The sequence below is a fragment of the Thermobia domestica genome, unplaced genomic scaffold, assembly GCF_964235325.1.
Source record: "Thermobia domestica unplaced genomic scaffold, izTheDome1.hap1.1 HAP1_SCAFFOLD_151, whole genome shotgun sequence".
Classification (NCBI taxonomy): Eukaryota; Metazoa; Arthropoda; class Insecta; order Zygentoma; family Lepismatidae; genus Thermobia; species Thermobia domestica.
The window spans coordinates 279,371-423,549 of record NW_027655898.1 but is presented as its reverse complement, the minus strand read 5'-3'; the positions used below and the strand labels follow the sequence as shown (position 1 = coordinate 423,549).

The following is a 144,179-nucleotide window of genomic DNA, read 5'->3' as shown; positions in this document are numbered from 1 at the left end:
AGTTTGAGGTTCTGCTTATAGCGGTCAGATTTTATACCATTTACATTTAAAGAACAAAATTTTCTTACATTTGTTTGAAAAAAAGTTGGAGGGTTTGACATCACAACAGAATTGAACTGGGGAATCTCATATTGCGTATAAACAGAGGTAAAACATATCATAATTGATATTATCGGAACGTAATTCCCTCCAAATCGACATAACGAAGAAACCAATAGTAGTAAATACAAGATAGAAAGAAAACACTGCTTCACAATACTGCATTCCATAGTTGTAAACAAAAGGATATTCACGAAACACCTCTAACACACACACGAAAGGGGAAGGAAACACACCAATGTTTGTTACGTAACATACTGCTTCGTTGCTTGGACGTCTGTTTGATCGCCTGACCCAGTCTCGTGTTGCACCGAGCCTTGTTCAACGTCGCTATTCTGAGTCAATTACTCGATTTCACTTGCATTGTCTGTAACTGTGCTGCTGCCCTTGGATAATACTTTCCTCTTCTTCCTTAAAGATTGTCTAAGTAGTTGAAAATAAGTCAGCTTTGATAGTTTTTCGGAACGAGGGAAGATATCAGTAATAGCAAGGGAAGCCGATGCAGATCTTTGAGTCTTCGTATTTTGTAGTTACATGGCAAATGTTTTTTCACTAAGTGGTAGGTCAGCTTTCGTTTCAATATCTGATGAACGCATTAAAGGTTCTGGAATCGAAGCAGACAACGGAGGTTCTGGAGAGGATTCTGCATATAACGGCGGTTTGAGAGCAAGAAAATCATTAAGGTCGGGAATTGCAGGCAAGATACGATTAGAGTCACGATTGGTAGATATAGGGGAGGGAACATGGTTAGAAGTGTGCCCTAAAGCAAGTGTTCCTATTTTCCGTTGTATTGGTAATCTGCCAGTGGATAAATCCGTCATTTTTAATTCACTCGGTCTAGAATCTGGTCAAGTTGAAGCACCGAATGGTACTGTAAATTGAGAGAGCACATGATCTGTCCACAGACATCGGAAACACATTTTAGGTTGATTAGAATAAACAGTGTACGCAAAATATAACATTAAGTTTAAAGGGATTTTTTTAAGAATCATATAAACAGAACGAATCCCATTCAAAATAACATGTTTATAAGCAGCACTCCATTTTTCGTCAATCATTTGCTCGATTTCACCATATTTACTCAATCCATCATGAAGAGGGATATTATCTACTTCCACAGGCAAATCAAATACCCGGAATCTGATGTAATTGAGTTCAGCATTCGATATACGAACAGTACTGCGGATCCCATTTGAATGAACGTAGGGTATAGTTCCAGGTAACTGAATCAACATTTCATTAAACACAATGTCATTTTCAAATTTCACATACAAAACAAAGTCCTCGTTGTGCAGCTGTAAAGCGACTATTTGGTTCATAACGTCACTGAAGTTCTCAGATAACCAAACATGAATATCACTCGAACTAGGTTTTATATATCGCATAGAGCGGTCGAATTCAAATTTCACGGTATTTTTACGAATTGAAAGCATGTCTTTCCAATAACCACAATCCATACTATAGAAATGGCTTGTAAAGCACACAAGCGTTAGTCACTTATCGTAGTAGCACAGGAGCAGGTCGAAGGCACTTCCATACCTTTCGACGTACACCGATCAACTGCTTAGCCACGAATGAGCTCTTCTCCTCCTTAGTATACTACTTAATCTGCAATTTGCTACCTGATATAAATAGTCATTTCTTCAATTCTGCAATACAACCCTAGGCGTTACGTATGCTACGTTACCTCAACCACGAGTATATATGAGCTTTTGGTGGGAGTAGAATGATATTTCGTCGCTTGTGTATTAACAAAATGTTTTTAGGGTTTATGTTAAAATATTAAGGTGTTGGAAAATTCCACGGTGCCGGGTCGCCGTGACGAGAGGAAATACGAATCTGACACTTTGCTTATTTACGACCAAAGCGTGTAGACCAATGTATCAAGTTAGATTTGTAATATTATGACACTTGGTTTTCAGAACTGGTGTGTAGGTTGAAAAAAAATAATTGAACATTGGTTATAACTATACCTGAATTGTAATTCAAAACCTTTTTAAAAACAATATAAACCTACTTGAGAAAAGCACTAAAAGGCAGAAAATGTAAAACCGCTAAGAAGCAGATAATAATAATAATAATAATAAGTGCGCTTAAAAGCACAAAATAATTTATTACAATTATCTATAAAACATTTTTGAAATTCTGTCAACCCGAACAAAGTAATACCTAATATAAAATTATTTTGATGGTAATTTTAATTTTATGAGATATTATTATGTTTGACTTGGCACGACTTCAATTTTTTGTAGATAATAAAAAAATATTTTTGCTTTGAAGTGCTTTATTAATATTTTTTTCTGATTTATAGCGGTTTTTCATTTTCTGCCTTTTAGTGCTTTTTAAAAAAGGTTCATATTTTCATTTAAAGAAGTTGTTTATTTTCTGCTTTTTAGTATATTTTTGAATTCTGCTACTTTTCTTTTAATAAGTTTAATTTTATGCTTTTTAGTATCTTTGAAGATCTGTTATTTTTCTTTGAAAATTTTCTACTTTTTCTCTTACACCATTAGTTTACTTAGATACCTAAACCAAAGTAAGACACGCGGGGCCGCGGTGGCTCAGTGGTAGAGCGTTCACCTCTGGTTCTTGTGGTCCCGGGCTCGATCCCCGCCAAGTGAACCTTGTGGTGGACAACACCGTGTGCGTGGGTTTCCTTGGGGTTCTACCGTTTCCTCCCACTTTCTTCATTCCATCATCTCATTCATTACTCATCATCACCGTCTCCTTTAGCTTAACCGACATAAACGTGGGACGTAAAACTCAAAGTTTTCATTTCATTTTCATTTTTCAAAGTAAGACACTAATTTCCTACAAAATAGGTCTCCCTGCGAAACATGCGCGCACAAATATCTAATAATTAATTATCAAAACTATTGAAATATTGTTTTAACATAAGTAACAACTTCTTGGAAATAGTTTATTACATTAATAAAACCCTCATTTAAATCTCACGTAATCTAAAAGGAGTAAGCTTTTTGCAGTAGGTTGGTGTTAGTATCCTAAATTGCACCCAGTAAGCAAGCATGTCGACAGTAAGTCTAAGTTTGTCTTTAATTTTCCTTAACTTTACAATCCTCTCTGTATGTTGCTTTGCCAAGTGTAAATTTCAAGGCATGTTTGGAGTTCAGATATTTTTGACATATAAAACTTGTGTATGCTTAGACCAGATATAAGCATGAAGGCTCAGCAAGAATGCTTGTGTGTTAGCGTTAGAGATTCTCTCTGTGTACGGCATTGCCAAGTGTAAATTTTAAGTCAGGCTTGACAGGTGTGTCAATTTCAAGGAATTTTAAGAAATATATTATGTTTATTGTCAAGTCTGAAACAAGCTTGCAATCGAGGAACTAGCATGTTTGCTATAGCCTTGTTTAAGTCAGCAGTCATGTAGATGCAAATTTGTGCAAGCCTACAGACTTGGCCTTGAAGGTCTGAGTAAGGGTATTGAGTCTAAAACACTATTAGGGGAGGCTATGTTAGTCGCAGAAAGCTTGATAGCTAAAAGTAGTAGATATGCAAAAAGTAATTGAAGTCTTATAGTCTGACGTAAAACTAACTAACTAACTAACTCTATGGCCTATGGAACCCGCAGGTTCAGTGCCGCGTTCACAGCTCTCCACTGACTTCTATCCTTAGCTAATTGCATCCAGTTTCTACTTTGTATTCCTATCTCTGCGAGATCCATCTTAATATTATCCTCCCATCTGCGCCTAGGTCTTCCTAATGGTCGTTTTCCTATGGGTCTTCCAGTCAAGACTTTGAAAGCGTTTCTACTTTCTTCCATTCTAGCTACATGACCTGCCCACCTAAGCCTCCTAGACTTGACGACCCTAACAATGTTGGGTAAACCGTATAAACTATGTAGTTCCTCGTTATGAAGTTTCCACCATTCCCCATTCTCGTTCCTCTTGGGTCCGAATATTCTTCTCAGGATCTTGTTCTCAAATGCTTTCAGTCTATGTTCTTCCCTCAGAGTAAGTGACCATGTTTCGCAACCATACAGAACAACAGGCATGATTATCGTTTTATATATTTTAAGCTTCAAATTCTTCGACAGAATTCGCGACGACAAGAGATTTTGAACCGAATAGTAACACGAATAACCTGCTATTAGTCAACATTTAATTTCTTCGTGAATATGATTTTCGTCTGTTAAAATTGATCCTAAATATTTGAAAGTATCCACTTTATTAAAAGTATTATTTAATATTTTAACGCCTCCACAATTTGCCGTATTCCGGTCCCGACGCACTTCCATGTATTTAGTTTTCTCTGCATTTACTTCTAAACCCATGTTCCTGCAAGCATTTAATAAGATCTCTGCATTTCTTTCTACTGTTCTCCTATCATCTCCTATTAAATTTACATCATCAGCATATGCCATCACCTGGTGAATACCGTTCAACTGCAGGCCCTGGTTGCTATCTTTGATTTTCCTTATAGCGTATTCCAGCACAAAGTTAAATAATAATGGCGACAACTTATCTCCTTGTTTCAGGCCATTTTGGACGTGAAAGCTCGTGGACAAAAATTTTCCTACCCGGACTTTACTTTGGGATTCACTTAAGCATATCTTAATTAATCCAATTAGTTTTCTCGGTATTCCAAGTTCTGTAAGAACGTTGTACAATGTTTCTCTCCTAACCGAGTCGTAAGCCTTTCTAAAATCAATAAATAGTTGATGTACTCGGATATTGTATTCCCACTTTTTTTCGAGTATTTGGCGAATGGTAAATATTTGGTCGATAGTTGATCGATTTCGTCTAAATCCGCACTGATAATCTCCAATAATTTCATCTGCGTATGGGGTCAGTCTTGCTAATAGAATATTTGAAATAATTTTATAGGATGTTGACAGAAGAGAAATGCCTCGATAATTATTACAGTCAGTTTTGTCGCCTTTCTTGTGCATTGGAACAATCATTGATTCTTTCCACTCTTGTGGCAATTCTTCCTTGTTCCAGGTAAGGAGAATGAGTTTGTGTATTTTGTTCCACAATTTTTCGCCTCCAGCTAAAATTAACTCAGCCGGAATTTCATCCACACCCGGAGATTTGTGTTTCTTTAATTTCTTTATAACGGCTTCTACTTCTATTCGATTGGGTTCTGGGATATACGGTTCTGCGGTGTGTATCTCCTTTTCTCCACGCGCATTAGTTTCTGGCTGCGTGTTCAGCAAATCGTCAAAGAAATATTTCCATCTATTTAAGAGGCTATCCGTATCAGTGAGAACTGTTCCGTCAGCTTTCTTTAATATATAAGCACGAGGTTGATAGCCTTTCTTAAATTCGCTTATCCCCTTATACATGTCCCGAATAATTTTATTTTTACTATTATCTTCAAGTTCCTTAACTTTAGCTTTCAAAAAATCGCGTTTCTTTGTTCTAAAAGTTTTGGAAGTTTCCCGCCTGATATCTGCGAAATTTTGTGTAGTTATTTCATTCGGATTTTGTAGCCAGCGTAATTTTGCCTGTTTTCTCTTCTCTGCTAGTTTAATGCATTCTTGGTCGAACCATGGTTTGTTCCTACGTATTTCCGCGTGTCCCCAATTTTTCTATTGCTGAACTTTTAATGCTATCTCTAATTTCAATCCAAGTATCCTCAACACTAGTGCATTCCGAGTCTTCTAAAACCGAGAATCTTTTCGAAACTTCAATCTGGTATTCCTTTCTTACATGGCTCTCTTCTAATTTCTTTAAATTAAATATCTCCGTTTTCGGACATTGAATATTACCTTTATTGAACGATAATCTCTCCCGTATTATCGCTACTACCAGGTAGTGATCAGTGTCACAATCAGCCCCTCTAAACGACCGGACGTCAATTATGCTAGATTGCCTTCTTCTATCTACTAAAACGTGATCAATTTGATTATGTGTTTTTACGTCTGGTGATGTCCAAGTGTATTTATGAACGTCGCGATGTGGGAATTTTGTACTCTTCACGATTAGGTTTTTGGATGTTGCAAAGTTCACGAGTCTAACACCATGGTCATTACTTTCCTTATGCAAACTTTCGTTCCCTATAATCGGTTTGAAAATATCCTCTCGTCCTACCTTCGCATTGAAATCCCCTAATAGAATCTTCATATGGTATCGCGGGAGTTGGTCAGATAACCGTTCCACTTCTTCGTAAAAACTATCTTTTATATCGTCACCCTTATCTTCAGTTGGGGCATGTACATTTAAAACAATAATATCACACCACCGTCCCTTGAGAGTAATAAAAGAAAATCTGTCAGTAACAAATTCAACCCGTTTAATTGCTGGTAATATTCGTTTGTGAACGAAAAACCCTGTTCCTAACTGGTGATTTTTATTTCCTTCCCCGTAAAAGAACGTAAAATTTCCGGAATTCTCAGATCCATTTCTTTCCCACCTAACTTCCTGAACTCCTACTACGCCCATCCTGTATTTCTCTAACTCACTCGTAACAGATTTTAACGCGCCTGCCCTATAAAGACTTCTAATATTCCATGTTCCAAATCTCATGTCCATTTTCTTTTGCCGAGGTCGTGCCAAGTTGTCCGTCCTTGTCCGAGGCTTTTGTGAATGTTTCTGAACAAGTGCTTTTTTTTACAGGATGAGGGTGTTAGCCTTACCCAAACCCCCAAGCTGGAGGACCACTCCTAGTCGTCTGTCCGCGACTGCTTATTCAGTATATTCGCAGCTAACCTCTATATCTAGAGGCCTTCTCCTCGATCCGCAACCTGAGGACGCGCCATGCCGTGGTGACAGGAACCCACGTAAAGCGAAGATGAATGAACTTTCCGAAAAACTGCGCTTAATTTTACTATTTTATTTTGATAAAGGCTCAAATGCTGTGTAGACCCATGAAGAAATGTGTCCTGTTCATGGTAAGATGCATTATCAAAAGCAGCAGCAGAAAGATTGTTCATTCGCTTTTGTTTTGGAAATTTCAATTTTGTTTTGGAATTTTTGTTCAAGATTTTCCTCGCAGCGGGCAACCAATAACAGAAAAAAGTTAATGACATTCTGGCAAAAATTTAGTAAGACAGGCGTGTAAGTACAAATGACATCGCCAGTAACTTTAAACACCCATCACCAAACAGTGTTAAACCATTTGGGAAAAGTTAGCAACAAAAATTTTCTTAATCCTTTGATTACATGCAATATACCTTGCTTTGTTATTTGGTTGCCGCACATTTTATTTAGGATAATATTTTATTTTCATCAGGGGTTGCTGAAATTATTTGAGTTTTTAAAATAATTAATTTTTTCAACTATTTTATGCGTAGGAACCTTCCTTAGGAACAGTTTATTTAATTAATGAAAACCGCATCGCGATATGTCCAATAGATTTCTATATAAATGCGAACATGCCTACATACATACAAGTCAAACGTAAATCATTTTTTTATTCTTTGAGTTCGGTTTGAAATACTTACATAATTAGATTAAATATTTAGTAGACAGATGAGAGAAGTAACTTGAATAATTGTATTGTAAAATGATATAAAGAGTTGGTGTAACTTGAAACATATGACACATATCGATTACTATGTAAAAGACAGAAAAAAATTAAAGGTTGCTGAAAATATGAGAAAGAACCCTTCGAGAATTGAGACGAGACACTAGACTTCTGCAAAACTTTACGAGTCGACCCAAACTTCATTTCTCGTTTTCTCAAGTCTCGTGGGTAACACTACAGGTAACTTTGTTCCTATTTACTTAATGATGAAATAGGATGCATAATTTTAGTCATAAAAATTAAAATGTAATGTACTTACTGCAGCATTCAAAATTGACTCTACATTACAAAGACCATTGACATCATCTTATTTTTAATGAAAATATATGTTGCTGGTAAAACTACATATTTCTATTTGTATTCTCGCATTCTCAGTTATAGGTACAATATGTTAATGTTCCTTTCTAAATTACTGTTCATAAACTTCTTGTTAAATGCAACAATTCTTCTTACTGCTACTCTTCTTAAAAGAAGCCATCAAATGTCTGTTTCGTATTGAATTAATTTATACCTTCCCAAAGGTCTTTGCTCCAACCTTATAAAAGTCACTTTCTTCAAAAATAAAACAGATGTGTAATTTTAAACATTGAAAATGCTCGTATTTAGGCACCAATATAATTGTGATATATCCTATTGAAGTTCATTCGAAGGTTAGTACCAATGTCCTTAAAACTGCTTATTTGTCTATGTTTTCATCTTCAAGTTTCCAGAAGAAGCAACAAATACCTAAGTCGTTTTCGAACACTTAGTGAAATGTTTCTAATCTGCTTTTTTTCCTGTTTATGAGCTATAATATTTGGATCTGTACTCTAACCTTTAAAAAGACACTTCAGTGCCAAATGAAAACACTGATTTACAATTTTAATGTTTTTTTGTTTGTAATATTTTGAAAGTTTATCCTGTTTTCTTGCTCCTCTAAATGAGAATTAAGAAATATCAAGAAAAATCTAAATTTATTTCTTTTGAATTTATGATTGTCAATATTTTTCAGCTGCTCTTGAACGAAAATGATACAAATTTCACGATGATTGATATCTAGAACGTTTTCATATGCTGCACGGAAATTTCTTTTTTTCCACCCTACGATATTACGTAATGAAATTTTAACATTGTTTTAATTGACGTAGAAGTTGATTTATGTTGAATAAGTAAACGGAATCAAAGGCTATTTCTTAAGTTATTTACATACTTCTTCAATATAACGTCAAAAGAGTCTTTTTAACTTCTGCAAACAGTCTTCTTTCTATTGAACATAAAGACGCCTTTGAAATTCTGTCACAAACATATGTTTCATTTCAAGTTGCTTCCAGCTAGTTTAAACTCTGCACTTAAAATATTAATGATCGGAAGAAAGATGACATGTACATTATAAAAAAGGTATCTAAAACGAAATCTTCTTCCTCTAGTGCTGTAATAATAATGATTATTATTAGGAATTCAAACTATGTTATGCATACATATTTGAATTAGGCTTACAAACAATGGTGTGCATAAATATAGGCTTGTTCGTCTGGCATATGTCTGCCTATGGACAGGTATCATGGCATAAACGTTTAAAGACAGAAAAAAAAAGATTTCCTGGTATGGATTCAGTGTCCCAAGAATAGATTTTATGTGATTTCTTAACCCTCCACTCAAACCAGAAACGGCAGAGATTAGGCATTTCCGCTTTCAACGGTGATCACTATAGTACAAAAACGGTAATATATTGCGAGAAGCGTTAAGTAAAGATTCAGCGTCTCAATATTCACTCCCATTTCTGTCCTTCTACTAAAAGTGGTAGAGATCTGGTTTCAATATTGATGACCATAGAGCCAAAACAATAATAGAGAGGCAAACATGGGCGCTTGATACAGATTCTGCGTTCCAGGAATATGTTTTATGACCACTTTTATACCTCTACTCAAACCAAAAATGGTAGAAATCTACTGTATGGTAGAAACCTATTACCTTTTCCGGTTTAAATATTGACCTTGATAGGCTATAAACAGTAAGAAGCATCATGATATAACTTTTATGATATACCGGTACATTCAGCATCCCAAGGATAAGGTTCATCTTTAACCTTATCTGTCTATTAAAACCGGAAGTGGTAGAAACCCATGATTTCCGGTTTGAACACTGATCACAATAAAGGGAGCACGGTAAAAATAGTGAGAAGTACTCCTTAAATATGAATTCAGGATTGTAACATTACCTTCCACTCCTCCGCCTTTATCTTTGTAGAAATCTGTAAAAATCTACAACAATTTCCGGTTTAAATCCTGATCTCAGTACAGCAAACGCGGCATTCGGTAGTGAGAAACTACCTAGGTATTTTATTATGTATGGCTTTTGAATATGAAAAACAAGTTTCGTCTGCAATCTTACTCCTCTACTGAAACCGGAAGTGATACATCTACCACTTCCGGTTTCCGTATTGATTCTGTATAATTTCGGTATCTACCGTAGCTGCACAATATGAAACGAAACTCACTTATTCCAAATCACATGGTAAAGTCAAAAATATGAAATTTTATGTCTTTAAACTTACTGAATTTTGAGATATGGCCATTCTAGTACAATGTTTAGTTGGTTCCAGTTGCTAACTACCTTCTAGGTAGGATCCAAATTTATTTTAAACGGTTCGGCCGCTTTCTCGTGATGCAATCACAAATAATATCCATTTTATTTGTATATAATTGAAAACAGACGCACAACCAAAGGGGGCTAGGGGGACCTGGCCCACCCAAAACTTTTCGTGGTCCCTCCAAACCTTAACACCAAATGCTATTATTAATACAAAAAACACAATTTAGCTATTGGTAAGAGAATGTTTAATGACTTGGCCATCTAACATATTCATGGCCCCCCAAAACCTCTGTGGCTGGTTGCGGGCCTGATTGGGAACATTTTTTACTATACGTCATATAATATCTGCTCATAGGCTACAATAGGCCTTGTCAACTGTGATGTTATGCTATAATTTTTTAGGAGATATACGCTGGGTCGTTTAAAAATAAAGTGTATTCCCACCCCATAAGCGCATCTCCTGGTTTTCTTTCGTAAATTTAAGACGAGTATGCACTGAACTATAAAATATGTCAGTATATGCTGTATCAAGGGGGCTTTAACAGCTAAGCCGGGTTGCACTGGCCCACCCAACAATTTTGAGAAAAAAATTACATCACAAAGGTAAATATATTTTACTGGAACGAAACAAATCGATCCTACGTATTTTTTCAAAAAAATGTTAATTGGACCTATACTACTATTACTATTACTATTTACTATTTATAGATTACTATTTAATAAATAAAGTCAACTAACTACCAAACTATGGCCCAATAAACTCGGAGGTTCAATGCTGCATTCACAAAAGCTCTCCAAATGCCTTCTATCCTTTGCCAACTGGATTTGGTTTCTATATGAATTCCTATTTCTGCGAGATTCATCTTAATATTGTCCTCCCATCTCCGCCTAGATTTTCCTAATGATCTTTCTGCGACTGGGTTTCCAATTAGAATTTTGAAAGCGTTCCTACTTTCTTCCATTTTTGCTACATGACCTGCCCACCGGAGACTCCTACCTGTAGACTTAATAACCCTAACAACGTTAGATAAACGACACAATATATGAAGTTCCTAGTTATGAAGTTTCCGTCATTTTCCATTCCTGTCCCACTTGGGTACGAAAAGGCAACAAGCAAAATTCTACAACCATAAAAAATATTTAATTATAACTAAAAAAAAAATAAAAAATAAAAAATATCTTTTACAATATGCTTTGTTAAAAATAGAGGTAAAACGATATATCTTTAAAAAATACGAGCTTTCCTTAAAAAATTACAAACTAAAACAATAGCACTAAAATGTAAAGAAAAAGTTATTGTTATTTCAAAAAATCTATTTATGATTGATTAAATAGAAAGAAAAGTATGGGGAGAACTTTCATAGACAATCAATTTTAAAATTCTTCAATTATCGTATAATGTTAGTATATCTTAACTTATATCAATACCACAAAAGAATGTTATATTCATAACATTATATTGTAATTTTACGTCAGATCCGAAGAATATATCAACTGATTGAATACGAGAGCGCTTCCCATACTTTTCTTTTTGGTCATGTCTAGTTAAATATGTTTTAAAGAAGTAATTTTATTTTAAACAGATTTTTTAAAAACCTTTTAGTACGAATTGTATTTTGTTTGTGAAAACATACTTTATAATTTCATTCTTATTTAAATTATTCAATATGGAAGGAATAGATCTATAATATATCTATATGTAATACATCTATATTTCTGACTTTTAAAATTCTTCTAAAAAGTTAAATAAAAAATGGAGTGATAATACTGCTAGTAATCAAAATAATTTGAATCTTGAACAAGAAGTAATTTTCCGCTTTTTGAGGAAAATGTTACGAATCCTTCAAGAAAAATTGTGACTTATACAGGGTGTTACAAAAATATGTAACGATATTTCGGGAACAAATTTTTCACATCAAAATAATCAAAATAATATTGACTTATGCTCGAAAGTGAATAGTTTCGGAGTCATAGGATGCCGGAAACATGAAACAAGTGAATTTTTAAAAGAACCCATTTTCCATTACTATGGGACCTATCGTAGTTGGATCAAGGCATCACTGAGAAACTGGCATGTGAAATATCCAAATATCCACGTTTGAAAATGCACCAGTACTTGCACACCAATATTTAGAGAGGTAGGTGGAGAGTGATCCAGTACTCTCAAACAGCCTCGCTAAAAATGATTGTGTAAGTACCGGAGGTCTTGAAAGATGAATATTTGGACAGTTCATATACTAGTTCCTCAGTGGTGTCTTGACCCGATTACCATCAGTCCTATATTAGTGGAACTTTGGACCTTTAAAATTCATTTTTTTTTTTTTTTTTTTTTTTTACCTTTTCGGCATCCCATAACTACGAAACTATGCACTTCCGGCCACAGGTTCATACGAACTTTTTTTTAAAATTTTGATGTGAGGAATCTATTCCCAAAATATTGTGACGATTTTTTGTAATACCCTCAGGCCCGTATCTACGGGGGGTCTAGGGGGTCCGGCCCCCTAAATTTTTGCTGGCTCCCTCTAAAAAGTTCGCAGTAGGCTAGCAAATGAACTATAATATGGTGATGGACTATAATATGATTGGATCGGGCCCCCACTAACTTCTACCGGCCCCTCCCCCCTAAATTTTGGGGCTGGCTACCGGCCTGAATACCCTGTATATTGCTTACAAGAAAGTCATTAAACCTGACTTGTGCTGTACTTAACTTTACACTAATATATCATTGTCAGTAAATAGAGTTATTATGGGCCTTTCATTTTTCAAAGTATTCTTTTCATAAACTACCTAAAGTGAAAACTAGACGATGTTAACAAAATAGTAACTATAATTAAAAGGTGGAGCGATGAAATGATATTGAAGGGTTGAGAACCACAGTGATATCCTGTGTCTGCAAACAATCATCGTATTTCTAAAAATATATTCTAACAATGTTAATACATTTAGACATGCGTTGATCAACGATAGTATATTCGATATATGGAGATGAGCTTTGGCTTTTGACTTTTCCGTACTATTGGAAATAGACCTATCCTGGATCATAATACCTCATAAGTCCTTGAAATGTAAAGAACATAATAACTGAAATTTCCAATTCAGAAGTCTTGAGGTCAAACTTATCCAGTAGCTATTGTCTTGAATTGTAGCAGAACAATTTCATACGTCATGATTGTTCCAGCCACCTGAAATTAAAAAGTAAGAAAGATAAAATATTGCAGAATTTGTTTCTTAGTCATAGATAAACAGCAATAAAATGATAAGGTTGATTTTATTATTGAAGGAGAATAGCATTTTCGGTACGATTATTTTTCGAATAGTGAACACAATATTTTAAGTTCTTTTGAGTTAAGTACTTTACAAACTACAGTACATTCTCGCTAATCCAACCTCTCAGGCTGTCAAAAACGGTTTCCTTTTCTTTTTACATTATCTGTATAATTAAGAAAGTGTTCTGTCTTCACGTCAACAATGTGTGAAATTTTAAATTCCTAATTGAGATTTTGAAGCCAAGAAAATTGATTGTCGCAAATGATGAGTTCAGTCATTGCATCGAGAAGGAAAGAAAACTTGTGACGGTAGATCTGTCCAAGCAATTGAATATTGATGAGTCGTTCATGAAAGAACTGACTAGTTTGAACGGTACATTCATGCAAACTAAACGAACTATATTCATTTTGAACTGCTGGTTCAAAGTAACTGCCACGACTCCAGCACCAAAGACAGTTCCTCGCTTGTACGAATATATAGTGATATGCCTCATAAAACCGCACACGACTCCTGCAGCGAAATGGCTAATAAACAAGCAAGCAGAGTTTACGTATCCTCTTTTACAATGACGTGTCAAGAGTAAAACAAGCACCCGGGTGGATTTTCTCTCAAGTGAAATTTTTCGGTTTTCTATCAATCCCAGGAAAAAACGAAAGTTGAAATCAATAGTTCCATCTCGATTCTTGCAAATATTTGTATCTATCGACTTCAAAAGATGTGTGTGTAATAGTCGAAGACAGCTCGGAAGACGTCGTCTGCTAATACTGTGCATGAACGACCTATAATTTGCAAAAGAATATCAATCAGAATGCGTATAAAGGAAGCTAACATGTGCCGAGTAAGATGATGAACAGAAATGACATAGAACCGAAACGGCATAAGACTTAAACAGCGTACTACCGACACTCTGTAGGATCGACAGTATTCGAAATATATTCATCTTCAATTTGGGGATATAAAAAATGTCGAGATAAATAGTTGTAATAGTTTATTAAAACTTTTCAATGACAACGAAATTATAATATTTATTTGTATCATACTTGTAGTGTTATAAATTTTATGCATGTTAAGTTGCAGCACATAAAGTATAAAAACTGCAATTTAAAAACGGTCGATGTAGAATTAGCATCTGGAAAATTTGAATTTTTGAGAGAAAGAATGCTTTTGTGTTTGACGATCTAGAGTGAATTATAAACCATATTTTAGCCCGATATCTTCTTTAATATATATATAAAATATGCTTATACACTGCAAGAGATGTAATTTCGAATTATTCGCCGCATATTCAGTCGTATCTGACTTTGGAATAGAAAACCGCTTTACTCAAAACAAACCTAAAGCAGCGTAAGAAATAATCCAGCGGTTTGGCTGAATAGTTTATTAATCATGTATTCGAGTACTGAAGAAGGCCATATTTTATTTTTTTCACTTATTTTCTCCAAACGTACCCGAAGATTGAGAACAGTTCTTTGGATAATCCTTTATCAACTCTTTTCTTTTCAAATTCGATTAGGAAACCGTATTATAAGAACTGTAATTGTGAAATGCCATAGCCGAAAACAGTATTAAGTATCCTCACTATTCTATTACTATACTCCCTTGCGTGTGGCATCAGATTTCAATTCTCGGTTCAAGGCAAGAAGCTTATGTGGTTCGGATTCCATGTTGAATTGGGTGTCTACGTCAGGCTCGCAACCAGAGGGGGAGAAAGGGGGCCTGCCTCCCTCTAAACTTTTCGTGGCCCTTCCAGACCACAACACAAAATGCTATTATTAACGCAAAAACACAATTTAGATAATTGTAAAAGAATGTTTAATGACTTGGACCCCCCAACATATTCGTGGCCCCCCAAAACTTCTGTTGCTGTTTTCGGGCTTGGTATACGTCTAACGTAGACCCGCTGCTGAAAGGGACGCTAAATTCTAATTAACCAACTATTATCTTCTGAATCGTAACAGAAAATCATTTTCCAATGTTTTCTTAAGAAATAGAATAGTTCATTTAGTGCAGTCAAATTAGCAAACAGTAAGGAACAAATTAGTAACAAGCTTAAAATTGGTACAGATGTTGGGAATGATATTATAACAACATACTAAAAGTCCCCTGAAATCCGAAGTGACCTGCTCCGCCATATTGGAAAATGGAAGTTGGAAGTGTCAAATTAACAATACCCAGATAAAAATAGCAATATCTTCGCTATGGTTGAACATAAAGTGATAAACTTAGTGTCGTTTTATAGAACATAGATAACACAATATTTTTATAGAGAAACAATTTTCATAAAACGCATACTTTTAGAAATATCTAGCTCTAAATTCTAAAATTCCGAAAACTACTGCCAAACTGATTTAAAATTTTATTTAACTTGTAGCAGTTTACTAATAAATAATATTTTTCTTACTTTATACGTAATTTTCTCTTTTATACGTTACATTTATGCCCACAATTCGAATAATAAGATAAGTCACCATTATCAGGCACCACAAGAACTAGTAATTGCATAGCTTGGAAATTAGACACATCTAATACACTTCACCAAAATCTTTTATTCTCAATTCTCCATTAATAATATTTTTTAGTTGACATAGCAACTTTTAAACAAATAAATCTATCTTGTTACTGTAACTACCATTACATGAATATCTACCTGATATCGACATAAATATAATATATATATATTTTTTCTTCCTCTTCACAAGAGATTATGTACTTTCAAGCACCGTTGCCCAAAATAACTACAAGATAAAAATGAAAGTAATTCATTGATATACAATATCGTTGTATATATATATATGGCTCCCGACTAGGACTTCTTAAATTTGTTACAATTGAAGAAAGAATCCTGGACCGTTACATATCTTACATGCGTGATTACCTTACTTTCCGAATAGCCCTCACATATATAAAATATAATACATATATATATATATATATATATATATATATATATATATATATATATATATATATATATATATATATATATATATATATTAATTTCATTTTGTTTCAACAATAACCTTACATTCATTTAATAATCAATTCCAATTTAATTCTATAAAATTATCGACGGACAGGACTTATTCAAAATACGATCCTTTTGCTGATTATTTAGGCTCTATAATAGATTCTTTAATTCAATATCGTCGGAGCTCATAGACAAATTAAATTAAAGTATATTTAAGTGTTACATAACGTATTTCTTCCAATTGGGCATAATTAAGATAATTATAAAAAAATCTTGAAAACCAATATTGATAAGTGAAGCGAATGACAAAGAAATCATAAGAATACTCAAAATGAAACAAAACAAGACTTGGTTAATATCATTAACCAAGAATAATACTAATAAAATTATTGTATTAAAAATTAATCTGAAAACTCAACATTATCTGTATAAATCTTATATAAACTTTTGAAGGAACTAACGTTTTAACTAATTGTATCCATTCACCTTTGGTATACTTTAACGGACGCTATAATTTCAGCTCATCAACATTATGCAAACCCAAAAATTTACCAGTCTTTACATCCATTAATTCAAAAACTTTACGGTTAATTTGTTTAGTACAGAAATAAGGTCGTACGTATAAATCGCAAAACTTATAAATTCCTTTTAATGACGCATCACTTTGTGGATGCAACTTCAGAAAAACTATATCATTTGTCTAAATTCTAGATTTACTTGCTTGTTGAAGTTCTATTTTCTGATTTTGCAAACGAACTTTTGCGTTCTACGAAGTAACTTAACGTCAGTTTGTTTCAGTTTGATACTGCAAAATTGTTAGGCTATGTAGGCTGTCTCAATTTAATCAAAGTTAAGTTAGGACTCCTCTTATACCGTCTTGTTGCTAGAAATTAACAAAGTTAACAATTAATAGTGAGATTAATTTATAAAAGTGAGATTTAAAAAAATTAGATTTTGTTTTTTAAAAAAGTGAGCTTGTAAAGATTAAGTAATCTTTAAATGACTTTTCTACTTCTAAGTTTTTAAAAATTGGAATTAAACTACGTAGTGGAATGGTAGTGCTAGTACGTAGAAGAGTGCCTAAACACGTTAGTGGGTGTAAATTGAATTAGGTAGTTTTCCCTAGGAGTAGTGGTTAAAGAGGTCAAAACTAATTTAATAAATGGTAAAATCTAATTGAATAAATTTAACGAGACTATATAGGGAGCTTCAAGAGGAGTAGGGAAATAAATTACAGTACCAGTTTGATCGAATTGAGGTAGAAATTACGTTAAATTTAGACTTATTAAAGGAAATTACTTAACTGTAAAATTTACATAGTAAGATTATACAGAGCGTTTTAAAATTAATAAGCACTGAAATAATTAAATTTATTGCTAAATCGGGTTGCACTATAGTAGAAGAAAGAAAAGGTCTTAGATTGTAGACCCAGCAGATGATTGGAGCCTTTGGGGTAAAAAAAAATTCTTTCCTTTCTGTTTCTAATTTTCCAAATGTGAAGTGGTAAGTACTTAATTTATTTTTTTCTATTACTTAGAAACAGTAGAAATAGTCACTGGGTGTTGAATGCACACGTTAAAAAAAATCTTAAAGTATACACTGAATCTTTTGAGCCAAATTTCTCCACATCGATTACATTTAAATTTAATAAATTTGTAACAAAGAAAAGGTGTTCGCAATTCAAGCTTATAATTTCTCTATTGGTCATTAAATGTTTGGTTTTATAGTCCCAATTAAACTGATTTAAATACAATGATTTTCACTCCTGATACTATATATATCGTTGAAAGATTAGTAATTGTTAGCTATTGTTATTGTTTGGCTACATTTAATTGTATATTGTAACTTAAATCTAAAAATGTTTGAAGCTAATTAAAACTGTCCCAAAAATTTAATTTATCTGTTTAATTCCTATGTTTTTGCATTCACCAACCAGTTTTTTATATTGTATGAACGAGAGAGAGTGGAGTGCTATAATATTAACTATTTGCCTTTCATTTTTTATTTTTGGGAGGTTTTCAGGTAAATTTTTCACTGGTTCAGAGTCACTCGCGATTACTTTTTGTTTTTTGTTGTTTTTTTAAAATTATTTTCCTCAAGACATATAGTAATTGAGATACCGAAAAGTGACGCTTCGAATAAACCAAGTCAATATATTTTTTTAAATTCTTTTGATGAAGTTCAGGTTAATTACCTAGGAGATTTTTTTTTAAATTGAGATGCTATTTCAATTCCGAACCAGCGGGTATATGGTATTATAAATTGGATCAGTCGAGATATTTATTAATGTTTCACTAATGTACTAAATGCTACAACATTAAATTCAAACCAAGTCCGTTGTTGACGTTTTGGAGGTTGGGCTATTGTAATTAGTAATAATAACAGTCCTCCTTGTTGCAACGTAATAATAAGCTTACTGATTTAGAATTTTCAAAATGGATAAAATTACTGTTAATTAGTGTAAGGATAGACTGGATGAGTAGAATATTGAACGAGAAATTAAAATTATTTTTTATTTTTTTTAAAATTTGCTTTCGAAGAAATATGGAAATGGAATAGATGTTAGTTGTTCAGGATTTGATCATAGTGTTATATTAAATATTATGAAAATTATTTGAATAAGTATCCCTTTAAGGTAGTCCGTGGTAGATTAAAAATTGAAGAAACCTCTATAAGTGAGTGACCTTATCAGTGAAAATTGGGGCCGATTGCTAAATTGTAATTCAATAAAGAAAATAAAACCCAAATTTTGTTACGACTTGATTTGTATGATATATTTATTGTATTTTGTGAATATTTTGAGTGGTTGTGTGAGTGAATGAAAGTTGGGTAGCTTGATAGTATTTGGAAATATTTGTATTGGTAGTAGTAGAAATAATTCTTAAATTTACTATCTGTTGCATTTCGTTGAATTTTTTTTTAAATTGTGAAAATATTAGAGATGGCATTTTCCGACCACTCTGGCGAAACAAATTATTTGAGTTTAGAATTGGACCCGTTTTCTGAAATACAATTTCTTAGTGGTGAACGTAGTTTTGGACGGAGGAATGTTGAAGTGGTTCAGCATAATGCTAATGATATACTTGAAAATAGGGATCAAGCGCGTTTTACTACGGACTTTGTACAGTTTGATAATTTGTTGCCTAGTAGTTTGGAGGCACAGTCTCCTCATTTACACAGTGATGAGTTGAGGTCACAATTTTTGAGTAAGAAAGAGGAAAGTGACTCGGATTCTGATAGTAATAATGATCGTAAAGCTCAATCAAAATATTTCGGGAAAACTATTAATGAATTTTGCGATTCGGTTAAATATGTAAATCCTAGATTAACCTCTCAGCCAAATTTCTCAGAAATGTATGGTTTCCACAAGGGAATTTCGGACTTGGAAACTGAAGTCAAGGGAGTTCCTAGTCATCTATATTATGGGTTGGATAAAAGATTGAGTCGTAACATGGAATCGGAAAATACGGTTAGGAAAGTTGGGCGAACAAGTTCCATAAATGAAAAAATAAAAAAGGAAAGTAAATGTGAGGATTTATCGAATATTCAGGATGAAACTATCCCAGACTCTAAAAAATTCAGTGATCTGTTATTTAATGCCAGAGAGGGTAAAAATATAACTTGTACGCCACCTTGTTGTGGAATTTCAGAAAATTCACTAGATCCTTTGATTAATAAATATGTCTTTGGGAAAATAAGTTCTATTGTTGATTCGAAACTTAGTAAGGTACAACCAACTGATGGAACTGATAGTTATAGGGTTTTTGACATGATGGTAATATTAAATGATTTAGTTGTGAATTACAAATATCTCCTGCGAATGTTGTTATACTCAGTGTCGGTCAAGACTTCGGGAATGTTATATGCTGAAATTATGGATGGATTAGCACATAATAAGTGTTAGGAAGATCTTAGGCAAACGATTAGGGGTAGATTCATATCGATGACAGTGCGTGGTCACCTTATTGCTACCAGAGTATTTCGTCATATGAAACAGACGGAGAATGTAATTGAATATATTGATTCTGTTTATAACTCAGCTAAAGTTCTTGGGTTTAGTGATAGTGAAAAGGATATTGTAAATCTGTTATTGCATGGGATGAACCCAGAATATAGGTTTCAATGTTTTTCTTATCAAATACCAGAAAATGTTCAGCAAATGAAGGGTATGGTAGAAAACTTCGATAGATATAAGTATTCTAAAAGAGAGTATGAAAACTTAACTTCGTTTAAAGGAAAAAATGTTAGGTCTTGCCTTGTTACTAAGGGAGATTATAATTATATGGGTTCATTATTTAAAAAAGGCAGACTTTCAGAAAATTCTACTGAAACTTCGCGTGTTGAGGAAATTTGTGGGAAATTGAAAGATGTACAACTTGGTAAGCAAAAAGTTAATTATGGTAAATCAAATGATAATAAACATTTTAACCGAAACAAATTGTAACTTGTACCTTTTCTGGAAAAAATAAGAAATATTCGACGAACGATGGGAGATTTAATAATAAAGGAAACCCTACTTCTCTCACTCATGGCAATTCGGGAGGAAACGGAAGGTGTTTAAGACTGAATAAACCTACCTTTGTCCTAGCAACAATAGCAGGAGTTACTGTACCGTGTTGTATAGATTCTGGAAGCACTATAAATCTTATTAGTTCTCGTTTAGTTTCATTGTTGGATGAATCTTATTATAGTTGTAGGAAACAGACTCAATTGCGATTAACTCCATGATGTGTTCTAGTAGAACTGAACCCCGCATGGTGACTGTGGAAGTAAATTTTGGTGTACTGCGATTCGACATAAGCCTTTTCGGAATTGCTAAGATTCCGTGTGATGTTATTTTGGGAACGCCTTTTTTAAAATCAACGAGGGCTATCCTGGATGTGTCTAGGAATAGAATTTGTTTTAGAGGCAGTAATAGATATCTAATATTACGTAAAATGTCATCATTGACTGACTTTTTTGAAAATGATAGGCAGCATATACCAGGAGAGAAACCTAATCGAAGAGAAAGAGACTTACCGGGAGAGAAACCAGATCGTGCTGACAGGAAACCTGTGTGTATTTATCTAACTGAAAATAAGAACCGGATTTCACATAGATGTATGAAGAAAGTAGATGTTTCTGTTCAGTGTGAATTGGACTCTGCTTCAGCGTTTGAGAATGTGAAGTCACGTGGGACAGATAGATTAGATGAGACTTATCGAGACTCTTGTTGGATGACGGAGAGCTCTGTAAATCAAGGAAATAAGGGTGTCGACCGTATAGATTCAGTTAATGGGAGTGAAGACCAGTGGTCTGTGTCCTTAGAAGAAGAGTTTTCTCATCGTTTTGCGGAACTTAAAAGGCAGTTAGGAATGAGTAGTTCCAGTGACATTGTAATTGAAGAGCACACTGAGGAAGAATTGCCGAGGGACAAAAACGAAAGATCGAATATGGTTGAATCCAGTGATGTTAAAACTTCAATAGACGAAAGTGAATTTTGGACTGATTCGAATATTTTGGAATTTGTTCAATCGTTAAAACGTTCCTACCCGAATGTTGTGACTGAGAGAGTGGGCTGCTATAAAAATTTTCAGTGTAAGCTTTATCTTCGAGAATCTGGTTACTTTAAGGATAAGCCTTTTCCCATTCCTAGGGAAAAGCGTCAGATATTTGAAAATGTAATAAAAGAGCTTGTTGCTCAAGATGTTTTAGAGGAAGTAGATCATTCTAATTTTGGTAGCTCGTGTTTCTTGGTTAGGAATCGTGATGGTTCGCACAGATTAGTTGCCAATTACGTTAAACTTAACAGTATGTTATCTGACTATGTGTATCCCACTCCAAACATGGAAGAATGCTTGGGAAACCTTGCGGGATGTTCTTATATGTCAATCTGTGATTTACGGAAAGCTTATTTCCAAATTGAGGTTGAAAAACAGAGCAGGGACTTGACTACTATTGTCACACCCATTGAAACTTATCAATATAAGAAATTGCCTGCAGGTATAAAGCTTGGGTCAAGTATTCTGGCTCGTTGTATGAAAGATGTCCTTGGAGATTTAGAAGACCATGGTATATTTATTTATTTTGATGACATTTTAATAGCAAATCGCACGAAAGAAGAGCATATGAAAGCTATAACTTTGGTGCTTGATCGCCTTAGGGAAAATGGTCTCACGCTCTCGCCAGAGAAATCCTTCTTTTTTCGAAAAAGAATTAAATATCTTGGATTTATTGTAGATGGTGAGAACATTATTATGGACCCCAAAAGGATTGAAGCCATTCTAAATTTACCAGTACCGAAGACTCGTAGAGGAGTTCAGCGTTTTTGTGGAATTTTAACTTTCTACTCTCGTTTCGTTCCTGGGTTTCAGGAAGTAGCTGCTCCTATTTCAGAATTGAGGTCAACTAAAAAGAAGTTTGTGTGGGGTGAAGCCCAGCAGTTTGCCTTCGAAGAAATCAAGACTTTTTGCAGAAGAGTTAGTTCTAAAGGTTCCAGATCTTAATAAACGGTTCGTGATCCATGTTGATGCCTCAAGTCGAGGATTAGGAGGGGTAATTTCTCAAAGAGATGATAGCAATGAACTTCGTCCAGTTGGATTTTTTTCTAAGAGATTAAGTGAAGCTGATAGACATCGTTCTATATATGAGCTTGAGTTTTTAAGCTTAGTAAAAACCATTGTCCGATTTAAACATTATCTGTTTAAAGAGTTTGACCTTTATACAGACAATAAAGCCTTGAGTTGGATAATCAATAATTCCAAAAGGTTGCTAAAATATGGGTCTTTAATAGAACATTTGTCTCAATTTTCTTTTAAGATCCACCATCTAAAAACAAACGAAAATAAGGTCGCTGACTTTCTGTCTAGACAATATGATAGTTTCAATTTTGAAGTTGAACCAAAACTTCAAGAAAAATCCGAGAGGAAAGATTTCGTTCTAGTTAACCTTTGGAAACTACCATTCTTGAGTGAACCTTTGACTGAGTTGCAGTGTAAGGACCCTGAGCTAAGCGATTACATTAATAGCATCGAAGGAGGTGAGAATATTGCGGATATTCAAATTAGAAGTGGATTCTTGTTGAAGAAAACTAAAGCCAAAAGGAATGAGTGGAAGATCATTGATCCAAAGGACCTTCAAAGGAACCTAGTGGAGTACTATCACCTTCAGTATCTCACAGGAGGGCATTCTGGGATATACAAGACGATACAGAAGATTATGAAACGATTTACATGGACTGGGATAGTAGATTATGTCAAGGAGTACGTGAAATCTTGTCCAGAGTGTCAGAAATCTAAACCATCGAATTCCAAGAAAATGGGTCGTCTTGGTTCAAGTGTCGTTACTAGGATTAATTCGAACTGGATGGTGGACTGCTTAGGACCTCTTCCGGCTTCCAATGGATTTTCTTATTTGTTAATAGTGATCGACAATTGTAGTAGGTTTTGTATGCTCGAAAGGCTGAGAAATTTGTCATCTAAGATACTTAGTGATAAATTATATGATTTATTCACACGTTATGGATTCATTGAATCCCTGTCAAGTGATAATGCATCCGTTTTTACGTCCGATTACTTTCAAAAATTTTTGTATAGTTTGGGAATTCGTCACATTAAACTTAGCCCTTACCACCCAGAGGCGAATGTAGCGGAACGTTACATCAAAACGCTAAAATTCTCCATGAAATCGTATTTCGCTGAACGGCAAAACCAGTGGAGTAGTGTAATACGAGATCTTCAATTTAACCTTAATATGTGTGAACATGAAGGTATGCGTGCAGTACCTTCAGAATTATTTTTGGGAAGAATTGTTAATAGCCCCTTGGAAATTAAATGGAAAGTTATGGAGATTGATATTTGTGGAGAAACTTCAGAGGAAGTGTGGAAAAATGCCTTGGAAAATATGGTAAAAAGCTGGGAGAAAAGGAGGAAATTGTTTGAACAAACTAGAAGAGAAGTAAATTTGGACGTTGGAAACCTTGTATTAGTGAAAAATCATGAGAAGCCTTTGTTGAAAGATAAAGTTACCAAATCGTTAATGTACCAATGGGTTGGTCCGTTTAAAATAGTCAAGTTTCTGACTCCAAATTCTTTGGTGTTAGAAGATGTAAGCAAATCCATCAAAGGTTAAACGTAGTCATGTTACCGATGTTAAGAAATTCTTTCCACGTAGAAATTGAATTCTAGGTTAAGCCTGAACAACTGATTCAATATTTTACTCATTGCAGTTCAACCTTCAAAACAACATCAACGTAATTAGTGATAATTATAGAATAGAGATTAATTTAGATTAAGTTAGATTGTTAGGTTAGATATTAGATTTAGAATTAGTACGTAGAATTGTTAGAAATGTTAAATTTTTCAATTCATTCATATCCATAATCTCCTCAACTTTCATAAATCATTTTCATTGGTGCTAATCATTAGTTGTTTGTAATTATTTGTATTATAAATCTGTTTTTGTATAATTATAGGAAAATCTGTTGATGTACTAAAATTGATGTAAACAGCTGTTTCTTTACCTATGCTATGAAGATTAGAAATCCTGACCAGATATTGACTTCTACCAATAGAATTCCAAATTTCAGACATGTTACTTTGCTTGGCATTGATTCATATCCATGGAGGATGAACGAAGAATACTACTAATTCGCCTGAAGATCTAAAAGTGGAATAATTTTAAATGGTTTGTTATATAGTTGTGAAATGTTTCTCGAGGAGGACTTAATGGCCGAAAAGACAATTGAAATAAAATGTCAAATAATGAATTTAAAAATGTTCTAACTAATGAAAAACTTTTCAATTGTTCCAATATGCAAATTTGAAATATAAAAAATTCCGTGTAGTATTTTTTATATTTTTCGGGGCAGTGGTGTTTGTAGCGATTTCCAATACGCTACTTTATTTTTATGATATATATATATTTAATTGTGGTGTTGTGAAGTAAATTTACTGTTTAAAAAAAGCAGAGAAAGAAATTGATTAAAGTATTTTTTTAAAAAAAGAATTGTAATATGTATGAAGGAATTCGTTTTGTTTTTCTTTCTTTCGCTCTTATTTCTGTAAAGGCTTGAAGTTGTAAGCGAAACACCTTTTCTTTTCGTTAGCTGTGTGTTTGAATGACGTAGCACGGGAAGACGAGATAGTGAGTGACACGCCCCCTTTTTGTGGCTTCGGTTGCCTCGTGCTAGCTATGCCTCGTCACTTGGTTTGAAGGCGATACGGGGAACAAGTGGAAGATTACGTACATGCAGCAGTGTTTGGTTAAAGTCGGGAAATTCGTATTACATTTTCTCTTTCCTTGTCAGTAGAAAAATATAAAATACCGTGAACTAATGTAGTGATTGTGGAGTGTTTTTTTTTCTTTTTAAAAAATGTATGAAGAAGTAACTTAACGTCAGTTTGTTTCAGTTTGATACTGCAAAATTGTTAGGCTATGTAGGCTGTCTCAATTTAATCAAAGTTAAGTTAGGACTCCTCTTATACCGTCTTGTTGCTAGAAATTAACAAAGTTAACAATTAATAGTGAGATTAATTTATAAAAGTGAGATTTAAAAAAATTAGATTTTGTTTTTTAAAAAAGTGAGCTTGTAAAGATTAAGTAATCTCTAAACGACTTTTCTACTTCTAAGTTTTTAAAAATTGGAATTAAACTACGTAGTGGAATGGTAGTGCTAGTACGTAGAAGAGTGCCTAAACACGTTAGTGGGTGTAAATTGAATTAGGTAGTTTTCGCTAGGAGTAGTGGTTAAAGAGGTCAAAACTAATTTAATAAATGGTAAAATCTAATTGAATAAATTTAACGAGACTATATAGGGAGCTTCAAGAGGAGTAGGGAAATAAATTACAGTACCAGTTTGATCGAATTGAGGTAGAAATTACGTTAAATTTAGACTTATTAAAGGAAATTACTTAACTGTAAAATTTACATAGTAAGATTATACAGAGCGTTTTAAAATTAATAAGCACTGAAATAATTAAATTTATTGCTAAATCGGGTTGCACTATAGTAGAAGAAAGAAAAGGTCTTAGATTGTAGACCCAGCAGATGATTAGAGCCTTTGGGGTAAAAAAAATTCTTTCCTTTCTGTTTCTAATTTTCCAAATGTGAAGTGGTAAGTACTTAATTTATTTTTTTCTATTACTTAGAAACAGTAGAAATAGTCACTGGGTGTTGAATGCACACGTTAAAAAAAATCTTAAAGTATACACTGAATCTTTTGAGCCAAATTTCTCCACATCGATTACATTTAAATTTAATAAATTTGTAACAAAGAAAAGGTGTTCGCAATTCAAGCTTATAATTTCTCTATTGGTCATTAAATGTTTGGTTTTATAGTCCCAATTAAACTGATTTAAATACAATGATTTTCACTCCTGATACTATATATATCGTTGAAAGATTAGTAATTGTTAGCTATTGTTATTGTTTGGCTACATTTAATTGTATATTGTAACTTAAATCTAAAAATGTTTGAAGCTAATTAAAACTGTCCCAAAAATTTAATTTATCTGTTTAATTCCTATGTTTTGCATTCACCAACCAGTTTTTTATATTGTATGAACGAGAGAGAGTGGAGTGCTATAATATTAACTATTTGCCTTTCATTTTTTATTTTTGGGAGGTTTTCAGGTACGCTGCTACTGTAAATTTTTCACTGGTTCAGAGTCACTCGCGATTACTTTTTGGTTTTTGTTGTTTTTTTAAATTATTTTCCTCAAGCCATATAGTAATTGCGATACTGAAAAGTGACGCTTCGAATAAACCAAGTCAATATATTTTTTTAAATTCTTTTGATGAAGTTCAGGTTGATTACCTAGGAGATTTTTTTTAAATTGAGATGCTATTTCAATTCCGAACCAGCGGGTATATGGTATTATAAATTGGATCAGTCGAGATATTTATTAATGTTTCACTAATGTACTAAATGCTACAAGATGTACCATAGTAACAAGATGCGAATAATCCATTTCATCATCTTCATTAAGTTTAATATTAAAATGTTACTCTATTGGTATTATAGAGTCTGTCCCATTGTGAATATTTGCCGGAGCGATACCCAAGGTATCCGAAACTGAATAATTTAAAAAGTAGGTGATGTTTGTAACATATCTAATCCAGTCAGTGTATTTGTTTCGACAACAGAGTCTAAATAGCATACCGAGATTTCGATGCACGTTTTCAACAACAGAACTACTTGGGTGATACGATGTAACAAAATTCACTTTAACGTAGGTATTATTCATCGCACGGATAAATACATTGCTGCAAAACTGTCCACCATTATCACAGAGGATATTCTCAATTGGGCCACAATGAGCTATATATACATTCAAAATTCGATGAACAATTGCAGACGAAGTTGCTCTTCGTAGAGGATATGCGACTAGATATCTCGTAAAGAAATCCATAACGGTAAAGAAAAATGTTTCACCTGTAGATGCTCGAGGAAGAGGTCCATATAAATCCACAGAAATAAAGGAATGAGATCTTTCAGGCAGGATTGACATCATCGGTTTATATATAGCTTGATAGTTATGTTTAATTTTCATACATTCCTCACAATCATTGATATAGCTTTTGATCTGTGTTCGTAGTGATTTCCAATTAAAGGATTTACTAATTAATAAGTACACCTCCAAATATCCGAAATGGCCAAAATCATAACAATACGCTTTTAATATACGAGGCACTAATATCGGTGAATACAAATTTTCTTTCTGTTTTTATATTTGAAGTCTTTAATCAATAATACGTCGTTAGACACTTGATACATTGTATCCCAATTGCGAGGACAATCACAGTCCTTAGGGCAAGATGTTAAATGATGTATGATTATCGCATAACACTCATACTTCCTTTGTTGCTCTTTCAATTCCTCTATGGATATCTTAGCTATTTCATCTTGTAAGATTTTAAAAACGTTTATGGACAATATTCCATTATTGTCATCCGGAAACAACCTAGATAAGGTATCCACTGGGAGGTTATTGACTCCTTTAACGTGTTGTACTTCGAAATCGAAAGATTGAAGCTCTAAAGACCATCTTAACGAACGACTATTGTATCCCTGTACTATCTTAATAAGACACAAAGAATTATGATCTGTTAGGACTATGAAATGGCAGCCACTGATGTATGGAGTGAACTTTTGAAGTGCAAAACGTACAGCAAGTAATTCGGTTTCTGTCGACGTATATCCATTTTCTGCGTTCTTCAGTTTTCGACTAACACAGTGAATAACAGCTGGTTCAACTCTAGTAGGATTATGTTGCCATAATATGTTGGAAATTCCTGATAACGAACAATCACACTGCACATAAAAAGGACGATCATATCTAGGATGATTTAAACGAATATCTTCCATAATACATTTTTTAATTTGTTAAAACTATTTTCTTGTAAAGTACCCCATTTCCACGGGATTCCCTTTTTATTATAGAGAATAGAGGTTGGGCAATTTCTGCAAATCGAGGTATTGATTTTCTAAACCAGTTATACAATCCCAGAACTTGACGTGTTTCTTTTAAGTTAGTGGGAGCGGGCAAATTTCTTATAGCTTGTATCTCGGATTCACTAAAACACATTCCTTGAGCGTCTATCGAATAACCCCAAATTTAATGGACTCCCTGAAAATTTTGGATTTTTCTCTATTAACGATTAAGCCGGTTTTTTTCCAAACGTTCCAAAACCAAATCCAAGTTTTCCAAATAGTCTTTAGGACTTTTCCACACAATTAAAATATCATCAGTATAGAAAATCACATTTGCCAAAGATCTTGTAATATCACTTTAGGAGTTTTCTCCACAATTAAAATATCATCAGTATAGAAAATCACATTTGCCAAAGATCTTGTAATATCACTTTATTTAAACATTATGCTAAGGCAGCACTACCATTAACTAAACCAAAAATCACTCGATTATGTTCATATAACTGCCCTTCAAACGAAAAAAGCTCTATAGAGTCTTGAACTTTTTCCTAACAAGATCTGATTATACGCCATCACGAGATCCAGATTTCCCAATATGGTATTTCCTTGTAATGAACTAAGGATTTCTTCCACCGGAGGGTACCTTACTTGTAATTTTATGTGTTTATTCAATTTTCTTAGATCTAATACTATTCTCAGTCCTTTACCGGCCTTATTAGGCACTACCTGCAATTGGTTTAAATGAACACTCTGTGAAGGACTTATTATCCCGTCTTGCAAAATCTCTTTAATTTGTTTTCTTAGATTCTCCCTAAATCTATAAGGTATAATGTAGGGCTTTGCGATAATTGGGTTTTCTGTATCGACTTGAATATCGTTCACGAAATTTTTACATCCCGATCTCTGTGAAAATATTTTCTATGTTTATAGAGAATATCCCTGAATTGTACTACAAAATTTTCATCAGTATTCTTTACGATGTTTATAATTTCATCCACACACTTATGAAATGAATGATCACTGTTGTCTGGAGTGGGATTTTCACTTCCGTAATCTATAATATCTTTTTCTTTACTATTGCATTCACTTACATTAAGAACATTATTTATAAATGGTTGATACTGGCACGCAAAGTTGTCACTAACAGGAATTAAATTTTGGACAATTTTGTCGTAAAGGGTATGTATTGAGTATGTTTTATTTTCAAAATCTAAAACTGCACGTAATTGCGTGAGAAAATCTAGACCTATCAGTATATTTTCATTTAGTTCATTAATAACCAAAATGGAATATACCTTTCTTATGTTTTCCTGTGTAATCAACCAAAATTAAATTATCTATTTTCTGCAATCTAGTGTTGGAACAGTCTTTTGTAAGTTCACGTCAAAGGGAATATGATAGTGATACGATGGCTCCAGTATCAATCAAAGCTTGAAGGGGAATATCATTAATTTTTACATGTATTCTGGCTGTATTAAATGTTTTCAAGAAAACAAAATCATTATCGGGTGTACATACGTCTTCTATCTTATCATCAAACATCCAATGACAATTACTAATGGGAGTATATTGGTAATTATCACTAAAATCCAAAGTCTTAAGGTTAGTTTTATATACAGAAAAACTTGCGAATAAGTTTCTGATGTGGCTTTAACCCGTTCCACGTCAGCCACATCTAGTTTAAATTGCCATTACAAAATGATTCGGTTAGGTTGCATTGAGTAGCACAATCTTGAGTACCGTTCTGTATATTATGGATTCCTCCAGATCTTTGGTTTCTATTTTGAGAATTTCTGCCACCTATGAAATTGTTACGAAATCCATTTCAAGAAAAATTAGATGTACATTTTTCACGCACATTGATATTGCAGATTGGAATATGATTGGCTTGGCTTCGGTTGTTATTAGTTTGGTTTCGATTAGTGTTACTTTGCACCATTGATTGTTTTTCAAAATTTTGTGCTATCATAATTAAATGATTAACGTTAATGCATTGTGCAGAAATCAATATTTGTTGTAACCTAAAAGGTAACAATATCCGAATTGATGCTATGATTCGTGATTCCTGTTTGTATGGATTAATTAATTTCAACTCATTATATACGGAAATCATAAAATCAGTAAGATTCTTATCAATTTTGGGATCATACCGTCTGTTTCTAACCAAAGCGTCTCGGTTTGCCAACATAAAATCATTTTCAAAATTGGGAAGCAGTGCGTTCTTAAAATCTAAATAATTGCGTAAACTCCCCCTGATCACTTTGAACCAAAGAGAGCACGGTGGTAGCAAAACGTGTGGTAAAATCTTAAGAAATTTGGATCGGTCTACCCCAATTAAATCGCATTCTTCTTCGAACTTTTCTAAAAAATACACTTGCAGGCATGTCTTCTGACCTTCCATTAAATTTCGTTAAAGATCTTATTTCACTAAATCTGAAATGATTATGATTATGAGACTGTTTCAAATGATTAGACTTTACGTATCTGGTTTTCCGGCGATGTGATGAATACCGTCTTGTTTCTTCTTTCCCGGTGCTAGAAGCACTATCATCCCTCTCATTACAGTTTTCCAGTATATCATTAGTGTTACTTTCTTCTAAAGCTAATCTGGGTTCATTTGCTCTATGGTCGCTATTGGTGATCTGATGAGGATTATCATTTATATTAACAATCTTTTCCTTAATATATGTTTATTTCTTCGTGTAATACTTTAATTTGGTTGTTATACTCACTAACTTGTGTCTCAACCACTTCCACCGAACTTTGTACAATTGTAAATCTGTGTAAAATTTGTTCCATCCTACAGTCTGTTCGTTCTAGTTTAATGTTCATTTGCTGCGTAATTTATTTAAATTTGCAATCCTTTTTATGAAATCTAGTATCCATCTGTTGTGTTTGCTGTGCCAGTTGCTCAAATTTAGTATTCATTTGCTGGGTAATTTGTTCAAATTTGCTATCCATTTGCTGAAAACTAGTATCCATCTGTTGTGTTTGCTGTGTCAATCGCTCAAATTCAGTATTCATTTGCTGTGACAAGGATTGATTTAGCTGTTTTATAAGGTCAGCCACATTCATTGATGTATCCGATCCTGGTGTTTCAACATCACTAACTTCATCATTATTACTTTCGACTCTGGGTAAATCCATTTTAATATTTTTATAAATTTGCCTTTTACTTCTTAATAAAGTGTACTCCGTGTTGACGGTTAGTTATGAGTTTGCTTACTTTACTTCACACAAATCTCAAGGTTCCTGGGCAGAAAACACCACCTAAAATAATATGTATCTTATTTATTGTTCATTTTGTTATCTTTATGTTACATATATTGCCCACAATTCGAATAATAGGATAAGTCACCACTATCAGGCACCACAAGAACTAGCAATTGCATAACCTGGAAATTAGACACATCTAATACACTTCACCAAAATCTTTTATTCCCAATCTCCATTAATAATATTTATTTTTAGTTGTCATGGCAACTTTTAAACATAAATCTATCTTGTTACTGTAACTACCATTACGTGAATATCTATCTTATATTGACATAAATATATTATATATTCTTTTTTTCTTATTCTTCACAACATATTGTGTACTTTTAAGCACCGTTGCCCAAAATAACTACAAGATAAAAATTAAAGTAATTCATTGATACAATATCGTTGTAAACTTACGAAGTAATTCTTAACAAATTAAAATTTGACATAGATTTTGGTAAAGATTATTTAAATGACATACTAAAATCCCACAACTTCTTCGTTCGCCATATTTAAAAATGTCCGAATGTCCTAAGTAATTGAAAGATAATATTTTGTTAAGTGAAATACAAAATCTGGACCGGGCTAAATATTTGAGAAACTGTAAATGTATTCAATCCAAACTCAATTGGGATCAATGTTGATGGGAGAGGCGAAACATTGTGGCGTATTAACTGTTGTCATCTTGGTGACCACCATCTTTGAATCAACTTGTTTATTTTAAATGGTAACGTGGTCGTGTGACATATTAAACAACATCCTTGTCCAAAGAGAAACCCAGCGGTAAGGCTATTTTTCCAAATCCTGCAACGGTTTTAAAGTTGTGAATAGATTTAGGATATGTTATGTGTAAAATGTTGTGAAATCTGCTGTACGAAGGATATTCGTTGTAAAAGGAAGGATATTAGTAGTTTCAAATTTAAGGATAAAGGTAAAGTAAAAAACAAGCTTTGTAACATCTCACACTACGTATTCCTTAATAACCTAGAAGAGAGAGAGAGAGTTAACACAAATAAGACAATTACAATCACATGACATATTTGGCATGTCCTATTCTACGCACATCCCTAACCGTGCAACCCAGTGTTTGTGCACTCTTCAAAGCATGGTTAGTGATATTTGTTCACAGACCGTAATGATTCTTCTTTCAGGTAGCCAATGTCATTAATTTTACACTGCTAAAAATAACTTTAAAGTGTCCCCAAAGATAGAAATCCAATGGAGTCAATTCGGAGGACCTTGTTGATCACTCAAGTGGTCCATACCAATCTATACAGCAACTGGGAGAGTGTTCATTGAGCCATCGATTACATTACAACCATAATGCGGCGGTGCCGTATCTTGTTGTCAATATTGATGAAATCACCTTTCCTCTTTCAACAAAAGTGGCATAACAGTGTTTTCAAGCATATCTTCATGTAGTGCAGCATCCTAAGTCCCATCATTAAAAACAGGTCAAATAGGTCCGATCAATGAAAACAACTCCAATGAGTTTTTCGCCCCATATTCCACACCTCACCATTACCTTCATCTTGCATCTTTGATGTATCTATCTCACTAAGATTTGTTTAGTCCAGTGTCGAACATTTTTCCCAGTACCGAGAAATCCTACGGTATTTTTTTAAAAAAATTTGCATCGGTTTTCAAGTTTTGAATGGGTTTAGGATAGATTATGTTATCATTTAGACTTAATTTTGTTATGTGTGGAACATTGTATAGACGATAACCGACTGTCTCGTTACTTTTTACTTGTAGGTAGAACAGGATGCTAACTCGAAAGGAAAGAATCGAAATTATCCTTTCGGCTGGAGAACGTAGTTCAGCAATAATAACAGCGACATCTTCATCGCGAGCTGGTGACAGACAGTGCTGTACGAAAACTAATCCGCAAATTTAGGGCAAAGGGAAATGTTGATGATTTACCTGGATCAGGACGACCACGAAATGCAACAGATCCAGACACATCAGCAGCTGTGTTGGGTGAATTGGTAAAAAGTCCTATGGAGAGTGTGCGACGTTTATCAAGTGAATATAATGTTAGTGTTAAAAGTGTTCAAAGAGTATTAAAAAGCGAAAAGTGGCACTCTTAAAAATTACAGTTGAAACAAAAACTGTCAGAGGATGATTCTGATAGACCAACGGAGTTTTGTGAGTAGGCGTTGGCCCAGATGGCTCGTGACCCAGAATTTCCTCATAACATTGTTTTTAATGATGGGGCAAATTTCTATGTAACAAGTGAGATTAACAACCAAAATGTCCGGTACTGGGCTAATACAAATCATAACTAGATAGATGCATCAAAGATGCAAGATGCAGGTAAGGTAATGGTGTGGTGTGAAATATGGAGTGAAAAACTTATTGGACCTGCTTTTATTGATGGGACCTCTTTGACCTCTTTTTATTGATGGGACCTTGGATGGTGCACTATATGAAGATATCCTTGAAAACACTGTTTTGTCACTTTTGTTGAACGAGAAAGGATGATTTCATCAAAATTGACAACAAGATATGGCACCGCTGCATTATGGTTGTAATGTAATCGGTGGCTCAATGAACACTCCCCAGTTGCTGGACAGATTGGTATAGACCACTTGAGTTCCCCGAATTAACTCCGTTGGATTTCTATCTTTGGGGACAGTTTAAAGCTATTTTTAGCAGTGTAAAATTAATGACATTGGCTACCTGAAAAGGAGAATCATTACGGCTTGTGAACAAATATCACCAACTATGCTTCGCAGAGTGCACAAACACTGGGTCGCACGGTTAAGGATGTGCATAGAACAGAACGAGGAGCATGTTGAACATGTCATGTGTATTTGTCGTATGTGCTAGCTCTCTCTTTTCCTGGATATTAAAGAATACGTAATGTGAGATGTTACAAAGAGTGTATTTTTACTTTATCCTTAAAAAGAGAATGAAATTGAAATCGTTAAGTTTTACGTCCCACGTTTATGTCGATTAGGCTAAAGGAGTCGGTGATGATGAGAGAAATGAAGAAAGTGGGAGGAAACGGGAGAAGCCCGAGAAAACCCACGAGCACAGTGTTTGTCCACAATGTCCACACAGCGCGAGCTGGGATCGAACCAGGGACCCTAAATACCGGAGGTAAACGCTCTACTACTGAGCCACTGCGCCTACTTTATCCTTGAATTCGAAACTTCACACAGCACATTTCACAGTATTTCACACATAACATATCCTAAATATATTCAGAACTTCAAAACTGTTGCAGGGTTTGAAAAAATAATCTTATCGTTAGGTTTCTCTTTGGACGAGGATGTTGCTTAATATGTCACACGACCAAGTTGCCATTTAAAATAAACATGTTGATTTTAAGATGACGGTCATCAAGATGGCGGATGACAACCTTTAACACGCCTTAATGTTTCGCTTTCCCACACACATTGATCCCAATTGAGTTTGGATCGACTGCATTTACAGTTTCTCAAATATTTAGCCGCGTCCAGATTTTGTATTTCACTTAACAAAATACGAGTATTCTTTCAATTACTTCGGACATTCGGACATTTTCCAATATGACGAACGAAGAAGTTGTGGGATTTTAGTATGTCATTTAAATAATCTTTACCAACATCTATATCAAATTTTAATTTCTTAATAATTATTTCTTAAGTTCAATAAAATATTAAATCAGTTTTACAGTAGTTTTCGGAATTTCAGAATTTATAGCAAATATTTTTAAAAGTATGCGTTTTATGAATAATTGTTTCGTTATAAAAATATTGTGTTATCTATGTTCTATAAAACGACACTAAGTTTATCTCTTTATGTTCAACCATAGTGAAGATATTCCTATTTTTATCTGGGTATTGCTCATTTGATACTTACGGCGGCGAAGCTCACCCGGAATTTCAGGGAATTTTAGTATGTTGTTTAGAACATCATTCCCAACATCTGTACGAATTTTCAGCTTGTTACTAATTTGTTCCTTTCTTCATTAAAATTTGAGCTTCATTTACTGCACTAATTTGTGTAGATACTTTCAGTGTAGGTACGGTACTCACTCGACGCCGTGATGGTAATCAGAGTTGGCGTGGGTCAATGAAAACTTGACCCACGACCCACTGACCAACCACTCACCGTGACCCACCACCAACCATCATCCGCTGTGACCTACTCTGACTCACCAAAATCCATCGTCATCAACTCTGTACACGATCCACGGCTTCTTCTGCACTGACTAAAGAGTTTACGGGTTCGATCCCAGCCCCCGCCAAGTGAAATTTGTGGTGGACAAACACCGTGTGTGTGGGTTTTCTCGGGGTTCTCCCGTTTCCTACCACTTTCTTCATTCCACCGTTTCATTCATTCTTCATCATCACCGTCTCCTTTAGCCTAGCCGGCATAACCGTGGGACGTAAAACTCAAAGATTTCATTTTCATTTTCTAGCCTAACCGGCATAATCGTGGGACGTAAAACTCAAAGATTTCATTTCATTTTTTTTTTAAATTGACCTTAATTCAGACTTGTGGATTTCAAGTTGGCTGCCGTGAAGGTCATACCTACCATACGACTTCCCCCTGGGCGTTATACACCGTATGTATCTACATGATTGTTCTTTCATTAACACTCCGTTTACACAAAGGATAGTAAGGGACTTCTGCAGTTATCTCTGCAGTAATCTGCAGTAAGGGATCACATCACAACTCTTAAAAGTTATAAAACAATAGAAAGGCAAAAATTTCTGTCATCACAAATAATGCATACATGCTTTCTATCAGAAAACAAAATTTAATTGAAATCGGAGCCGGACACCTGGTTGAGAAGCGAATGAAGGCTTACCGTAAGGACAAGCTTCCTGGTGACAGGGAAAAACTTCATCCCAGTTAAAGCAACCTCGTCTGTAAGGACTTGATAAAGAAATCTTTGAACCTAGAAGAAAATATAAAATTAGATTTTACATTTATTATAGTTACGTAAAGAAACCACTTTTAATTGTTAGATTATCGTTTAAATTTAAAAAAGTATCGAACTTTTTTCGTTTACTGTATATGAATAAATGAATGTAATATTTTCTAAATGAGTTGTCATTCAGTTTCGTTGGTGTAAGATACAAGATATAGGAAGATTACTAGCGACTATTTGCAACTGACATTTTTTTCTAGTGTTAGCTAAAGTCTTTCTACTTCGTAAATTACTACACAAAGTACTTGCTATGTATGTAGTTAGTAGGCTGTTATTAGTAAAATGTCTAGTAGTAAGATTTATGTTGCTACGTACCTTTCATGCACTATTTACTTTAGTTTCTTCGGAAAAGTATCAGAAAAAGGTAAGGAAAATTAACAAGAATAGAAGGTTGGATATTATTATTATTATTATTATTATTATTATTATTATTATTATTATTATTATTATTATTATTATTTCGTCTCTACTACTGGGTGATTTGATCCGTGTTCTTCCTTTGAAATCAATTGGCACTATATATATATATATATATATATATATATATATATATATATATATATATATATATATATATCGATTCGTTGGGATCAGATGAAGAAAAAATAATCTACTTGGCAAGAAATTTCTTTTTGTATATATCGTTAGAAATCCTGGCCACTGGGGGCAAGGATGATTTAGGGTCTCCAATGAACAGTAAAAATATTAAAAAACGAGCGTAGCAATTTCTTATAAATTAAGTCCTCCATCCAGACAACAGCTGCGACGCCTCACTCCAATCCTCAATCTAGGCAAAGAGACTAGCGTCTTTATTGGACGGGGGAGTGATATCTCTGGAGGAGGGTAAGACGCATGATTTCACTAGTTTTCTAATGGAGAGTAGAAAGAAGATGATTTGGTGTCATACAGAACTCTTAGACTCTATTCTGACAGGATATATGGTGCTAGCCATTAGATAACTAACGTAAATGTGGGATGTTCCAAGTCAGAGAGAATCGAACCTAATATATCTAAATGTGAACGGTCCAGAACTAAAATGGTAGAGCAATGTTGTTATTTTCCTAATAATATTACGTAATCAGATGGTAATAACGTCGGAGTCTTTCTACTCACAGTACTCCAAATCCTGCAGCATGTCTGTTAGTTCGGAAATTAGAACTCGAAATTACGTTTAATATTACCCAGGTATTTAGTGCATTTAGCCATACGTGGCGAACCAATTTTCATATCACTATATTAGTAAACAAATTGAAAGGAAAATACATTGATCAATCTCTCATTACAAGCCGCGAACTACATGTTCAAAATTTAACTAGTATTATGCAAAACGTGGCTCTCATTTTGTTAATCGGTACTTATTTGTATCATTAATTAGCCATTAAAATTCAATAGTTTATATGCAAGATTGCGAAGCATTTAATTGTTTTTTTTCAGTAAGGTAATGGACGGGATGTAGTGCAAGGTCCGTCTGTCTAAAGCGTATATTACTTTGTCAGGACTGGTGGAGAGAGGATAAGAAAACAAAAAATAAAATAATTTGACGAAATATCAATGAAATATCAATGAATAAATATCGTATAATCGTATAAATATATCGTATAATATTTGTCATCACTGTTCGCCACTGATAAAGATATCTCTCCATTAATGTAAAATTTCAATTAGCCGTTTTCATAAAAACCAGGCAAAAATTCCTAATAGTAAGAATCGACATGTTCCTGCTGAATATTGGATGAGTCGGATCGTTTCATAAAAAATCGTTAAATTGAAATAATTCCTTCAATGTGGCATCAGAACATCACATGTGCCAAATGGGCAAATTCTGGAAAAGTTAATCTAAAATTATAGAAACAGGAAGAAATCACAAATGGCACATAAAAATGGCAGTGTGCGAGAAAATAGCGAAAGTCGTAAATAAATTTGAAGTTCTGCCAATTAGTTAAGGACTTAAAACGTTTGAATTTTAGGATACAAAGGAAAAGTGAACAAAATAGCATACGCTTATTTAACTCCTGCACTATTCCTACGTGAGTGCAACATTGCATGAGAAATGGCACACTTTTTCTCTGTAAATGATTTATTAATTATGTGGCTCAATTCCACAACAAACATGTGCTGTACTATGGTGATCTAGTATTAACGAAGAAAGTTACATTTTGTTAAAGGGATTCCGTCATTTTGATGTGTGTATTAGGCCCATCGGACCCCATATTGACTTACATTTAATCTCACTTTTATCACACTTACCTTAATGATTGTAATCAAGCTATATGTATAACACTAGTTAACATTATAAAAAATGATTTTCTAATGTTATAATAGATGCAAAATTATAAGATATCCAGTGGTGTGGTAAAGCATATTCCAGACTGGAGAATTCGTTATTTTGTTACTAATTTTCCAGAAATTATTCTTTGTATATACAGGATATTAAAGAAGTAAGAGGTGATTCCTCACATCGAAACAAAACAGAAAGTTTATAAGGGTATATGGTAAAAGTGCATAGTTCCCAAACAATGGCCGTCCAAATTTATGAAAAAATACATAGTAGTACGCGTTGCTTCGAAGATTTGAAACCATGAAGCTGGTGGTCAATAACATTTCGACTATCTGCCAACATTCTGTCCACTGCTGTCAATACTTTTTTCTTTTTGTCTGCTTTGAACTGACCTATAATTCCAAACTTATCTGGGAAATTCCTTATGACCTGTGCCCAAGCCATAGCCCACTCATTGCATATTGCTGAAATATGCATTTTTTGGATGGCATATGTATGACTTCATTTAACCTGATATGAACCACCACTTTACGGTTCCCCGTATTCGATATAACGCATGTTGCGATGTATTATTCCATGCTTTTTGGTGGCCCTGCACTATGCACTTTTTCCCCTACACATGAATATGAACTTCTTATTTTGTTGTGAGGATTCACCTCTTATAATTTATTAATCTAGCTCATTAACGCCCTGTGCATACTACCTTGCCCACCTGCTTCATTCACCCACTCTTCCCATATCTAAAATTACTATTTCAAAATCTTCGAACTAGATAAATAAATGAAGTGTTCAGAGTACAAGGGAGTTAAATCCGAGTACCAAAGTGTGAGAAAAAGAATTTAAAGTTTGTACGTTGACCCATCCCTCAAATTTCAGAAAGGATGCATAGGAACACTTCTTAAATTTGGAAAATTAGGAAAATTAAAAGTTTGATATGGTAGTATAGAACTATGGTATGTACCTCTTGGGTTCAGGTGTTCCATCTTGTACCCTTTTAGGAGCAAAAATTGCTAAAAATTTAAAATTTGGTGTTTTTTACCTATCTTATTTCTTATGACGAGGGTTTATCATTCTATGGTTTTATGTATAGGTGTCCATTCTTTTTAGGACATATGTACCTTGAAGCATAACTCTAAAATTTTTGGAAGGGTACATAGACTTACCTCTTAAATTCAGGAATTGTCAAAAACAAAATTCCATAAATGTCCTCTAGGACTCGAATATATATTTTTGTACATTTGATTATTACTGCTTGTCTCCTTGGGGTGCAAAACTTGTCAATAGTAACACTTTATGGTTAGCGGAAAACCGAAATAATAAGATGGGCCAGGAATTTTGAACGTTATGTTTGATGTACATTAAAATGATGCTTTATTGTAACGTATGATCTGAGCAGACATTTCATAAATTTAGGGAGAAGTATACTTGGCCCACCATTAAATTTTGAGATTGTCAAAAATATAAAAAAATGTAATTGTTTACTAGTACTCAAGTATATATTTTTAATAAATTTGGATGGTCTAAATGATGTCCTTTCATGGGTAAAATTTACAAAAATTCCAAATTAAGGATATTGATCTAATATATAATTTTAATACTTTGAAACGTAGGAGCATCTCATAATATACGGTTCTTGGTGCAATCTAATTGCTTGAACTTTGCCTCTGATTCACAATGTCACACTTTGAACTTTAAGAATTGTAGTCTGTCAATTGTAGAAATTTATCTTTGAGGCAATTTGAGTGTTTGTGATTAACTTCAAATTTTGTATTTGAAATCGATATTTAGGGTATGAAATCTTTAAAGCAATTATTAAAACCAATTGATATACATATCCGAGTACCAAATGGTAGTATTAATTGGTAGTAGGATGTTATTAATTGTTGTGATCGATGTGAGATCCAAGAACATTATCTGTGTGGATTTTGTCTGAAAGTGAGGAAGTGCCTTTGATTGACGTTTTTGAGTTGTATGTGAATGTGCATGATGTGTCCCAGGTGAAGGTAGTGAAATCCGTTTCAAAATTGGTTTTGTGGTTATCCTATTATAAAGAAATGAAAGAAATAAGCCTATTGAACGTTATAACTCCGAAACCTTCTAACAATGGAATTTAGTGCAACGGAAATATTTTTAAAATTCTTATAAATGGAAAACAATATTAATCAATTAAATTCGTTAACAGATATCTCCATTTCAACGGAAAATGATGAAATTTCTTGCCCCGAGTGTCTAAAAAGGTTTCCAACCAGGAAGGGCTTGAATATACACAAGGCGAGAAAACATGTGATATCAGAATCTCAAGTTACTACGCAAGATTTTGCTAAAGAACTTGCAAAATTAAAGTCAACCATATGGCTAATAAAGAGAATTCCAAGAGGGGCCCGAAATGCAGTCGCAAAGAAACTAGCATCTGTAATAGAAGCATGTGTAAATAAAAATGATTTCCTCTCGTGGAAAAATTTGTTAACCTTTTCGTTTGCCCATCTAAAAATCCCTAAGGAACGCAGCACGAAATCCATTACACAGATTATTAAGCACAATTTAAACGAAACTGTGTCAACAGATTGTTCATCTCGTCTAGGGAAAAAACACACTCCAAACTTAGCGAAAAGAATAGAAGCAAAAATTTCTGACTTTGATACCAGAGGGGCCCTAAGGTTGTTAAGTTCTGATGATATTTTGGCTCCAATAAACGAGGAAACATTTCTCGATCTCAAAAGCAAACACCCAGCTCCTTCCAGGAATCTAAATTTACCCGATCCTCCGAACGACCTTGACCCTAAAATCATAGTGGATAGTGGAATGGTGTCAAAAGCTATTTATAGTTTCCCTAGTGGTTCTGCATCAGGGATTGATGGTTTGTCACCTCAACATTTAAAAGATCTTATTTCCAAATCGGCAGGTGATACGGCATCATATCTGCTGGAACAAATCACAAACTTAATAAATCTCATACTGAGTGGAAATGTCAATCTTGAAATATGTAAATACTTTTTTGGTGCAAATTTATGTGCACTTCGAAAGAAGGATGGAGGACTTAGACCCATAGCTGTTGGGTGTACAATTAGACGTTTAGCATCTAAGACAGCAGTTTCCTCTGTGTATGCCAAATGCGCCTCTTATTTGCAACCTCACCAACTCGGATTTGCGACGAGAAAAGGAAATGAAGCTATTATACATGCCACCCGCAGTTACATACAAGCACATAAGAATTCTAATAACGTAATTCTCAAGATCGATTTCAAAAATGCCTTCAACTCCGTGGAAAGAGATATTATGCTGCAGCAAGTGAAACAAGTATTGCCTCAATTATATTCATTCTTTTGGCAAAGTTATGCTCAACCATCAATCTTATTTTTTGGTGAACGAACGATTCCATCACAAGTTGGCTGTCAACAAGGTGATCCAGCTGGTCCAATGCTCTTTAGTTTGGCCATCCACCCAATAGTTCGCGCTTTATCGTCTGAACTAAATACCTTCTACTTAGATGACGGTAGCTTAGGTGGTTCTCCACAGTCAGTTTACAAAGACATGAAGACTCTAATAGAAGAATCTAAAAAACTTGGTCTGGAAGTTAATCCGTCTAAATGCGAACTTTTTTTCATGTCTGGGAATCCAAGCAAAGAAGTTGAATCCCAGTTTCAAGAATTGTTACCTGGGATACGGACGGTACTTAAAAATGAATTATCTCTCTTAGGATCACCCCTCCTTGAGGATGGATATGAGGAAACTTTTGATGAGCATTTAAATAGATTAAAAATAGTAACTCAGCGTCTGAAGACTTTACCAGCACATATCGCCTTTTTTCTACTTAAGAATTGCCTGGGAATACCAAAACTGATCTATTTTTTACGCACCACTCCCACATGGTCCATGCCTTCCAAGGTACTTCAGCTTGATAATTGTATGAAATATGCATTACAGTCAATCATCAATTATTCTTTGAATGAAGATCAATGGACTCAAGCAAGCTTACCAATTCGCTTAGGAGGTTTAAGTGTAAGAAAAGTCTCAGATCTAAGCCTTCCAGCTTTCCTGTCCTCATGTTTTGGAGTGAAGCCACTTGTCTCCAACATATTATACATTCCAGTTGACAAAGTGGAAATTCATCACCTGGCGGAGGGATTGGAGATATGGAATGGTATATACAATAATGAGACTCCCGCTGTATTGGATTTACAACAGCATTGGGATAAAATTATATTAACAACAATAATTGATAAAGAATTGGTTCCTGAAAATGCATTTGATATTGCCCGTTTTAAATCCTTACAAAGGAAAGAATCTGGTGCATGGCTACAAGCTACACCGTCAAGAAATATTGGGACTCTCTTAGACAACAACACGTTTCAAATTTGTGTCGCTCTACGTCTCGGCTTAAATATCTGTTACACTTTCAAATGTACATGTCAAGAACAGGTTGATGAAAAAGTCTTACATGCACTAAGCTGTTCTAGGAGTGGAGGTCGAATTTCTCGTCATGGAGAGCTGAATAATATAATAAGACGAGCCCTTGCCAGCATTGATATTCCAAATATTTTAGAACCATCTGGAATGTCCAGAGATGATGGGAAACGACCAGATGGAGTGACATTAATCCCTTGGAAAATGGGGCAACGACTGGTATGGGACGTCACCTGTGTAGACACATTTGCACCTTCCCATTTAGCTTCATCATGTAAAGAGGCCGGAAATGCTGCTGAGACTGCCTGTAAGCGGAAACACACGAAATATTCCAAATTAAAAGAAGATCATATGTTTATTGCCTTTGCTACAGAAACCATGGGAGCTTTTAGCAAGAAAGCTAGGGAATTCCTAAAGGAAATCGGATTGAAATTAAATCTGAAGACAGGAGATCCAAGAAGTGCACAATTTTTATTTCAACGCATTAGTCTAGCAATTCAGCGAGGTAATGCAGTTAGCATTTTAAGTTCCTTCCCTTCTTCTAAAATAGAAGAAATTTTTTATTTGAAATGAACCAGAAATTATGAACATTTTGGACTGAAAATTTTGTAAACTATTTAAGTTTTGTTAGCTGCATGATATTTTTCATGCTACTTCCAAAGATGAGGAAGATGTACTTATTCGCTCTTCTCAATTATGAATAGCCTAGTTTCTAGATTTTACATTTCAAACAAAAGAATTAGTGTAATGTATCTTCTGTCCATAATTGTCTATGACAACCATTTTTTTTTCTGTGGCAATGAATTTTCAATATTCTTAAGTTTATTATTTTACATTGATGTTCATTATTCAGATGTTTCACTGTATATTTCTTGTAACTATATATACGTGTATATTACACCACTTAAGGAACTATCAGAACTTCGAGTTATACGTTGAAGAAGTTGAATGAATAAAACGTCGAGTTATAGCGATTGATATACAATAACATTTCTCACATTTTGAACCTTTGGCTTTGTTGCTATGATTCATAATGATTTATACATAGTCTATAGCCATTGGTGGGAAGTTAATTGTCTTTAGCGAAATCTTGCTTCAAATTCAAAATTTTGTACTTGAAACTTGATAGTAACTTAATTCTATTGATATACATGAACAATTATTTCAAACCTGATAGAATTATTATAAACGATTGGTATGCAACAATAAGCATGTCACATTTCGAGGTTTAGTCAAAACTCATAGTCTAAGAACATTAGTGGAAAATTATCTTTGTTGCAATTTAATTTGCTGATTTTTCTACAAATTTTAATTTATAATGTTTGTAAAATATTTTCAAAGCTTTTGTTTAAAATGTCTTGCTCATGATTTTAAATTTTTTGGACCTTATGGTTGTAAAGTCATTGATGAAAAATCTTTTGCAACCTGGTAAGTCATTATTAAAAATGATTGATGTGCAACAATAATTTGATACTTTGAACTTTAGCCACAATTCATAAATTAAGGCTATTGGTGGTGGAAAGCTGCTTTTGGTGAAATTATATCAGTTGATTACTTACAAATTTTAATTTAAAAATTTTAGAAAGTTAAGGAAAAATTCGATCACTACTTGAAATTTTCTGTTGGAATATCTTTGTTTAAAATGTTTCAAATTTGAAAGGTTTTAGACGCACTCAAAGGTCTTTTGAAAATTTTAAATCTCTTTGTTTGGAAATTGTTGTTTAAAATTTTAGATCACTGTTTTATATTTCTTACTTGAACGCCTTTAAAACCTTTCAAATCTCAAAGTTTTGCACTCATTGAAAAGCTTTTATTAAATTTTTCAGTTATTAAGGTTATAGCCCGATAAGGTAGTGAAAAGTGGCCTTAAACGGATTGCTGTGATATTTATATCAAAGGTGCCTCATATCCAAAGATAAGTTTGACCTGAAAATCAACCTAAAATTTCTTCGAATATCAAAGTTATAGCTGAAAATTCGTAAATCAAAAATTGTTCATATCTCGGAAACGACTTAAGTTACGAAGATGGAACAAAATATGATTATACTTTGAAGCACCTCACCAAAAACAAAACAAAAAAACTGTATTTTCCCTTTCAAATTTCTAGCGTAAACCGCGTCCAAAATATTTGAATTCAAATATTTTTGCTTTATGTTCAAGTGACCACCTTCTATTTTCCATCATAGAAGCATCACTAACCCACCTATATTATATTTTATCCACTGTTTGATACCCTCGGGGCAACTTGGTGTAAAATGAGGAAAACCAAAGTCAGACACTCCTGGAAGATATGCAACGCGCGTTTTGGCCGGAACGAATACTTTCAAAAGTCAAAGATAGTTGAGTTTGAGATTCTGACTCGTTATGAATGGTTCAATGTGGGAATACAACTCTCATTTTCGTACCTCTTCCAGAAACAGCGTGAGAACACTAGTGCCATTGATTTTCATTCTGCCTTACGTTAGTAGGATACAAATATTTTAAATCGTGATTTACAGAAAACAACGTTTTTGATTATACCTATATAATACCCATATATAACGTAAAAATATTATAAAGCATCAGATGATGATAATACAAAAATATTCAAAATGTTTCTCCAATGTCTTTCTTGTATTAGAAAACATTACAAGGAAAATAAAGGACATGGCATGTGGGACCTTCAATCTTCATCATTATGTGCGTTTATTACTGAAGTGGCAAAACTGGCAAGAGATACTTTGCTTAAAATCTGTGTAGGTCGAAAAATCTTATCAAAGTATCCAGGAGGTGAAAGGAAATAGATGCTTGCAGAGACATATGAACAACATCAAACTGTTTTATTCCCATGCGCGTAGGTATATTCACAATAACCCGGCTTTAGACCTTAATATCCTATTGTATCTGGAACAAAATCAATATAACACATGTATGTCTTCCTACTAATATATCGAGATAGTACCTCGAATTTAACGGTGTGCGTATTTCCTTTTAGGAAATGGAAATTGATGCTGCTTCATTCATCATTGCATGAGTTGAGTTGATTTTGAGTTTAACGCCTCTTCCAGCAGCGCCTATATGTGACCTACCTAGGTATATGAGACGTGAACCTACTGATCAACGTGGAATCCGAACTATATGAGCTCCCGTCGGGAATCGACTCCGAGTCTCGTACACCAAAGGTGCGTACGCTATACGTTTAGCCACAGCGGGAACTCTTGTTCATCATTTCAGCCGAGTAGGAAACGGTCTGAGACAGCTAATAGAAACCTGTCAAAAATAAATAAATAAAAATAAATAAAAAATAAAAAATACAGGTCTCTCTCTGGGAAGACCGTCTATATCTGTCCCAATCATGCTCTTCTGCTTCTAATCCCTATTTTTTTATTCAATGTGCTGTCGTTCCATTTGTTGAAGTTTCCCGTCGAGGCCATCGTCAGAATTAAGGCGATTACCAAACGTATTATGGGGAAAAAGAAGATATTCGGCATAACAATCCAACTTGGGGAATAAATAAACTTGTTGTCTAGTTGATGACGCAAAACACAATACTTGTCCAACTTGTCCAGAATGCCATGAACGGCCTAGACATTAAAACTAAATCCTCTTTCTTCCAAATATTCAGTTGTATTTTGAAAGTCACGATTCACACAATACCGATAAATACCACCTTGTGCCACGAAAATCGCTGGCCAGTTTGGATCTTGAAAAACACATTTTACTATGGCTGCGTCATTTGTGATTGCACTATATGGTTCCAGCATATCTACAATATAACCAGTCATAGTATAAATAGTAAATGGCTTACAGAGAGGTAACTTTTTTTTAATACCAGGATACGATTTTCGTTCATACTCATTATTCGATTTCTTGCTGTGTCGAATATATCTTCGATCAAAGATTAGTACCATATGGTCAACAAACTCAACAGTATTGTGAAGTTTCGTTACTCCAATACCTTTTTCAATTGTTGTGAGCTCTTCTCACGAACATGCCGCGATTCCGAACATACCTACCCTATGTAAAATGATTTTTCTTTCCAAGAATCCCATGACAGATGCACACATACCCGAAACTTGCCTTGTGTTGCCTTTCAGCCCTAGAATTGCTACACTAACACGTTTTGAATTGCCAGTGTGCAGTTTAAACCAAAACATAAAAGTTGTTAACCCGGGAACGGTCGACTGTTGATTTGTGGCGCGAGCGGTCGACAGGTGAGCGCGGCGCTCACTTACAATAAAATCGTTTCTATAGCTGTTTATGACTTTATACGGGATTTATTTTCAACACATTTCTAAATGTTGACATTTTGTGATTTATTATTAGTACTATTATTAAAATAAAATCGCAAATAAAATTATGATGCGTTTATATAAAACCATTTCGTATTACCATTTATTCTTAAAGTTATATATATTTTTATTATCAAAGGTTTTTTTTAAATGAAATCAATTTCTGTTATCCCATAAACAATACAATTAGTTGATTATCATTGTCGCATAAAATTATATTCTTATTATCATTATTACATATATCACATAAGGATTATATTTTCTTAAAAAAATATTTACATAATTAGAGCGAGTTTTCAGTACATGCTCTTCATATGTTCATACTATTCGTATTTTGAGTTGGAAATTTCTAATGAAATTAAAGATATAAAATCTTAGTGTAAGCACTGTACTTATGTCTCTTGATACATAGAGTAGGTATTTCAATAAGACGCTGTTCTATTGCATGTTTCATCACTGTACTGATGTCACCCATTATACTTCCAGAAGATGCTGACAGTGTGTTTCCCACAGATTAGCACTTGACAGCATATCGTACCGTTTTCTTCTGTTTTTCGCAAACCGTAGTTGAATCTGCTCCTTGTTTTTGTCCATGATCTCGAAAAAATTACTCACGCTGTCGGTCGACAGGTGAGCGTGGCGCTCACAAATTACGCATATTCATATTTATAAAGCCAGTGCTACTCCAACAGAAGAGAATAAAAAGATTACACTTGACTCTCAGACAAGACACATCAAGAGACAGCTACACGGCGCCTCAAGTCTGTGACCCCGCTAGGGCGGCTCTGAAACGAAAACATAAAAAAGGGTGAGCGCTGCGCTCACCTGTCGACCGTTCCCGGGTTAAACGACAGTTCGGTTATCAGCTGCACTAGCGGTCTCAAGGAAGAGGTATGATTATGAGAATTATACTGTCAGGTAGAGCCATTTATGACGAGTCAGAAACTCAAACTCAACCATCTTTGACTTCCAACAATATTTGTTCCGGTCAAAAAATTTATGGCGTAACGCGGGTTACATATCTTCCAGTCGTGTCCCGACTTTGGTTCTCCTCATTTTACACCAAGTTGCACCTCGAATATCAAACCATGGTCAAAATATATTATAGGTGGGTTGGTGATGCTTCTATGGTGGAAAACAGAAAGTGGTCATTGAAACATAAAGCAAAAATATTTGAATTCGAATATTTTCGACGCGCTTCTCTCTAGAAATTTGAAGGAGAAAATACATTGTTTCTTATTTTCGGTAAGGCACTTCAAACAATGTATGATCATATTTTGTTCATCCTCGTAACTTAAGTCGTTTCCGAGATATCAACGAATTTTTATTTTCGAATTTTCAACAATAACTTCGAAATTCCAAGGAATTTTAAGCTGATTTTCTGGCCAAAGTTATTTTTGGATTTGAGGTACCTTTGGTATAAATATCACAGTAATCCGTGTAAGGGCACTTTTCACCAACTTATCTGGTTATACCCTTTATACACTTATGAAAAAGTTCTTGAAAATTTTTAATCGTCATTTTCAAATTTTAATTTAAAACAAAATTCTATAGTACTTTTGTTCATTTTTTGTTAATATTTTAAATTTTTGGAATATGTTTGTTTAATTATATTGAATTATTAAAATTTTTCCACTCGTCGAAAACGTTGTAAAAAAATGATTAAATGTTTCATCTAATGCTTCAAAAATATTTCTCTACCTTAATTCGAGAACTGCGGGCGTGATACTCGCAGATTCGACTGTGAAACTCTGTTTCTTATGGTTCACAAAATTACAATTTTCCTTTAGAATATGAATGCTGTCCAATCATTTGTTTTTTCCAATTCTAACCACATATACGAATGTATCCCTCTTTATCCCAATATTTGAATCTATCTTTCTTTCTCCTTGCTGTCCGTCACGTATTCACATGGCCTGGAATCAAACCTCCGACTCTTGAAACCAGATGTAATCGCTCTATCAATAGACCATCATGACTCTTTATAGGTTTGTTGTTAGTAAGCATTATATGTTTAGGTATTTCAAACAGGAAATATAGATACAAAGGTCAATCCAACAGTCGCTTTCGTTCTGGAAATTTCGGTGTCGAAGATGCTTCTCGAAGTAGGCGACCAATCACAGAAAAAGTGTATGATATTCTGGCATAATTTCAGCGATATCGGCATGTAAAGAGTCATAACATCGGTAATGATCTAAACATCCATCACCAGCGTTAAACCATGCACAGAAAGCTAAAAAAAAAAAAAAAAAAAAGCTAAATTCTTACCCCTAGATTTTATCCAACCCACCTTACTTTGTTGAATTTCTGTTTGCAGCACATTTTAGAATACGTTTTTCTCCTTAGGTGTTGCAGCAATTATTTGACTTTTTTAATATTATTTTTTTAAAAAATATTTTACACGTATAAACCAACTTTGGGAATAGCTTATTTGATTAGTGAAAACCGAGTCGAAATATGACCAACGGTTCTCGATATAATCGCTTACAGCCCTATGAAAATACATACATACGCATACACAGGTGCAACTAAGAACCTCCTTTTTTCAAGTCGGTTAAATAGTTTTTATGATCCGTTTTAACTACATTTGTGTTTTCTTTCAAGTGTAGTCCAAAGGCATCAAGCCTATTTCTTTTAATAGAACACTTTATCACATGTATATCAACAACAGGTAGTTTTACCGTTTTCATAAAGGTTTAAAGTGTCCCAGAGATAACGTTTCATCAAAGACCTCGAGTATGATTTGCCCTTAAGATTCACAATTATGAAATTCTAATTGTTCATTAATTAACGTTAATAATTACCTATCAGGTTTCGCGGAAATTTGTCAAATTCGCAACTACCAAATTTGATTCCTCAATTTTGGAATAGGTTCTGGACTCAAACCATGATAAACATAATTTGTGAAAAAAATTAAACAACAATTTTCAAAATAAGAGTTCTAGTTTAAAACAGAAGTTCAAGAAAATTTGCGAACGTGAGCAAAATCTTTCAAATATGAAAAAAATAAACAAAGATGTTTAAACAAAAAATCTAAAACAGTGATCGTGAAATATTAAACAACAGTTTGTAAAAATTTAAAAAAAAAGAAAAAGAAAGAAAAGAAAATGACTAACCAATCAAATTACACGAAAGATAGCTTTCCACTAATAGCTTTAGACTATGAATTTCGACTAAAGTTCAAAGTGTAAAATGATTATTATTGCATATCAATCGGTTTTAATAATTAACTATCAGGTTTCAAGTCCTAATTTTTTCACCAATGGCCTTAGACTCAGTAGTAGTACAGTACTAAGCTTCAAAAAAAATGTTCAAACTAAAAATAAAAACTAACAAGAGTCTCAACAAAGTTTCAAATTTAAATATTAAATCATTTTCTTCGAAATTTTCAAAAGATTTCTCGCAGTGAAACTTTGAATAAACGAGGGTAAAAGAATAGTGCGAAAATACTGGTAAACCTGGTTGATAAATACTCCCATGGGGATTTCGTAGCTCTGAGGAAATTCTATCGCGAGTCACTACCTGAAATCATCACTGGGCAAAAGGAAGCTCAACGTACTAGCATACATATCATGATATCGTTATCTCCTGTTATAGCCAAATGATAAGTAGCAAGTAAATGTCCATTTCCTATATTTTAAAGATATAATAAAATTACATTTAAGTAATTAATTGAATGATGTTAGTTGAACAGATAAGCTTCATTATAAAATGCGTGAATGAACATGTAAGCAAATGTTTCCAAATTTGCTGAGCCTGAGACCTACCTCTACACAGTAGCTTTCTGAGGGACAGGAGTATAGAACTTTTATTGGCTTTTTGCTTTCATTGTAAACATCCGCACAGTACATAAGAACGGCTGCTGTTCGTAGGAGAAGCCAAGCAAACGATCCAAAGAAATATATGAGTCCAATTGTTCCACCATGTGGCCTTGAAAAAGAAAAAAATAAAATAAGTAGAAGAGAGAGAGAGAAAATGAAAATGTTGTTTTATAGGAACACTCGAGATTGCATGAGAAATAATTAAGATTTCTGTTCCGCATTCTGAATGCTTTTGCCAATATCACATTCTACATCTACACATCTAAATCATTTATCCTTGAATCAAACTTCTAAAGGAGAAATTAACTTTAATAAAAGAGATTTTTTTTTGGTCTAATTGAACTTGTGAAGTCTTGATTAATAATATGTTACACATATATAACAATGAAACAAAATATGCAAACTATTCGCCTTTTAACGGTTTCTAACTAAAGCTACGTTATACTTCAACAATTGGGCACTGAACCTGATTTTTATGATCTCACTTTCATTTCCTGCTATGTTACGGAATAAGAAATTCCTTGTTTAAATATGAATATAAGGACAGACGGTTGCAAGAATGATTTCTTGTCAGAGAAATTCTTTTCCAAATAACTTCAGAGTGAATTAACTACTTGAACGTGTACTATAAGGCAAGCTACAATAACGTTCTAATATGAAAAATATTTCTATACTAAAGTAATTGATTATTATTTTTTGGTTCATGGTTATTTGCACCCATGAGGAAAATTCCTGTTCAAGTGCGTCGATCGGTTACAACCATTAATGGTTACCGGTAAATGTACTTAAGATAGACCATGTGGAACTGTTAGGTTCAATTCGGTTTCATTCGATTCACGTGAAGCCACCTTAGTTAGATGCATTTTCCTGCTATAAGAATTGATGGAGTGTTAAAATATCGAATTTCGAGAACTGTATTTTTTGTCAACCCCTCCATAATATACAATATATAGCTCAGGAGCGTACCCAGAAAGTTTGTTGGGAGGGTCCAAGCTTGGGGGTAGAGATTCCAATACTACAAGCCACCAGTGTTTCTTCCAGACATGTTTTTTGAGGGCACTGCCCCCCGGAACTCGGGGAGTGCCCCCCCGGACGAGACCAAAATAATACGTCTATAATATAATAATAAATAAAACAGTACCAGCAGTGCCCCCCCCCGGAATGCTACGTTTGCCCCCCGGAACACTCTTTCTGAAAGAACGACTGCAAGCCACTACGTCTATATAGCATTTAGCATTGAACAGGTATAATTCTGCTCCTGAAAAGACGATAAGTAAGTGTAAAATACTCCACCTATACTTTCAGTAAAAAATGATAAAATTATAATGTTTTTTTATAAGAGAAAGAGTCCAGATGAAGTGTAAGATTAAATTTTCATGCCACATAAATCATTTCTCTGTTAAACAATTATAGTTTTATTGAGAAAGTGTAGAAATGAAAGTTAAGTTAGGAAATTTTGGGGGGTTCAGACCCAGTGGACCCCCGTGGGTGTGCCTCTGATATAACGGCTTACTGCTCAAGTATAAATGATCGTTGGAATATAAGTTTTGTAGCGAATACTATTCTAATAAGTCGTATACTACTGTGCAGTACCTATATACACTATGTGATCAAAAGTATTCGGACGCCTAGCTGAAAATGATTACAAGTTCGTGGCGCCCTCTATCGGTTACCTCGGTGCCCTCTGCTGAAATTCAATATCGTGATGGCCCACCCTTAGCCTTGATGACAGCTTCCACTCTCGCAGGCATATGTACTTTCAATCTGGTGCTGGAAGGTTTCCTGGGGAATGGCAGCTGAACTGAGGAGAAGTATCGATGTAGGTCTGTGAGGCTTGGCACGAAGTCGGCGTTCCAAAAAATAAAAAAGGTGTTCTATAGGATTTAAGTCATGACTTTGTTCAGGCCAGTTCATTACAGGGATGTTATGGTCGTGTAACCACTCCGCTACGGGCCGTGCAGTGTGAACACGTGCTCGATTGTGTTGAAAGATGCAATCGCCATTCCCGAATTGCTCTTCAACAGTGGGAAGCAAGAAGTTGCTTAAAACATCAATGTATGCCTGCGCTGTGAGAATGCCACGCAAAACAACAATGGCTGCAAGCTCCCTCCAAGAAAAAACACGACAACACCATAATACCACTACCTCCGAATTTTACTGTTAGCACTACACACGCTGACAGATGACGTTCACCGGGCATTCGCCATACTCATACCCTGCCATCGGATCGCCACATTGTGTACCGTAATTCATCACTCTACACAACGTTTTCCACTGTTCAATCGTCCAATATTTACGCTTCTTACACCAAGCGAGGCGTCGTTTGGCATTTACCTGCTTGATTTGTGGCTTATGAGCAGTCGCTCGACCATGAAATCCAAGTTTTCTCACCTCACGCCTACATGTCATAGTACTTGGAGTGGAACCTAATGCAGTTTGGATTTCCTGTGTGATGGTCTAGATAGATGTCTGCCTATTACACTTTATGACCCTCTTCGACTGTCGGCGGTCTCTGTCAGTCAACAGACGAGGTCGGCCTGTACGCTTTTGTGCTGTACACGTCCCTTCATGTTTCCACTTCACTATTACATCAGACACAGTAGACCTAGGGATGTTTAGGAGTGTGGAAATCTCGCGTACAGACTTCTGAGACAAGTGATACCCAATCACCTGACCACGTTCGAAGTCCGTGAGTCCCGCGGAGTGCCCCATTCTGCTTTCTCACGATGTCTAATGACTACTGAGGTCGCTGTTAATGAGTACCTGGCAGTAGGTGGCAGCACAATGCACCTAATGTGAAAAACGTATGTTTTGGGGGTGTCCGTATACTTTTGATCACATAGTGTACAATGTGCTCTGAATATAAGAACAAAAGTTTCGAGTTTGTTTTCTTTTAAATGATGCATGCTGAATGTCAAACTGGTATTCAGTAAGATTTCTTCGTGTGTGCTATTTCTATCATTCTATTAATTTCATGACCATTAGTTAGAAAAGTATCTAACAAATATTTCTTTAGGTATGCTATTACCAGTAGAAGAAGTAAGTTTTATTTATATTTGAAATTCAAAATTAATGTATATGTCATTTATTAGAGTGGTATGAATGAAATGTCCACTCCAAATGCGTCCTTTTCAAAGTAAAACAATGCTTGTTCATCAAAACAGTCCAGTCTGCAACAACACACTTTTAGCTTCTTGCCTAAGATTGAAATTCGTGAATAGAGAAATCTGAAGATGCGATGCAAAGAAGTCCTCAACTGCACATTGCACTGCCCCATCATCAGGGAAGATCTTCCCTCTCAAGAAATACTCAAGATGTCGGAAGAGATAATAGTCGGCAAACGAAACGACAGGAGAATATGGTGGATGAGGTCATGGAGAGTTTGCAACGTTTCTTGAACGACGTTTGTATAGGTATTGTCGTGCAACATATGGATGTTTTAAAAACCTTTTTTTTTCTTTTTTTTTGGATGCTTACGTGCAAACTTGCGTTTCATTTCATTGGGTTCAGTATTATTGCGATCCGCAGTGATGGCTCACAAGTCAGATTTGACAGAGAAAGACATTACGGATATACCTCATCATAGATCACCATACAACTAACAACTTCTAAGGATATTGGAAACCACTGTTTTTAACGTTTAAGATTCATTTTTCATTAAAAAAAATGGTAACCAAATTTAGGAATCTTTCTATTATGTTTCTCTCAGCCAGAGAATTGCAGAAATTCAGACAAAGATTCTTGATTACCTAATTTGAAGTTTAGTGCCCGTTCTCATCACAGCTTAACGTGTATCCGAGCCACATGAGCTCTTACCAGAAATCTAACGAATATTTGCCGCACCGATAACGTGTACGGTAACCATATATTCAGGAGGGAGTTGTTACACAGCGATTCCTGTTGGACGGTGTCAACTAGTGTGTTACCCATGAGTCCAACTTTTTTTTTTACCTTATGAGTTGCACAGAGCTCCGAATGACAGAGGTGTGACGTATGACTAACTCGTCTCCAAAACGGACTCATTTTGCGATGCTATGTCACCGGAAGGAAATTTGAGTAATTAAAGACAAACGGTGTTTTCATTCGCCATTTCTGGCCCAAAGGTAGGTTAATGGTTTTCATGGCTTGCTGTAGAGAAATTTCCAGTATGAATCCGTAAAGAAAAATGACTCGTAAGCTGTGTTTTACATGATTACTTAAATATGGCTCTGTTCAACAAGGCACTATCTTTTGACTTTCTGGGTATCGCAGATGGACGTGTACAAAGTTTGTGTCGTTACCCACTCCGTGATATGCTGTCCACTAGTAAAATCTTTCCACCATATCTTTCAATTTTGTTTTAGCCGCACATACTATTTTCCAGAACATTTACTTTTTAGTATATAAATGTATCTGTAGAATCAGAAGTTTAGTACACGACATTATGCAACCTTATCTGAGCAGTGTTGAGTATGAATTACGAGGTCGTTTTTACATAAGATTTCGGTTTGTTGTTTTAGAGTAATAATTAAATGTAACAAACCAAAACAGATGTAAAAGTTACAATAATAATTGAGAAAAAAGAATTGTTCCAAATATTGAGTTTTTATTTTGCAAACCTTATGAGTTCTGCGCCCTTAATCGACTTAAATAGTTTGTCTAGTCGAAAATCCGACATAAGTTACATCCATATTTAAAAGATACAAATAAATATGGCAATATCTTACGATAAACCCTGAAGTAACTGGACACAAATGAAATACATGTTGTTGGCGAAAGAGAGGAGCACTATCTTTGAGATGTTGTCATCCACTTTCTTTGTAAGAAATGAGAGACTGTCGTAATCGCATCTCATCTCACGCCATACATAGTTTGGTGCCTCCTGAAAATACAGGAATAAAGATTCATAAGTATCATTATAAAAGAGAAACCAATGTTTGGAATTACAAGAAAAGTAGGATACTAGACGTATAAGAGAAAAGTAGAGATAATTCCGCCTATGGTCAAACTAAATATCCAGATGTTAACCTGTATGAAACAATTGAATATTCTAACACTAAGTAAGAATGAATTTCTTGAACAGACTTCTCAAATAACACACCAAAATTAAGTAACTTTTAAATGGAAATGTTAAGTAGAAAACAATTACTTTTTCTTGGGCAAAAATCCAGAGAAAAATCCAGTTTTCTATGTGATTCACATGATTCTTGATGCGAGGTACTGTACAGTCAACAGCTAAAGCAATCCCCTCCACAGACTGCTAAAACTCCATTAGTTGGTAAGTCTATAAAACGCAGAACCACGCAAAATTTCTCAATTCTAAGATTTATTCCTATTGTTTGCAGCATTTTGTCTAACGAGTGCCATATATCAATGACATTACAATTCGTTGTATGTATAATGTATTATTTTTTTACCTGTTGGTTGTGAAAAGGTATAAAAAAAAACTCTGATCATATATGAGTTAGAAAATGGTGGAAATTAGCTGAAAATATCAAATCTGGAACAATTGAAGGATTACATTTGTAAATCTTCGTTTGTATTCATAGATCCATTCCAATTCCCCGTTATTCCCGTATCTCTTTCCTTCTTTACAGAAAGAGATCTTGCACATCACACTGAGTATGAATTAAAATTGAAATAGGTTAAAAATTTCGGCCCTACGAAGATTCTAATCCGGGCCTTCTGAATACAAATAAAATGTAACAATCACTTACTCACGCCAGCTAGTTGATGTTGCACAAAAACTGTTAACTTGCTACTCTTCGGGAAAAGTGTTTAAATTTTCAATATTTGGTCTAGGAATTAATTCGTGCGGGTGGACAAGAGATGGCGCAACGAACGGAGCGTCCCACAGTTCCGTGTATCCACACATGTGTTGCAAACCCCTGTCATCGCGTATCGTTCGTAGTATAGGGCAGTGGATTAAAGCGTCAACAACACCAGTTTGTAGTTAAGTGAACATGGCGCAATTTGTGCCTGATAAAGTGTTTTTGCGGGGTGTCCTGCTGCATTACTTTAACATGCAGAAAAGTGCGACTGAAAGTCATCGTATTTTGGTGGAAGTGTATGGTGACCATGCTCTAGCTGAGCGAACGTGTCAGAAGTGGTTTGCACGGTTTAGAAGTGGTGATTTCGGCTTGGCAGACCAAGAGCGAGCTGGACAGCCAAAAAAATTTCAACACGAAGAATTGAAAGCATTGCTCGAGCAGGATTCGTGTCAAACGCAGGAACAACTTGCAGCAGCATTAGGCGTTGATCAAACAACAGTCTCCAAACGCTTGAAAGCCATGGGAATGATTCAAAAGATGTCACATTGGGTTCCACATGAATTGAAAGACAGAGACGTTGAAAGACGAAAAACTATTTGCGAATTGCTGCTTCAACGACAGAGCAGAAAGGGGTTTCTGCATCGAATTATTACGGGTGATGAGAAGTGGATCCATTACGAGAACCCTCAACGAAAAAAGGCCTGGGTGAAACCAGGTGAACCAGGTCCATCACAACCAAAACTAGATATTCACTGTGCAAAGGTTATGCTGTGCATATGGTGGGATATGAAAGGTGTGGTGTACTATGAGCTGCTGCAACCGGGTGAAACTATGAATGGAGAACGTTATCGACGACAATTAATGCGTTTGAAGCAACCTCTGGCCAGAACACGACCAGAATGGGAGAACAGACATGATAAACTTATTGTTCAACATGATAACGCTCGCTCCCATGTCGCAAAACCGGTCAAAACCTATTTAGAAAATGTCGGATGGGAAGTTTTACCCCACCCGCCGTATTCACCAGACGTTGCTCCTTCGGACTACTACTTGTTCGATTGCATGAACAACGATTTGATTGGACAGCGGTTTACTTCTTCAGAAGATATCGAAACATGGGTCTCTGACTGGATCGCTTCCAAGGATGAGGACTTCTTTCGCCACGGAATCCGTACATTGCCTGACAGATGGGCGAAAGTGGTGGCTAGCGATGGACAATATTTTTCTTAAGGTATTGATGTATTTTGTGTTTGTACTACAGCTTCAATGTTTGCGTACCAACCGCACGAATTAATTTCTAGACCAAATATTTCATTAATAACCCTAACAAATGGAATAAGTAATTAAACTGTCCACAAGGGATAGTTTAATTTTTGGTGTGGGTTTACTTCGCACGAACTCTACCAAAAATGTCTTATAATTTAACTTCCTATTTCATAAGAAAATATTTAATTAATAACCGTAGAATATCATTTAGTGTAAGGAATAGGAGAGGATACATTTTATTTGTTTTCCTTATCCAGCTTATTTTCACTCCATTTCTTAACTTTAATTGTCGGAAATTGAAAAACTGGAATACATTTTTCCATATTGAATATATCTGTCCTTTCAGAGAAAGACAAAACAATGCATGATTAAAAATTAATGCTCCATCTTAGCTAGTGTTTTCTTAGAAGGTGAAAATTAGGAAATAACAATTGGTGAATTGTAAGATGATGTAATTGTAAGGTGGTACTAGTTTAATAAAGCTTTAATAAAATTATGTTGTTAAAGTAACGGTCCACTACAACTCCCCATCCCCCAAAAATTGGACAAGACTTTTCGGAGTTCAACGTTTTACATCATGTTGAAAACTAAAAGTACGGCACTAATAAATGTCTGCTTACTATAGAAATCAGTACGGAGCATACGTTATCCGTATGCTACATAGATACTGCCCTTAGATGTTACATCATGCCGTTGCAGGATGTCTGACATTTATCAGTTTCCCGTATATCACATGCATATACTTATGTTACCTTCGTCAGCTATATGTTATATACGTCCATTTGTATGTGAGATCCTGACCGCCTACATTGTTTCATACGGAAAGTACGTATAGTACAGATGGAACACTTTACACTTATTAGGAAAGTATTATAAAATATGCGTTTTCAGTTATACGTCTGCTGTACGTTAAGTCCAAAAACTACAGGAATTACGCATGTAACCTATCTTTTTAAGTACGACACCTACATTTTTTTCTCAGTGTGATAGTATATTTAGATTAATTTATCTGAATATACAGTATTGAGACATATCTATTTAAACGTTTTGTTATTTTTGTATCTAACAGTGGCGTATTTAGGGGGTGGCTATTGAGCTCAAGCTCCCACGAAATAAATTTGCTATCAATAAAATTTGTCGCCATACAAAAGGAAAAAATGTAAGTTCTTATTCACGTCTTGTGCATAGCTCCCCCGAAACAAAATCCTAAATACGCCACTGGTATCTAAGGTCGGTGCATAAGTTTTTGCCGTTTTTACAATGCTATGATGTGAAGTAGTATTAAATTATCTATTTATTATTTGGTAAATACACTACAGTACACTACAAAACAATTTAATACAATAACAAGATATTGGCACATTGCATTATAAATCAAAAATCACTCACTCACTCATTCAGTCAGTGACGTAATCACCAATGCCAGACTCCAGCATTCAGGGAGGAGTTCAATGCTTTCCCTGTAGAACTGTTGTGGTTTTGAGTTGAAGAAATCTCTTAGCCAGTTGCTAAGAGAAGCTTCATCGTGAAACTCTTGTCCTTGAATGTTGTTAGAGACCGAAAGGGATGGAAATCAGAAGGGACGAAGTCTGGTGAATATGTACATGGTTTTCTACCATTATCAGCAATTATATATGTGGTTATTCTGGCTATATGCGGGCGTGCATCTTACGCAATGAATGCAAATGGCACACAATAGTTGTGTGATCATATTCCATAATTTGTACCAGTTCCCACATTGTTTGGGGAGGATTATCATGAACTAACTGATTTAGGGAGTTTTCATCAAAATAACAATGTTTTCCAGAATGTAATTCATCATACAAATCGAATTTTCCTTCTCGGAGATGAGAAAACCACTTCTGTGCCATCCTTCAGTGAGTGCTTCATTCCAATACACAGAAATTCCCGTGAGACCAGGGTTCGATTCCCGGCGGGATCTCATGTGGTTCGGATTCTGCGTTAATCAGTATGTCCCGTCTCATATAGCCTCGCTGCTGAAAAGGACGTTAAACTCAAAAACAGCAACAAATTCTCGTGGCTTCGGCACGAGATTCTTGCTTAAACTCGAAGAGTAAAATGTGAAGGAAGTGTTTATTTTTCTCTACTTGACACTCCATTCTGATTAGCCTTGAAAATGGCTGAGACGAACTGTTAACAAACTACAAACTACTGTTGGCAATAATCAAACTACGAAGTGAAAAAAACTATTGAATAACAACAAACGAAGATTTCACAATGCAGTGTTAACAAACGAGTGAAGAACAGCATGAACTTTGGCACTGACCCATATTTACAGGTATTTGTCACGTGGTATTGAAGCTAGTCTGAAGAACATGTTTCATCGTCTGTGAACTAATAAGAGTTGTTGTGAAATATATAAAATTATTTCAAACTTACCTTACATTGATACTCTCCCAAATGCTTATTTAATAATTTAAAGTCATGAGAAATTGCAACACTGACTAAAATGATAAAGAGATCCATGAAATTCCAGACGAAGGTAAATACTATGTTCGTTACTGTTGCCAATATTGCTTTAAACGTTGAATAACCTATGAGTTCGAAAGATTTTTTGTGTGTGAGGAAAAGGTATGTATCCAATGGCCTCTCCTTTAAATTTGCTGTTCGCAGGGCTTCAGGAATTAATCTTGCCATACTTAATAAATGTTCCACTAGAAAGATAGAAAAAACATAATTATTATGTTCTTGATTCTCGTTAGGTGGAAATGAACTTTATCAGAAAGTAATTTATCATTATTTGTTGTTGAAAAAGATGTATTCGAATAAAAGTAATAGAAATTCTGAATTTAAAATAAACATTTATTACCATAATATTTATAAACACATAACCCTTGAAAAACATACAACTACTTAACCACACGCGTAATGCATTACCACGTTCGCGTTACAAACATAAAACAGCAACTGCAACATATTAATTGAAAAAATTTAAAATTTTATTATGTATACACAGCAATACACATATTGATATTATAACGATAACATTAATAAATATGTATAGGTTGATATGGAAAATAGTCAGTATCGTATGTCATCATTTTCTTGTATGGTTAGGGTTGCCATATATCCGTATTTTTTACGGACTGTTTGTAGTTTTGGGTCCGTGTCCGTGTCCGTATCGTACAAAGCATGAAATAGAAAAATGTCCGTATTTGACAGATTTTGGAACTGCCCGAAAATTTCCGAGTCGGGAATCGCTAAAATCTCGGGCGAAAAGAACTGTGTTTTCATCATAAACTTTTATTTTAGTTACTATTAATAAAGTAGGTTATGTTTTTAAAATGTGTCTCATTTTCCCATTCCAGGGTTCTTTTGGTTAGATTTAATATATGTAATTTAATTGCATGATTTATTATTTTGGGTTAATGAAAAATACATGAAACATGTTAATATCCAATAGTGTTTTAAGTATTACAGTAAACAATTGTGTGATAAACTAGAAAGGTGATTGCTAGGTACTTTGTTTAGTTCCCGCGGAAATTAGCAAGATATTTTCATCAACTTACTTGGTTAATTTAGTCAACAAGAATGAGGTATTAAGCTTTAAGTTTGATTTAATTCTCGGTTAAAAAGGTATTTTGTATTCACTCGAGTAAATTCTGTCAAGTAGTGCTATGATGAAATGGTTTGCGTAGATCGTGTTAGATTGAATCACTATAACTATTATTATATTGGGAACGTATTTTGTAGTTATACATTATCTATACAGGGGTGTCGTTAGCGGGGTACACTTCTGTTCAGAAAAAAACCTAGAAATCTTTTCAGAAACCAAGTTCAAAAACGTGAGTCTTGGGTCCAACACCAGGCCCGCAACTAGACACAGAAGTTTGGGAGGGACATGAATAAGATAGGGGGGAAATCATTAAAAGTTCTCTTACAAATATGTAAATTGTGATTTTTGTATTTATAATAACATTTTGTATTGAGGTCTGGAGGGGCCCTGAAAACTTTAGGGGGAGCCAGGTCCCCCTCTAGTTTCGGGCATGTCCAACACTATTCCCACAGATCTGTGAAGAGTGAATTACTATATTTACTTTTCTTTCTTTTTTAGTCACTAGCTGCAGGAAGGACTTGTGCTGACGGTAGCCGAGCGCGGTGTCACTCAACCTTCGTAAATAACTTCTGAAACTTGAAGTCGAGGTGTCCCAACTCGGTTTAAAGCGTTTTTAATTTACTTTTAAAACATGAATATGTGATGAAATACTTAAAAGTGTAAAATTTGTTACACACGTAAATTTAGAATTTAATGCTTTGGTATTAAAATTGGTGTTTATTGCCTATACTGTATATTTACTTTTTTATTTTTGTACTTTTAGTTGCGAAACAAATACTTCTAAGACTTCTCTGGAATTATCAGAGACACTTGGATTGTGTGAAATTAGACCGAAATAAATGCAAATAAGCATGTAATTAGAAAGTTATACGCCAAACGAATTTATATATAATAAAATACATTTCTACTGTAAGAACATTTGACAACCAATTATTTATATAATACTGACAAAATAATTACATTTTAGAAAAAAGTGCACTCACTGCAATGAAGGTACCGGTAACTATTTTCTTTATTATGACGAATATAGATATGCATCAGTTACTGTAAAGCAAAAAGTTGTGCTTCCAGCTTTATGATGAAATTTCATAACCTTTTCGCATTTTCGTAAATAATCGTCCGATATGAATTTATAAAGTATTTGGTAATTTACTAATGAAACGCATGCGAACTTAACACAAGTAAAAAACAAGAGATCTCTGCTGTGATGTAACATGTGAATGAAAAGTTTGAAACAACCATTAAGAATATAAACTGATCATCTGACATCCAGGCAGTAATTATCAGCTGCAGTGTTTTCGAAAACCACGGCTGCAAGAAGAAAGAATCCTACTTCTTTTAAGTTGAAATACTCAACTTTCACTGAATCTTTCTTGAGCAGATGTAGAAGAAATTGAAGAACTCAAGAAAACGAAGTTGGGCATATATATATAAATAATTAAACATTCTAGTAAGCACCCTTATAGAATCGAAATTTTACTTTTCTGGAATGGTTAAATGTTGCAGAACAATAAACATTGTTACAGAACAGAAGAATAATTGTTACAAACGGAACGATAAAATTAACTTTTTTGTATGTTGTCAATATTGTATGATGTACAAGCCAGACAGTTCCGTTTTGAATTAGCGATTTTCGGGCCAGGGTGAAAACTAATAGGGGAAACGTGCCCAGCACGAACGTGTTCTTTGCTATTGTAAATGCAGTTATCATCGTTAATGAAATAAAAGGCAAACATTCACATAAACAGTTACCACGACATATTTAACCGCTTAACTTAAAACCACGAATTATTACGTTATTTTTGTTTTGCCCTAAAATTATAAACACGAATATATTCGTGCAAAGAAAAAAGATTTAAATATTAATTTAAACGACGAATTCTTACGTTCGCCATACGCAGCTGAGTGTATGGGTGTTCGCTAGATATCGGTAAGATTCATTTAACTATTTTTGGCTAATATTTTGCATTGAAGGCCAATGCTTATTGACGAAATGACTAAATTGAAATAGCATATTTACATTGTACCGAAAAAATTATAAAATTTGGAACGACTTTTGCGAAAAAAATTATAAGTTAAGCGGTTAATAAATGCCACCTCTGGAAAAAGTAGCTATAAAAACGGGATATAAGTCTTTCATCCAGTGTTATAATTTGGTGCTGCACAGGAATATTCCATTACTGTACTTTCACACACGTTTTACTACAATTATACTTATATACATTATAGTAAGTTTCGAACTGTAGATATGAAGAAGGATAAAAGTTCAGCTGGAAAAAGAAAATAAAAATAAAGAAGAATTAATTTGTGGAAGGAGAAAGAGGGGGAGAAGAAGGTGTCAACTCTTAGAAAACATGAAAATCGAAAATTCGGATGCTTTAGCAAAATCTAAGGCTGAGAATAGAAATGAATGAAGAAAGTTTTGTGTTCTGTAAGGGCCTGTCAATATGGCACAACACTGATGGTGATAATAAGGATATGATCATGCTCGTGATAAAATGCGTCTTCATCACGATACATAGTCAAAGAATACAATTCTCGCTGAGTAAAAGAATTAGGCTTATTTATGGGTTATATTTGCATTTTAAGAAAATATACATATGAATATAGTAAATAATTGTTCCAATCTAAGAAGTTTGGTTGGTCGGATGTATGGAACGTATTTGAAATGGTGTATTGCTTAAAACATTATTACCTCTAGCAGTAGTAGTAGTAATAGAACATTAGGAACAATTCCTGGGAAAAAGTAACTTGTTTTTGAACAGTCGTACTTTGATCCATACTAACGATATGTCTTAGGTATTCATCAATTGTTCGCAAAACATGTTACGTTCCTAGACGATTTGATACGGCTGCCGTTGTCTTGTAGTCATGTTAATTCATTTTTCTATTGCGAGTGCACTGAAGAAAGTTGTCTCAACACTAAGACCGAGATAAATTGAATATTTTCCATGCTATCTTACATTGGAAGCATCAACATTACAAATAATAAAAATTGCCTTTACTTACTTAGTGGGAACCGAACCCATGACTACCGGATGTGAAACCAACGCTTATTCGACTATTCAAAGACACTGATGTTAGTTAATAGGGCAAAACACAATGTGAAGTGTCTTTACATAATTTTACACTTTTACGATTCCAATGCTGTATTAACGACGTAAAACGCTTGTTTCGGTCATAAGAAAATAGAAAGTTTTATGTAGAAACAATAGTCAAGAGAATTTAAATCGTATTTGAAAATTAAATTGTTGAAAATGAGTGATAGAAGTAATATTAGTGGATGTTGTTGCAGCATTTAGGTTTAAAGCCTTGCTACAGCATCAAAGCTAAATATTATGTGAAACTACAGTTTAAATATATGTTTTCGGGTATTTCTTTATAATTAAAATTTTTCAGGGCCATTAATATTCATTGCAGATTGTCGAGTTCAACATTTTATCCAGTCTACTCGATATTGGGGAAATCAAAATATCTAACTGTTGGCCCCGCGAAGACGTGACGTGTGGCCAGCGCACTCAAACGTACTTTTTATAAATATTTTCTGTTTATTACGTTATTTTGTATGGAAGTTTTGTTTTCGTGAAATGCAGAAAAAATTATAATGTAAACAACCTGAAACTCAACCTAAGTAAAGCTAAAATAGTTTTGAAACAAATATCCTTTGTATTATAAGTGTCCACTATAGAAGACATAAATGTTAAAACAAGGGTATTTTCGAATTTGCCACTTTTCCATGTAAATGCAAATGGAGTAAAATTAGAAAATGAAAATAGTGCCCTTCCAAAAATCACTTTTGTATAAAAACATGTCAACGTTTATGTCTATATAAAAAGTGACAAATGGAACCTACTGCATGAAAGCAGAATCCATTTCGGTATCATTATACTAAAGTGGGGAAGACTTGAGCCGAGTTTGTGCCATTGTACTAATTAACCATCAATTTTGTTACTTTCATCTACGTAATTAAATGGATACACTTGCTATTTTATTAGTCTCCTACTATTCTATTGCATAATTGTCTGGGAGTGATTTTTTTCGATTTTTCTCCATTTTCTGCATTTTCTTACTCTTGAGCGACTTTGATAACAGAGAGAGGAGAAAGTATGGTAATTGTGAAAATATAAGAAGAAAACGTATTCAAGATTTCAGCGAATTTACAGATTTAATGGCTTCTAAGTAACGAAAATCGGAGTTTAGATGTCTGTCTGTCTGTACATTAAACTCGATGTAAATATATTTATCTACCTAGAAGCCATACCATTCAACGTATCGAAACCAAATTTAAAACTTAAATTTTTTATAAGATTTCTAGGGTAGTTGTATAGGGGTAGTTTAAAATAAGGGTAAGGATTGGTAAAAATAAGGGTAGTTTGTTGAAAGGTCAAAACTGAAATTTGCTATTTTTTCTCGTATTGATTCATCTAACACATGATGACGTAAACACGTTTTTTTAAAGTTACAGGTTCGCATCCTAGTGACACTGTTATGCGCATTTCCATTGCGTTTTTTCAAATTCCCTCATTCTTTTCAAAAGTCTACCATGTTTACGACAATTTGTTTGATTTTCTACTAGAGTTTTGCACAAGGTTATTTATAGCTGAATATGTAGCACTATGTAATCAGACAGTTCTATGAATAATAACTCAATGAACACAGTAGTAACTAACTTTCACGCCTAAAAATGTGTTCCTGAACAAGAGGAATTCATTTTGCACCCTGTAACTAAGCTACAAGAAGTCTACGTTCAATGGCATCGGTGCATCCGCCGAGTCAATTTTTGGAACATTCCGTTCTAGTAGTTTCACAAAGTGCCTAGAGGAAAAGTATCTGAATGACTGCGTATGGTTCTCCGTGACTCAATGGATAAAGTCATGGTTTCATAACTAAGAGGCTCGTGGTTCCAAACACGTCTCGGAAACTGAAACCTTTTTAAATTTTTAATTTCCCAGATTTTAAGACCTTTTTTTCCATCGCAATCATCTCATCCTCTAAGTAAGTTCTCCACCTTAACTTAACAACAGCCTGATGTGATCATCTCAGTTCGTAAACTTCCCTTCTTCTGTTTCCCAATTTCGTCATAATATGGATGCTGTCAGATCATTTTTTCTCCAATTCTAAACCTGTATATGTAAATCATCCCTCTCTGTTTCTAAATTAGAATCTCTCTTTCTCTCAATGTCGTCCACTATGAACGAACATGATTTGGGATCAAACCTTCGACTCTTGAAACCAAACGTAAGAGTCTAGCAATGTGCTATCGTAACTCTAAAGGTTTGTTGCTAAAATCAGCGTCATTGTAGATTTTGTTCGGGGTGGGGGAATTCTCCGCCGGCATAAGAGTTTCACTTTCTATATAATTGTTTCATTATACATTTGATCAAACAATGTGTGTTTGTCAAACTCAGGGGAAGGGGAATTACACCCTCCTGTCCTGCCCAAATGACGACCCTGGAACATTTGCTTGAAATTACTGGGAAACAAAGTAAAACTAATCATTGAATAATACTCATTTCTGTTTGTAGGTTTTAGAGCTCTGCGCTCGCACTACAGACTTTGAGAGGAATAAAACCTACTGCCATGATTGACAATTTCCATAGATTTCACAAGGATTTCTGTTTTTTTTTTTTCGTCCTCATAGAAAGAGTATATTACGTCACACAGATTGCTTTAGGAAATTAGAGGAGGGACAGTAGGACGAGTTGAATACTATGAGCAGATAGTAGATCGAGACATGTGTGTCTGAATGCATAAGAGTTTGACAATGCAACACAATGCGCAAGAGTTTGTTAGTAATTTGAACTTAAATTTTTGAAACATTTTCTATGCCGCGAACTGTACAAGTCCAATCACAGGCAAGCGGGCACTACCGGCCATACTTGAACTCCATCTGTCTGAAATTTCAATCACTTCTTGTTACAACATTCTTATACATACTCACAATCTTTGGATTCATTCGGGTCTGTCAATAAACGTAATTTTCATAAACGGAAGTGTATTATTATTATGGATTATTTCTGTGGAAAACTCTGGGTGGGTTAGAGAATTAATAATATATAATTCAAGACAATGGTTAATGAGATTGTCGGGAGGACAATAATAATTAATATTGATAATAGAGATTGGTTTAAGCTAACTTATACTATGTGATCAAAAGTATCCGGACACCCCCAAAAACATACGTTTTTCATATTAGGTGCATTATGCTGCCACCTACTGCCAGGTACTCATTATCAGCGACCTTAGTAGTCATTAGACACCGTGAGAAAGCAGAATGGGGCGCTCCGCGGAAGTCACGGAATTCAAACGTGATCAGGTGATTGGATGTTACTTTTGTCAAAAGTCTGTACGCGAGATTTCCACACACTTAAACATCCTTAGGTCCACTGTGTCTGATGTGATAGTGAAGTGGAAACGTGAAGGGACACGTACAGCACAAAAGCGTACAGGCCGACCTCGTCTGTTGACTGACAGAGACCGCCGACAGTCGAAGAGGGCCGTAAAGTGTAATAGGCAGACATCTATCCAGACCATCACACAGGAAATCCAAACTGCATTAGGTTCCACTCCAAGTACTATGACAGGTAGGCGTGAGGTGAAAAAACTTGGATTTCATGGTCGAGCGACTGCTCATAAGCCACAAATCAAGCAGGTAAATGCCAAACGACGCCTCGCTTGGTGTAAGGAGCGTAAACATTAGTCGATTGAACAGTGGAAAAACGTTGTGTGGAGTGACGAATCACGGTACATAATATGGCGATCCGATGGCAGGGTGTGGGTATGGCGAATGCCAGATGAACGTCATCTGTCAGCGTGTGTAGTGCCAACAGTAAAATTCGGAGGTGGTGGTGTTATGGTGTGGTCTTGTTTTCCTTGGAGGGGTTTGCACCCTTTGTTGTTTTGCGTGGCACTCTCACAGTGCAGGTCTAAATTGATGTTTTAAGCACCTTCTTCCTTCCCACTGTTGAAGAGCAATTCGGGGATGACGATTGCATCTTTCAACACGATCAAGCACCTGTTCATACTGCACAGCCTGTGGCGGAGTGGTTACACGACCATAACATCCCTGTAATTGACTGGCCTGCACAGAGTCCTGACTTAAATCCTATAGAACACCTTTTTTATGTTTTGGAACGCCGACTTCGTTCCAGGCCTCACCGACCTACATCGATACCTCTCCTCAGTTCAGCAGTCCGTGAAAGATGGGCTGCCATTCCTGAAGAAAACTTCCAGCACCTGATTGAAAGTATGCCTGCGAGAGTGGAAGCTGTCATCAAGGCTAAGGGTGGGCCTACACCATATTGAATTCCAGCAGTACCGATGGAGGGAGCCAGAAACTTGTAAGTCACTTTCAGCCAGGTGTCCGGATACTTTTGATCCCATAGTTTATATACTGAATGGGTGAAGTTAAATGTGATGAAGTTAGTATATATATGTGTGATTGCAATAGAAATGTAACTTCGTTGTATATGTTATCCTACGTTGAGTAACTTCTTAAGAAGTATAAGAAGAAGTTAATTTGCTTAGGTTGTTTGCATATCGCAATACAAAATAATGCTAATTATGTTCACCGAGACTAGTAACTAGAGATTATTCGTAACCCAATTCTTACCTGCAGCAAGAATCATTACAAGAGCAGTTATAACTTTAAACTTTTTCTTTAGTTGTAATGTTCCATATTTTCTCATGGATTCTTCCACTTTCATCCATTCCAAGGCAAGATTAGGCCATCTTTTTGCTAAGTTGAAAAACAACGCTGTTGCCATGAAAGTACTAAGAGCAAAAGCTAATCCATCTGCAACAAAGCATACAGGCTATCAACATCTTACAGAGGATTGTAATCAAGACTATCATTTTAGGTGATAAAAAGATACAACAATGTTTTAATGTCAAATAGAAATGTAGGAAAGTTAACGAAAGTGTATTACCGCTATCGAATCCAAGGAATTTCACCAACAAAGTATGAAGAATAAACTTAGGTATAAAGCGATCTTTGTCCCTTCATAGGTTTGTTAGCAATTTCTAAAAGCAATAAAACGTAGACATTTGAGTACTAATGCTTCTTTAACCCCCTTTATGCAGTGAGCTTTCATGGTTGGGAAGAGAGCAGCTTTATTCAGCATTCATTTAATCACCCTTGATCATGTTGTTTGCATGCCTTCCTAGTTGGAAATACTGCTTTGGAGTCGGTGCTTGCTCGTGGAGGACTTGGTACAGAATGAATAGTGGATGTCTTCCTCTAATGCAGGTGGATATGCACCATTCTGTCCTAGCTTCTGCGTGAGTCCAATATTTTGTTTATTCTTATGCTATAAAATCTTATAAACCAAAAAATATATTTTAAAAAATTAAAACATTGACAAGTCCGTTATTTGTTACTTTTCTACATTTGTGTGTTGAGCTTAGTTTATTATTATTATTATTATTATTATTATTATTATTATTATTATTATTATTATTATTATTATTATTATTATTATTATTATTATTATTATTATTATTCAACGCTAATAATGGTTTGGTACTTCCCTTATTCTTCTTGACCGTATTCGCTCTACGATGATCCTTCGGTGAGGCATTGCCTATAGAATTGCTAGAAAAGTATTATTAGCGCTTCTTATTAACGTCCTGGTGTGGTGCTGCGGCGACCACACATAGTTTTCATTTATTAATGTTAAAAACAAAACACTTTTATGGGTAAGAAGTCATTAACTTCAAATTCGGGCTCAACTTCTCTTCAAAACCTTAAATGAGATGTGAGCGAGACAGAAACTCAACCAAGCGTATAGAATATGGAAAAGAAGTATCATGATTTCTGTAGTCTGATATCTTCCACTTGAAGAAAGAATGCTTCTAATCTAATCAAATCGTTAGGATAATATTAAGTACCTACCAGGCACGTAGCCAGGACTTCATAGGATTTCATAAATTTCATTTCCAGGTCCGTGACATGAAATACTGTGGTCATTATAAACTATTTTACTGAAACATATATTGGTTTTCCTAGCCAGGATTTCGTAGAGAGGGGTGGGGGAGGGCGTGACATGAAATACTGAACGCCCAGGAACTTGATCAATATAAACTACTTTACTGGCAACATATATTGGTTTGTTAGGACAATAAAATGAGGATATGTTAGTTAAGTATTTTAATAACAAACAGAACTTTCTTTACACATAACTTCCTTGTTTTCATTATTCCATTAACTACTGTTTGTTCCAAATGACGGGTTAAAGGAGCAGTAGAAAACTGTTTCTGAAATAACATGTTTGATACTGCAGAAAAGCGATGACGAAAAATTATGATAAAAATGTTCTGTTACACAACGACACTATGCTTTCGAAAGCTTGAAATTTCCCTGACTTGTAGCAGAAATTCTGAGAATTCCCTAACTTTTCTAAAAATTTCAAATTCCCTGACTTTTTCACGTATCCTGCTCATTCGGCACCATGTATTGCAAATCATATAAATCTCCTTATAAGAAAGAGTAACCAAAAGCTATTTTTAACGCTGATTCTTTTCTCGTTTCATTTTATCTCATGCTTGCTTAATTTTTCATTTCTGGTTTCGAAGGTGGGGGTGGGGGGGTACGGATCCCTCCTTGGCTACGTGCCTGGAACCTATGTATCTCTTTCCTTCTAAACAATCACGTCGCACTTATTTCTTATTTCCTATAATATGACCAAGCACCCTAGATATTCATTGTGTGTTCTTCAGTTCTCCTACTTGCATTGTACTCTTTATTTGTTTATTTATTATTTGTAAATGCCAAAAATCCTAACAAGTAAACAACAAACACCTCAACCTTGTTTGTCACACTATTTTCGTAATAGTAAAGTCACGCTATAGTCCGCGTCACCCGAATTGGTGTGTGGCGTCAGCCAATAAGCTTGCAGTACGCTGTTACTAAAACTTCGGGGAGGAATCTAGTCATTCATAATTGATTTGTGGACAATTATGGATTATTTGTGGGCGCGAACTATAACATATATCGTTACCTGCAAAATCGATTGCTTACACAGTGTTCTGTGTAACGTTCTTGAATAAGTGCATAAATATAATTTGATGTAGCAGGTGGGCCAACTCAATGGCTGCATTGGCTGTAAAACAATTACGTATAAACCTATAATTAAGCACGCAACAACTACCAATTTAAAAAAATGTTGAAATTAAAACATATGGAATCAGCCCAAATTATAATGCAAAATAATAATATATATTCGGTTTTATGTACTTCCGAAGGGAAGCTGATAAGTTCTCGGCCAGACCCAAAAGAACTCTAGCTATAGGTGCGAAAGTTTCAGGCTATTCAACATATTCTCTCTGAAGGTCAACACTCTCGTTTTTCTAACTTCTCTAACCCCTCAAAAAGAAAATTCTTAGTCTGCAAAAAACTATGCTGCAGCTGCTATAACCTTGTTACCACTGCTAAATTTATGTTCTTTTAGAATTTTTTAGTCCAGAAAAGAAATAATAATCAGATTGGCGCAAGATCTGGCGAGTACGGTGGGTGATCAATACACTGAAATCATAGGTTCTTCAGAAAATCAATTGTTCTTCTTTTCTTATGAACAGGAGCATTGTCCTGCAGAAACGACATACCTCTTCTCCAATTTCCCCACTTTTCCTTAACAGAATCCTTCAACTTAGTTAGAAGACTCCAGTAATACTCTGATGTTATAATTTGTCCCTTTGGAAGATTGTCTAATAAAAAATGCCATTTTCATTCCAGAATAATGAAAGAACCACCCTGCTTGAGGACTTCTGCGTTTTGAATGTCTTTGGCATTGGAGATAATGAGTGGCGCCACTCGTATATCTACTGTTTGGTCTTAGGATCAAATTTATGAAACCGACTTTCATCCTGGATAGAAAGCCGATTTTAAGAAAATGCTCTCAGAATTCGCAAAATCAACACAGAAGATGTCACACGTTTCTGTTTCTCATCGATGTTCAAACATTTGGGTATTCATTTCACCGAAAGTTTGTGCATGTCCAACTAACTGATCATGAATTATTGTCTAGACACATATTTGGATATGTGCAAGGTCTCAGCTGTTACTTGAAGTGAAATTTGTCTGTTACTGTAAATCAAGTCATGAACCTGATCCATTTTTTTTTTAGAATTAACATCTTCCACACCTTTCACTGTCTTCTGTTGAAAAATCACCACGCCATTTATTTACAGTAGAATATAAAAAGCAACATAGACCCAATATGTCCAGCACGCAGCTATGGAATTCTTTCGGTAACTTCTGTTGCACGAGGAAGAAATTTATGACACCTCGCAACTCCTCCTTGATGATGTCCCCATTTGGCTGCGCCATGGTTCAATCGATTACTTGTAAAGAAAAGCAGTAATGTTACGATCATCCGAGTGGGCACTTAAACTTACAAAATGTCAGTGTTTCAATGCAATGAATGATTTTAGGATAGCATGTGCCTAAGAGTGTCAGGGCGAGAACTTACCAGCTTCCCCTCTTACAAAACAGTAGAATTCATTGCTATTTACTCTTCTGAAACATGTGTTCCTACATTCTTCGATACCACTCTCGATATTGATTGGATGTTAGAACAAATTAAAAGAACCATTGCACGTTACAGTATTTGCATGCACCCCTATACTAACAGGAGAAACTAATGCTTAAAATAAACATTATATTTTTATACGATAATTACATAGGCCTACAAGAACTTACTTGTGCCCACAAGGTCTATGGACGGCTGTTTGATAAGTACCATGAACTCTATAGTAAGATATATTGCGGCTGCGACAAGCATGAGACTTGTATATAAAACTCTCACAGACCACCATTTGAACTTCAAATATTTAGGGTTTGGCCCCAAAATGCCTTGCACTGGCATTATGCCAAATAGTTGCGCAAGTACAAATATTGGCCCAAATGCAACATGAAGAGACTCATTTACCCCTTTGCCAAAGATACTTATTAACGTCTTTTTACTTCCATATCTGCTACAACAAGGTATCCATCTTTTGTGTTTGGGTGAAATTTTACTTCCTGTGAAAGAATATGAAAGCCACAGTTATGTAATATCGAATGTTAATTTTATTAATATTATTAAATGGATGATATACACAAAAGAAAAAGGAAAAGTAGCCGTAGTAATTTAAGAACTTATAAATGTAAATAAAATCAGTAATCTTGATCAGAACAACGATTATTTCTAAGTCCAAGGCCACACTTACAGTAGGTCAATGCATCTGATGATGCAACAAAACTTAATGTTCATAGTATAATTTGGGATGTGAATATTTTTATCTTACATTAGTTGTTCCCTCCAAGCTTTAGGTTTGTTTCCAAACAGTAATGTCAACCTGAAACGTTATAAACTCCCATTTCAAGTGGCAGAAATTCCCATTTTGCTCGTGAATTTCCCACGCTATACCAACATTTTCTAACTCAGAAAACATGAACAGTGAATTTACTGTATATCAGTCGTTTTCTTCAATTTCTTCAATATCTCAGTGAATGATCCAAAACTTTCCGATTGTTTATTATTACCAAACAGCTTGTGAACATGCATTTTCCTTAATGGAAAGAGACAATCGAAAATACTGATGAAAAGAACATTTTGTTATGAGTTCAATATTTCCATCACGCTTTTCTCCCATGATCTTCCACTGAACGTAATAAAACCTGGATAAACTTCGTTCTTCAGTCATTTCATATGGAACGTTTTGGAAGTTGCAAGTTTACCTTCTTCGTTAATTTGCTCTTTCTTTCGCTTTTCATTTCCTTTTTCTTTAATACCAGAACGTTCCTTGGCGCTTGCTTTATGAGATTCACATGTCACTGCATATATCGCTTTAACACTAACATGCATTTTATACTAACAAAATTTGATAATTAGTATTAATTTCATGCTTATTGAAGACTTATTTTTTTACTCACTAATACACAATTTTATTGGCGTCAGTGGAATAGATATATGAAAAAATCCCATAAATCCTGCCACGTTTTACGAAAATTCCCTTTATTCCATTTCGAGAAATCACTGTCAAAAATCCCACAATAAGGGATTTTTCCCTACGGGTTGGCATCACTGTCTGCAAATTGCCTAGATTGGATGAGTTTCATTGATCACATTTAAGTGAAATCTCTTAGTTTCATTCAAGTTTCAGTTAAATTTCTTTATTTTATTCACGTCTTAGTGAAATTTCTTGATTTCATTCACGCCTTAGTGGAATTTCTTGATTTTATTCAAGTTTTAGTAAAACTATTTCATTCACGTTTTAGTGAAATCTGTTGATTTCATTCACATTTTAAGAAAATTTCTTGATTTATTTCACGTTTTAGTTAAATTTCTTGATTTCACTAACAAGGAACTTCAACTTAGTGATCCTAGTGGTTGGTGACCCAAGCCGATTTCGATGAAATTTGTCGGATGTGTACTTTACATTAAATAAAGTACTACGAATTCTTTCATTTCTGCAGGAAAACAGTTCTTGGTGGCAAAAGCTCCCACCCAAAAGTTGAGAGTGGGCGCTAAAAGTAGAGGATGAAGCAGATTGAAGCGGATGAAATTATGCTCAGATGTTGGAGACATAAAATAAGAGAAAGTGCGTTTCGTATTTTCATTGATAAAACAGCTGGATGGGCCACAGGCTTCTTGAAACTTACGATCTCGAAATATCAAAATTCCTAATGAAAGTAGTCCAGAAGTACCGAAAGGTAGGCATGCATGATTGGGGCGAAACTGCGTACACATAAAATAAATGAATACGTGCCTTTTCATTTTCTGTGGAAAATCGGTTTTTGAGGATAAAAACCCCATCCAAATATTTGAAACTAGGAGCCAAAAGGACCTGAAGAAGTAAAACCGTAACGAGTGAAATTGCGCTCAGATACAGTATACGAAATATAGTGGAATTCGTGTTTCGGATTTTCCTTGACAGAATGGTTGGGTGAACCACAGGCCTTTCCGAACTTATGACCACGAAATGTCACTATTTCTAATGAAGGTGCGTCAGAAGTATCTAAATACATACGAATTGTAACGAAACTGCATACAAAGACAGTATGAATTAAAAAATACGTATTCTTATTTTCTTTGAAAAAATGGTTGGTGGGGATACGAGCCCTCGCCAGAGAAATGTGCCAGCTAGAACGAAAATAAAAAAGAGATGAAGAAGAAGCTGAATGAAATGTGTATAGAAATATGGAAGGGAAAAAGCAAAGATGTGGTTGTGCAGTACACAGCTAGGTCCAGACCGTTTTTATTATCTATATTATATGAAAGATTTACAAGTCATTATTTATTCTCAGCTACATATTTTTTGTATTCTAACAACGTCAGTCCCAAGTCCTAATATGAAAATTATTTTAAAGTTATTGCGGTCAGTTGGGCATCCCCCTTGCCCCAGCCTTGTTACGGGCTGCATAAGGTTATTAACGTAATAGGTTATTAATGAAATATTAAATTATGAGATATGATTAAAATCGTCTTAGTAGTCGATTCCGAAAAGAACATGAGAAAAGGAACTCACCCCAAGAGTAAACTAAATCTTGTGGATTTTTTAAAGGAGAAATGAATAACGTCACACTATCAGGTTATTAATTAAATATTTATCTAAGAAATATGAATAAAATATCCACAGTTTTTCTTGAACAAATAATCTGAAAAACCCATTCCTAAGACTAAGATATCACCTGTGAGGATTTTCTGGAGAAATTATTTATGCCATATTATTTGTTTAATAATGAATTATTTATTTGTCAAATGGGAACAAAACCGCCTCAGCCGTTCTTACGAAAATCGTTGAGATGAAATTCATCTCCAAGAGTAAACTGTCTCTTGCATTTTTTCGGACTAAATGATTTACGCATTAATGTGAGGTTAGCAGTGAAGAAACACAAACAAAATCCCATCTGTTGCTTTTGAGAATATGGGTTGGAAAAACTCACCTCCAAAACTAAACTACTCCTTGTGAATATATTTGGGACAAACGAATTATGCCACATTGCCAGGTTACTAACGAAATAATTAATGAAATACAACAACAAAATAACCTTTCAGAAAGTTATTCTGAAAGAACTCATCCCTAAGAGTAAACTACCTTTTCTGAATTTTCCCACTGAAATGACTTATGCCACAATATAGAAATATTGAAATGAAATATTGATGTATGAAATTTAATCAAAATCGCTAGAATTTTTCATTTCCATTGGTAGATGGGCTAGCTCCTAAACTAGATACGCCAATATCCCACATTTCCTGTTTTGCGTAAACAAAAATTTTGCGTCCACAAACGTGCACAAACGATGCACTAACGATTGGGACCGTTTTCGCGCCAATCAGCATTGGTGAGGTCTGGCATGTAAACTAGATACGCTAATATCTCACACTTCCTGTTGTGCACAAACTCAATTTTTGCGTGCACAACTATTTTCGTAAATTTGGAAGAGGATGTCTGAATGGATGTTTAAGATTGATCTAAACAAAATGATTTCCATAGTACGTGTATCATCGATTTTTCACTTCATATTTCGATGAGTTCAAACCTGAATTTGATGGCTAACAACTCGGTGAACAAATTTTCACACACATAATATTTCATACAAAGTTTGCATGGATATTAAATTCGTCAAGATATACCGCTATCTGAAGTTTGGGCAAGATCGGATGCGTTTAAGGATACCATGTGGTATATAATATTCTTTCAGTAAGCCGAAATCAAACTTTGATAGCAAGGCCGAGATTGAATAAGTTTTGATGATGGCGCAGGATTGTATACTATCATTGAGATTGATTTTTTGAGCAAAATCGCGTGAAAGGCAAAACTTTAATAGAAGAAGGAAGAATACAATCAATCCATATCAATATTAAGTTTTTATAATGTATTTTTATGTTATTTTAAACAACAGTTGTAAAATTATTATTTTTAATTTCATGTATTACAATTCTTACATATAGTTTCAACATTAAGCCTATTTCAGAAAGCAGAATAGATTATCTAAAATTCTTCTTACGCAGTATTTTGGAATTTTGAGGTTGCAATACAAATGTTAATTCAGTTATATTGAGAAGAATTCACTGTGCGCACGCAATACCACGCATGTGCAACCCATCGCCGTGAGATTCCCACTAGCATCTCATTAGTCGCACAGTAGAGCGGTGTGATCGATTGTAATCTGATGCCACCGAAACTGAAAATATTTTGGGAAGATTCATTGTGGCCTTTGCCGATGGTAAGTTCACGGCGTCGCACATCATAGAAATAAGTAAAGTGTGTAATTTTCGCTTAGGTCGTGCCCCTGTGAATAGTTTTATACGGAAATGCGCGGCACAAAGTCATGTACCGAACACACTGATACGAGCAACTAGAAACCGGAATCCCGTGAAGACGACCTCGCCACTATTGCGTGTGGTTCAGCGTACGCAAACCTCAGAAAATCCCCGCACACAGCTTACGAGGGCGAGCAAATGCCGCACATCGCAGGCGACAATCAGACGTACTATTCACAAGAATTTACGCCTCACGGTCGTTCGCAAGAGCAGTGTGCATGCTCTGAAACCATGACATGTGGCTGAGCGAGAAAGAAACTGCCTCCTGCAGTATGAACGGCATCTCGCGGGTGATCGATGGAAGTTTGTTGTTACCCTTGTTTAGGTGTGGATTTACTTCAGAGACTGTGGTAAAGATTGAGTCATTACATACAGATAGAATTTCCAGAAAGGTTCATGATTGTGGCCAGTTTCTTGTACAGGAGCAACATGCATCCCCGAAAGGTGGAGCAAAACGCCAAAATTAATGCAGCGTACTAGCAGACACATGTCCTGATTGAAATGTACTAGCATGAAATCCCAACATCCTGCAGACAACGTATGAACCAGGTGGAACTTTACCAAGATAAGGCATCCAACCACAAGGCGAAAACGTTGATGTAATACTATTGCCGTATGAAACAAAAAACTGCAATTGCAGCAAATCCTTTCTCTGACATCCTTATCAAGAGTCCCAAAGGACTATTTTGCTTTCGGCTCTTCAAGCGGCGCCTGTCCCATCGTCAAGTCCGTACCATCTCCGACCTGTAGAAAACCTGTAAAGAGGAGTGGGATGTATTACACATGATCCAGCTGCAACGTAGTCGTCTGCGATGGAAACTTCGATGCCGGGAAATAGTCAGTAGAGGTGGCCTGCAGATCGAAACACAACCGGTGGTGGAAACATAGCTTTTACTAGGTAAGAGGCACATTCAAATTCGGCTTAATGTAACTGGATCAACCCATGTAATTTGAAATGAAAAAAAATGAAATGAAATCTTTGAGTTTTACGTCCCACTATTATGCCGGTTAGGCTAAAGGAGACGGTGATGATGAGTAATGAATGAAATGGTGGAATGAAGAAAGTGGGAGGAAACGGGAGAACCCCGAGAAAACCCACGCACACGGTGTTTGTCCACCACAAAGTTCACTTGGCGGGGGCTGGGATCGAACCCGGGACCCCAAACACCAGAGGTGAACGCTCCACCACTGAGCCACCGCGGCCCCCATGTAATTTGTGTCAATCATTTTTAAGTGTAACTGTTTCATGTAATATTAGCACAACTTTGATTTTGAAGACCGCAAATTGCCTTTGAAAATTTATTATTTCAGTAACACCAAATCACTCGTGGATTGAACATAAAATTTTACTTATTTAATTTGTAAGTTTGAAATTGCTGAATTACACATAAGATATCTCTTAATATGGTTTTTAAGAGTTCCAAATAGGAATACAACATTTATACTATTGTTATTCAATTGATTTTTGTTCTAAAGAAGTAAATCACAAAGATGCTGTACCATATTCGATCTACATAACTTATCTGACCTCGTCCAAATTTGATATGGATATAATACTTTGATTTGACTTGACATGTGATATATTTCCCTGCACTGACCCTTGCAAGGGAAGTTCGGGGGAAAGCACTCGCCTGCAGAGAAACTAAGCATGCCATTTGAAGGACGAATTCATGCTGATTACAAGCTAATAAAATTCCTGTATGGTTGAGAACTGTTTGAGAGATTCAACTTGAAGTTTATATGAAAAAATGAGTATATGCGCATTTAAACGCATTAAATACAATATTATTAGCAATGAATATTGACATACGAGTTGAAATATATCGGAGGTAACAGAAAAAAAAGTTTTGTAATAACGAACGGGTTTCTTAGTAAAAATTAGTCATGATACTGTTCACAATAATGATAAGTTACAGATAAAAATTGATCATTGTTGTTCCTCTGTTCTATGAAGAAATGATGCAGGCAAAAGACTTCCTTGTACCACGAACACTTTATATGTGAAATTGCGTGTCAAGGGAACAGTTCGCATAACCAACGTGAAAAGCAAATTCGATATGTGATTCAAAAGATACATAATTTGTTCGGTAACCTGCCTTGTAGAACGCACACTGAAACAATCCAATATATCGCGGTAATCGGAACTGATTTATTAGCATGGAAACGAATTTTATTTGATTGTTTTGTTGGTATTATAACGCCCGGATGAAGAAGTTTCATACTATATACAAATATCCTGCCATAAACTTTGATTGGCCGGAATCCAAACACATCAAATTGTGTTAGAAATCGTGTGCAAATCGTGCATTTAACGTTGAATCTCTCGAAAAGTTCTCAACACTACAGGAATTTTATTAGCTTGTTGTGATCAGCATGAATTCGTCTTTCTAGTGCCATGCTTAGTTTCTCTGCAGACAAGTGCTTTCTCCCAAAATTCCCTTGTTAGTTCCTGAGTTATAGACTATGAAAATTAAAATCTAGATTTAATGTATCTTATGCGATCTACGCAACTCATCCAATCTTAACCAAACTTAGCATGAAGGTACATTTTCACTGGCTTACTAAGCATCTGAAGTATTTCCCTGTTCAGATCTTTAGTTTCCGAGTTATGGACTATCCAAGTTAAGATCTAATTTTACTGTATCTTACGCGATCTACAGAGCTCATTCGATTTTGACTCAACTTGGCGTAAATAGTATCTAGCTTTGTAAGCATCTGAAATATTTTCCCATACAGACCTTTGACAAAGTTAAGGTCGGAACTTAAATGTATTGTACAGGATCTGAAGAACTCATCGGCTTTTGTCATGGCAACATCTTAACTTGCTCAGTACGTATGTGGAATACTTTTTATGTAGATCTTTTACTTCCACGAGCTTCCTCGTGGTTCTATGGTTAGCATATACGGCAGATTCAGATTCGATTCTAATGTTTTTCGGATCTCACTTTAAGCTGTAGATCTAAGGTTCATATAGTTTTGCTGCTGAACGGAACACTAAACTCCAATCTAACCAAAGTTAACTCCCGAGTTATGAGTTATCGAAGTTGGAAGCTGGACTTAGTCATATTTTACAAAAGTTATTACATTCTATTTAGAACAAAAATACGTCACAAAAATACGTTAAACGTTAATTTGAGCTATAACAAAGTAAATAATGAGACGATTGATTAAGTATGTTGTGAATATAGAACGTACATTCATGATAGATTTGCTAAAATCAAAGAAGGATGATTCCTTCTGAAATAAGGAAGCTCAATGCTATTTTTTGTTTATTTCTACAAAATATTAATTTTTTTCCCTGGATAATTAAAAATGTTCGAGCAGAATATAGTATGTCATTAGACAGAGGACAAAATCTAAACCTTATCTGAATTAGTATATGCGCTATGCATGAAGAGTTGAAAGCCAAAATATGTTTTCCTTATGTGTATGGGAACTAAGAGATTAGGTATTAAAATTTAGCAATGCCTGTCCACCAAAAGCTTCAAATAACGAATATATAGTGCTCAGGATGGTCATATCGAAATATATTCATAGAAAATATCTGAGACTTTTATAAATAACAGGTATGTCAGAACATCATATTGTATTAGCAACCATTTGCTTTTTTCAATAGTAGTAGCGCTTAGAGATGATTCACTTTGGGACGCAGTGCAATATATATATACACAAAATAAAGTAAAAAGTATATGCCTGGCGCAACAGCCCTCGGACTAAGATCTATCAGCCCTTAGGGAGTTAAATGGGCAGAACATTGGATCTCCTCGCTGTTAATCCTGGGTTTCTAGTAGCTCTCCAATTGTTCTCACGACCCTGGGTGAACACTGAAATGCGAGCATCATGTACAAACGATCACCCGTGTTTTCTCTGACCGGGTACTGTTTACTTCATTGTTCTCATTAGAAGCGATATTTCAGTGCAACTTGTGTATTGGCACACATTATGAAATATGTTACGTAATTCTACCTTAAAATAAGAAAAGAAAATGTTCTTTCTAAAAAGTAGACACATTCTGTATTGTTGGTTTAGTATACTAGATCTTACGTGAATTAGCTGCACTCTGAAGCTTTCCATCGTACATTATATCCACAAACTGCATTTACTACTATTTCAGTCAAATATTGAAGAGGCTTAAGTGCTATTGAATAGGAGGATCAATCTTAGAAAACTGAAGATTTTCTTGTGAAAAGAAATCTCTTTTTCCTTCCAGACAGATCTTTACTCGAGACGACATTCGGTAGCACAAAACAACATTTCAATTTTAACAGCTGTAAATATATAATTATCTTCTATTACGTTTTATTGAAAAGAAAGATAAAGTTTGCGAGGGAGAAGAAAAAGATTAGATCATCAATATCAATCAAGAAATGACGCTTCATATGATAATCAATATCAAGATATTCTAAGGGTCCCTATTAAGAAGTCTGAAATGTCGAATAAACAAGCTAGAAGACATGTTTTCTTCAGTCAATCTGCAGAATTCCGTCTTTATCAACAAACACGAGAAGGTTAAAGATAGCTAACTAAAACATGCCATCAAACAGGAATATGATATCTTGTCATCTATTACGTGTATATGAAATGGTATATGAAAATATATTTGCCAATTATCAATTCAAAAGCATTCGCATTAATTATATGCTCGTTCTAATGTTTATTACAGAACTGACATTGACAACAGTACATTCGTCTATATGAAACCTTGTTTATTTATTGTATATATTGTCATGTTTGTTAGAACACTTTTTAAAAAGTCATGCCTCGTTTTCTTGTCATACAGAAAGACAAAAGAAACCAGGTTGAAAAGAAAAAGATAACATTGCACTTTTATTCTGTAGGTTGTGTACTTTAACTTTATTCAACATTTATTTGAAGTATAGTACTCTGGAGTCTTGATGAGTTAATGCACAACGATTTCATTTGCTGAACCGATTTAGATGTTGAACCACAGTTACAATCATACGAAGTCCACATGTTCTTTCGTGGTCAATTGGTTAAGGGTATGAGATTTTTATGTATGACAGACATGATTAAATATAGTAAGGAATATAAGAAAAATATGGAAAGAAAGCCAGATCGTATCTACAAATGCTCTAAAATAAACTTAAGAACTATCTACAAACCTTTCCTTATAGACCAAAAATTTGGGCATGCCGTTTATGACATAATTTTTGGACATCCAAATTCATACTTTATACGAAATGTCTTGAAAACAATTACTAATTCATGGAATAGGGTTTTGCAGGCACTACTTACCTCAATTTCTAAATTATTGAAGTTCTTCACTATCTTAGGCTATTCACTAAAATTTTATAAAAATGGGTACTTAGCGAAGAGCCCTAAGGATCGTCACCTTATGGGACTACTTGCCTCGTATAAAACACAGTTGGTGTTTTTCTAAGCATTAGCCCTCGCACTACCAATAAGGGAGGGGGTACTTTGTGCTCACCACAATATGTTTTTTTGTAATTACTCTTCTAATCGTTTCCTTAAAAATTAAAAAAAAAAGTTATTGCTTAACATGTTTAGCGAAAGCATATACCTTACGCTGGTGCAAATTGAACATTAGTGTGTCTCATAAGTTTGGTTTTTTTAAGTTGTGAGCACAAAGTACCCTCCCCCCGTTGGCAGGAGATTTGACACATTTAGAAGTGTCACTCCTAGATGGCAGTATAATAAATAGATGTTAGTATTATTCGGTGTATTGTTCACTTCAATCACTGTAGATTTTTGTGAGAGCTTCTAATTGCGAGATATATATATAATCTTAACAGATGGGTCCCCGCTTTGTAGTCCGCGTTACAAAAGATATGCAGGTAGTGCGAGGGTTAAATCCGGTCGCATACACCTCAGTGCTGGAAAGAGACATCAGACCCTAATCAATCACGTGGATATTGTTGTGAATTGATTGATTGGTTGATTAGAGTTGAGTGTCTTTTGTGCAGCGAGGCTATATGAGATATGGGATCCGAGCTCCCACCGGGAATTGAACCCAAGTTTTCCGCGTCAAAGACGCTTTCGTTAATCAAATTGTTATGAATAAGAGTCAGTATGTGGGTCTAGTGAAGATTATTCTTATTCCTAGCATTTTCCATTTTAAACCAATTACTTACACTTTATTTCGAGGTGGGAATAATAACAAGGATAAGTTGTAACTCTACGGATCTGAATCATTTTTATAATGAAATCCGAAATTAATGGTACCAAGCTTCACCGTGTACTTACTGAAAATCGAAATGATATTAACTTACGTTCAGGTTGGGAGTGTAATGGAGGGTAAGTTTTATTTTATGCTTAAACAAATGCCAACAGTAGGATGATGGGGTAAAATGTCAGAGAAAACAGGGCAGCTGAAAAATTTCTCATCTAGGGTGTCGAAATATTTAGTTTACAAGTAAGAACATACATTATTTTTCTCAGATACTATTGGAGCAATGAACACAACATCTACACATTATCTGAAATATAACAGTGTTCGTAGGTTTCCCTAAGAAAATTTCCCTCAACTGACCCCAAATTTTCCCTTTTCTTAACAAATTTTCCCTACTTTGTTGAGTGACAGAAGTCATGTGATATGATTAAAATAGCTATATTAATGGAAGTGTCAACTTCATTTGTTTTATTCATTTGCTTTTTCCTTCTATTTTTCACTTTTTCCTTCACTTTGTTTTTATAAAAAAATACAAATATAACCAGCCAACAATAGATGCAATTGATGCTACTTTGAACACAAACTCACACACACACACACACACACACACACACATGGCTTATATTTGAAGAACAAAAAAAAATTTAAGCATTTGTATTGACCAATCAATGAGCACAAAAATTCCCCTGGATTTTCACGTTCTATCGAAAAATTCTCTCTTAAACTTTTTGCTAAATTTACGAAATTTCCCTATATTAGAGAAATTTTCCTTAAACTAGGAACATTGAAATATAATGGGATATACATAAATTCCTTTTTGTTTGTCTCCAAGGTAGTATTGCCAAGCTATAAGCAAATAAACTGAGGAAACTAACTTTTTTGTCAGGCTACTGAGTCAATCCATTCTAAGTAATCAAGCATGTGCCGCTCGACCGTCTCCAAAAAATCTAATTTTTTCATGAATGTTTATTCTATATCGAGGTACTTCAAAACCACAATTAATTTTTTTTTTTTACAACATCCCATTGCCACACAGCGGCTGCCGCCATTTTGCGTTTTCTCGATTTTAGGTGTTTACGTTGTTTTGAATATCTCAGCACGTATTTGTCCTACCAAATTGAAAATTGTTGGACGTCTCCAACTCGTGCAGACCTAAAACTTTGATCTCTTAACATTTTGGCCTAAAACCACTTGAAGGGGGTGAAATCAGGGTCTACAGTAGCAACAGTTTTGGACATTGAAGACATGTTTGGGAAGAGGAAACAACTGACTTTGAGGTCTGAATTTGTGTGTGCATGTAATTCGAGGTCGTACGTTAATACACAAAAATTTACAGACCTGTAGCTGCTCTCAAAGGTCTGAAAAAATCGTAAAGTTGGGGAATTATGCCAATTTAGCATGTTTCACTGTCCAATATCTCCAATGGCCTGGATAAAAAAAATCTGAAATTTTGAGAATAGTTAGTCCTTTACTATACCGCAACACACAACAAAGCGCGTTTTGTGTTTTTGAGCAGAAGTGGGTCAAAGTATTAAGTAATGACGTCATACTCTAGGAACTGTTTTGTTCACAAATTCAACTGGGAATTCGTTGTTGTGAAGTAAAATAGAGTAGGATGAATGGTTAATCCAGTCAAGGCTCTTAAGCTCGTTTCTTTCCTCTAGTTGCAACACTGTCTTATCACACCCATAGCAGCACTGGTGAAGAATGCCGCTACCAGCAGACGGCGAGAAAAGTCAAAATGCACCCTTGACAAAGAAAAAAGGTCCATAAGTACTCTTTGCTCTTGCTGCTTGCTACATTAATGATATTCAATCATGTTTACTCTTGCTTTAACTGTCAACTCACACAGAAGACTGTTGTCCTTTTGTTTGATCTACATTCAGGAGTCAGTGTTTACAGCGAGTAAGTGTTCACTGACCTATTTTATTTTATTTTTTTGTATTTTTTGTTTTTTATTTGTATTTTAATTATTAAACTGAACTTGCTAAGGAGCAAAATGCAAGTAAAATTTGAAATCAGACCAAGATGGTATTATACCTGTTTATTGGTATTTAATACCTTTTCCATACGTGCTAATTTCAATTTAGACAAAATGTAAGAAACATGTTAAAACGAAAATCTTTCCACTACTGGGTTAGGCCACTATGCTTTTATTTTTAGTAGACACCTAGTACAGGTTCATTTGCATTTTGGGGCCATAGTTTTTACAGAATATGTCGGGACGCTATAGTTATACCCAAAAACTTTGAAAGGGATGTCATTTTTCAACATTTCCTTCTGTAAAAGTTCACCTGTGTATGTGGAATTTCGCCATGTAACTCAGCACAAATCCTTACGATTACAATGAAAAGAGAATTAGTGAAAGATTTATAAATGCGAGCAACCTTTCGGTGTGCTTAAACCTCACCTGTACGAATAACGTATCCCAAAGACTGGCATAATAATTCATTATTCGTACATAATTCCATTACTTCAAGATTCCCTGTTTCACAGATGGTATCTCTCCTAACTTAAGTTTCAACAATCATTTATGTCTTTAGAATACGCAAAAGAATTGCAATAAATCCACATATTTCTTCTATCTTTGCAGTTTGATTGGAGTATACAATAACAATGGTGTTTATTTACTTGCGAAAACTGATGATGTTCATCGAAACAACCTTCAGAGTATTGTAGTTTACAAAAAAGGAAGATTTCTCAATTTGGAGTTACTTTACAAAAAGTTTGTATAAATATCTCAGAAAGTTTTCCGAATTCATTAAAATTTGCTAATCTCACCTAAGCATTATTCCACGTATTTTACAATTCCTATTTTATACAAATCTTGGCCAGAAATATTCAGAATAAGTGAACTTATCTAAATAGGGCAGATTCGATTGATTTAAGAAAAAAATATTTACTTTTAAAGCTTAAGCTGCTTGATATCATAATGCCTATATTGATGGCAGTTAACAGCGTTCATGGATTATTCTTACACGCTCTTAATCATTATACACCCCTGCATCCGGTAGAAACATGAAATCTTCGGTTTCAATTTTGATCGACTTGTGAAAAGATATGTCATAACCAAAATCTGTGATTAAGTATACTTTTACTGCTTTTTCATAATTATTAAACGAGGTAAATTAAGTTTGGAATGCTCAGCACAATAATAATGTCACATATTTCACCAGAAATAAATCCTTTAAATAAGGACTTGATTCCAGTAGATTTACCGAAATATCTAATTATTAGTTCGTTATATTCATGATGAAAACAAACTTGGTGGAAATAAACTTGATATAAATAAACTAGATTGTAAATTTCAAGTATCCAGTCATAGGGCGTCGTTTATATTCTAGAATTGATGAAGTAATTTCTGGTTGAAAAAATACAAAATATGATAGAGGATTGATAGAGGATTTGGAACCTAATCATCTGCACTACACAAATACTATGCTAACATCTATTACAGGAAATACATATCACATGGGAGAAAGAAGCATAAAATGTAGTTCGATATTTAAACTTTTAAAAAATCATTATCAAACACTTGTACGAAAAGTTTTCATTCAAGCGCAAATCAATAAAAATATTGGCTAAAGGTATAACTAAAATAGGAGTGCTGAGCCTCAAAATTCAGTGCATCAGCAGGGAATCGAACCCGGGCACCCCGCGTGGCAAGCGAGCATTCTACCACTGAACCACTAGTTTTATTGTTCATGTGCTTGTCTTTATACAAAAAGTGTACAAGAACCAGACTGTCTCCTAGGAATACAATATAATACAATACAATACAATATGTCTTACATAAAGAAAAGGATATTGTAAAGTATAACAATAATCGTGAAAAATAAAAAAATTAAATAAAAACGAAAAGATAAACCTACATCATGAGTTGTAGCGTTTTTTTTTTTTTTTTTTTTTTTTTACGAGAAGGAAGGAGATTACTGCAACACCACTTCTAAAAACCTACTAAAATACTGCCTGTCCAACTCGGGGGAAAAGAGCTTTCGGCGAGTGCGTTTTAAAAAATCCAAGTAGGTGCGAGCATCCAGCAAAGGTACATGGCGATGGATATACACAATTGTACACGCCAGTAGAAAAAGCACCGCGTGGTGTTTGGTCTGTGGAAAATAACGAAAATCCGGAAACAAAACATAGGATAATGTGAACTGGTGTGGAGGTCGACGACAAATTCGTCCTAAGAAGGACGTGAGACAGTTTCAGATAGCTGGAGCACCCACACACTGATCGAACCGGTGGGATAGTGTATCTTCTTTGGCGCATCGAGAACACAGTGGGTCAGGAACACGTTTCAGCTCAAATAAACGAGCGCGCGTAGGCACCAACTGATGCACCACTTGAAACCATTCAACCTGTAGGTATGAAGGTAATACCGGGGCAGAGATATTAGCCCATACCTGTGACCACGTAGTCTGAGGATATCGGTGAGGAATTCGGAGAATAATCTGATCGTTAGGCAACGAGAGAAGGAAGTTATACAAAGTGCGAGAATTGTATCCCGTAGGGCAGAGAACCACACCACTGTATGTCCAATAACGTATTAGTGAAGTAATGTACGCCGGACAACAATCAGCAAAGTTAATAAACGGGGGGCTCACAGGTAATTCATAACTAGGCCAAAAACATCGTATCCATTGCTGTGTGAAGGATTCGTTAATAGCAACTGCAGCATAGAAATCGAGCATAAACAGAGTTTGACATTTCAATCTGAGATGTACTAGACCCAGCCCTCCCTGTGAATGGGGAAGATAGAGTCCTGCACGTGGGATACGAAAATAGAAGCCACGCCATATATTCCATAGGAATAAGGAGTCAAACCGCTTAGCGAACAATTCCGGTAAGGGGAAAATTCGAGCCCGATACCACAGCTTAGGTGCAATGTAAATATTGATAAAGTGAATACGATGAATTAAATGAAGGCGACGGAAACGCTGAGAAAACAAAAGCTGGCGAATTTGTAACAACAACGGGGACCAAATCTCCTCGAAAAGGGGAGTAGGTTGTGACGTAAACGGGATACCTAAGATCTTCAAGGAAGTGACGTGGGGTACACACGGAACCCCAGGCTCGTTAGCAGGTAAATGAAAACCATTGAACTGTAATAGGTTAGTTTTCTGTACATTATACTGTAATCCGGAACAAAGTGCAAAACGTTGCAACACTGCAAAAACCCGCGCCATACGAACAGGATCCACGCCGGTGATGGTGACGTCATCCGCATACCCAAATATATTTTGACTCAAGAAACGGGAGGGTCCAGGGGGGTGCAGGGTGGCCAACTGTCGAAGTAAAGGATCTAATGCGAGTGCAAAAAGTATCGTTGACAAAGAACATCCTTGCCTTAATCCACGTTTCAGCGGAATAAGAGGGGACAGGTGTCCGTTAATCTGTATACGGAAATTGGCCGTGGTATATAAATTGTTAATGACTGTGCGGAAGGCTAAAGGAAACCTCCAGGCTTCCAACACCTGCAACAAAAAACTGTGATCTAAACTGTCGTACGCTTTTTCTAAATCTACAGCTAATGCGCCCGCAGGCACCTGCCGAAAATGAAAATAAGCAAAAATATCGCGCAAAGAGCGAAGAGTATAGGAAAGGTTATGCGTAGCATGGAGTGCTGCCTGATAAGGACTAATGTAGTGACGGATGATTGGTCGAAGTCGGGCTGTAAGCACTTTAGTGAACAACTTAAGATCGACGGGCAATAAAGAAATAGGTCGATAGTCCTGAACATAATGCGCTGCGCAAGATTTCGGAATGAGGACTAAGATAGCGGTATTACGACCCACTGCTTCGCCTCGTAACCAAGCATTGAATAAAGCGGTAAGAGAGGGACTGAGGTGAGACCAATACTGTTTATAAAACTGGATATTTAATCCGTCTTCTCCGGGGGCACTACGGCCCTTTGCCCGCCTGAGGACTGCGAAAATTTCTTCCGCACTAATGGGATTGATCAATGTCTGACACTCGTCATCCGTGAGATGGTGAGATAACGTGGACATAAACTCCGTGGCATATGAGTAGTCTATGGGACGCGCACGTGCAAAGTCTGTATAGTAGCGCGTGAATTCTTGTAAAATCTGCGAACAATTAGTAGTAGTAGTGCCATCTCCCAGAATGAGAGAATGAATGGCGGTGGAACGCCGTTGTCGCAAAATCCAATCAACATGATAAATAGTTATAGTCTCCTCCGGAAAGCGATGATAAAAGTCTTCCGACAAATACGCACTAATCGACGTGTGGAAGTAAATAGTTTTCAATCGGTGTTTGATACCGTTAATACAAGCCAGGTTCTCCAGCGAAGGCGGAGCATTCCAAAAGTCACAAAGAGCTTGATATAAAAATTCATGTAAATGGTGGTCGTCTTCCCTCGCGACCCGCCCTTGCCACTGAAAAAAACTGCGTAATTTAGGTTTACAATATAAATTCCACCAGGAAATAACAGAGGGGTAGTACCGCTGCATGCTGCACCAATAAGGTAAGCGACGCGAGAATTCCTCTACAACCTGCGGGCGAGACAAGATGTCATTATTAATCTTCCAATAGGAAGGGCCCCGGGCCGGTGGTAGCAAGAAAGGCATTTTAAAGGCTACTTCAATCGCGGCATGATCGGACAGCGCCACAGGAATTGTATTTTGTTGTATCACCGCAGTGCATAAACTCTCTGAAATGTAAGCTCGGTCGATTCTACTCTTCGTCGTAGTAGTGCAGTGGGTGAATACATGCTTAGAGTTTGACACAACTAAAGCGTCTTTTAACTTTAGGACACGAATAAGCTCTGACAAAGTAGGACAAGGCGTGGTAGGCGTCAGAGAATCTCGGGGATCAACAATTGCATTGAAATCTCCGGCAATTATACAATGAGGAATTCCCGGAGGAAGTAAAGAAGGAATGGCAGTTGCATAAAACTAATTCCTCTCTTTTGCACGTGTAAAGCCAGAATGACCATATAATGCTATAAAACAAATGTTCTGAATATAACAACGTATAGCCCTTCCTTCAGGGGCTAACACAACACGATCATAACTCAGACCCTTTCGCACCAAAATCGCAATCCAGTCTCTTGGTCGCGGTTAATAATAACTTGATAATTGGTAAGAAAATCCAAAGATGTAAGCAGAGAACTTATTTCTTGTAGAAAACAAACGTCTGGTCGGCGGCTTTCGATAAACTGTTTTAGAAGAGCCTTATTATGATCGGAACTGATTCTATGAATATTGAGTGATATTAACTTAAATGAATTTACTGTTAACATTAGAAAATCACTCAAAAAGAAAACTATAACAAAAAGAAAAAAGTACTTACAAAGGTGAAAGGGATTCTTTCCCATGAACACTAGTAAAGTGACGCATTTTGAGACGAATAGAAAACAAACCGAGTGAACTTTCCTGTACGAACACAAACACTAACACTGCCAAATCCATCGTAACATACAATGTGGACGAAGCCCTGGAAAGCAGCTGTGAAGGTCAATAGCGAAGAGTAAACACACCACGCCTCAGGGCAATTCTGAGTCAGATATTGCCCGATGTTGTGATCGTAATTCGCGTGGCTCAGCTTGGTCTATCCCTCGTGTAACATCAAGTGCACACTGTTCTTTCTTTCGTGTAGACGTTCGAGTAACTTTCCTTCTTTTTTGTTGTGAAGAAAAATCAGCTTGCACAGAAGTAACAGTATGTTCAGCTGAAGACAGGACATTATTGTCTTGCACTTCAGACGAAGAACCAGACGGAACTGTTAACACTTCCTGCTCCGATGGACGAGTCGAGTCAAGTTCCATGACATCCACAGGCGTATTCTGTAAAGGCGGGGGTCGCAGTTTCACTTCAGAATCTTCCATAACTAGGGCATTAGTTGTTCGAGATGAATTCACTTGGGATGTTCGTACTAACACTGGAAACTCGTTGGTATCAGTCAATGAAGGCAAGCCTGAGGAACTCTGATCAGGGGCCCGGGGGGCAGTGACAGAGAGCGAAGGCGAGCCAGAAGAGGGAAAAGAGCGATGCACTTTGCCAATCTCCGTCATGTGTAGAGACGTCTGTTCAGGGGCGGCCGTAGTTGGTTTTGCGTTCTTCAAAGGGCACGTGGCAATCGTGTGAAAATTACTCTGACATCGGAAACAAGTAATAGGCTGCCCTTCATAAGACACACTCACCTTACAACCGTGCACTATGATACGGGACGGTATATGCTTATGTATTTCCATATGAACAATACGTACGCCACTGTCTATGCCTGGGGGAAAAGGGGCACTCCATAGTTGTGGTTCCACTTTGCGCACTTTACCATAACTTTTGAAATGATCTTCTAGGAATGATAACGGTAATTCAAGAGGAAAGTCATATATACGCACCAACCGAATGGGGTCATCAGCGGGGACGATCCTTACTGTGCTTGTTTCCCCAGACACATGCGTGAATTCTACAGACGAAGGAGCTGTTGCTGCGAAATGTTCATAGGCTTGTAAATCTTTAAACTTAATATATATGCTATATGATTCCGCATGTAACTGGAGCGCACAAATGTTGTCGAAGATACGAGGAAACTTATTTTCCAACCACTGATATACTTGACTAGCATTAGGTTTGACATTTCTATATCTTCGGTCAAATATTAATTGAAATTGTAAGACCTTCTTATATTCCATACTACCACAAGCTATTTAAACTGCAAAACACTGTACACACAGGGTGAGATTCACCGAGCACACTAAAGCACAAAACTTGTGGAAGAAGCACAAGTCTTTTCAACTAACGTATGAGTAGCGATATCAGGCACTCCAATGGGACCAACACTACTCACGATGTGAACAGCTCGAGACAACGAGCTCAACTGGACCACCGATGCCAATATGAGAAAGTATTATTTACTAATGAATTAGTAACACTTCTTAACCCTTAACACAGCAAGCCCGTCGTCGTTATTTATCAAGCTAAGGACACCAAGTATTATAGAAATTTCCCAACTTATTTGTTTCGCACTTTTCTAACGAACGTATCATTGATCTAATTATGTATCAGATATCGGAAAAGGATGCAGGGCACATATAATAATCGAGAATAAATTGGTTCTTATAGTTGCAACAATATCACCAAACATCACCCTCTGAGGTCCCCAGAAAACCCTACTTGGTGTGTTAATGGTTAAACTAATGTCAAGTTAGAAACTTATAACCGAGAAACTATTACATGCTAGGAATCAGCAATACTTGAAAATTGTGTTCCGTATTCTATTCATTAAGCGTTTTACCTCAAAACTGGTGCAATGGTCCTACACATGTTCATAATTTCATCACATAAAGGTATGAAATGAAATCTTTAAATTTAACGTCCCACGTTATGCAGGTTAGGCTAAAGAAGACGGTGATAATGAGAAATGAGTGAAATGGTGGAATGAAGAAACTGGGAGGAAACGGCAGAACCCCAAGAAAACCCACGATCACGGTGTTTGTCCACCACAAAGTCCACATGGCGCGAGCTGGGATCGAACTCGGGACCCCAAGCACCGGAGGTGACCGCTCTACCACTGAGCCACGGCCCCATCCATTACATAAAAGTATTTCATATATACGGACAAAATCTCGCGGCCGAAACATCGCCGCCCAAAATCTCGCCGGCCAAAACCTCGCGGGACAAAATCTCGCCGGGACAAAACCTCGCCGCCCAAAACCTCGCGTGGCGAAAACCTCGCGGGACAAAATCTCGCCGGGCCAAAACCTCGCGTGGCCAAAACCTCGCCGCCCAAAACCTCGCGGGACAAAATCTCGCGTGGCCAAAACCTCGCCGCCCAAAACCTCGCGTGGCCAAAACCTCGCCACCCAAAACATTGCGTGGCCAAAACCTCGCCGCGAATGAAACTTTTCTTTAAAATTTACTCTATGAGTTTCTTAATATGCAATTCCACATTACAAATAATAATAATAATAATAATAATAATAATAATAATAATAATAATAATAATAATAATAATAATAATAATAATAATAAGACACAAAACATCGTGTGCGTGGGCTTTCTCGGGTTATTCTCGTTTCCTCCCACTTTCTTTATTCGATCATTTCCTTTATCCTGGTTATCTAGTCTCCTTTAACCTACAGGACATAATCAAGGGACGTCGTAAAAACTCATATATTATTTCATACTTTCATAAATTTTATTAGATTTTTGTTAAAATTTTAAGTTTTTGGATGTTCCAAAGTTCACGAAACTAATCCCGTTAGTTGTCACTACTTCCCTTATGCAGACTTTCTTTCCCTATAACCAGTTTAAAAACATCCTCTCTCCCTAGCTTCACATTGAAATCCTCTAATAATAAAATGGAATTTTCATATGGTATCGTGGGACTTGGTCAAATACCCGTGATACTTCTTCTGAAACAGCGTCTTGTATACCGTCATCCTTATCATCTGTTGGAACATTTACATTTTGGTCAGGCGAGATTTTGGGTATGGCGATATTTTGGGCCGCGAGGTTTTGGCAAGGCGAGGTTTTGGGTGGCGAGGTTTTGGCCCCGCGAGATTTTGGCCCGCGACGTTTTGGGCGGCGAGGTTTTGGTCCGCGAGGTTTTGTACCCAAACCTATATATATATATATATATATATATATATATATATATATATATATATATATATATATATATACTCATCATTCGAAACTCCATTTCAGATGACCTTCGATTTCTTGTGCAGGCAAAAGAATTGAAATAAACTAGCGGTGTTCATTGAATTGACCTTCAAAGTATCGTAGTTTATATAAAATGATAGATTTCTGAATTTGAAATCACTTTAAAAAATTTATAAAACCCTACCAAAGGTATCTCAAATTCAATAAAAGCTGGTACTCTCATTTATACATCTTTGCATGCTTCCTCGATTTCTATTGTAGAAATGTTATGTCAATGATATTTAAAATCACTAAACTTATGGAATTAAATCAGATTCTATTAATTTAAGTAGAAACTATTTAATTTTAATGCTTCAGCTCTTTGATATAATGCAATTATTGACGGCAACTAGATGGTACATGGTTTATTCTTGCACGTTTCTGATCTTTATATCCCGAGGTAGCCAGCAGAAAAACGTTCTCTTCGATTTTAGGTTGGTCGACTTGTAGAAAGAGATGTAATAACGGAAATCTGTGTTTAATTATACTGTTGCTGTTTTATCCATAATTATTAATGACAGTAACTTAAGTTTTTAATTCTAAGAACTATATTAATGTCAAATATTTCATCAGAAAGAAATTCCTTAATGTACAAATTGTTTTTAGTGGACAGAAGTAAATAGTTCATTATTTCGTTATATTCGTGATTTAAGCAATGTTTGTATAAATTGTCTTGATGAAAAAAAAAAACAGGTTGGAAATTTCAAGTATCCAGTCCAAAACCATAGTTTTTATTCTAGAATTGATGAAGCAATTTTTGGTTTGAAAGAAATTCGTAATACCACAATGAGTTTGTATATTATTTCTAACAAAGTTCATCTTCATAATATGTACAAAATATTTATTCCAAGCCGGGTAATAACAACAATTAATCGTCCACATATTTTGAGCTGACAATGCTTATATTCATTTCAAAATAAGCTATGATTTTTTGTCGATATCCCAAAATATTACGAAATATATAGGAAAAATTTTGAAATTTATTGCGTAGGTTAGTATATCCTAAACGGATTGTAATAGATTTGAAACCTAAACATCTCTACTATACAAATAATATATTAAACGTCTACTACAGGAAATTCTTATCCCATGTGAAAAGGAATCACAAAATGTAGATCGATATTTAATTTTTAAAGAAATTATTATAAAACTCTTGTACGGAAAAACTTTATTCAAAAGCAAATCAATTCAAATATTGTCTAAAGGTATAACTAAAATTGCAATGGCTTGCTGTAGACGGAAAATTAATCAGGGACATAAATTTGGCCATTGATTTAAGGTGACAATTTGAGTGTGTTGAACCAAGCGTAACTTAGAACGTAGCAGAAATGAATTCATAAACCCATGTATCGGTAAGATATTCGAAATTTAAATCCCCGCTAAAAATTTAGTGCATCGGCCGGGAATCGAACCCGGGCCGCCCGCGTGGCAGGCGAGCATTCTACCACTGAACCCCCTTTTTTTATAATAACTTTATTTCCATCGAAATACAGAGAAATTTACAAGGATATTTACTATTCACAGCCTCACTGAAAGTGTAAAATATTATTCAAGATAAAACATTATTAAAAAAAAAAGAAATTACTGGTTCAGTTCATTTTTGTTTGTTGGTTACATCATGAGAAAGTGTGGGAGCTATTGCAGATAAGTAGTTGGCAAAATACTTTCGTTGACATACAGGAGAGAGCTTCATAGCCTGGTATGTTAAATACATTTCATGCATTTCAAGACACAATGGTCGTGCTGTTACAAGAATAAACATGATAGTTTGTACAGTAAACCAGATCATAGCATTATGTTTATAGCTAGGAAAGTAATGAAAATCTGGAAATAATATTACATTATGTACGCTAAAAACAGTTTGTGAGGTACGACATATTCTACTAAGTATAGTGCTAAAAGCCTGCCAAATAGATGGTATGTCAAAACAGTTATGGAATCGATGATCTAGAGTGTCTATCTGATTACAATAATAACATACATTTGTAGAGGTGATTCCTAGATTAAAGAGCCTAGCAGACGTTTCATATTCATTATTAACAATAAAATATCACATTTCTTTCTGTTTGTGATTTAAAAACTTGGCAGTTACGTTTTTCCAAATGTTACTCCAGTTTTTGCATGGCACATGAAGCATGACGTGTGGCGTAACAGATACGCACGTGCTCTGATAGTGCCAGTATATTTCTTTGAATGACCTAATTTCGATCTGCTGTCGTGCGACTATTGCATACAGCATATCAAGTACTACATCGCGAAGGTGAGGGAGTTGAGTTGAGTTGATTTTAGTTTAGCGTCCCTTTCAGCAGCGAGGCTATATGAGACGTGGACCTACTGATTAACGTGGAATCCGAACCACATGAGCTCCCGCCGGGAATCGAACCCGGGACTCCCACGCCAAAGGCGCGTACGCTAACCGCTTAGCCACGAGGGAGCTCGCGAAGGTGAGGGAATTTAATCGCCCAAGGAAAGATAGGAATCGGAAGCACAAGGTCAAAACACTGAAAACAGACATTGAAAACCGTAGCAATAATCGAATCGGGGTGGGAACAAACCATACGACAACTTCTATGCACAAGCAGAGCACGTGACTGAATTCCAATATCCATAAACTCTATTCCTCCTTTTGCTGCAGGCAAAAGTAGTTGTGTTTGAGCTACTCTCAATGCTTTATTATGCCAGAGAAAAAACAACGCCTGACTGTTTAAAGACTTATAGATAGGCTTTGGTAACGGGAAAATCTGTGCAGAATGCCATAGTAAGCTAAACACAGTAGTTTTAAGAAAAATTTCTACTGAAAAGACTAAGATTACGTGATTTATGCGTTATTAAAAGACTGCGGATCTTAGAGGCTATGACTTCATATGTTTTCGTGATAGTCTGTTGTAAAGTAGGATACCATACAATACCTAGTATTTTGATTGATGGAACAGTTTCAAACGTTCTACTATACAGAGACTGATATTGTTCATGTAAACACAATATTTTTGTTTTTGCTTTATTAAGTTGCGCGCCTGAGGTGTGTTGATAAAGGCTTAGTAGCTTCTGTATACATTCCAGACTGCGTCATTACGTAATATATAGTGTGTGTCATCAATGTATGATTGCACCGCTAGACTGTTGTTATACACAGGAACACCAGGGAGAAGGCGGTGTGCCGCATATACAAGAGGCGCTAAAGATAAACTAAACAAAATATTAGACATTGTGTCCCCTTGTAGAATGCCATTACAAACAGAGATGGGAGCACTTAAACCTCCATTTAGCTTTAACCTGGTAATTCGTTTCGTATATATCCCTTTGATAAGAGAAATAAAAAGGTCACCAAATCCATATTTAGCTAAAACTTGGAAGAGATAATTGTGATTAATTCTGTCAAAGGCCTTGGAGTAATCGGTGGATAAAATTGCTACCGAAGAAGGATCGGCGAACTCATGAAAGGAAATAAAATCTCTGAGATTGGATAAGGCCTTATAAATAGGGTTATTGTGGCCAAGACCGTATTGGCAAGGACTTAACAGCTTCTCAAGGTATGTTTTCATTCTGATCGTCAGACAACGAGTTAATAGTTTTAGGTCCGTGCACAAGAGACTTAGTGGCCTGAAATTTGTAACACTAGATGCTGATGAATGTTTGGGAACCAAAACAGTAATGCCCGTTCTGAGAGACTGGCCTAAAACAAAATGTGTGTGGTATTCATTAAAAAGGTCGGTGAGAAAGGGAGCTAAAATATCTATAAATGTAACATAGAATTCTAGTGGTAGAGAATCAATACCTGTGGACTTGCCTAGTTTGCCTAATCGGATGGACTGTTTGACCTCGTCTATTGTGAACGGACCCCATAGACACTCTCGATCATCATCCGTTAAAACAGAGGGAATATACTCTAGTATAGAAGAATCAGTACAACAAGTAGGAGGTTGAGCATATAATTGTTTATAATAATCAATAAAACAAGTCATGACGCTTACGCCCTCATACACACGGCCATCGTCACCCTTAATTTTAGAAATCAATTTTTGTCTGCCCCGTGTGCGCTCCTTGCGTATTTGGTGGATACTTGCCTGTTCAGTGTCATCATATTGACGTGTTTTGCTACGAATCATAAAACCTTGCATACGTCGTTTATGCAGCGTTAATAAATGAGCTTTGATCTGCTGAATTTGAGGTCGTACTTGACCCCCCGCGTTGTTGTTCTATCATGTAATCTCGCAATAGACCAGTATAGTAGTGATATTGCTGATAATGATCGGCGTTTCTAGTTCGACAATATTGTTTGGTCACAGAGCAAAAAGTTCGTTTAACACGGTTTTCCCAAAAATGCATGAGAGAACCTTTGTAGCGTTGTTTCACATGAAGGAGGCCTTTCCATTCAGCATGTATCAGAGCTTCATATTCGGGCTCACGTAAAATTGACGTATTAAAGTACCACAATGGGCTACGTTTGAGAAATTTGTGGGCTGGTAGTTTGATGGTCATGAGTACAGCATGATGATCACTAAAACAGACTGGAACCACAGCCATGTGTTGAACCTGATATATAAGAGGGCGACTGATATAGAATTTATCCAGTCTTGAGGAACTCGTCCCTGTAAAGAAAGTATGGCCAGGCGTAGTTGGAAATAAGTGTCGCCACACGTCTACTAGATCATAGGTGGCAATTAAATTGGACAGACTGGCTGAGAAGGTATAATTTGGGGTCATATCTATTGGTGCCAAAACAGCATTAAAGTCTCCGGCTAATATACAAGGAGAAGAACCATTATGTAACGCTTGAGCAAGCTCAGTATTAAAGAAACTATTGCGCTCTCGTGCATGATTCGAACCGCTTGGAGCATAGGCTGTACACAGGCGTATAGTTTCTAGTGTTCCTAAGGTGATACGTTCAGTAGGCATTTGGAGAAGCGCTTGAAAGTCAATATCTGTGCGGTATAGAATAGCAGTTCCTAAACCATTTTCAGTGAAGCGTGAAACACATGAATAATTAGGAATGTCTGGAAAATCGGGTACTGCCACCTCTTGAGCAAACAGAATATCAACTTCTTCCTGATATATAAAATCTCGTAGTGCGTGTAATTTGACCGGAGAAGTAAGACGATTTAAATTGACTGTGGCAAAACGAAAACTAAACATTACAAAAAATATTAAAGTAAATACATGAAAGTAAAGCAATGCGGGAACAAGAACATTTGTAAAGTAGAAACAAGGAAGAAATGTATAAACAAGATAAATTATTGATACCAAAGATGGGCAATGCACTATTCGCCGTCTGATTGAACAACAGATTTCAACTTTTTGGTCGAAGCTCGTGTTTTCCTAACATTGTGACCACTTGTTGTTTCATCACTGCGGTTACCTTTAGAATTTGTAGACACTGCACTACTGTTAAACTGAAGTTGAGTTAACTTGCGCTTTTCGCAGGATGCTACACTCAGATCGGAATCACTTATGGTAGCACTAGTAGCATCTTCAAAACCAGTGGTGTCAATGGAACCAACTGCGAGAGGAACGCTTGAAGGTGTAGCACTGTGCCCCTCTATTGTATTTCTATCACCTACCAAAGAGTTTAGTAGAAGTGGCTGGTCAGTCACAGGAACTGGAGATGGAACACCTGTCTCGTCAGCATCGGGAGTGGGTGTCACTTTCATACTATGGGAGCTGTCAGCAATGGAAGGGTGGACGGGATGAATGTCTGGAGCACTAGATGCAGCACTTGCAAGTGGCAAAATCGGGGACGACGCGGGTATGTGGGTATCCTTCTGTAGAACAGGAAATGCACTGTAACAGCCGGTATCGGGAGCTGATGTTTCCACTGGAAGGTTGCACGGCATGCAGATACCTGGAGACACAGAAGTAGACCTGGGTAAAGGTGGAGTTCTTTTCTTAGGACAATCCTGTACAGAATGGTCCTGAGAGTTGCAGACCGCGCAGGTCTGGATTTGACCGGCGTAACTGACAAAAAGACGTAAACCACAAACAGTAACAAAGAATGGAATGTTACGTTTAACAGTCATTTTGACTAGTTTACGACCCGTGCGGGTAAGATAAATATGATCAGTAGAGTACTGTTCATCAGCAATATTCTGAATATTCCCATACTGGGAGAGTACACGACTTAACTGGGTATAACTAACTTCCATTGGACATAAAGAAACTTTTACAACAACAACAGAGTTGTCTGCAAAATCAATGGGTAACACATGATCTCCATCAGTATTGGTATAAGTCACGGTGCCGTTGGTACCACAAAGAATACGTTCCCATAGCACTTTACTAACTAGTTTGATGTATAAAAGTTTACGAATAAAGTCCAGTTCTATACTTAACACTTGGTCAATTGTTAACTTGAAAACACTTCGAATCCATTCATGAATATGAATAGACGTAGGCTTTTGACGCACAGTTACGAAATTAATTCGGAGCGTATTACACCTCATACAACTCATATCGCTTACACTGGACGTTACACGTCAACTACAGAATATATATATATATATATATATATATATATATATATATATATATATATATATATATATATATGTTGTTGCCCACAAGTGAAACAAAGGACTTGTAGTACACACTTCACCAATTCACTAAGTCAAAGAAATAATAATTAAAAAATCAAACTGCACTATTCGACAAACAAAGCAGAAACAATAGTACAGCACGGACAGAGAGGCGATGTTATGCGCCCCGTGTCTCAACGCGAACTGACCGATACCAATATAAAAGAACTTTATTTACTAATGAATTAGTAGCACTTCTTAAACTAATCTTATGTTCGGACCTTAAATCGAGGAACAAACTTTTACATGCTGAAAAATTTAATGCTCCAAAATTGTGTTCCGTATTCGATTCAATAAACGCTTTCCCTCAGAAACTAGCAGAATGGCACCACATTTCTCCATAATTTCATTACATAAAGATATTATGATTCATATACAAATACATATATACTATTCATTCGAAATTCCATCTCAGATGACATTCGTTTCTTTACAATATGCAATTCAATTGGAATAAACCTACCTTTTTATCCCTGCATTTTTAATTCTCGTATGGAATAAGTTGGTTTTACTTTCGAAAATGTATCAGTTTCCCCAAACAGACATTAAATTATTGTATTTTACACAAACCAACCTACAGATTTTTTAATTAGTAAACGTATTATAACACGTTTATACACTTTTACCTCAAACTTGTTAAAAGGGATACTCTCAATTCATACTGTATCATCTTTCCATTAAACCTATGTTTTCTATTACTTAAACCTTATGCCAATAATATGAAGGATAAATAATCGTATTCAAGTAGATCAAAGAGAATTTCACATAATAAGAGAAAATATTTATTTAAATAAATTTACGAGTGTATGTGAGAGTTCATATATTGATGGCACCTAGTTACCAGCATTCTTGCAGTCTTAAGCGTTGCTTACGTTTTCAAACCAGTCTTCGTTAGGATTAAGAAATTGTTGTTATCTAAAAATGCAATAGGTTAACAACAAACAAAATGCAAGGGAAATTTGAAACCAAACCATTATAGTATTATGCCGTTTTCCTGGTATATGACAAGTTTTCCATATTTTGATATAAGTCTACACCACGTGTAAAGACTATGTGATGAAATGAATATTTTACCTGTACTGGGTTAGACTTTTGTGCCTTTCAGTAGTCACCAAGTACAGGTTCGTTTTGTTGAATATGCAAAAGAATTAAAAAAAGCAATTACTTCATTTATCTCTGCATTTGATTAGAATATGCAATAAGAATGGTATTTATTTGTTTCCGAGAACTGGCGGTGTTCATTGAATTGGCCTTCAAAGTATCGTAGTTAACATAAAAGGGTAGATTTCTGAATTTGAAGTCACTTTAAAAAATTTATAAAACCGTACCAAAGGTATCTCAAATTCAATAAAAGCTGGTACTCTCTTTGCACGCATTCTCGATTTCTATTATAAAAATGTTTTGTCAATTATATTTAAAATAACTAAACTAATGGAATTAAACCAGATTCTATTAATTTGAGGAGAACCTATTAAATTTTAAGGCTTTAGCTCTTTGATATTATAATGCGAGTATTGACGGCAACTAGTTATTAGGATATATTGTTAATTCTTATATGTTACTGATCTTGATATTCCGAGGTAGCCATCAGAAAAACGATCTCTTCGATTTTAGATTGGTCGACTTGTAGAAAGAGGTGTAATAACGGAAATCTGTGTTTAATTATAGTTTTATTGTTTTATCCATAATTATTAATGAAAGTAACTTAAGTTTTTTATTCTAAGAAATATAATAATGTCACATATTTTACCAGAAATAAATTCCTTAAATGTACATTTTGTTTTTAGTAGACAGAAGTAAATAGTTCATTATTATTTCGTTATATTCGTGATTCAAGCAATGTTGGTGGAAATTGCCTTGAAGAAACTAAACTAGGTTAGAAATTTCAAGTATCCAGTCAAAAAGCATAGTTTTTATTCTGGAATTGATGAAGTAAATTTTGCTTTGAAAGAAATTCTTAAATACCACAATGAGTTGGTATATTATTTCTAACAAAGTTCATCTTCATAACATGTTCAAGATATTGATTCCAAGATGAGTAATCAACAACAATTAATCGTCCACATATTTTAAGCTGGCAATGCTTATATTCATTTCAAAACAAGCTATGATTTTTTGTCCATATCCCAAAATATTACGCAATATATAGGAGAAAGTTTGAAACTTATTGCAAAAGTTAATTTTTTGTTATTACAGTGTGATTCAATAAGCAACAAGGGAGATACTTATGTTTCTCTCGAGATATTGAATAATATATTTAGCAATATTCAAAAACATTAGCAATATGTAGGGAATCATTTGGCTTTCGTTGTGTAAATTATGATTGTTCCCAAGGAGACGGCTAAATACAACACATTAATCTTTACATCACGAGTCAAAAACAGACATCACAACTACAGCAAATATGTATCACTTAAACAAAACACAAAGTAAATAACTTTCAGGTAACAACAATTGTCTAAAATGAATTTCATCCTAAGAACACAAAATGTTATTTATCATTTAAAAATATTTGAATAGGAAAACTCAGGTTCTATCTATTCCAGACAAGCATAAGTCAATTTCATATTACCTGAGAGTTTTCAAGATACCCCAGTTCAGATCGTAGCTGATCTAGACTTTGTTCTGTGAAATATTTTTAATAGAAAATTACGTACGTTGCTATACATTAGGCGCTAGGAAAGAAAATTGACTTGAGAACATTATAAAATAAAGTATGAATTGTTGGCAGTTAAAATGTTAAGAAAGTATGGCAGTTTCTTTTAACAGAGAAAAACTACTTACGCTCATATAAAAGTTTAGAGTAAAGATTCATATTATCTTTCAAATTTTCTTTAATAATTAAAACAACTGTTTCAACGATTAATGAAACAATAATAGTTTTTTTTACTAGTGAATTAAATTTCAGATGAAGAGGGTTAGAAACCTAAAACAGGTTCCTACTTAAAACATATTAACCAGATATAATAGTGAAGAAGATAATTTCGATAAATAATGAAGCTTTACCATAGTTGAACTAACACCATACCAGAAACTGTCGTGAAAATATTTAATTTTGTAAACTAATTTTACGTTAGTTTCTAATATTTAGAAATGCAATAGGTTAACAACAAACAAAATGCAAGAGAAATCTGAAAGCAAACCATTATAGTATTTTGCCGGTTTCTTAGTATATTGCAAGTTTTCCATATTTTGATATAAGTCTACACCACGTGTAAAGATTATGTGATGAAATGAATATTTTATCTGTACTGGGATAGAATTTTGTGCCTTTCAGTAGTCACCAAGTACAGGTCCGTTTTGTTGCATATGGAAAAGAATTAAAATAAACCAATTACTTCATTTATCTCTGCATTTGATTAGAATATGCAATAAGAATGGTATTTATTTGTTTCCGAAAACTGGCGGTGTTCATTGAATTGACCTTCAAAGTATCGTAGTTAACACAAAGTGGTAGATTTCTGAATTTGAAGTCACTTTAAAAAATTTATAAAACCGTACCAAAGGTATCTCAAATTCAAAAAAACCTGGTACTCTCTTTGCACGCATCCTCGATTTCTATTATAGAAATGTTTTGTCAATGATATTTAAAATAACTAAACTTATGGAATTAAACCAGATTCTATTAATTTAAGAAGAAACTATTAAATTTTAATGCTTCAGCTCTTTGATATTATAATGCGAGTATTGACGGCAAAGAGTTATTAGGATATATTGTTAATTCTTACATGTTACTGATCTTGATATTCCGAGGTAGCCAGCAGAAAAACGATCTCTTCGATTTTAGATTGGTCGACTTGTAGAAAGAGGTGTAATAACGGAAATCTGTGTTTAATTATACTGTTGCTGTTTTATTCATAATTATTAATGAAAGTAAGTTAAGTTTTTAATTCTGAGAACTATAATAGTCACATATTTTACCAGAAATAAATTCCTTAAATGTACATTTTGTTTTTAGTAGACAGAAGTAAATAGTTCATTATTATTTCGTTATATTCGTTACTTAAGCAATGTTGGTGGAAATTGTCTTGAAGAAACTAAACTAGGTTGGAAATTTCAAGTATCCAGTCCAAAAGCATAGTTTTTATTCTGGAATTGATGAAGTAAATTTTGCTTTGAAGGAAATTCTTAAATACCACAATGAGTTGGTATATTATTTCTAACAAAGTTCATCTTCATAACATGTTCACGATATTGGTTCCACGATGGGTAATAAACAACAATTAATCGTCCACATATTTTAAGCTGGCAATGCTTATATTCATTTCAAAACAAGCTATGATTTTTTGTCCATATCCCAAAATATTACGCAATATATAGGAGAAAGTTTGAAACTTATTGCGTAGGTTACTATATCCTAAACGGATTTTAATAGATTTGAAACCTAAACATCTCTACTATACAAATAATATATTAAACGTTTACTACAGGAAATTCTTATCCCATGTGAAAAGGAATCACAAAATGTAGATCGATATTTAATTTTTAAAGAAATTATTATGAAACTCTTGTACGGAAAAACTTTATTCAAAAGCAAATCAATTCAAATATTGTCTAAAGGTATAACTAAAATTGTAATGGCTTGCTGTAGACGGGAAATTAATCAGGGACATAAATTTGGCCATTGATTTAAGGTGACAATTTGAGTGTGTTGAACCAAGCGTAACTTAGAGCGTAGCAGAAATGAATTCATAAACCCATATATCGGTAAGATATTCGAAATTTAAATCCCCGCTAAAAATTCAGTGCATCGGCCGGGAATCGAACCCGGGCCGCCCGCGTGGCAGGCGAGCATTCTACCACTTTTTTTAATTGTATTTATTTAGAGCAATATAAAATACATTCTGTGCTACAGTTGCGTGAGAGACATGTATAGAGACATATTTATATGGATGGGCTTAAATCTAAAGACTAATATGAACACCTAAAATATATGTGCAAGGAGAATATACAAAAACAAACAACATTGCAGCTTAAGAATAAACATCAAGAGTCACCTGGAGAAATCGAGCGAACAATCTTTGCTCGTCTAGGTGAGTAAACTGTTTTTTCCGAACTCGGTTCAAGTATGTCAGGTATAGATGTCGGTGACAGAAAGGTCGGTAGTTGTCTATAAATAAAATAGTAGAGCAGATGAGCCAGGTAACTGCTCGTTGTTTGGTAGGCGGGAACCACTGAAATTCCGGAAATAAAAGGAGATCAAAGGTGAAATATCTCCCTGAACCGCGACAAATCAGCCCAAGAAAGGAACACAGAGTTTGCCACGCAGGTCGCGTAGCCGTGCATTGTGTATATCGGTGTTCTAAAGTGTCCACCTGCGGACAAAAGTCACATATGTCGGACGCACTCCTAAAAATCTGTAACAGTCTGTTTTTTGTGACCGTCAAGTTATTTACTAAACGATACCAGGCTTCTCTCATTGGGGATGTAAGATATTGAGCTTGAATGGTACGCCAAATAGCAGGCCAATTGTGGTGCGATTCTCTGACTTCACATAGTGGGGTGACATTTATCAATTCAGATTGCAACAGTGTGATGTAGAGAGATTTAGGAATCCAAGCCTGGGAAGGATTGTCACTCGGAACCATCGACCAGGCCAGGATGACCTGTAAGATGTATGTTGGACACGATTCAGGAAAACGAACATGGGCAGGATTGTTTCCTGGCCAAAGGCGATCTACCCAGCATTGGAATCATTGCGCAGTGTGAGAGGAGGCATGTTCCAAATGATGTAGGGTGGTGAGCATGTAAAGAGCTCGACATTTGTGACGCACACTAATGAGATTTAAAGCGCCACGCGCAGTCGGAAGATATAAAACGCGTCGTTGCACGCGGAACATGTAGCCTTTCCATATGAACCAACCAAATAATGACTCAATTTGGCGCGCATATTTATCGGGCAGTGGAAAAAGACGCGCTAGGAACCAGAGTTTAGAACTAATGTAAATATTCAGATAGTGAATGCGTTGCGCTAGAGTGAAAGTTCGTGAGCGGCACAATGATAAATTCATACGCAGCACCTGAAGTAATGGCTGCCAAATATGGTCGTAAGACGAGCAGCATACGGCTTAAAATCGGACGCCTAAAATGAGGGATTCTGTCGTGCAGGTCAGAGAGGTTAAGACGTCCCTGGGAAGCAAGGTCTGAAAGTTATTGACCGTCAGAAGAGTTGTTTTGTGTAGGTTAAGTTGCAAACCGCTCGCTAGGGAAAAGTCTTCGACTTTTCGTAACGCTGAGACAAGTTGAGCAGTGGTAGCACAGAGGAATGTTAGATCATCCATATACGAAATGGCTGTCAATTGCTTGAAGCTGTGAAGAGCCGATGTAGAGGGGTGCTGGAAATGATGAAGGAGAGGATCTAGTGCAAGGCAGAACAATATTCCCGAGAGCGCGCAACCTTGCCTGACACCTTTATGAATCCCAAAAGGGGGAAGAAGATGGCCATTAAGTTGTAACTGGGAAGTAGCATTGTGATAAAGCTGGTGCAGAACGGTAAGTATCTGAGGAGGGAAGTGATACTGTTGTAAGACTTCAAACAAATAAGAGTGGTTTAGGGTGTCAAAGGCTTTTCGAAAATCGCATGCAAGAACTCCTACGGGAAGGGATTGAAATTGGGCATAAGCAAGGAAGTCGCGAATGGTCGCAAGTGCGGTATGAATATTGTGGGTGGGGTGTAAAGCCGTTTGAGCGGGGCAGATGTACGGAAGGATAACTTGCTTAATACGATTGGCTAAAAGCTTAGTAAAAAGTTTGTAATCTGTGTTTAGAAGTGTGATCGGGCGATAGTCCGCCACGCTTGTCGGATTGCCGCCTTTAGGTAGTAGAATGATAATGCCTGCATTTTGATAGACCGGTCCACCTTGCAACAGAAAATTAAATAATTCACAGAGTATTGGACCGACTAGTGGGAAAAAACTGGAGTAAAAGCGGTACCCGATCCCGTCTCTGCCCGGAGATGTACTCCGTTTAACTTGGGAGAGGGTTGTCTCGATTTCGGAAAGAGTGATGGGCGCAAGTAAGGAAGTGCAGTCTTGTTCGGATAGGCACGATGGGATCTTGGTAAGGAAAGGGGGAGGTACTGTGTTAACGTCGGGTAATGCGTACAATGACGTGTAATATTCCTGAAAATGCTCGTACAAGGCGTCTTTGATAGTGAGCTGTTGCCCTTCCGAAGTGGACACATGAGAGATAAACTGATGTTGTTGGCGATTTAGGCGTTTAACATAATGATACAAAGACGAAGGTTCAGAAACAAGTCTATCTGCCGTCCCGTCGTCAATGTGAACGCTTAGCGATTGAGTATGTTGCAGCTGTTTCAATTGGTGCTTAACACGCATGATCGCCGCCATATTGTAAACGCTATTTGGTTGGTTCCACAGTTCGCATAGGACACTGTATAAGAATTCGTGCATCTCGCGATAGTTTTGGCGATGTCATTTCCCCATGCCTTGAAAGAAAGTTCGAATTTGGGGTTTAATGTAGCGACACCACCACATGTTAATATTAGGATAGATCGTACGAGCTCGTAGCCATCGTGTCCAACTAGCATGAAATAAACACCGGACGTGGTCGATGGTTAACAGTTGATTGTTTAATTTCCAATAACAACGACCGTACAATTTGGGAAGTTGCGTCGGAAAGCGTAAGACCAGCTTAATACCTGTATGGTCTGTAAAGCAAGCCGCATATTGCTGTATATCAAATACTCTGCTTAGGAGGCTTGCCGGGAGATAGCAGCGGTCCAAGCGTGACCCCACTTGGGCTGATTTGAAAGTAAAAGTATGATTCTTATGAAAATGAAGCCAAATGTCTTTTAAGCCCAAATGTGTAATAAAACGATGAAAAGCTGGAGATGGGTGATATTCACCGCTCGTATCTTGAGGATACATGTGACAATTCATGTCTCCAAGAAACAAAATTGGATATCGTGCAATAGGTAGCAGGTCAACAACTTCTTCGTGATAAAAACGTTCGCTGGCCATACGCTGATTTGTCCCTGAGGGGCCGTAGATAGCCAAAATACATATACCATCAATAACACATCGAATGGCCCGCCCTGACGAGGATAGTTGTATATGAGTAGCGTGGAGGCCTCGTTTCACAAGTAAAACAGTGCCCAATGATGGGGGCGCAATGTTCACAATAGCAGTATAATTAGACACAAAGGATAGGTCGGGATCCTTGACCTCCTGCAAACAATAAATATCAGCATCGTGAAGCGCTATGAAGTGCGCTAATAGCTGTTTATTCGATATGCTGCTTATAGAATTAATGTTTAAAGTTAAATACGAACGGGAGTTGACCCCAGCGTTCATTAGGTAAAACACAAAAACCTTACCCACGAGATAAATGTGTACTTTACAAGGCCGTAAAAATCTCCAGGACACATACCTGTAAGTGTACCTCGTCCGCAGAACAGCACACACACTGAGTAACTCTGCGAAACACCATACATAGTGTTGCCCACACACATATACACACGCAAAAAAACACTGGATTGTAAACACAAAACCAAGAACATCTCGGAAATAGATTAATATCTTTGCTATGTACAAGCAGGAAAAATCCAAATTGACAAAGCTTTCCCACATAACGCAAGTAACACAAGCAAAAAGCAAAACACCAGAACAGCATACAACTCGTGATGACGAGACGAAACAAGGTAACCAGTGAAGTCTTACCACAGTTGCTATTCCACAAGGTCAGGCGTTTGGAGGTCACTCACACTTTCTCGTGTATTCGGTTTACGTTTTTTCACGTGTTTTACTGATAATATAGGCGAAAAACAGGTTGTATCATCATTAAACACGTCAGCGGGCAAAGGCACAGCTGGACGAAGAACTATATCCTGGGTCGTGCCATGCTTAGCAGAAGGAAGACCTGTCGCTGGATCATGAAGTACTACTGTCGCATATGAAGCGAGAGATGAGGGTGGTGTGCCTGGGGGGGCCTCGGGGGGGCATGGTACCCCATCATCCAAATCAGTGGGAACTGAAGGTTGCTTAGCTGGTACTATAGTAGCGGATGAGTCATTTGATGGCAATTGGGGGAAATCAGTTTCTGAAGTAGGCCGCAGTGTTGACACTTGTTGGGACGTAGCGTCGGAATTTGTAGCATTAACAGAGGATGTCAAGGGCACAGGTCGTTCGGGTACATGACGTGTAGTTTTTGTAACATGACGTAGATCTGTCATTACAGGGGTGTCTCCTTCCAGCCGCGTGGACCGGGCAGGACGTCGCCGCTGTTTACACGTGGAAATCAGGTGATCGAGTGATCCACAAGCGTGGCAAGTTTGTAACTGTCCTGGATAGGAGACATTGCCTTTAATAGTGTCAAAATGTAATCGAGTAGGGATATGCTTTTTTAACGTCATCGAAAAAATTCGGTTACCATTATAAAGGCGTGTAGGAAACACAGTTTTCCAGACTTCATACTCCACACTCTTAATTTCATCATAATTACATAATACCTGAGACACTTGTTCATTAGGAAAATCGAATGGCAAGTCCATAATTTTAACTCTCGTGAGATTAACTTGTGCGTCCATAATATACACATCGCTGACAGATTGATCAAAATGGGTAAAAGATAATTTGTCTGGAGCCTTAGACATAAACTTTTCGTAACTATCACTATTATTGAATTGAACAAACATGCAATATTCTTCGTTATGGAGCTGTAAAGCTTGGATATCCTCAAATATGTTGGAAAAATGTACACATAACCAGGCATGTAAATCAGCCGGGCTAGGGCGTATCGAGCGTGTGGTTTTGTCAAAACCAAATTTTACACTATTCTTACGAAGTTCCTGCATGGTACCACTAACACTGGAGCCACAACACACTACCAAAACTTGCAAACCCTGTTCAGTTATAGTAATGTCCAAAGAAAGGCGAAGCTCGCAAATACAATCACTATTCCCGGAGCTTAACTGTCAACGTCTACTCCCGGCGACAGCCAGTCAAAGAATCCCACCACTGAACCACCGATGCCAATACAAGAGAATTTTATTTACTATTGAATTAATAACACTTCTTAAGCTAATGTTATGTTCGGAATTAAAATCGAGGAACAAACTTTTACATGCTGGAAAACTTTAATGCTTCAAAATTGTGTTCCGCATTCGATTCAATAAACGCTTTCCCTCAGAAGCTAGCAAAATGGTATCACATTTGTTCATAATTTAATTACATAAAGATATTATGATTCATATACATATATACTATTCATTCGAAACTCCATCTCAGATGACATTCGTTTCTTTAGAATATGCAATTCAATTGGAATAAACCTACCTTTTTATCCCTGCATTTTTCATTCTCGTATGGAATAAGTTGGTTTTACTTTCGAAAATGTATCACTTTCAAAAACAGACATTAAATTATTGTATTTTACACAAACCAAGCTACAGATTTCTTAATTAGTAAACGTATTTTAACACTTTTATACAGTTTTACCTCAAACTTGTTAAAAGGGATACTCTCAATTCACACTGTATCATCTTTCCAATAAACCTATGTTTTCTATTACTTAAACTTTATGCCAATAATATGAAGGATAAATAATCCTATTCAAGTAGATCAAAGAGAATTTCACATAATAAGAGAAAATATTTATTTAAATCAATTTACGAGTGTACGTCAGAGTTCATATATTGATGGCACCTAGTTACCAGCATTCTTGTAGTCTTAAGCGTTGCTTACCTTTTGAAACTAGTCTTCGTTAGGATTAAGAAATTTTTGTTTTCAAACTATTTCCAACTTATCAAAAGAGATCTTGTAACCAAAGTCAGTTGAGAATATAATTTCCTGCTTCCGTTCATAGATAGCAAAGAAAAGGATCTTTAATTTGTTACGATGCAGACTATAATAATGTCACATTATTTGGTATTATTCCAAATCCTTCATAAAGTTTTACTCCGAATAGATTATAGCGAAAAGCTCATTGGTGATTCGTTATGTTTCTTGTCTTTTGAAATATCGAAATAAACTAGGTTCAATATTTTAAACCTCTAACCAAAAGAAGTATTTTTCGTTTCTCGAATAAACGGAGTTATTTGAGATTTAGATGACACTTTCTGGAAAACAAAGATTGATATGTTACTGCAAATGATTTCATGTTTTTTTTTCACATCACATTGAAGAAATAGAATGCAATAGCTTTAATTGCAAAAGTTAATTTTTTTCTTATTACAGTGTGATTCAATAAGCAACAAGGGAGATACTTATGTTTCTCTCGAGATATTGAATAATATATTTAGCAATATTCAAAAACATTATCAATATGTAGGGAACCATTTGGCATTCGTTGTGTAAATTATGATTGTTCCCAAGGAGACGGCTAAATACAACACATTAATCTTTACATCATGAGTCAAAAACAGACATCACAACTTCAGCAAATATGTATCACTTAAACAAAACACAAAGTAAATAACTTTCAGGTAAGAACAATTGTCTAAAATGAATTTCATCCTAAGAACACAAAATGTTATTTATCATTTAAAGATATTTGAATAGGAAAACTCAGGTTCTATCTATTCCAGAAAAGCATAAGTCAATTTCATATTACCTGAGAGTTCTCCAGATACCCAGTTCAGATCGTAGCTGATCTAGATTTTGTTCTGTGATTTTTTTTTTAAATAGAAAATTACGTACGTTGCTATACATTAGGCGCTAGGAAAAAAAATTGACTTGAGAACGTTAGAAAATAAAATATGAATTGTTGGCAGTTAAAATGTCAAGAAAGTATGGCAGTTTCTTTTAACAGAGAAAAACTACTTACGCTCATATAAAAGTTTACAGTAAAGATTCATATTATCTTTCAAATTTTCTTTAATAATTAAAACAACTGTTTCAAAGATTAATGAAACAATAATAGTGTTTTTTACTAGTGAATTAAATTTCAGATGAGGACGGTTAGAAACCTAAAACAGGTTCCTACTTAAAACATATTAACCAGATATAATAGTGAAGAAGATAATTTCGATAAATAATGAAGCTTTACCATAGTTGAACTAACACCATACCAGAAACTTTCGTGAAAATATTTAATTTTGTAAACTAAATTTACGTTAGTTTCTAATGTCTAAAAATGCAATAGGTTAACAAGAAACAAAATGCAAGAGAAATCTGAAACCAAACAAATATAGTATTATGCCGGGTTTCTTGGTATATGACAAGTTTTCCATATTTTGATATAAGTCTACATCACGTGTAAAGATTATGTGATGAAATGAATATTTTACCTGTACTGGGTTAGACTTTTGTGCCTTTCAGTAGTCACCAAGTACAGGTTCGTTTTGTTGCATATGGAAAAGAATTAAAATAAACCAATTACTTCATTTATCTCTGCATTTGATTAGAATATGCAATAAGAATGGTATTTATTTGTTTCCGAAAACTGGCGGTGTTCATTGAATTGGCCTTCAAAGTATCGTAGTTAACATAAAATGGCAGATTTCTGAATTTGAAGTCACTTTAAAAAAAACTAAAAAATCGTACCAAAGCTATCTCAAATTCAATAAAAGCTGGTACTGTCTGTGCACGCATCCTCGATTTCTATTATAGCAATGTTTTGTCAATGATATTTAAAATAACTAAACTTATGGAATTAAACCAGATTCTATTAATTTAAGAAGAAACTATTAAATTTTAATGCTTCAGCTCTTTGATATTATAATGCGAATATTAACGGCAACTAGTTATTAGGATATATTGTTAATTCTTACATGTTACTGATCTTGATATTCCGAGGTAGCCAGCAGAAAAACGATCTCTTCGATTTTAGATTGGTCGACTTGTAGAAACAGGTGTAATAACGGAAATCTGTGTTTAATTATACTGTTGCTGTTTTATTCATAATTATTAATGAAAGTAACTTAAGTTTTTAATTCTAAGAACTATAATAGTCACATATTTTACCAGAAATAAATTCCTTAAATGTACATTTTGTTTTTAGTAGACAGAAGTAAATAGTTCATTATTATTTCGTTTTATTCGTTATTTAAGCAATGTTGGTGGAAATTGTCTTGAAGAAACTAAACTAGGTTGGAAATTTCAAGTATCCAGTCCAAAAGCATAGTTTTTATTCTGGAATTGATGAAGTAAATTTTGCTTTGAAGGAAATTCTTAAATACCACAATGAGTTGGTATATTAATTTTAACAAAGTTCATCTTCATAACATGTTCACGATATTGGTTCCACGATGGGTAATAAACAACAATTAATCGTCCACATATTTTAAGCTGACAATGCTTATATTCATTTCAAAACAAGCTATGATTTTTTGTCCATATCCCAAAATATTACGCAATATATAGGAAAAAGTTTGAAACTTTTAGCGTAGGTTACTATATCTTAAACGGATTTTAATAGATTTGAAACCTAAACATCTCTACTATACAAATAATATATTAAACGTCTACTACAGGAAATTCTTATCCCATGTGAAAAGGAATCACAAAATGTAGATCGATATTTAATTTTTAAAGAAATTATTATGAAACTCTTGTACGGAAAAACTTTATTCAAAAGCAAATCAATTCAAATATTATCAAAAGGTATAACTAAAATTGCAATGGCTTGCTGTAGACGGAAAATTAATCAGGGACATAAATTTGGCCATTGATTTAAGGTGACAATTTGAGTGTGTTGAACCAAGCGTAACTTAGAGCGTAGCAGAAATGAATTCATAAACCCATATATCGGTAAGATATTCGAAATTTAAATCCCCGCTAAAAATTCAGTGCATCGGCCGGGAATCGAACCCGGGCCGCCCGCGTGGCAGGCGAGCATTCTACCACTGAACCACCGATGCCGATAATAGAGAATTTTATTTACTATTGAATTAATAACACTTCTTAAGCTAATGTTATGTTCGGACCTTAAATCGAGGAACAAACTTTTACATGCTGGAAAACTTTAATGCTTCAAAATTGTGTTCCGCATTCGATTCAATAAACGCTTTCCCTCAGAAGCTAGCAAAATGGTATCACATTTGTTCATAATTTCATTACATAAAGATATTATGATTCATATACATATATACTATTCATTCGAAATTCCATCTCAGATGACATTCGTTTCTTTAGAATATGCAATTCAATTGGAATAAACCTACCTTTTTATCCCTGCATTTTTCATTCTCGTATGGAATAAGTTGGTTTTACTTTCGAAAATGTATCACTTTCTAAAAACAGACATTAAATTATTGTATTTTACACAAACCAAGCTACAGATTTCTTAATTAGTAAACGTATTTTAACACTTTTATACAGTTTTACCTCAAACTTGTTAAAATGGATACTCTCAATTCATACTGTATCGTCTTTCCATTAAACCTATGTTTTCTATTACTTAAACTTTATGCCAATAATATGAAGGATAAATAATCCTATTCAAGTAGATCAAAGAGAATTTCACATAATAAGAGAAAATATTTATTTAAATCAATTTACGAGTGTATGTCAGAGTTCATATATTGATGGCACCTTGTTACCAGCATTCTTGTAGTCTTAAGCGTTGCTTACCTTTTGAAACTAGTCTTCGTTAGGATTAAGAAATTTTTGTTTTCAAACTATTTCCAACTTATTAAAAAGAGATCTTGTAACCAAAGTCAGTTGAGAATATAACTTCCTGCTTCTGTTCGTAGATAGCAAAGAAAAGGATCTTTAATTTGTTACGATGCAGACTATAATAATGTCACATTATTTGGTATTATTCCAAATCCTTCATAAAGTTTTACTCCGAATAGATTATATAGCGAAAAGCTCATTGGTGATTCGTTATGTTTCTTGTCTTTTGAAATATCGAAATAAACTAGGTTCAATATTTTAAACCTCTAACCAGAAGAAGTATCTTTCGTTTCTCGAATAAACGGAGTTATTTGAGATTTAGATGACACTTTCTGGAAAACAAAGATTGATATGTTACTGCAAATGTTTTCATGTTTTTTTTCCCATCACATTGAAGAAATAGAATGCTATAGCGTTAATTGCAAAAGTTAATTTTTTCTTGTTACAGTGTGATTCAATAAGCAACAAGGGAGATACTTATGTCTCTCCCGAGATATTGAACAATATATTTAGCAATATTCAAAAATATTAACAATATGTAGAAAACCATTTGGCATTCGTTGTGTAAATTATGATTGTTCCCAAGGAGACGGCTAAATACAACACATTAATCTTTACATCATGAGTCAAAAACAGACATCACAACTTCAGCAAATATGTATCACTTAAACAAAACACAAAGTAAATACGAGTAACTTTCAGGTAGGAACAATTGTCTAAAATGAATTTCATCCTAAGAACACAAAATGTTATTTATCATTTAAAGATATTTGAATAGGAAAACTTAAGTTCTAACTATTCCAGACAAGCATAAGTCAATTTCATATTACCTGAGAGTTTTCCAGATACCCAGTTAAGATCGTAGCTGATCTAGATTTTGTTCTGTGAATTTTTTTAAATAGAAAATTACGTACGTTGCTATACATTAGGCGCTAGGAAAGAAAATTGACTTGAGAACATTAGAAAATAAAAAATGAATTTTTGGCAGTTAAAATGTCAAGAAAGTATGGCAGTTTCTTTTAACAGAGAAAAACTACTTACGCTCATATAAAAGTTTACAGTAAAGATTCATATTATCTTTCAAATTTTCTTTAATAATTAAAACAACTGTTTCAACGATTAATGAAACAATAATAGTGTTTTTTACTAGTGAATTAAATTTCAGATGAAGACGGTTAGAAACCTAAAACAGGTTCCTACTTAAAACATATTAACCAGATATAATAGTGAAGAAGATAATTTCGATAAATAATGAAGCTTTACCATAGTTGAACTAACACCATACCAGAAACTGTCGTGAAAATATTTAATTTTGTAAACAAAATTTACGTTAGTTTCTAATATCTAAAAATGCAATAGGTTAACAGCAAACAAAATGCAAGGGAAATCTGAAACCAAACCATTATAGTATTATGCCGGTTTCTTGGTATATGACAAGTTTTCCATATTTTGATATAAGTCTACACCACGTGTAAAGATTATGTGATGAAATGAATATTTTACCTGTACTGGGTTAGACTTTTGTGCCTTTCAGTAGTCACCAAGTACAGGTTCGTTTTGTTGCATATGGAAAAGAAATAAAATAAACCAATTACTTCATTTATCTCTGCATTTGATTAGAATATGCAACAAAAATGGTATTTATTTGTTTCCGAAAACTGGCGGTGTTCATTGAATTGGCCTTCAAAGTATCGTAGTTAACATAAAATGGTAGATTTCTGAATTTGAAGTCACTTTAAGAAAATTAATAAAATCGTACCAAAGGTATCTCAAATTAAATAAAAGCTGGTACTCTCTTTGCACGCATCCTCGATTTCTATTATAGAAATGTTTTGTCAATGATATTTAAAATAACTAAACTTATGGAATTAAAGCAGATTCTATTATTTTAATAAGAAGCTATTAAATTTTAATGCTTCAGCTCTTTGGTATTATAATGGGAGTATTGACGGCAACTAGTTATTAGGATATATTGTTAATTCTTACATGTTACTGATCTTGATATTCCGAGGTAGCCAGCAGAAAAACGATCTCTTCGATTTTAGATTGGTCGACTTGTAGAAAGAGGTGTAATAACGGAAATCTGTGTTTAATTATACTGTTGCTGTTTTATTCATAATTATTAATGAAAGTAACTTAAGTTTTTAATTCTAAGAACTATAATAGTCACATATTTTACCAGAAATAAATTCCTTAAATGTACATTTTGTTTTTAGTAGACAGAAGTAAATAGTTCATTATTATTTCGTTATATTCGTTATTTAAGCAATGTTGGTGGAAATTGTCTTGATAAACTAATCTAGGTTAGAAATTTCAAGTATCTAGTCCAAAAGCATAGTTTTTATTCTGGAATTGATGAAGTAAATTTTGCTTTGAAGGAAATTCTTAAATACCACAATGAGTTGGTATATTATTTCTAACAAAGTTCATCTTCATAACATGTTCACGATATTGGTTCCAGGATGGGTAATAAACAACAATTAATCGTCTACATATTTTAAGCTGACAATGCTTATATTCATTTCAAAACAAGCTATGATTTTTTGTCCATATCCCAAAATATTACGCAATATATAGGAAAAAGTTTGAAACTTATTGCGTAGGTTACTATATCCTAAACGGATTTTGATAGATTTGAAACCTAAACATCTTTACTATACAAATAATATATTAAACGTCTACTACAGGAAATTCTTATCCCATGTGAAAAGGAATCACAAAATGTAGATCGATATTTAATTTTTAAAAAAAATTATTATGAAACTCTTGTACGGAAAAACTTTATTCAAAAGGAAATCAATTCAAATATTGTCTAAAGGTATAACTAAAATTGTAATGGCTTGCTGTAGACGGGAAATTAATCAGGGACATAAATTTGGCCATTGCTTTAAGGTGACAATTTGAGTGTGTTGAACCAAGCGTAACTTAGAGCGTAGCAGAAATGAATTCATAAATCCATATATCGGTAAGATATTCGAAATTTAAATCCCCGCTAAAAGTTCAGTGCATCGGCCGGGAATCGAACCCGGGCCGCCCGCGTGGCAGGCGAGCATTCTACCACTGAACCACCGATGCCAATACAAGAGAATTTTATTTACTATTGAATTAATAACACTTCTTAAACTAATGTTATGTTCGGACCTTAAATCGAGGAACAAATTTTACATGCTGGAAAACTTTAATGCTTCAAAATTGTGTTCCGCATTCGATTCAATAAACGCTTTCCCTCAGAAGCTAGCAAAATGGTATCACATTTGTTCATAATTTCATTACATAAAGATATTATGATTCATATACATATATACTATTCATTCGAAATTCCATCTCAGATGACATTCGTTTCTTTAGAATATGCAATTCAATTGGAATAAACCTACCTTTTTATCCCTGCATTTTTCATTCTCGTATGGAATAAGTTGGTTTTACTTTCGAAAATGTATCACTTTCTAAAAACAGACATTAAATTATTGTATTTTACACAAACCAAGCTACAGATTTCTTAATTAGTAAACGTATTTTAACACTTTTATACAGTTTTATTTCAAACTTGTTAAAAGGGATACTCTCAATTCATACTGTATCATCTTTCCATTAAGCCTATGTTTTCTATTACTTATACTTTATGCCAATAATATGAAGGATAAATAATCCTATTCAAGTAGATCAAAGAGAATTTCTCATAATAAGAGAAAATATTTATTTAAATAAATTTACGAGTGTATGTCAGAGTTCATATATTGATGGCACCTAGTTACCAGCATTCTTGTAGTCTTAAGCGTTGCTTACCTTTTGAAACTAGTCTTCGTTAGGATTAAGAAATTTTTGTTTTCAAACTATTTCCAACTTATCAAAAGAGATCTTGTAACCAAACTCAGTTGAGAATATAACTTCCTGCTTCTGTTCGTAGATAGCAAAGAAAAGGATCTTTAATTTGTTACGATGCAGACTATAATAATGTCACATTATTTGGTATTATTCCAAATCCTTCATAAAGTTTTACTCCGAATAGATTATAGCGAAAAGCTCATTGGTGATTCGTTATGTTTCTTGTCTTTTGAAATATCGAAATAAACTAGGTTCAATATTTTAAACCTCTAACCAAAAGAAGTATCTTTCGTTTCTCGAATAAACGGAGTTATTTGAGATTTAGATGACACTTTCTGGAAAACAAAGATTGATATGTTACTGCAAATGTTTTCATGTTTTTTTTCCCCATCACATTGAAGAAATAGAATGCTATAGCGTTAATTGCAAAAGTTAATTTTTTCTTGTTACAGTGTGATTCAATAAGCAACAAGGGAGATACTTATGTCTCTCTCGAGATATTGAATAATATATTTAGCAATATTCAAAAATATTAGCAATATGTAGGGAACCATTTGGCATTCGTTGTGTAAATTATGATTGTTCCCAAGGAGACGGCTAAATACAACACATTAATCTTTACATCATGAGTCAAAAACAGACATCACAACTTCAGCAAATATGTATCACTTAAACAAAACACAAAGTAAATAACTTTCAGGTAAGAACAATTGTCTAAAATGAATTTCATCCTAAGAACACAAAATGTTATTTATCATTTAAAGATATTTGAATAGGAAAACTCAGGTTCTATCTATTCCAGACAAGCATAAGTCAATTTCATATTACCTGAGAGTTTTCCAGATACCCAGTTCAGATCGTAGCTGATCTAGATTTTGTTCTGTGAATTTTTTTTAATAGAAAATTACGTACGTTGCTATACATTAGGCGCTAGGGAACAAAATTGACTTGAGAACATTAGAAAATAAAAAATGAATTTTTGGCAGTTAAAATGTCAAGAAAGTATGGCAGTTTCTTTTAACAGAGAAAAACTACTTACGCTCATATAAAAGTTTACAGTAAAGATTCATATTATCTTTCAAATTTTCTTTAATAATTAAAACAACTGTTTCAACGATTAATGAAACAATAATAGTGTTTTTTACTAGTGAATTAAATTTCAGATGAAGACGGTTAGAAACCTAAAACAGGTTCCTACTTAAAACATATTAACCAGATATAATAGTGAAGAAGATAATTTCGATAAATAATGAAGCTTTACCATAATTGAACTAACACCATACCAGAAACTGTCGTGAAAATATTTAATTTTGTAAACAAAATTTACGTTAGTTTCTAATGTCTAAAAATGCAATAGGTTAACAGCAAACAAAATGCAAGGGAAATCTGAAACCAAACAATTATAGTATTATGCCGGTTTCTTGGTATATGACAAGTTTCCATATTTTGATATAAGTCTACACCACGTGTAAAGATTATGTGATGAAATGAATATTTTACCTGTACTGGGTTAGACTTTTGTGCCTTTCAGTAGTCACCAAGTGCAGGTTCGTTTTGTTGCATATGGAAAAGAATTAAAATAAACCAATTACTTCATTTATCTCTGCATTTGATTAAAATATGCAATAAGAATGGTATTTATTTGTTTCCGGAAACTGGCGGTGTTCATTGAATTGGCTTTCAAAGTATCGTAGTTAACCTAAAATGGTAGATTTCTGAATTTGAAGTCACTTTAAAAAATTTAAAAAATCGTACCAAAGGTATCTCAAATTCAATAAAAGCTGGTACTCTCTTTGCACGCATCCTCGATTTCTATTATAGAAATGTTTTGTCAATGATATTTAAAATAACTAAACTTATGGAATTAAACCAGATTCTATTAATTTAAGAAGAAACTATTAAATTTTAATGCTTCAGCTCTTTGATATTATAATGCGAGTATTGACGGCAACTAGTTATTAGGATATATTGTTAATTCTTACATGTTACTGATCTTGATATTCCGAGGTAGCGAGCAGAAAAACGATCTCTTCGATTTTAGATTGGTCGACTTGTAGAAAGAGGTGTAATAACGGAAATCTGTGTTTAATTATACTGTTGCTGTTTTATTCATAATTATTAATGAAAGTAACTTAAGTTTTTAATTCTAAGAACTATAATAGTCACATATTTTACCAGAAATAAATTCCTTAAATGTACATTTTGTTTCTAGTAGACAGAAGTAAATAGTTCATTATTATTTCGTTATATTCGTTATTTAAGCAATGTTGGTGGAAATTGTCTTGAAGAAACTAAACTAGGTTGGAAATTTCAAGTATCCAGTCCAAAAGCATAGTTTTTATTCTGGAATTGATGAAGTAAATTTTGCTTTGAAGGAAATTCTTAAATACCACAATGAGTTGGTATATTATTTTTAACAAAGTTCATCTTCATAACATGTTCACGATATTGGTTCCACGATGGGTAATAAACAACAATTAATCGTCCACATATTTTAAGCTGACAATGCTTATATTCATTTCAAAACAAGCTATGATTTTTTGTCCATATCCCAAAATATTACGCAATATATAGGAAAAAGTTTGAAACTTATTGCGTAGGTTACTATATCCTAAACGGATTTTGATAGATTTGAAACCTAAACATCTTTACTATACAAATAATATATTAAACGTCTACTACAAGAAATTCTTATCCCATGTGAAAAGGAATCACAAAATGTAGATCGATATTTAATTTTTAAAGAAATTATTATAAAACTCTTGTACGGAAAAACTTTATTCAAAAGCAAATCAATTCAAATATTGTCTAAAGGTATAACTAAAATTGTAACGGCTTGCTGTAGACGGGAAATTAATCTGGGACATAAATTTGGCCATTGATTTAAGGTGACAATTTGAGTGTGTTGAACCAAGCGTAACTTAGAGCGTAGCAGAAATGAATTCATAAACCCATATATCGGTAAGATATTCGAAATTTAAATCCCCGCTAAAAGTTCAGTGCATCGGCCGGGAATCGAACCCGGGCCGCCCGCGTGGCAGGCGAGCATTCTACCACTGAACCACCGATGCCAATACAAGAGAATTTTATTTACTATTGAATTAATAACACTTCTTAAGCTAATGTTATGTTCGGAATTAAAATCGAGGAACAAATTTTACATGCTGGAAAACTTTAATGCTTCAAAATTGTGTTCCGCATTCGATTCAATAAACGCTTTCCCTCAGAAGCTAGCAAAATGGTATCACATTTGTTCATAATTTCATTACATAAAGATATTATGATTCATATACATATATACTATTCATTCGAAATTCCATCTCAGATGACATTCGTTTCTTTAGAATATGCAATTCAATTGGAATAAACCTACCTTTTTATCCCTGCATTTTTCATTCTCGTATGGAATAAGTTGGTTTTACTTTCGAAAATGTATCACTTTCTAAAAACAGACATTAAATTATTGTATTTTACACAAACCAAGCTACAGATTTCTTAATTAGTAAACGTATTTTAACACTTTTATACAGTTTTACCTCAAACTTGTTAAAAGGGATACTCTCAATTCATACTGTGTCATCTTTCCATTAAACCTATGTTTTCTATTACTTAAACTTTATGACAATAATATGAAGGATAAATAATCCTATTCAAGTAGATCAAAGAGAATTTCTCATAATAAGAGAAAATATTTATTTAAATAAATTTACGAGTGTATGTCAGAGTTCATATATTGATGGCACCTAGTTACCAGCATTCTTGTAGTCTTAAGCGTTGCTTACCTTTCGAAACTAGTCTTAGTTAGGATTAAGAAATTTTTGTTTTCAAACTATTTCCAACTTATTAAAAAGAGATCTTGTAACCAAAGTCAGTTGAGAATATAACTTCCTGCTTCTGTTCGTAGATAGCAAAGAAAAGGATCTTTAATTTGTTACGATGCAGACTATAATAATGTCACATTATTTGGTATTATTCCAAATCCTTCATAAAGTTTTACTCCGAATAGATTATAGCGAAAAGCTCATTGGTGATTCGTTATGTTTCTTGTCTTTTGAAATATCGAAATAAACTAGGTTCAATATTTTAAACCTCTAACCAAAAGAAGTATCTTTCGTTTCTCGAATAAACGGAGTTATTTGAGATTTAGATGACACTTTCTGGAAAACAAAGATTGATATGTTACTGCAAATGTTTTCATGTTTTTTTTCCCATCACATTGAAGAAATAGAATGCTATAGCGTTAATTGCAAAAGTTAATTTTTTCTTGTTACAGTGTGATTCAATAAGCAACAAGGGAGATACTTATGTCTCTCTCGAGATATTGAATAATATATTTAGCAATATTCAAAAATATTAGCAATATGTAGGGAACCATTTGGCATTCGTTGTGTAAATTATGATTGTTCCCAAGGAGACGGCTAAATACAACACATTAATCTTTACATCATGAGTCAAAAACAGACATCACAACTTCAGCAAATATGTATCACTTAAACAAAACACAAAGTAAATAACTTTCAGGTAAGAACAATTGTCTAAAATGAATTTCATCCTAAGAACACAAAATGTTATTTATCATTTAAAGATATTTGAATAGGAAAACTCAGGTTCTATCTATTCCAGACAAGCATAAGTCAATTTCATATTACCTGAGAGTTTTCCAGATACCCAGTTCAGATCGTAGCTGATCTAGATTTTGTTCTGTGAATTTTTTTTAATAGAAAATTACGTACGTTGCTATACATTAGGCGCTAGGAAACAAAATTGACTTGAGAACATTAGAAAATAAAAAATGAATTTTTGGCAGTTAAAATGTCAAGAAAGTATGGCAGTTTCTTTTAACAGAGAAAAACTACTTACGCTCATATAAAAGTTTACAGTAAAGATTCATATTATCTTTCAAATTTTCTTTAATAATTAAAACAACTGTTTCAACGATTAATGAAACAATAATAGTGTTTTTTACTAGTGAATTAAATTTCAGATGAAGACGGTTAGAAACCTAAAACAGGTTCCTACTTAAAACATATTAACCAGATATAATAGTGAAGAAGATAATTTCGATAAATAATGAAGCTTTACCATAATTGAACTAACACCATACCAGAAACTGTCGTGAAAATATTTAATTTTGTAAACAAAATTTACGTTAGTTTCTAATGTCTAAAAATGCAATAGGTTAACAGCAAACAAAATGCAAGGGAAATCTGAAACCAAACCATTATAGTATTATGCCGGTTTCTTGGTATATGACAAGTTTCCATATTTTGATATAAGTCTACACCACGTGTAAAGATTATGTGATGAAATGAATATTTTACCTGTACTGGGTTAGACTTTTGTGCCTTTCAGTAGTCACCAAGTGCAGGTTCGTTTTGTTGCATATGGAAAAGAATTAAAATAAACCAATTACTTCATTTATGTCTGCATTTGATTAAAATATGCAATAAGAATGGTATTTATTTGTTTCCGGAAACTGGCGGTGTTCATTGAATTGGCTTTCAAAGTATCGTAGTTAACATAAAATGGTAGATTTCTGAATTTGAAGTCACTTTAAAAAATTTAAAAAATCGTACCAAAGGTATCTCAAATTCAATAAAAGCTGGTACTCTCTTTGCACGCATCCTCGATTTCTATTATAGAAATGTTTTGTCAATGATATTTAAAATAACTAAACTTATGGAATTAAACCAGATTCTATTAATTTAAGAAGAAACTATTAAATTTTAATGCTTCAGCTCTTTGATATTATAATGCGAGCATTGACGGCAACTAGTTATTAGGATATATTGTTAATTCTTACATGTTACTGATCTTGATATTCCGAGGTAGCGAGCAGAAAAACGATCTCTTCGATTTTAGATTGGTCGACTTGTAGAAAGAGGTGTAATAACGGAAATCTGTGTTTAATTATACTGTTGCTGTTTTATTCATAATTATTAATGAAAGTAACTTAAGTTTTTAATTCTAAGAACTATAATAGTCACATATTTTACCAGAAATAAATTCCTTAAATGTACATTTTGTTTCTAGTAGACAGAAGTAAATAGTTCATTATTATTTCGTTATATTCGTTATTTAAGCAATGTTGGTGGAAATTGTCTTGAAGAAACTAAACTAGGTTGGAAATTTCAAGTATCCAGTCCAAAAGCATAGTTTTTATTCTGGAATTGATGAAGTAAATTTTGCTTTGAAGGAAATTCTTAAATACCACAATGAGTTGGTATATTATTTTTAACAAAGTTCATCTTCATAACATGTTCGCGATATTGGTTCCACGATGGGTAATAAACAACAATTAATCGTCCACATATTTTAAGCTGACAATGCTTATATTCATTTCAAAACAAGCTATGATTTTTTGTCCATATCCCAAAATATTACGCAATATATAGGAAAAAGTTTGAAACTTATTGCGTAGGTTACTATATCCTAAACGGATTTTGATAGATTTGAAACCTAAACATCTTTACTATACAAATAATATATTAAACGTCTACTACAAGAAATTCTTATCCCATGTGAAAAGGAATCACAAAATGTAGATCGATATTTAATTTTTAAAGAAATTATTATAAAACTCTTGTACGGAAAAACTTTATTCAAAAGCAAATCAATTCAAATATTGTCTAAAGGTATAACTAAAATTGTAACGGCTTGCTGTAGACGGGAAATTAATCTGGGACATAAATTTGGCCATTGATTTAAGGTGACAATTTGAGTGTGTTGAACCAAGCGTAACTTAGAGCGTAGCAGAAATGAATTCATAAACCCATATATCGGTAAGATATTCGAAATTTAAATCCCCGCTAAAAGTTCAGTGCATCGGCCGGGAATAGAACCCGGGCCGCCGGCGTGGCAGGCGAGCATTCTACCACTGAACCACCGATGCCAATACAAGAGAATTTTATTTACTATTGAATTAATAACACTTCTTAAGCTAACGTTATGTTCGGAATTAAAATCGAGGAACAAATTTTACATGCTGGAAAACTTTAATGCTTCAAAATTGTGTTCCGCATTCGATTCAATAAACGCTTTCCCTCAGAAGCTAGCAAAATGGTATCACATTTGTTCATAATTTCATTACATAAAGATATTATGATTCATATACATATATACTATTCATTCGAAATTCCATCTCAGATGACATTCGTTTCTTTAGAATATGCAATTCAATTGGAATAAACCTACCTTTTTATCCCTGCATTTTTCATTCTCGTATGGAATAGGTTGGTTTTACTTTCGAAAATGTATCACTTTCTAAAAACAGACATTAAATTATTGTATTTTACACAAACCAAGCTACAGATTTCTTAATTAGTAAACGTATTTTAACACTTTTATACAGTTTTACCTCAAACTTGTTAAAAGGGATACTCTCAATTCATACTGTATCATCTTTCCATTAAACCTATGTTTTCTATTACTTAAACTTTATGTCAATAATATGAAGGATAAATAATCCTATTCAAGTAGATCAAAGAGAATTTCTCATAATAAGAGAAAATATTTATTTAAATAAATTTACGAGTGTATGTCAGAGTTCATATATTGATGGCACCTAGTTACCAGCATTCTTGTAGTCTTAAGCGTTGCTTACCTTTTGAAACTAGTCTTAGTTAGGATTAAGAAATTTTTGTTTTCAAACTATTTCCAACTTATCAAAAGAGATCTTGTAACCAAACTCAGTTGAGAATATAACTTCCTGCTTCTGTTCGTAGATAGCAAAGAAAAGGATCTTTAATTTGTTACGATGCAGACTATAATAATGTCACATTATTTGGTATTATTCCAAATCCTTCATAAAGTTTTACTCCGAATAGATTATAGCGAAAAGCTCATTGGTGATTCGTTATGTTTCTTGTCTTTTGAAATATCGAAATAAACTAGGTTCAATATTTTAAACCTCTAACCAAAAGAAGTATCTTTCGTTTCTCGAATAAACGGAGTTATTTGAGATTTAGATGACACTTTCTGGAAACCAAAGATTGATATGTTACTGCAAATGTTTTCATGTTTTTTTTTTCCCATCACATTGAAGAAATAGAATGCTATAGCGTTAATTGCAAAAGTTAATTTTTTCTTGTTACAGTGTGATTCAATAAGCAACAAGGGAGATACTTATGTCTCTCTCGAGATATTGAATAATATATTTAGCAATATTCAAAAATATTAGCAATATGTAGGGAACCATTTGGCATTCGTTGTGTAAATTATGATTGTTCCCAAGGAGACGGCTAAATACAACACATTAATCTTTACATCATGAGTCAAAAACAGACATCACAACTTCAGCAAATATGTATCACTTAAACAAAACACAAAGTAAATAACTTTCAGGTAAGAACAATTGTCTAAAATGAATTTCATCCTAAGAACACAAAATGTTATTTATCATTTAAAGATATTTGAATAGGAAAACTCAGGTTCTATCTATTCCAGACAAGCATAAGTCAATTTCATATTACCTGAGAGTTTTCCAGATACCCAGTTCAGATCGTAGCTGATCTAGATTTTGTTCTGTGAATTTTTTTTAATAGAAAATTACGTACGTTGCTATACATTAGGCGCTAGGAAAGAAAATTGACTTGAGAACATTAGAAAATAAAAAATGAATTTTTGGCAGTTAAAATGTCAAGAAAGTATGGCAGTTTCTTTTAACAGAGAAAAACTACTTACGCTCATATAAAAGTTTACAGTAAAGATTCATATTATCTTTCAAATTTTCTTTAATAATTAAAACAACTGTTTCAACGATTAATGAAACAATAATAGTGTTTTTTACTAGTGAATTAAATTTCAGATGAAGACGGTTAGAAACCTAAAACAGGTTCCTACTTAAAACATATTAACCAGATATAATAGTGAAGAAGATAATTTCGATAAATAATGAAGCTTTACCATAATTGAACTAACACCATACCAGAAACTGTCGTGAAAATATTTAATTTTGTAAACAAAATTTACGTTAGTTTCTAATGTCTAAAAATGCAATAGGTTAACAGCAAACAAAATGCAAGGGAAATCTGAAACCAAACCATTATAGTATTATGCCGGTTTCTTGGTATATGACAAGTTTCCATATTTTGATATAAGTCTACACCACGTGTAAAGATTATGTGATGAAATGAATATTTTACCTGTACTGGGTTAGACTTTTGTGCCTTTCAGTAGTCACCAAGTGCAGGTTCGTTTTGTTGCATATGGAAAAGAATTAAAATAAACCAATTACTTCATTTATCTTTGCATTTGATTAAAATATGCAATAAGAATGGTATTTATTTGTTTCCGGAAACTGGCGGTGTTCATTGAATTGGCTTTCAAAGTATCGTAGTTAACATAAAATGGTAGATTTCTGAATTTGAAGTCACTTTAAAAAATTTAAAAAATCGTACCAAAGGTATCTCAAATTCAATGAAAGCTGGTACTCTCTTTGCACGCATCCTCGATTTCTATTATAGAAATGTTTTGTCAATGATATTTAAAATAACTAAACTTATGGAATTAAACCAGATTCTATTAATTTAAGAAGAAACTATTAAATTTTAATGCTTCAGCTCTTTGATATTATAATGCGAGTATTGACGGCAACTAGTTATTAGGATATATTGTTAATTCTTACATGTTACTGATCTTGATATTCCGAGGTAGCCAGCAGAAAAACGATCTCTTCGATTTTAGATTGGTCGACTTGTAGAAAGAGGTGTAATAACGGAAATCTGTGTTTAATTATACTGTTGCTGTTTTATTCATAATTATTAATGAAAGTAACTTAAGTTTTTAATTCTAAGAACTATAATAGTCACATATTTTACCAGAAATAAATTCCTTAAATGTACATTTTGTTTTTAGTAGACAGAAGTAAATAGTTCATTATTATTTCGTTATATTCGTTATTTAAGCAATGTTAGTGGAAATTGTCTTGAAGAAACTAAACTAGGTTGGAAATTTCAAGTATCCAGTCCAAAAGCATAGTTTTTATTCTGGAATTGATGAAGTAAATTTTGCTTTGAAGGAAATTCTTAAATACCACAATGAGTTGGTATATTATTTTTAACAAAGTTCATCTTCATAACATGTTCACGATATTGGTTCCACGATGGGTAATAAACAACAATTAATCGTCCACATATTTTAAGCTGACAATGCTTATATTCATTTCAAAACAAGCTATGATTTTTTGTCCATATCCCAAAATATTACGCAATGTATAGGAAAAAGTTTGAAACTTATTGCGTAGGTTACTATATCCTAAACGGATTTTGATAGATTTGAAACCTAAACATCTTTACTATACAAATAATATATTAAACGTCTACTACAGGAAATTCTTATCCCATGTGAAAAGGAATCACAAAATGTAGATCGATATTTAATTTTTAAAGAAATTATTATAAAACTCTTGTACGGAAAAACTTTATTCAAAAGCAAATCGATTCAAATATTGTCTAAAGGTATAACTAAAATTGTAATGGCTTGCTGTAGACGGGAAATTAATCAGGGACATAAATTTGGCCATTGATTTAAGGTGACAATTTGAGTGTGTTGAACCAAGCGTAACTTAGAGCGTAGCAGAAATGAATTCATAAACCCATATATCGGTAAGATATTCGAAATTTAAATCCCCGCTAAAAGTTCAGTGCATCGGCCGGGAATCGAACCCGGGCCGCCCGCGTGGCAGGCGAGCATTCTACCACTTTTTTAATCACTTTTTATTTTTACTAATTGACGTTACATATTGTATCAAAATACAAAAATAAAGTTACATATCGGTACACACTGTGTACATTGGTACAAAGTCAATGTATAGTAGGGGAAATTAAAAAAAAATACATGTCAATTATAGCGGGCGTCCATACAATAAGTAGTTGAGGTAATGTGCAAAGAGTTTTTTCTTTCTTGGTGGTTGGAATTTACCATATCGTGAACAAAGGAAATCCTTGTATGTGTGATGTGCTTGAGGTAACCTAGGCGACAGAATAAATTCTATAGTATTAGCAGATAGCCAAACAATAGAATTTTGCTTCTCTGTAGGAAAATATCTAAAATCAGGAAACAAGATCATTTGAACAGTAATGCAATCCATGCTTATTTTACACAAGTACTGAACCATTTCACGATAAGTTTTCCAAACGGAGAGCGATTCGTTACAGGTAGTGAGACGATGTTCCAAAGTATCAACTTTCCCACAAATATGACATTGGTTGTCATCTGTAATTTGAAGATGATGCCGTTTAGCCTTAGTATCTATTATGTTATTTACAGATCTGTACCATAACGAACGAGCTGAGGTGGACACAAAATTACATGAAATGTTCCTCCAAATACGTTGCCAATTCGCAGGTGGGAATTTGGAAATTATATGATGACGTTCGCTGGGTTGTTCATGTAGAAACAATTTATAGAGAAGTTTTACTGTTTGAGGTAAGTTTGGCAGGCCACTCACAGACAAATAAAAATAATTACATATGACATCTTTAAAATACCAGAAATCGGTAGGAATCACAGATAAGTTCACTGGTAGTAATCCATCATTTGTAGCTACGAGAGACGAAAGGAGCGTAGTGCTGAGGTGATCTCCAATACCTTGAATGTTTTGGAACCCCCGGTGAGAAAATAAGGCTTTCGTTTTGCTGGCAACATGTAGAAGATTTAGTCCCCCGGCAGTATATGGTAGACATGGAATTGGATAGCGTACTCGAAAAATCATACCTGTCCACACAAACCAGTTAGCAATGCTGGTGAACTTCTGAATGTAAGGTGTAGGCATAGGCAGAATTTGACAGATGTACCATAACTTGGAAAAGGCATATGTATTTACAGAGTAGACCCTAGATATCAACGAGAGGTTACGAGATTTATGCTGATGTAAAACAGATCTTATCTTCAGAAAAACATCGTCAAAATTTTTGGCTATACTCTCATGCAAGTTACAGGAAAAATAAATGCCAAGTACTTTCATATTCTTCACTACTTGAGGAAAATTTATAAATGCAGTTGCAGAACCATTTCCTAACGGCAGGAGGTTCGTTTTCAGTCTATTAAGAAGTGCTCCTGACTGTTCAGAGTACTCTTGAACGCAGTCTTCAACTATTGCTAAATCCTGTGGATCACGAAGGAAAACATGCACATCATCAGCAAAACCATACACCTTGACAGGAACATTACAAATATTAAGGCCTTGGATACGCTCGGCAATTCTGTATAGTAGGGACAGATAGAAATGACAAAAAGAGTCATGCTTAATGGACATCCTTGCCTGACGCTGCGTTTGAGTTGAAAAGGTGTAGTAAGGAACCCATTGATTTTTAATTTTGATTGCGCATCATCATACAGGACGCGAATCCAACGAACAAATAAGTCTCCAACGTTCATATGCTTCATTAGTGACCACAAATAATTGTGATCTACACGATCAAAGGCTTGGTTAAAATCTAAGGCAAGCAAGGCATGACTAGTAGTGTGAGTCTGAAAATTTGCGATAACATCTCGAATAGTTTGAAGTACGTGGTATATTTTCTTCACACCTACTCTTGCATATTGAAATGGTCCAGCGAGAATATCAATATAGAGTCTGAGTCTATTGTTCAAACAACGGGCAAGTAACTTGTAATCACAATTGAGAAGAGTGATAGGGCGATAATGATTAACACTTGTGGGATGTGCTTGCTTAGGTATAAATACTGTAACACCTGGGCTACGATACAGTCGCTGTGGGTTAGTACTGAAATACTCGTTAACGATACAGGTCAGTATTTCACCAATTAGAGGGAAAAACTTGACATACCATTCTGCAGAGATTCCATCGAGCCCTGGAGATTTACCTTTGGGAGCTGCAAGGACAGCGTGCTGTACCTCTTCAATACTAAAAGGGCGAACAAGAGATTGCTGTGCAGCATCATCAAGAATACCAGAAAGTGAAGCAGATAATTCCCCAGACGTTGGAGTAATGTTAGTCATACCATAAAGTTTGAAGTAGTGCAACCAAAACACATGTTTAATGGAAGCAGCATCCTGATGAAGATGTCCTTCGTCATCTGTGATTCGATGGATCCATTTTCCTTGGCCTCGTTTGATTTCTTTGAGAATATGATGTAATGATGGCTCTTCATCAGCATCTATTATTGGAACCTTGCTTCTGACCTTGATACCTGCTATACGGCGGCGATGCAAATTGAGAAGCAAGGCTTGATAACGCTTAACCTGAGAGAACATAGTGAAGTCAGAAACAGCAGCACATCGAGCTTCGCGCAAACACCTGGTATAAAAGTAAAGTAGATTACGAAGATCTCTGGACTTTTCAGCTGAGTACCACCGACAGAAACTTGCAAATCGTGGTTTGAAATAAGCATGCCACCAATCACTAACAGTAGGAAAGTATTGACGTTGTCTAAGCCAGTAATGCCATTTGGATTGAAACTCAGCACAAAATTGATCGTCTTCCAATAACGATGCGTTGAATTGCCAATAACCGCGACCTCGTTCAACAGTTAGATCAGGAACAGTGAAGGATACAATATAAGCTGAGTGATCAGAAAAGGAGGTGGGGGCAATTTCAACTTGCTTAATGCAGGGCACCAATACGGGAGATACATATATGCGGTCAAGGCGTGACGCACTCTGGTGTGATAAGTAGGTGTAATCCCGTGCTTGCGGCTTCAGACAGATCCATGTGTCTCGTAAATGAAGTCCAGTCACTAGTTCCTGGAGAGCATGGCAGTAGTTAAATCCCGGCGTTTGATCTTCAGGCCTTAAAACGCAATTGTAATCTCCCGCCAAAATTAACATTTCAACATTGGATCCAAGCGACAGAGCAACGTCCTGGGAAAAGAAGGTATTTCGCCTGGTTCGAGCTTGTGAACCACTCGGAGAATAAAGATTGACAAGATTGATATCGCCTAGGTTACCACGTATGATTCGAGCAGACGGATGGAACACAGGAGAAGTGAAACTTGTTGAATCGCGAAAAACAATCGCTGTACCTGTGCCACTATTGTCAAAATTATTTTCTACAGTATAGGTTGGACCGAGATTCAGTTCAAAAAAACCAACTTCTTGTAAAAGAGCAACATCAATACCCTCTACATGCAAAAAGTCACGTAGTGCAGATTGTTTGGCAGAACTTTGCAAGTTATTAATGTTAATCGTAGCAATTTTAAGCATCATCACACTAGAAAGCACATAACACCACCAATACAAAAGAAAGAGAGAAAAAAATAAAGATAAGAGCATAATTAAAAACAAGTAAAACTGTGAAGGGAAGCGTAGAACATCGGAATGACATATAAGTCAATCTAACGCAGTATAGGAGATACTAACTGATCGTAACATAATTGATCTGGAGCCATTGACACATAACGCATGCACCAACCATGATATCATGACATAGTATCAATATTTGTAGATACAATAGATGTGGTCGGGTCATTTTCACACTTCTTAAACAGTTTTTGACTCAGTTCATTACGTTTGGAACGCTTGCGGCGATTTCGATTTTCGTCACTAATTGCATTGAAGTCCGTGATAGGAGAAGCACCCTGCATCTCACTAGGCGGGGATGGGGTGGATGGTGCACGAAGCATATCCTCAGACGAACCACAATTGTCCTGGGAACCAGAAGTACAGCACTCGTTACGATGAACGATCGTAGAAGCCGACGTAATCGATGAGAAGTCATGTTCTCCAGAAACTGGTTCAACATCCGTAACACAATTAGACAAGTGGGCATCAGATGTAATTGGTAACTGCTGTGGGGCTTCTGTTTTTTCAGTGGAAGGATTAGGACACGCACGTACAGGCAATTCTGAAGAGACACTAGTAGCATTGTTCGGCTCACAGGAAACATTCGTAGTTGGTAGTTCTGGAAATTGAGTTGCATCTACTGTAGGCACACTGGGGTCAGATGAGCATGATACAGTGATGGTGGGTTTGTTCCAAGGGCGGGAAGTAATGGGCAAACTGTCAAATTTAGGCATGAGACGATCTGCAGAATTATTAGTGCGAAGTGTAGGGGCAACCTTAGCTGCATAACTGTTGGGATAACTGTTACAACAAACGATGGAATAGGTCGTTTCACTTCCATTCGTATCAATTTACGCCCGGTTCGTATAGGGTAAACATGATCAGCAGAATAAAGTTCATCTGAAATTTTAGAAATAACACCATAGTCCCCAAGAACTCTTCTAATTTCAGCATCATCAAGTTCCATTGGCGTACAAAGCAACTTAACGGTTACAATTTGCACATCGGCCCACAAAACTGGTACTGGATGGTTCCCATCTGTATCACTATAGTACACAGTTCCGTCAGAAGTACGCAAAACTGATTCACAAAGCTCTTCGGTACGAAGTTTCACATATAACAATTTGCGATAAACATCCATTTCGATACTTAATACATCATCAACAGTAAACTTGAAGTTATCACTGAGCCACTGATGCAAACTCAAGGTGCTTGGTCGCTGCGAAACACCACCAAAATCATATTTAAGAGTATTTACCCTTTTTAACGAAATGGTTCATTCAACTAATTCACCCACAAAAAGAACACAGAAAAAAAACACCAACAGCAAACCTGATTGCTAAAGAAGGCAGCGTTGAAAGTAAACACGTCAGAGCTTGCTGCACAGAGCGAAGAAACGTCTAACCACTGAACCACCGATGCCAATACAAGAGAATTTTATTTACTATTGAATTAATAACACTTCTTAAGCTAATGTTATGTTCGGACCTTAAATCGAGGAACAAACTTTTACATGCTGGAAAACTTTAATGCTTCAAAATTGTGTTCCGCATTCGATTCAATAAACGCTTTCCCTCAGAAGCTAGCAAAATGGTATCACATTTGTTCATAATTTCATTACATAAAGATATTATGATTCATATACATATATACTCTTCATTCGAAATTCCATCTCAGATGACATTCGTTTCTTTAGAATATGCAATTCAATTGGAATAAACCTACCTTTTTATCCCTGCATTTTTCATTCTCGTATGGAATAAGTTTTTTTACTTTCGAAAATGTATCACTTTCTAAAAACAGACATTAAATTATTGTACCAAGCTACAGATTTCTTAATTAGTAAACGTATTTTCACACTTTTATACAGTTTTACCTCAAACTTGTTAAAAGGGATACTCTCAATTCATACTGTATCATCTTTCCATTAAACCTATGTTTTCTATTACTTAAACTTTATGCCAATAATATGAAGGATAAATAATCCTATTCAAGTAGATCAAAGAGAATTTCACATAATAAGAGAAAATATTTATTTAAATCAATTTACGAGTGTATGTCAGAGTTCATATATTGATGGCACCTAGTTACCAGCATTCTTGTAGTCTTAAGCGTTGCTTACCTTTTGAAACTAGTCTTCGTTAGGATTAAGAAATTTTTGTTTTCAAACTATTTCCAACTTATCAAAAGAGATCTTGTAACCAAAGTCAGTTGAGAATATAATTTCCTGCTTCCGTTCATAGATAGCAAAGAAAAGGATCTTTAATTTGTTACGATGCAGACTTTAATAATGTCACATTATTTGGTATTATTCCAAATCCTTCATAAAGTTTTACTCCGAATAGATTATAGCGAAAAGCTCATTGCTGATTCGTTATGTTTCTTGTCTTTTGAAATATCGAAATAAACTAGGTTCAATATTTTAAACCTCCAACCAAAAGAAGTATCTTTCGTTTCTGGAATAAACGGAGTTATTTGAGATTTAGATAACACTTTCTGGAAAACAAAGATTGATATGTTACTGCAAATGTTTTCATGTTTTTTTTTTCACATCACATTGAAGAAATAGAATGCAATAGCTTTAATAGCAAAAGTTAATTTTTTTCTTATTACAGTGTGATTCAATAAGCAACAAGGGAGATACTTATGTTTCTCTCGAGATATTGAATAATATATTTAACAATATTCAAAAACATTATCAATATGTAGGGAACCATTTGGCATTCGTTGTGTAAATTATGATTGTTCCCAAGGAGACGGCTAAATACAACACATTAATCTTTACATCATGAGTCAAAAACAGACATCACAACTACAGCAAATATGTATCACTTAAACAAAACACAAAGTAAATACGAGTAACTTTCAGGTAAGAACAATTGTCTAAAATGAATTTCATCCTAAGAACACAAAATGTTATTTATCATTTAAAGATATTTGAATAGGAAAACTCAGGTTCTATCTATTCCAGACAAGCATAAGTCAATTTCATATTACCTGAGAGTTTTCCAGATACCCAGTTCAGATCGTAGGTGATCTAGATTTTGTTCTGTGAATTTTTTTAAATAGAAAATTACGTACTTTGCTATACATTAGGCGCTAGGAAAGAAAATTGACTTGAGAACATTAGAAAATAAAATATGAATTGTTGGCAGTTAAAATGTCAAGAAAGTATGGCAGTTTCTTTTAACAGAGAAAAACTACTTACGCTCATATAAAAGTTTACAGTAAAGATTCATATTATCTTTCAAATTTTCTTTAATAATTAAAAAAACTGTTTCAAAGATTAATGAAACAATAATAGTGTTTTTTACTAGTGAATTAAATTTCAGATGAGGACGGTTAGAAACCAAAAACAGGTTCCTACTTAAAACATATTAACCAGTTATAATAGTGAAGAAGATAATTTCGATAAATAATGAAGCTTTACCATAGTTGAACTAACACCATACCAGAAACTGTCGTGAAAATATTTAATTTTGTAAACTAAATTTACGTTAGTTTCTAATATCTAAAAATGCAATAGGTTAACAGCAAACAAAATGCAAGGGAAATCTGAAACCAAACCATTATACTATTATGCCGGTTTCTTGGTATATGAGAAGTTTCCATATTTTGATATAAGTCTACACCACGTGTAAAGATTATGTGATGAAATGAATATTTTACCTGTACTGAGTTAGACTTTTGTGCCTTTCAGTAGTCACCAAGTACAGGTTCGTTTTGTTGCATATGGAAAAGAATTAAAATAAACCAATTACTTCATTTATCTCTGCATTTGAATAAAATATGCAATAAGAATGGTATTTATTTGTTTCCGAAAACTGGCGGTGTTCATTGAATTGGCTTTCAAAGTATCGTAGTTAACATAAAATTGCAGATTTCTGAATTTGAAGTCACTTTAAAAAATTTAAAAAATCGTACCAAAGGTATCTCAAATTCAATAAAAGCTGGTACTCTCTTTGCACGCATCCTCGACTTCTATTATAGAAATGTTTTGTCAATGATATTTAAAATAACTAAACTTATGGAATTAAACCAGATTCTATTAATTTAAGAAGAAACTATTAAATTTTAATGCTTCAGCTCTTTGATATTATAATGCGAGTATTGACGGCAACTAGTTATTAGGATATATTGTTAATTCTTACATGTTACTGATCTTGATATTCCGAGGTAGCGAGCAGAAAAACGATCTCTTCGATTTTAGATTGGTCGACTTGTAGAAAGAGGTGTAATAACGGAAATCTGTGTTTAATTATACTGTTGCTGTTTTATTCATAATTATTAATGAAAGTAACTTAAGTTTTTAATTCTAAGAACTATAATAGTCACATATTTTACCAGAAATAAATTTCTTAAATGTACATTTTTTTTAGTAGACAGAAGTAAATAGTTCATTATTATTTCGTTATATTCGTTATTTAAGCAATGTTGATGGAAATTGTCTTGAAGAAACTAAACTACGTTAGAAATTTCAAGTATCTAGTCCAAAAGCATAGTTTTTATTCTGGAATTGATGAAGTAAATTTTGCTTTGAAGGAAATTCTTAAATACCACAATGAGTTGGTATATTATTTCTAACAAAGTTCATCTTCATAACATGTTCACGATATTGGTTCCACGATGGGTAATAAACAACAATTAATCGTCCTCATACTTTAAGCTGACAATGCTTATATTCATTTCAAAACAAGCTATGATTTTTTGTCCATATCCCAAAATATTACGCAATATATAGGAAAAAGTTTGAAACTTATTGCGTACGTTACTATATCCTAAACGGATTTTGATAGATTTGAAACCTAAACAGCTCTACTATACAAATAATATATTAAACGTCTACTACAGGAAATTCTTATCCCATGTGAAAAGGAATCACAAAATGTAGATCGATATTTAATTTTTAAAAAAATTATTATGAACCTCTTGTACGCAAAAAACTTTATTCAAAAGCAAATCAATTCAAATATTGTCTAAAAGTATAACTAAAATTGTAATGGCTTGCTGTAGACGGGAAATTAATCAGGGACATAAATTTGGCCATTGATTTAAGGTGACAATTTGAGTGTGTTGAACCAAGCGTAACTTAGAGCGTAGCAGAAATGAATTCATAAACCCATATATCGGTAAGATATTCGAAATTTAAATCCCCGCTAAAAGTTCAGTACATCGACCGGGAATCGAACCCGGGCCGCCCGCGTGGCAGGCGAGCATTCTACCACTGAACCACCGATGCCAATACAAGAGAATTTTATTTACTATTGAATTAATAACACTTCTTAAACTAATGTTATGTTCGGACCTTAAATCGAGGAACAAACTTTTACATGCTGGAAAACTTTAATGCTTCAAAATTGTGTTCCGCATTCGATTCAATAAACGCTTTCCCTCAGAAGCTAGCAAAATGGTATCACATTTGTTCATAATTTCATTACATAAAGATATTATGATTCATATACATATATACTATTCATTCGAAATTCCATCTCAGATGACATTCGTTTCTTTAGAATATGCAATTCAATTGGAATAAACCTACCTTTTTATCCCTGCATTTTTCATTCTCGTATGGAATAAGTTGGTTTCACTTTCGAAAATGTATCACTTTCTAAAAACAGACATTAAATTATTGTATTTTACACAAACCAAGCTACAGATTTCTTAATTAGTAAACGTATTTTCACACTTTTATACAGTTTTACCTCAAACTTGTTAAAAGGGATACTCTCAATTCACACTGTATCATCTTTCCATTAAACCTATGTTTTCTATTACTTAAACTTTATGCCAATAATATGAAGGATAAATAATCCTATTCAAGTAGATAAAAGAGAATTTCACATAATAAGAGAAAATATTTATTTAAATCAATTTACGAGTGTATGTCAGAGTTCATATATTGATGGCACCTAGTTACCAGCATTCTTGTAGTCTTAAGCGTTGCTTACCTTTTGAAACTAGTCTTCGTTAGGATTAAGAAATTTTTGTTTTCAAACTATTTCCAACTTATCAAAAGAGATCTTGTAACCAAAGTCAGTTGAGAATATAATTTCCTGCTTCCGTTCATAGATAGCAAAGAAAAGGATCTTTAATTTGTTACGATGCAGACTATAATAATGTCACATTATTTGGTATTATTCCAAATCCTTCATAAAGTTTTACTCCGAATAGATTATAGCGAAAAGCTCATTGCTGATTCGTTATGTTTCTTGTCTTTTGAAATATCGAAATAAACTAGGTTCAATATTTTAAACCTCTAACCAAAAGAAGTATTTTTCGTTTCTCGAATAAACGGAGTTATTTGAGATTTAGATGGCACTTTCTGGAAAACAAAGATTGATATGTTACTGCAAATGTTTTCATGTTTTTTTTCACATCACATTGAAGAAATAGAATGCAATAGCTTTAATTGCAAAAGTTAATTTTTTTCTTATTACAGTGTGATTCAATAAGCAACAAGGGAGATACTTATGTTTCTCTCGAGATATTGAATAATATATTTAGCAATATTCAAAAACATTATCAATATGTAGGGAACCATTTGGCATTCGTTGTGTAAATTATGATTGTTCCCAAGGAGACGGCTAAATACAACACATTAATCTTTACATCATGAGTCAAAAACAGACATCACAACTACAGGAAATATGTATCACTTAAACAAAACACAAAGTAAATACGAGTAACTTTCAGGTAGGAACAATTGTCTAAAATGAATTTCATCCTAAGAACACAAAATGTTATTTATCATTTAAAGATATTTGAATAGGAAAACTCAGGTTCTATCTATTCCAGAAGAGCATAAGTCAATTTCATATTACCTGAGAGTTTTCCAGATACCCAGTTCAGATCGTAGCTGATCTAGATTTTGTTCTGTGAATTTTTTTTAATAGAAAATTACGTACGTTGCTATACATTAGGCGCTAGGAAAGAAAATTGACTTGAGAACATTAGAAAATAAAAAATGAATTTTTGGCAGTTAAAATGTCAAGAAAGTATGGCAGTTTCTTTTAACAGAGAAAAACTACTTACGCTCATATAAAAGTTTACAGTAAAGATTCATATTATCTTTCAAATTTTCATTAATAATTAAAAAAACTGTTTCAAAGACTAATGAAACAATAATAGTGTTTTTTACTAGTGAATTAAATTTCAGATGAGGACGGTTAGAAACCAAAAACAGGTTCCTACTTAAAACATATTAACCAGATATAATAGTGAAGAAGATAATTTCGATAAATAATGAAGCTTTATCATAGTTGAACTAACACCATACCAGAAACTGTCGTGAAAATATTTAATTTTGTAAACTAAATTTACGTTAGTTTCTAATATCTAAAAATGCAATAGGTTAACAGCAAACAAAATGCAAGGGAAATCTGAAACCAAACCATTATACTATTATGCCGGTTTCTTGGTATATGAGAAGTTTCCATATTTTGATATAAGTCTACACCACGTGTAAAGATTATGTGATGAAATGAATATTTTACCTGTACTGAGTTAGACTTTTGTGCCTTTCAGTAGTCACCAAGTACAGGTTCGTTTTGTTGCATATGGAAAAGAATTAAAATAAACCAATTACTTCATTTATCTCTGCATTTGAATAAAATATGCAATAAGAATGGTATTTATTTGTTTCCGAAAACTGGCGGTGTTCATTGAATTGGCCTTCAAAGTATCGTAGTTAACATAAAATGGCAGATTTCTGAATTTGAAGTCACTTTAAAAAATTTATAAAATCGTACCAAAGGTATCTCAAATTCAATAAAAGCTGGTACTCTCTTTGCACGCATCCTCGACTTCTATTATAGAAATGTTTTGTCAATGATATTTAAAATAACTAAACTTATGGAATTAAACCAGATTCTATTAATTTAAGAAGAAACTATTAAATTTTAATGCTTCAGCTCTTTGATATTATAATGCGAATATTAACGGCAACTAGTTATTAGGATATATTGTTAATTCTTACATGTTACTGATCTTGATATTCCGAGGTAGCGAGCAGAAAAACGATCTCTTCGATTTTAGATTGGTCGACTTGTAGAAAGAGGTGTAATAACGGAAATCTGTGTTTAATTATACTGTTGCTGTTTTATTCATAATTATTAATGAAAGTAACTTAAGTTTTTAATTCTAAGAACTATAATAGTCACATATTTTACCAGAAATAAATTTCTTAAATGTACATTTTGTTTTTAGTAGACAGAAGTAAATAGTTCATTATTATTTCGTTATATTCGTTATTTAAGCAATGTTGATGGAAATTGTCTTGAAGAAACTAAACTACGTTAGAAATTTCAAGTATCTAGTCCAAAAGCATAGTTTTTATTCTGGAATTGATGAAGTAAATTTTGCTTTGAAGGAAATTCTTAAATACCACAATGAGTTGGTATATTATTTCTAACAAAGTTCATCTTCATAACATGTTCACGATATTGGTTCCACGATGGGTAATAAACAACAATTAATCGTCCTCATACTTTAAGCTGACAATGCTTATATTCATTTCAAAACAAGCTATGATTTTTTGTCCATATCCCAAAATATTACGCAATATATAGGAAAAAGTTTGAAACTTATTGCGTACGTTACTATATCTTAAACGGATTTTGATAGATTTGAAACCTAATCATCTCTACTATACAAATAATATATTAAACGTCTACTACAGGAAATTCTTATCCCATGTGAAAAGGAATCACAAAATGTAGATCGATATTTAATTTTTAAAAAAATTATTATGAAACTCTTGTACGCAAAAAACTTTATTCAAAAGCAAATCAATTCAAATATTGTCTAAAAGTATAACTAAAATTGTAATGGCTTGCTGTAGACGGGAAATTAATCAGGGACATAAATTTGGCCATTGATTTAAGGTGACAATTTGAGTGTGTTGAACCAAGCGTAACTTAGAGCGTAGCAGAAATGAATTCATAAACCCATATATCGGTAAGATATTCGAAATTTAAATCCCCGCTAAAAACTCAGTGTATCGGCCGGGAATCGAACCCGGGCCGCCTGCGTAGGAGGCGAGCATTCTACGACTGAACCACCGATGCCAATACAAGAGAATTTTATTTACTATTGAATTAATAACACTTCTTAAGCTAATGTTATGTTCGGACCTTAAATCGAGGAACAAATTTTACATGCTGGAAAACTTTAATGCTTCAAAACTGTGTTCCGCATTCGATTCAATAAACGCTTTCCCTCAGAAGCTAGCAAAATGGTATCACATTTGTTCATAATTTCATTACATAAAGATATTATGAGTCATATACATATATACTATTCATTCGAAATTCCATCTCAGATGACATTCGTTTCTTTAGAATATGCAATTCAATTGGAATAAACCTACCTTTTTATCCCTGCATTTTTCATTCTCGTATGGAATAAGTTGGTTTCACTTTCGAAAATGTATCACTTTCTAAAAACAGACATTAAATTATTGTATTTTACACA

At 34.6% G+C, this 144,179-nt stretch overlaps 1 protein-coding gene and 6 non-coding genes across 7 annotated transcripts; all 7 read right to left on the bottom strand.

Moving 5' to 3' along the window:
* Nucleotides 1-32,125: 32,125 nt before the first annotated feature.
* On the bottom strand, nt 32,126-75,208 carry LOC145676404 (gustatory receptor for sugar taste 64f-like). The gene is made up of 9 exons (XM_081747260.1): nt 75,082-75,208; nt 74,062-74,382; nt 69,976-70,158; nt 61,211-61,461; nt 61,006-61,029; nt 56,477-56,631; nt 51,717-51,879; nt 36,874-36,963; nt 32,126-32,203 (listed from the first exon to the last, which is right to left on the bottom strand). Exons 1-9 carry the CDS (start codon nt 75,206-75,208, stop codon nt 32,126-32,128), a joined length of 1,392 nt encoding a protein of 463 aa, XP_081603386.1.
* Nucleotides 75,209-115,808: 40,600 nt separating this feature from the next.
* Nucleotides 115,809-115,879, bottom strand: TRNAG-GCC (transfer RNA glycine (anticodon GCC)). The gene has a single exon. It is a non-coding gene; the product is annotated as a tRNA-Gly (tRNA).
* Nucleotides 115,880-119,640: 3,761 nt separating this feature from the next.
* Nucleotides 119,641-119,711, bottom strand: TRNAG-GCC (transfer RNA glycine (anticodon GCC)). Its single transcript has one exon. It is a non-coding gene; the product is annotated as a tRNA-Gly (tRNA).
* A 3,750-nt stretch (nt 119,712-123,461) lies between these two features.
* On the bottom strand, nt 123,462-123,532 carry TRNAG-GCC (transfer RNA glycine (anticodon GCC)). Its single transcript has one exon. It is a non-coding gene; the product is annotated as a tRNA-Gly (tRNA).
* Nucleotides 123,533-127,282: 3,750 nt separating this feature from the next.
* TRNAG-GCC (transfer RNA glycine (anticodon GCC)) lies at nt 127,283-127,353 on the bottom strand. Its single transcript has one exon. It is a non-coding gene; the product is annotated as a tRNA-Gly (tRNA).
* Nucleotides 127,354-139,873: 12,520 nt separating this feature from the next.
* TRNAG-GCC (transfer RNA glycine (anticodon GCC)) lies at nt 139,874-139,944 on the bottom strand. The gene has a single exon. It is a non-coding gene; the product is annotated as a tRNA-Gly (tRNA).
* Nucleotides 139,945-143,702: 3,758 nt separating this feature from the next.
* On the bottom strand, nt 143,703-143,773 carry TRNAR-CCU (transfer RNA arginine (anticodon CCU)). The gene has a single exon. It is a non-coding gene; the product is annotated as a tRNA-Arg (tRNA).
* Between the last annotated feature and the right edge of the window lie 406 nt (nt 143,774-144,179).

Excerpts from the sequence above, each read along its gene's own strand:
- LOC145676404 (XM_081747260.1), bottom strand. The coding sequence starts at position 75,208 with ATGCATGTTAGTGTTAAAGCGATATATGCAGTGACATGTGAATCTCAT. Across the intron at positions 56,632-61,005 it reads TTGTGAAATCTTCGTTTGTT|GAGGCACCAAACTATGTATG; the intron begins GTTATTCAATAG and ends CTGTATTTTCAG. Across the intron at positions 32,204-36,873 it reads CCAGGAAGCTTGTCCTTACG|GTTATGCAATTGCTAGTTCT; the intron begins GTAAGCCTTCAT and ends TCTAATTTCCAG.